This window comes from Simochromis diagramma, unplaced genomic scaffold (genome assembly GCF_900408965.1).
Source record: "Simochromis diagramma unplaced genomic scaffold, fSimDia1.1 OVJJ01000005.1, whole genome shotgun sequence".
NCBI lineage: Eukaryota > Metazoa > Chordata > Actinopteri > Cichliformes > Cichlidae > Simochromis > Simochromis diagramma.
Genome location: NW_024387097.1, coordinates 286307 through 430485, shown reverse-complemented (window position 1 = coordinate 430485; position 144179 = coordinate 286307). Strand labels below are relative to the sequence as shown.

At 43.2% G+C, this 144179-nt stretch overlaps 5 protein-coding genes and 1 long non-coding RNA gene across 9 annotated transcripts in view; 4 read left to right on the top strand and 2 right to left on the bottom strand.

Moving 5' to 3' along the window:
* Positions 1-3956, top strand: part of LOC120743005 — a 4058-nt gene extending 102 nt beyond the window's left edge. The window contains exons 1-3 of the mRNA XM_040046559.1: positions 1-171; positions 467-3484; positions 3897-3956. The exon at positions 1-171 is cut by the window's left edge and continues 102 nt beyond it. Of these exons, the coding sequence (XP_039902493.1) occupies positions 680-3484; positions 3897-3956 (2865 nt within the window). The 5' untranslated portion in view covers positions 1-171; positions 467-679. The remainder of the gene's footprint in view (positions 172-466; positions 3485-3896) is intronic.
* A 7830-nt stretch (positions 3957-11786) lies between these two features.
* On the bottom strand, positions 11787-15604 carry LOC120743004. The gene is made up of 10 exons (XM_040046558.1): positions 14580-15604; positions 14234-14447; positions 14044-14119; positions 13631-13902; positions 13347-13424; positions 12996-13037; positions 12843-12916; positions 12439-12480; positions 11967-12172; positions 11787-11887 (listed from the first exon to the last, which is right to left on the bottom strand). Exons 1-10 carry the CDS (start codon positions 14633-14635, stop codon positions 11787-11789), a joined length of 1161 nt encoding a protein of 386 aa, XP_039902492.1. The 5' UTR covers positions 14636-15604.
* Positions 15605-28889: 13285 nt separating this feature from the next.
* si:dkey-3h3.3 (uncharacterized protein LOC100144568 homolog) lies at positions 28890-39489 on the top strand. 2 transcript variants are annotated; one of them, XM_040046517.1, is made up of 5 exons: positions 28890-28994; positions 32115-33086; positions 34625-34842; positions 35523-35588; positions 35853-39489. In XM_040046517.1, exons 1-5 carry the CDS (start codon positions 28971-28973, stop codon positions 35854-35856), a joined length of 1284 nt encoding a protein of 427 aa, XP_039902451.1. In that variant the 5' UTR covers positions 28890-28970; the 3' UTR covers positions 35857-39489. The 2 variants fall into 2 exon arrangements, with proteins under 2 accessions (XP_039902451.1, XP_039902450.1); XM_040046516.1 differs by having other exon boundaries at positions 35523-35599.
* golph3a (golgi phosphoprotein 3a) lies at positions 37984-46755 on the bottom strand. Its single transcript, XM_040046518.1, has 4 exons — positions 46336-46755; positions 43850-43981; positions 40620-40734; positions 37984-40220 (listed from the first exon to the last, which is right to left on the bottom strand). The coding sequence occupies exons 1-4, from the start codon at positions 46543-46545 to the stop codon at positions 39796-39798; spliced, it is 882 nt and encodes a 293-aa protein (XP_039902452.1). The 5' UTR covers positions 46546-46755; the 3' UTR covers positions 37984-39795.
* A 5621-nt stretch (positions 46756-52376) lies between these two features.
* LOC120742982 lies at positions 52377-53025 on the top strand. The gene is made up of 2 exons (XR_005698010.1): positions 52377-52508; positions 52582-53025. It is a non-coding gene; the product is annotated as an uncharacterized LOC120742982 (long non-coding RNA).
* Positions 53026-54579: 1554 nt separating this feature from the next.
* On the top strand, positions 54580-136308 carry pdzd2 (PDZ domain containing 2). 3 transcript variants are annotated; one of them, XM_040046522.1, is made up of 27 exons: positions 54580-54991; positions 84185-84275; positions 85576-85884; positions 87408-87883; positions 92199-92694; positions 94100-94245; positions 94357-94489; positions 96455-96598; positions 97495-97594; positions 97672-97814; positions 98090-98209; positions 106894-107008; positions 107115-107188; positions 111200-111422; positions 112824-112941; positions 113094-113226; positions 114704-114791; positions 118291-118394; positions 118990-119152; positions 120565-121463; positions 121755-121899; positions 129536-131735; positions 131854-131959; positions 132034-132135; positions 133698-133941; positions 134210-134344; positions 135915-136308. In XM_040046522.1, the coding sequence occupies exons 3-27, from the start codon at positions 85762-85764 to the stop codon at positions 136103-136105; spliced, it is 6921 nt and encodes a 2306-aa protein (XP_039902456.1). In that variant the 5' UTR covers positions 54580-54991; positions 84185-84275; positions 85576-85761; the 3' UTR covers positions 136106-136308. The 3 variants fall into 3 exon arrangements, with proteins under 3 accessions (XP_039902456.1, XP_039902454.1, XP_039902455.1); XM_040046520.1 differs by having other exon boundaries at positions 54581-54991; positions 129530-131735; XM_040046521.1 differs by lacking the exon at positions 84185-84275 and having other exon boundaries at positions 54581-54991; positions 129530-131735.
* Positions 136309-144179: the final 7871 nt, after the last annotated feature.

The following is a 144179-nucleotide window of genomic DNA, read 5'->3' as shown; positions in this document are numbered from 1 at the left end:
CAAGGTGCCGTAAATCAAGTGGCGTAAACCATATGGCAGAAGCGCGAGTTTTAATGCACAGAGAGAAGGTGTGCTCTATGGTTAATGGACGGGAATGGGAAAAGAACGGCTATTAAGGTGCAACACTGAGTTGAAAGCAGTTTCTTAGCACCTGGTTGATGAGGGAACAAGGTTTGTAACAAAGTTTGTCCTGTAGATATGTATTTTGTTGTTTTACGGAGCATATAGCTGCTGACCGCTACTAAGCATAAAGGCTAAGTTTTCACCCACTAGAGGGCGCTAACGTACCTCGTCATGTTTAGGCAGCGATGCAACGATTTCCCTGTTATATGCAATAATTTACAAGTTTTAGTGTTATTTGTTATGTAAGGTAAGGAGAATTAATTTGTGATTAATGAATAAGTCAAAAGGTTAAAGGTAACACACTGTTTGATTTACTAATAGTCTTTTATTCTGTATGTTGTAGCTCTTACGGTGTGTTCACATACACGGCTGTTTAATAAAAGGATTGTGAACCATCAGTTTGAGAGACCATCTTTTCAACCGGGGATGCTACAGTAAGAGCTTGACCCCAGCTGAGAAGAGCTCCATCCCATGCTCAGCATCGAGGTCCCAGTTCCACAGCTCCACACAAAGTCTTCTGGGATCTGATGGTCAACTAAATTGCCCCGTCCTCAGCATGGAAGCATCTGAAGAAGAGACAGAGTTTGCGGAGGATCCCAAGACCAATGAGGAAGAGGAGCCTCCACACTCTGTTCGTCGAAGGAGGCCTACTGAAAAAATGCAAGCATATCAGGAGGAGGAGGCCCACAAGAAAGAAAAACGGCTTCTCAAAGTTTATGATGAGTGGAAAAAACAAGTACGTAAAACACGAGAGCAATTAAAAGGAGACTTAACAAACAATCAAATTGCTTCACTCATGGACATGTTAGAGAATGAAAAGGAGAATGTCATAAAGTTGTATATGGAAATTAGAGAAAACATTACTCCCTCGAGTGGCACAAGGCGACTCATAGACGCATGTGAAGCAGTCACCAGAGACATTATCAAGATTGCTCATGAAAGACTCTCAGGCATAGATGACTATGATAGGGACAAGGTAAAGATACATCTCCGTGAGCTTCTTGACCCAGACTATGCTCAGTCCATTTACAGTTCCTCAGTCACGCACTCAAGTAAAAACTCTTCTGCCAGTAAGTCATACTCTGCAATGTCAGTAGTAGCTGTTAAAAGAGCAGAGGCTGCAGCAGAGTTAGCAGCCAAAGAAGCAGAGTATGAGGTGTTATTAGAGGAGGAAAAACAAAAGGAAAAGATTCAGCTTTTAGAAGAAAGGCAAAGAAAGGAGCTCGAATCTCAAAGGCGTGAGCTAGAGAAACTGAAGGCTGAAAAGGAGTTAAAGGCTGCACGAGCTAGACTAAGGACCTATGACACTGAGATAAAGAGTGAAATCAGTGCCTCTGATGTTGACTATAGAAACACTGCTCAGAAAGCCCCCACAGTTTCTAATCTCAGTAAAGTCCCTGACAACAATGTAGTGTCTACCTCACTTCCACAAACAGATGTCCTCTACTTAGCACAAGCAGTACTGGATAGTGTTGCATTGAACAGACTGCCAGTGCCAGAGCCCTCCACGTTCACAGGTGACCCAATACAATTCATAGAGTGGAAAGCTTCCTTTATTGCTCTCATTGATAAAAGGAACATCTCACCTGCTGACAAACTGCACTACTTAAAGAAATACGTAGGAGGTCCAGTTCGACAAACGCTTGATGGCATCTTCTATAGAAACGACAGTGAAGCATACAGAGATGCATGGGAGCGTCTCAACCACAGGTATGGACATCCATTTGTGGTACAGAGGGCTTTCAGAGAAAGACTGGCAAAATGGCCAAAGATCCAAACAAATGACTCCACAGGATTCAGGGCATTTGCTGATTTCATTCAAACATGTCACGAGGCCATGCCCCACATTGAAGGCTTAAGCATTCTCAACGATTGTGAGGAGAACCAAAAACTTGTTCAAAAGTTACCAAACTGGGCAGCTGCAAGGTGGAATCGTCAGGCCACTCAGTTTATGAAAGAAAGTGGGAAGTTTCCAGGTTTAAAGGACTTTGCCAAGTTCATGTCTTCTGAAGCAGAGATCATGTGCAACCCGATTACATCATTTCAGGCTCTCCACTCTGCAAACTTCACCACAGACACTGGTAAGGGCTGCCAAAAGGACAAAAGGCCCACCTCTAGTGTTCTCCATACCCAGGCGATAACTGAGACTGAAAATAAAGGTCCAAATGTTAAGGCCCCATGCATGTTCTGTCAAAACAACGGACATAAACTTCACAGTTGTCCACAGTTCAATGGAATATTGCTTGAGGAACGAAGGAAATATATAAAGGAGAAAAAACTCTGTTATGGTTGTCTCAAACCCGGACACAGCGCAAAGAACTGTAATTACAGACTTGTATGTGAAGTGTGTAAGAAAAAACATCCTACCTGTCTGCACGACTTCAACTATAACAATGATAAATCAGCCTCAAACCAGCCACAAACTCAGATCAGCACAGAACAGGCTGCAACCACCCTGTCTCTGAATGCAGAAGCCAGTGAACAGTGCGTGAGCACCTCCATGATTGTACCAGTATGGGTTTCTTCAGAGCAACATCCAGGTACAGAAAGGCTTGTTTATGCCCTCCTAGACACGCAAAGTGACACCGTGTTCATTGACCAAGATGTGTCTAATAACCTCCAAGCTAAGGCTACCCCAATAAGGTTGAAGCTCACTACACTGCTTGGTAAGGATGTTGTTGTGCCAAGCGAACGCATCTCAGGTCTCAAGGTAAGAGGCTATAACTCCTCAGAAATGATTGAACTCCCTCCCGCTTACACTAAAGAATGTATACCAGTTAACCGCTCTCACATTCCTACCTGTGAAACAGCAAGGCGGTGGAATCATCTCAAGGAAATAAGGAACGAGATTCCTCCACAGCTAGAATGTGAAATCGGCCTTTTAATTGGCTACAGTTGCTCTAAGGCATTAGCTCCAAAGCAGGTAATCTTAGGAGGCGAGAACGAACCCTATGCAGTTCGCACAGCATTGGGCTGGAGTATTGTAGGCCCGACATCATCTTATGGTGACTCTTCTAGCATGTCTACTGTGTGTCACAGAGTTGCAGTTAAAGAGCTTCCCCTAGTGACTCCAGCTGATGTAATCAAGGTCCTTGAGTCTGACTTTAAGGATAACGACAAGGATAACAAGTCAGTGTCTCAAGATGACATTCTCTTTCTCAACATGTTAAAGGAAGGCATTTACAAAAACACTGAAGGCCATTATGAAATGCCACTTCCATTTAAGGAAATACCTCCACCTGCAGACATCGACATGAACATACCACTTGGAGACCCAGAGGTTAAGAAGGTACAGGCACTGAACACGCTCAAAACAGAGAAAAAAGGTTTATCAGACAAGTTAACAAAGTTTTCCTCATGGGTACAAAGCCACCCAAGCCATAGCTCGACTCATTCGCTGTGCCAAGGGAGACAAAACAACAGGCCACAGTACAGTACAAGAAAGACAAAATGCACAATGTGTTATTCTAAGAGACACACAAGCAAGTGAATATGCAGAGGAGATAAGGTTACTAAAAGAACTAAAGAACTCACTCTATTCTGGTCTCCATGTTACCCTTCTACACAGATTACAGACAGTTCAGAATGCTGCGGCACGTATTTCTAACTAAAACCAAGAAGTTTGACCATATTACTCCTGTTCTTGCTGAGCTGCATTGGCTGCCTATCAAATACCGCATTCAATTTAAAATTTTGCTGTTTACTTTTAAAATTATCAATAATACTGCACCAACCTACCTTAAGGAACTTTTAAACCCTTATGTCCCTGCCAGGGCTTTAAGGTCATCTTCGCAGTTATTGTTAGTTCAGCCCAGATCTCGGTTGAAATCTAGAGGCGATCGATCGTTTGCCTTTGCTGCACCTGAGTTATGGAACAGCCTCCCGATTGGCATCCGGGAGTCTGATTCTATTTTTTCTTTTAAAGCACGCCTTAAAACTTATCTTTTTGAACTTGCCTTCTCTACCCGTTAAATGCTGACTTGTTAACTGCGACCTATTGCATTAACTTTTTACTACTCCTTCATTCTTGGTGTTCTCTATCATGCGGCACTGGGTCTGCTATAATCTATGTGCTGCAGTCCATTTTATCAGTGGCTTTTTACTGTGAACATTGTCTGCTGTTCTTATTATATTGATATTAATGCTCTCAACTGTATTATTTTATTGTTTTTTTTGTAAAGCACTTTGGTATGCCTAAGGCTTTTAATGTGCTCTATAAATAAAGGTTGTTGTTGTTGTTGTTGTAAAGAACGGGAAACCACTTCCACACAAAAGTAAACTGTTTCAAATGGACACTTTTCTTGATACTGATGGACTCCTTAAGGTGGGAGGAAGACTTAAAGATGCTTCATTCTCCTCCATACTGAAACACCCAGTGATAGTTCCAAAAGGTCACCATGTCACTCAACTAATAATAGATCATTTCCACAGTAAGGTGCAGCACCAAGGGAAAGGTTTTACAATCAATGAGATCAGAGTGAATGGATTTTGGATTCCAGGCATCAACAAGGCCGTAGCAAATTTTATACACCACTGTGTGAAGTGTCGCAAACTCAGAAGAGGCACAGAGGAACAAAAGATGTCTGATCTCCCAACGCAGCGCTTAGATCCATCTCCACCCTTTACATTCTGTGGAATGGACTGTTTTGGTCCTTTTCTAACCAAACAAGCTCGCAAAGAGCACAAGCGTTATGGACTTCTTTTTACATGCCTTTGCTGCAGAGCAGTGCACATAGAAATGTTGGACAACATGACTACAGACGCCTTTATCAATGCGCTCCGCTGTTTTATAGCCATAAGAGGAGCAGTCAGTGAGATTAGATGCGATCAAGGAAGCAACTTTGTCGGAGCCAAAAATGAGCTACAAGAAGCTTTAAAACAAGTGGACTCCAACCGCATTACCACATTTCTTGCAGAGAAGCAGTGTGACTTCAAATTAATTCTCCTTACCTTACATAACAAATAACACTAAAACTTGTAAATTATTGCATATAACAGGGAAATCGTTGCATCGCTGCCTAAACATGACGAGGTACGTTAGCGCCCTCTAGTGGGTGAAAACTTAGCCTTTATGCTTAGTAGCGGTCAGCAGCTATATGCTCCGTAAAACAACAAAATACATATCTACAGGACAAACTTTGTTACAAACCTTGTTCCCTCATCAACCAGGTGCTAAGAAACTGCTTTCGACTCAGTGTTGCACCTTAATAGCCGTTCTTTTCCCATTCCCGTCCATTAACCATAGAGCACACCTTCTCTCTGTGCATTAAAACTCGCGCTTCTGCCATATGGTTTACGCCACTTGATTTACGGCACCTTGTCGCTCTGTGACTTTCAAAATAAAAGCATTCACTCCAACAATATAATAGCCACTCATAAGTTTACAAAACACTTTACCAAATATTAATGAGGTCATTTACACTCCCACCAAATCATTAAGAGCTTAACTGGGAATTAACTGAAGCGATAATGATTTCCTAATGAAGAAATGACCCGTAACCATTAAACTGTATGATAACACATAGTTCCATTGAACCTTAAACTTTAGAATACAGTTAAACAGTCTCTAATAGCAAAACCAGTTTCTGCACTGGGCGTTCCACTATAGAACGTTTACTTGAACATTGTCCCTTCTCAGTCTTCCTTTCTCCGAAGCAAATCCTTACTTTTCTTACAAGTCCGTCTTTGTCAGTTACTGTGTCCATTACACGTGCTAATCTCCATTCATTGCAGGGTAGATCATCCATCTTCTCCATGACAACATCTCCAACTTTCAAGTTTCTCCTTGGAGTGTGCCATTTCTGTCTTGTTGCGATGTTGGATAGATACTCCCTTTTCCAAAGTGACCAAAACTGTTCTGATAAGTACTGCACCTGCCGCCACCTTTTACGTGCGTAAATATCCTCTTTGATGAATGTGCCTGGAGGGGGCAGGGATATCTTTGATTTCATAGTAAGCAGGTGATTTGGCGTCAAGGGCTCTGGGCTGCTTGGGTCACTTAGGTTGTCCACCGTTAGAGGCCTGCTGTTGACAATCGCCATTGCCTCATAAAAGAATGTCCTTAACGATGCGTCATCCATTCTGCCAGATGAAAGTGAAACTGTGGAGCGCAGAATGTTTCGAACTGTCCTGATTTGTCTTTCCCATACACCTCCTGTATGGCTTGAATGAGGAGTGTGCATTTTGTTGTAAAACACGGCAACTGGCCAGCGCTGCAGACAGTGTACTCCCGAACCATCTGGTCCATCACATCCACGCCACACTTTGTTTTGTTGTAAAGGGTGACAGTGTTTGGCTTCCTTTTGGTAGTGTTGGGAAGCTGGGAAGAAGGCAAGTCTAGGGTCTAGGTCTAGGTCCCATGTGTTTCCTTGGTACCAGGTGGTGTTACCCTTTTCCCTGCGGTGGGGAGAAGCAGACCGCCCCGACTCCGCAGCAGCAGGGAGGCCCCACACTCCAGACCGCAGTCGGATGGCTAACTCCTCCTCCTAGCCCCCCCGCTCCAGCAGGCCGCAGAGAATGGGGGTGAGAGTTCATGTGCATGTTAATATATGCATTATCTATTTCTTCCTTTAGTCTTTTCAATTTAATTTCTTAATAATCTGAAAGAGCATCTTTCTTCATGAATATGTTTAATTCATTCATAATACTGATTTCTTTAGAGTCATTTGTTTGTTTGTTTTATTTCTTTGCTGCGCCTTATTGCTGCTTCTCTTACCTTGATTTGAAAAATACCCATTTTAGTGTGTGATTCATATTGGTATCCCCAAATATTCTGCAGTTTTTTCCACTATATTACAAAATGTATCATCACTCAATAAATAATTATTTAGCTTCCAAAAACCACGTAGATTACTTTGACTTTGTTTATTGCCAACTACGTGAATTGTGATCAGTTTATGGAGCAAAATCATGAGAAGATTCTGAAACAGAATGCAAACATGAAGAAGATATTAACCACAAGTCAGTTCTGGATTGTAGAGATCTATTTGCATTGCTCCAGGTAAAATCTTCTGTATCAGAGAATCTCCATACGTCTATATCTGCAAGTTGTTCACAGAAAAACGCAGTGCTTTTAAATTGTGAGTGTTGAGATGTTCTTATTGGTACTCTATCTATAAGATCGTCTGGAGCATCATTATAATCTCCTCCAAGAATCATGTGGGCTCCCTTGTATTTTGATTTTAAGAATCAAGTTTCTCAGATAATTGTATGCACATAGATTTGGCCTGATTTGTGTTGTTATGACTGTATAAATTACAGATTATAAAGAAGGTGTTGTCCAATTTGAAAACCAGAATAATGCATCTGCATTCATCTGAAGACAATGACTCAATAATGTTACCTTTAAAGTTGTTAAGCAGAATGGCTACTGTTGGGTCTGTGCTTCCACAGGCCCCGCTGGTTTAGAGACTTATTCCCCTTAATGACAAGGAAGCAAGACGAACAGCGATTTTACTTGCGCAAGGGAGGATCTCAGAGCAGCCCTTCTGCCCTCCGTCTTAGACCACTTCGAAGAACCGGCCTCCGCTTGCCGCCTTTTATTGAAAACAGTTAGAGTACACACAAGCACCACCCATTGTAAACCCCCCTATGGTTATAAAAGATAAGGTACCGTGTGTATGTGTGTGCACGTGTAAGCACGTGTGTGTTTGTGTGACCTCCTGCTCACCAAAAGGATCATAAAAGCAGGAAACTTACTAAGCAAGAAAACAGAACCCTCCCATAGGATGTGCCTATAATAAACACTACAGCCTCCCCCACCAACAGGCTGGGGAGGGCAATAGAAACAAAGGAATGTCTTTGATCATGCTGTTTGAACTAAGACTTAAAAATTTAAGTAACACAATGATAACATTTAACAATTTAAACCTAACAGCTACGCCTGCCGAATGTTGAGAGGCATAGCACAAATAACAGTGATCACCCCACCCTGCTTTCCAAAATTTTACATCATTATCACACGAATGAGTTTCTTGTAGAAAATCAAATCAGAATTTTTCTGTCTACAGAAAATGAAAATGGACTTTCTTTTGGTACTGTCATGAATACCTTGAGCTTTAAGGGATAGTATTTTTAAGCCTGCCATAAGGGAAGAAGGGAACGAATAAAGTGAACTGGATGTCTATTAAATTAACTAGAAACTTATAAGGTGCTAAGGTATAAACACCTAAAGAAGATACTCTCAAAAGGGAACACTAAGTTTTGAGTACCTACGTAAAATTCTTCAGACTTTTTTTCTTTGTTTTTTTTCCAATGAAGTGACCCAAATGCTGAAGCAAATTAACATTTATACTCCTATAAAAGTTTGTGTTTAACTACTCACAATGTAAAACGCAAACAAGTCCAAACATTACCATAATAATGTTTGTCAAATATTCGTACGACTAACTTGGAGGTATGAAAAGTTTTATAGAAAATATAAAGAGGTTATTATTGGTTGTAAACATATTACCGAATGAACCTGAGGTATTTCAAATAAAAAAAAAAAATCATAATGTACATGTGTCACAAAATTATTAAACATTGAACAGTAACATTGTGAGCCTGAGGTAGTTGAAATACCTGTTAATGTTAGGTAATTTACAAAGGGAACTTAAGGTACATCTTGCGATTCTTGTAGTAATCTCTTCTTTATGCCGTGTGTCTTGTAGCATCCCCGGTTGAAAAGATGGTCTCTCAAACTGATGGTTCACAATCCTTTTATTAAACAGCCGTGTATGTGAACACACCGTAAGAGCTACAACATACAGAATAAAAGACTATTAGTAAATCAAACAGTGTGTTACCTTTAACCTTTTGACTTATTCATTAATCACAAAATAATACTTTTAACTAATATCATGTCAATACCAAAACAGTCAGTGGACTTTTTATTTTTAAATGTCTTCACAATGTTAATTATTTCTCTATGAGTTACAGCACCAATAAACATGGAGGACACATTCTGAGTAATATGTTTATTTAGGTCGTTATTATTTCTTGACTCTGGAATTTCTTTTTCTAAATTAAAACCAACATTTACAAAGAAATCATTAAATTCATTTGCAATGTCTTTAGTTTTATCAAGCACAATATCTTTATCTTTTTTAAAATAATCTGGATAATTCTTATTTTTTGAGCCCTTTTTGATTATACTGTTTAATATCCTCCATGTTTCTTGTGTGTTACTTCTACTTTGCTCCAATAATTTGTGGTAATATTCTTTCTTACTTGTTCTTATAATATTTACTAATCTATTTTTATATAACTTGTACTTTATTTCAGCATCTTTTGTCCTCTGTTTTATGAATCTCTTATATAGATTATTTTTCTTTTTACATGCATCTTCTATCCCCTTTGTGATCCATGGCTTATTTGATCTGTGATGCTTTCTAGTGATTTTCATTAAAGGACAATGTTTTTCATATAGTGAAATTACAGTTGATAAGAATGCATCATACGCACTATTTGAATCTTCATTTGCAAAAACCTCAATCCAATTGTGTTCCTTTAAGTCCACCTGGAGGGCAGCAATGGCTCTTGTTGTTCTATGTCATATCATATCAAATATTTGATTCTTTTGTTTAGTTTTAATCCCAAAATAATTTTGAAAAATTGCAAAAACAGGAAGATGATCGCTTATATCAGTTATAAGAAGTCCACCTACTATTTCATGGTCAATTTTATTTGTGAATATATTATCTATCAATGTAGCTGTATCAATTGTTATTCTACTTGGTTTTATAATTACAGGGAAAAGGGAGTTACTATACATTGTATTGATGAAATCTGTTGTTTTCTGATGTCCATTTGGGTTTAGCAAATCTATATTAAAATCACCACAAATTATTTGCACTTTTTTATCATTTAGGTTGCTAAACATAGCAGCAAGTTTTTCATTGAATATCTCAAGGCATGAACCTGGTGTCCTATAGATGCAACTTATAATTATATTGTTAGCTTTTTCAACATGAATTTCAATAGTGACACATTCCAATATGTTATCTATGGTGCTTGACATGCATTCAATCAGACTACATTTCAAAACTTTATCTACATATAAAGCAACACCGCCAACACCGTAATCTACAGCTGTGGCCAAAGGTTTACAGAATAAGAATTGTTTTCACACATTTTGCTGCTTTTGTTTTTTAATATCTTTTTGTAAAACGTTTTCTGAAGTGTACTCCAGAAACGTCGGACAAAAAGATCTAAAAACACTAAAGCAGCAAACTCCATGAAAACCAAGACTGGCCGTTCTCTAAAAGTTTAGCCATTCCTTACATAAAATCATGATTCCAAGTTTAACACAGAAAGACAAAATACATTGACAGTAAACTACATGTGCACTTACGTGATTCCAGCGCTTGCAAGAAGTCCTGTAGATGGTTCATAATCCTCATTTCCACCTGTTCTTTGTTGGAGCCCTTCTCGCTGAACTCAGGATGGCATGTTGCAAAAACGAAGTCAGCATCAGCCTGGTAAGAAAGACAAAGAAAATTGTGACTTTATATGAATCAAGACTTAATTGTAATTGAGATCAAGGACCTATTATTTTGTCTTTATTCTAAGTAATTGTATTCTTTTGTCACACATAAAGACAGGGACTTAAACGTCTGTCTCATGCTGCTTGCTAGTTCTTCTCATTTAATCTTATAACTTTGTATAGATCAAGTCTCTTTATAACTCTGTAGGTTACATGTAAATACTCCTTGTTAAAAGGGATTTTTTCATTGCTCCTGATGCCTTGTGTTTGCTCTAAACGGTTCAGGAATATTAAGCAACTTAAGACAATTTTGAATATTCTTTTTCCAGTGCCACCATTAATTACATTCTCTACTGTAGGACTTAAAGTATATACTGTAAAGTAAAGGTAAAGAGCACTTTGAACTGCTATTCACAATTACAAGTGTTATCCCTACTAAAGTCAACATTTACTCACCTTAACTTCCACCCCTGGGACAAACAGCGATTGGCACATGTTTTGGTACTGCTTCAGTAGATCAGTAAGACCATAAAGGTTGAGCCCATCACGTAGCTGGGAGAGGAGAGGCACCAACCGAAGTGTGGCGTGAAGAACAACAGCACTGAAATGCAGAAAGGAAGAAAAAGTCGCGTGCTGCTAAATGAAAAAAAAAAAAAAAAACTTTTTTTGGGGGGGAAACAGTAAAACAGTTTTACCGAACAATTTCTTCTTTCTTTTCGACATTAACAGGTCTGTGATAGCCACAACTCAAAATTTCATCAGTGAGTTCTGTCATTTTATCTTCTGTTGCCGAATCAACCTTAAAGGACACAAACATACAAATTAACATGACCAATTCCAGAGTCCTATAATTTGCAAATAACATAAGGGATGGTAAAATCTGTGCTAAACATGTAATTCAAAACACTGTAGAGCAGTGAAACCTATAAAACTTAATACCTGGGAGATAACAGAAGTATAATGAACATCACAGACATCCTCTTTCCTAATGTTCTCAATCTGCAGCTCTCCATTGCACAAGTACTGGTAACACCAATCTTTGAGGCAGCAGGGTGGTGGCCCACCTTGCGCCAGACTAACTGCCCAAATTTCACCAGCACTACTGTGAGAGGAGAAGAGATAAATAACATCAATCAGGTAATTTCCAATGCGTGTGTGTGTACACACAACTGCGGACCCCACTGCATGTAAGCAAGGCCTACTGGAAATTTCCTTGATCAAGATCCAGCAAGGAATATTTGGGAGCCTTCGCAGTCTGGTCACTCTCAATGACCTGTTGCTCCAAGCCTGCAACCATTTCTTTTAACACAAATAGTTAGTCAGGTTAAGTAGCCATTTTCACTCCTATCAATTTAGATCACATTTTAAATACGAGTACCTGTGAGGAATTCTTTCCGTAATGCCCCTGTATCAATTCCTGCCTCTCCGATGAATGTGACCCTCAGCTGATTTGTAGGCAATGCCTTTTTTTGCCTCTTCCACTGTGCAAGTCCCCGCTCCACCATATTGGATCTTGAGACAGTGATACGGAATTCTTCCTCTGTATTCACAGCAGTACTTATGGCCTGCAGGATTTCATCCAGGCTAATGGAGAAAAACTCGCAATTACAAACATGATACTGGAAACCATGTTGTGTGTATTCATGTGTATTCGTTAATGTCTTTTAGGTTTTCAAACTGAATTGTGTCACCACTAGCAGTATGTGACTTTGACCTAACAGAAGAAGAAAATGCAGTAGACGGGTTAAGCCTTTAGGTAGCTGGATTCCTTTACACAAAGGGTACTTGGCAGAAATTGTTTGAAAACCACTGTACAGAGCATTGAAGAAAGACTACTGATGTGTACAAACCTAGAAATGCCCATCCTTTGTTGTGAAGGTAGGTTTGCATTGCTGTAATGAAAAAATGCCAGAGTAAAAACCACATCACTTGACCTCAAACATGTACTGTACAAAAGCAACAAATAAAACAATACCTTTACAACTTAAAAACTTAAAAGAGAACTTCTTCAACTGTGTTGTAATAACTTCTGTAAGACTTAAACAATTAAAAATGTTATGGCAACAATGACAAAACCTAATGCAAAAAAAAAAAAAATTATAAGGATCAAAACCAAAGTATAACATACATGGCACAATCACTAACAAAGCATAAAATGCTGTCTATCAAAATATAAATTAATAGGTGGAAAGCAAAAGGATTGTAGGGAAATTCTCAAACATACGTTGGAAGCCATATTAAAAGACCGCATTACCTCTCACAACACTCGCTTACATGTGCCTCCACCTCATTCTGAGGAAATGTCTCACCGCAGACAGGGCACACAATCTGTAACAGGAAACAATATCAACGATAGAATCAATAATGCCTCAAAGACAGACATTCAACACGTTGCACTCAACATTACCTTTGCAGTTGAGGACAAAATAATGACATCTTCCTCCACATCCTGTCAAGACAAGCAAAGAAAGGGGAAAAAACCAGAAACTTTAAAAGAATGGAATTGTGATGTGATTGCATACATCTGATTGTTGCTTATCTGTCAACTTTCATTACAAATACAGCTTACATGGGCTACCCACTTTAAATATAAGGAATAAATCCAACCTCTAATAATGAACCTCTTCAACTTGGCTATTGTAGGACACTTTAATCAAACTCAATTTTCTCCCCATTCAATGTAAGGCATCATATTTATGTTCCCGTCTTTGTCATGCATAGTCAAATAGATAAAAGTTAAAGGCGTACAAAACTTCACCTTTAGATGTGAGTTAAGTTGATCATCTTCTGTATGTGGTATGGGATGTGGTGCGTCCTCTATGTCTTCATTACAAGTCTGATAAAGGAGAATAGCAAGTACAAACTTAATAAATTACCTACAGAAACACAAGCAAGTGTAGTGACATCCACAACATTGAACATGAAGCTCCTGACTGATAAAAACATTTTCAAAACACGTTTCAGTCATTACGTAGTTTTATAGGACAAAGCTACGTGTAATGTGATCTCCCAGACTCATCCATGCAACGGGACTGTACACACCTCCTGTGCATTAGTATCTGAAGGCTGACATGTTTCAACATGCAGTGCTAAGAGTTGAAGTGGGTAGCTGGTTTGACATGAGTGGCACATCGCTTTTGGCATATTGGAGAAGGAGCTAGAGTCAGAAGGCAGCGGCTGAGTGTCTAGCTCTTCCTGGATTGGAGCAATGTAAAGGACGGTCTTTCCCCCAGCACTTGCATTTTTTAGCAGTGACCCAGTATATCCACTGTCCTCAGGAGGCACCATATTTAGTTTCCGAGAACCCCATCCACCTGTCGAGAAAAGTGAGTGACTCAGTACTATTCAAAATGTGGCAGTACACATTGCAGTGCATTCATGGTCATGATATCATCAAAATTCTTCTATAACTATCAATTCAAAAGTTGGAATGGCCATTAAGAGGTTTTTTCTACCTGCTCCTTTGTAAATCAGCAAGCCCCCAGAAACACTTTCCAGTTTTGGATACAGATCTTTGAGTCTTGAACATACCTTTGAAATAAACCATCGGCCACCAAATTAATTGACTCTGAATAAAGACAAACACTTTTTGATCGTTAACTTACAACAAATATATTTTCCTGTCAATGTGGAGCAGTGCCTTACCTCATCATGACTGTAGCTGTCAGGTATCAGTGTAGACCTACGTCCCAAACCAGCTTGCAGATGGACAAATTCTTCACTGCCTTTTGGGGTAGACTGAACAAGCTTGGGTAAGAGATAAAAATTAAGTTGTATCTCTTTAACTGGTGTGAATTGGTTGGCAGGCCCTCGAAAGCACCGGCGCTTTGCTTTGTTTCCATAAAGAGCAGGAAAAGACCTGTGAAGACATGTTGTAAGTTGATATAAAATAATACAATTGTACATCTGAACAAGTTATGGGTATTGAGAACTTAAATGAGTAAGTATAAGGAACAACAAGTCTGACAAAGGAACAAATACAACAAGGAACCTAGTCATTTCTGTGTGGATACTTGGTCGGCCATCTCTCCCTCTCTCCTGACTCATTTCCTGTCTGCTAGAATGACACAATATTCAGAAGATGCATCACATCATTTTATGCTAACTAATTAATATAGTACAACAGTAAAACACATGTCAAATGATTCAAAAGTCATTTGGTAATCTGTGCATGTGTTGTTTGTGTCTAGCTTCACAAAACCTGGGAGGCTCTTGGTGAGTCTGAACACTGGGCCGAACAGTGGTAGAAGTTAGTAAATTTAGCAGGTGTCTTGCTGACCTGACAATTTCTGAACTGTCTGCCTGTCAAACACAAGAATTGAGGAGTATGTTAAGAGTACTGTGTATTTAATCATACACTATGTAACAGAAAAGTTATATATCATATCACACCGAAGTGATCAGTAATGATCCAGACACTGATGAGTGTTAGACTAAATATACACTGTAGCTAAGGGTTTTAAGTAAGCTAAAGACTTGGGATGCTGTGTGAGACATAAGAAAACCCAAATAGCAATGGTTTTGACATTCTTTTGCACGTTTTCCTACTGTAGGGGCCTCTGCAAGTGTGGAGGACTCCGGAGGGCTACAAGATGACAACTTTGGGATTCTATTGAAAGGAGTCTTTCATATTTGTTTGTCAACGCTGAACCCAGGGCAATCTACGCTAAATTAGCGTTTTTAGCTAACAGCTACAACACGCATAAACGATACTGTACGGGTATTATTTGTTAACATGACGCTTGTTCTTATACATGTAATACATTTATTACCAACCTGAGAGTTTCTCAACTGGTCATTTGACATCACGAATGTCTTCAGAAGAATTACTCCAGCTCCAGCTCCAGCTCAAGATGTCGTAGATTGCCACTTGCGGTCCGCTAGTAAAACGAAGTTCGATTACTCTGCGCGCGATTACGCAAGAACCGGAACCGGATGTAAGTACCAAAAAACTGAATTTTGGAACTGAAATTGAATTGTAGAACTGAAACTGAATGGTGAGAAGTGAAACTGAAATTATTCGAGAGCTGAATTTTTAAAGGATAAAATGCAGTTTCAAGGCAAATGAATTCATTTTCAAAATATAAAATTCAATTTCAATTTAGTGATGATCATTTTCAAACCATAAATTCAATTTCAAATTAGACTAATTCAAATTCAGTTTTCAAAAGCATTTATTCAAGTTACAATTCAGATTCAATCTGAGCAATTCAAATTCAAATTTAACTTATTCAATTTCAGTTTCTGATGGCACAGATTTCTGCCCATAAACAACACTGGTCCGGCCGGGTTGAGTCAAACGATGATTTTAATGATCACACGCGTGGGAGATGGACACCGTACGCAGACAGCATCAGATCTCAAAATGGTGGAGCATTGATCAAACTCTTATAGCCTCTAGTGGCCCCCACCTAATCATAAAAGCCTAAACATTCACATGCTTTCTCTCACACGGCGCCTAAGCTACGACCTTGGCTCCCTGTTTATCTGCTCCTGCTGAGATGGGGGAGAAACCTCTCCAGTATGTTCTGTTCTCTTCTAATCAGACAAATAAGGCGATGACTTTCTGCGAACAGCATTTCTTATAACTCAGCAGTATAATGCATCATAAAACAATATCAATCATTCACAATAAATCAGCAGTCTAATGTAATGCAAATCAGTTTAACAAATGCAATAGTTATCAGCTTCTTCTAATTCAGGAGAATAATGCAAACTAAAACTACATAATAATTCACAACCTTTAATTAGGGGTCTAACATGGCATAAAATAATATTATAATCTCACACTCCCCCTGATGAGCTCGTTAGAATAATGAGCTCACCTACACCCTGTAATCCAGTGTGGCCGGGTTCATTTCTTCTCACTCCTGAGGTCCTTTGTCCCCCTGATGGGCGAACCATCTGTGAGATGACCTCTGTGTTTGCGCAGGTCAGATGCAAGAAAAACTATTATTACAACAATAGCAGGTACAGATGACACTCCCCAGTTCTCCCACAGCTTTATTTTGGTGCTACCTTATACCCTTCAGACGTACTCAGACTAGAACCTCTGTCCGAGGAGCTTTTAGCCTTTATTTTATTGCTGCAGCCACCAGTGTCGTCCAGTTGGGTAATCCTCTGCTCTTCTTTCTTCAACCTCAGGGGTTAGACAACCCTTCAGTCGTGGCACAGATCAGGGGATTATTCTGCCCCGATTTCCAACAACGATCTGTGTATCCTCGGGTCACAGCTGTGTCCCCAGAGAAAGGAACAGGAACGTGTCCCCCTTTGCCCAAGAGCCTCTCGAACCTCGTTGGTCTGGTGTCCCTGGATTTCCGCCAACCCCTTCAAGGTTATTGCTGTGTTTATAGGATCCATCCTTTTGAGGTGACTAGCTGGAGCCCAAACGCCATGACACTTGAACCCAGTTGGTGTCTCGGCAGTCACCGTGTCTGTCTCTGCTGCGAAGGATCCTTGTATATCTGTGACCTCGTCTGGTGTCTGTTCCTTTCTCTGTAAGAGACACAAAACCAAAACACCTCTCTTCCTAGCTCTAATAATCTAATGTTGTTATCTACTGATCTTCTGGTGATTCAGAATTGGTTTAGAATATTCAGAATGTCCCAGGGACTTATTCTAATCATATCCTATGTGTGTGTAAGCGTGTTTGCATTTAACCCTCTGCACTCAAGGCATTTCCTACACTTTATCAGTCCGGACCATCAAGCCGAACGAAGCTTATGACCTTCAAAAGACCGAGTGCCAACTCATTATAAGCACATTTTCAAGGTGTGTACGAAAATGATTAAAACCACTCATTTTAACAAAAGGCATCAAAAACAAATTAGCCATTTTTAATCCTAACATTTGCCCCCCAAAAATCATGTGTTTGCTTCCGCCTACTGTCCCACGGTTTCCTCTCCAGTGTGGTACTCAGCTTCTCATGAACACAGGCATTTTATCTTCTAAACGCTATTCAGTTCATTTCAATGATTAATGCTTAGACATGGAAATAATGATTTATGCTTCTCACTGGATCTCTAAAAAAGCCTGGAAACCTCTTGGGTCACTATTAGCTTAAGCTTTACCATACCTAAGTTATTAAAACACAAATGAAGTCATAAAAATGTTCATATAATCCTTGTTTGATGTTAAAACTCAACTTCCCCCCTTTTTTGACACATTCCCATGTGTCAAATCAACAGAGCTAGAAAATTAAAAGAAAAGGTTAGTGACCTCATATCTCAGAAAGTATGCGACCTTCTCCTATCCAGTGTCGTTGCTCCAGTCCTGTCATCCTGTGCCAGGGAATGAAGTCAATTTAAATGCCATGTTAGATCTGTTCAACCCCTGGCTCTGCCCAGAGCCTGCGTCCGCAGAATTGCCAAGAAACAGCTTGTGTTACATCACATAAGTATTATTATCGTTGCTATTTAGGGCGATCGTGGCTCAAGAGTTGGTAGTTTGCCTTGTGATCAGAAGGTTGCCGGTTCGAGCCCCGGCTCGGGCACTCTTGGTATTGTGTCCGTGGTCAACACTCTTCACCGCCTACTGGTGATGGCCAGAGGGGCCAATGGTGCCATATGGCAGCCTCGCCTCTGTCCAAGGGCATGCAATCCATTATTATTTAAACCAACTGTTAACTGTATATTTCTGTACATTTACGTATTATGATTCATATTGCCACATTCATTGACCTTGTTTATAGGTAATTTCATTGTTTGATCACGTTAAAATGTTCCGAATTTGATGTCTAAACGCACTTTGAAAAGGTCTAATCCCATGTAAAATTAGCGCAACAAACTCTATATAAAATTACTGAAACTAACTGTATTTTCATGAGAAAGTTATTTTCTGTTATTTTACGGTAGTATTTTGGCGCCTCAGCTGCTGGAATATTACTGTTTTTTTAGGATTTGTTTTTTTTCCTATTTATAGATAATTTCATTGTCTAATCACATTAACATGTTCCTAATTTAATGTTTAAGATTACTTGAAAAGGCAAGATCCCATGTAAAATTAGCGCAACAAACTGTATTGTCATTACTGGAAATAACCGTATTTTTATGAGGAAGTTATTTTCTGTTATTTTACGGTAGTAAAATAGCTGCCGGAATATTACCGTTTTTTTAAGATGTTTTTTGTAACAGTGTGGCTACAGGGGCTTTTATAAAGTCCAAAGCAAAATGGCTAGAACAAGGTGAAAGAAATTCTTGTTACTTTTGTGCTCTTGAGAAACGAAACCAAAGAAGAAACAATATATCTGCTCTTAAGATTGATAATAACATAACCACTAATCATTTAGATATCTCAAAACATGTTGGTTCATTCTACAATGATATATACAAATCAAATTGTAATATCAATGATTGCGATAGATTTATCGAGTCAGTTAAAAATTTTGCACCAACAATCTCAGAAAACTTTGAAACTAATTGTGAACGTCCCATAACAAAATCAGAAATTTCAGAGGCACTTCGATCAATGAAAAAGGGCAAATCTCCAGGCAAAGATGGTTTATCAGTGGAATTTTATTTACATTTCTCGGATATCATTGTTGATCCTTTATTAGAATTATTTAAGGAATGCCGTGATAGAAAAGAAATGTCCACAAGCATGAAACAGGGTATTATAACTTTAATTCCTAAACCTGATAAAGATCTTCTATAGAAAATTGGAGGCGTATCACACTTTTGAACATAGATTTTAAGATCATCTCATTGGTCTATGCCAAAAGATTAAAAAAAAAAAAATCTTGATGAGATCATAGCTGAAACGCAAACCGGATTTATGACCAACCGCCATATCAGTTCAAACATAAGGCTTACTTTTGACCTATTACACTACCCTGACAATATAAATAATGGTTCCCTTATTGTGTTTCTTGATTTTTATAAAGCTTTCGATACGGTAGAACATTATTTCTTATTTAAAGCACTGAAAACTTTTGGTTTTGGTCCACACTTTGTGTCAACTATCAAAATGTTTTATAAAAATATTGACAGTTGTGTTATACTATATCCAAATAGTACTAAGATTTCCAGTCATGAGATCTGTTCGCCAGGGTTGCCCAATTTCACCCTTTTTATTTTTGATTGTGGCTGAACTACTTTCATTACACATTTTGAATAGCCCAGTAATTAGGTTTATCTGTTATGGGTAAAGAAATCAGACTGACTCAACTAGCAGATGACACCGTTTTATTCTTAAAAAACAAAGATCAGATTGAAAAGGCTATTTCATTAATAGACAAATTCTCAACTGCCTCTGGATTAAAAATAAGTCTAAATGTGAAATTTTATTTTTGTACCAATCAAATGTCAAATCTTTATACGATATTCCTGTCAAAAACTGTGTTAGATACCTTGGTATTCATGTCTGTAAGAATGACACGGAGCGTCAACAACTCAATTTCTCTCCCAGGATGGAAAAAACTAAAACTATGTTGAACTTATGGCTCCAAAGAGACCTATCAATTTTTGGTAGAATCCTTTTGACTGAAGGTGTTTCCAGATTTGTGTATCCAGCCCTTTCCGTTAATGTGTATGATTCCATGTGTAAAATTATTTTGTTACCTTTGTATGGAAGAATAAGCACCATCATCTGAAAAATCATTGCTTTGTGGAACTAAAAATAAAGGTGGTTTTGGCCTTCTGGACTTCATGGACCTGAACTATACATTTAAGGTGAAATGGCTAAAAGAATGCTTAAAATCTCCTGGATCATTATGGCATTTCATGCCACATAACATTTTTAGGAATGTTGGAGGTCTACAGTTCTTATTATCTTGTAATTACAGTATATCAAAGTTACCAGTTAAAAACAGCTTGGAAACGATGTTGTTCACATAACTTTTCTCCACATAGATCTATTATCTGGAATAATGAATGTATCACTAAAAGGAACAAATCACTTTATTTGCAGAATTGGATTGATAAAAAGATAATCTATTTAAAAGACTTATTTGACGCTGAAGGCCAACTACTTAGTTATAATGACTTTATTACTGAAAAAAACATTCCCTATCAGATTTAAAGATTTTAGTTCAGTAATAAAGTCAATTCCTAGTGGACTGATTGATTTAATGAAAGGCTACAAAAAACAGAACACACCACATGCATCCGTTAACACTCTTTATATAAATGGTATTGATCTCTTAAGCAAGAAATGCACCAATAAACATATTAGAGAATGTTTGTATAATGCGAAGAAAATAACTCCAAGAAGGAAGTTTTTTTGGAATGCTATTTTTGAAAATATCAACTGGGATAAGGCAAGGCTTATTCCTTTTAGATTTTGTATCACAAACAAAATAAGAGAATTACATTTACAACAGGAAAATACTACATAACATTTTAAAACATAGCATATACACAACATTTCAAGATTCTGTGACACTGATAGAAAATGTACCTTTTGTAAAACTAAACCTGAAAGTGTAACCCATTTGTTTAATGGCTGTTCATATAGTGCTACATTTTGGAGAGAACTTGAAATTCTATACTGTACAAAACAACATACAAAGTCGAAATTGAAGGGAAGGACATTCTTCTGCCCTCAGCTGAACGTCTCTATCCAGCTTATGCAGTGAGCTAAACATTAAATGGCTTCAGTAAACACTCAGGAGACCGCGTGGCATTCTTCAGAGCTTTACTGATCCTTATTTTCCTTTTTCTTTTTTGTAAAACTGTAATAACAGAAACAGAATACAGTGTATTCACTCTCCATACAAATACACAAAGATTATATTAACTATTGTTGACTTGTGTAAACAGTCACTACACAATCAAGAGATACAGAGACGGTAAGAGATACAGCTAACACCACATGCTGGTATGCTTCATGTTAGCAGGCTAAACAAAGGGCTAACAGCTAGCTTGTGCTAGTAATGTAACAAACTCGCTAAACACACAAGAAGCTCATTACTTTGCTGAACAAGGTACTAATAAGTGGGAACAATAAACCGTTTTGCCACACTTACAGATTATGCCTTTTCAAGGGCGTCAGATGCAGGAATTTACAGAGACACAGCCAAATGGACCTTCCCTGTCGAGCGCTGGGAGAAAACCACTGCTTGCGCTCTAACATGGTGCTACCCTGTCAACCCACTAGATGGCAGGCTTTGCCCAGACAAGATCAGGAATAAACATATTTTCTGACATGTTGCAACAGTTAATTACAGAACGAATGATTATGACCCGCCATATAACAAACTTATAAAAAACATACCTTAGAAACAACAGAAGAGACAGAATACTCCCCGCCTGACGTCTGCAGGACGTCACACCCACTAAAGCTGAATCCCACTATTACAAAGGATATTAAGGGTCTTTCAGACTTAGCTCTTAGGTACCAACAAGACAACTTCACTGATCGGTCTCAGGTACACTCTACATTCGCCACTGCGGATGATCTTGACTTCAATCTTCCTTACTCTGCCATCTTGACTGGGGAAGGTCTTTGTGACTAGCCCTAGTGGCCAGTCAATCCTGTTTTCTTGTCCTTCTTTGAGCAGGACCACATCTCCAATTTGTAGATTGGGCGTTGATGCCCTCCACTTGCGACGACCCTGTAGCCCGCTGAGGTACTCTCTCCTCCATCGTCCCCAGAAGACGTTGGCTAGGTACTGTACACGTCTCCATTGCGCTCTAAACAGGTCCTGATCGTGGAACTGACCTGGTGGTACTGGGGGCGCACCAACCTTTTGTGTGAGTAGCATGGCAGGAGTGAGAATCTCAGGATGCTCTGAGTCAGCAGAAACTGTGGTAAGTGGCCTTGAGTTGACTATTGCAGTGACCTCTGACATGAATGTCACTAACACCTCATGTGTGAGCTTTGCATTTCTGTGCTGCAGCAGCATTACGTCAAGGATCCGCCGACTGACGCCAATCATGCGCTCCCAAGATCCAGCCATGTGCGATGCATGAGGAGGGTTAAATTGCCACTCACAGCTCCTGTCTCCAAGATACGTGTTGATTTTGTCATTATGACAACCCTTCTTGTCGATTTGGAGTTCTCTGCAAGCACTCACAAAGTTTGTGCCGCAGTCAGATCTGAGTAGCTTAACAGCACCTCGCATGGCAACGAAACGGCGCAGAGCATTAATGAAAGATGAAGTGTCCATTGCTTCTATCACTTCGATATGTATGGCACGAGTGCTCATACACGCAAAGATCACTGCCCATCTCTTGGCCTCTGCTTGACCTCCTCGTGTCTTTCTGACTGTAACAGGCCACGGACCAAAAACATCTAGGCCCACACACGTGAAAGGAGGGTCTGTACACATTCTGTCTTCTGGTAGATCTGACATGATCTGCTCTTGTTGCTTGCCCCTTAATCTGCGGCATATGACACAGTTGAAGATGACACTACTGACGGCTCTTTTCCCACCCACAATCCAAAAACCTGCAGCTCTGATTGCACCTTCGGTGAAGTGTCTGCCCTGATGACATACTTGTGCGTGAAAGTGTCTGATTATGAGCTGGGTTATGTGGTGTTTACTGGGAATGAGCATGGGGTGTGTCTCATCTGTTGACAGTTGAGCTCTTGCGAGCCGGCCACCGACCCTAAGAACTGCATCAGCGTCTATGTAAGGACTCAGCTTGCTAAGTGGACTTTGTGTGCGAATGGACTCACTCTGCTCCATGCGCTTGATGTCATCCGCATACACCTCTTTTTGAACTGCACGAATGATGGTAACCTTGGCCTGCTGGAGCTGTTCTTCTGTAGCATAGTTGTTGCACTTGTGCCATCCACGACATGTGCTCTCTGTTTCGCCTTTAAACGACTTGGCAATGTGCAGCAGTCTGGCAATAGTTTTCAGCAGACGACTCCAATTTGAGAATCTCTCGAACCTTGTGGTCCCGAGCTCTTTTTTTGACAGAAAGGTGGCACAGGATACGATATCTGGGCGCAGCTCAGTGTCGTTTTCAGGGAAAACAAGGTCAAAAGGTTCTTTCTGTATTTGTCGTTGGCCTGAATCTGTAAGGAAGGCAGGTCCGCTAAGCCATGTAGAGTGAGACAGATGCTCAGCGGGCAGTGCTCGTGTGGCATGGTCAGCTGGGTTTAGCTGTGTGGGTACGTAATGCCATTGGTGGGTCTGGGTAGAACGCCTAATGCGCTCCACACGGTTATGCACATACACATAAAAGCGTCTTTTTTCATTGAAAATATATCCAAGGACCACCTTCGAGTCGGTGTAGAAGTTCACCTCATCGATAGTAGTGTGAAGCTCCTGCTGGACCATTTCCGCCACTTCTACAGCCAGCACAGCAGCACAAAGTTCCAGTCTTGGAATTGTGATGTCTGGTTTTGGAGCCAGCCTGGCCTTTCCAAGAAGAAACCCAACTTCACTGAGCCCATTGCCTGCTGTGAGTTTCAGGTAAGCGACGGCTCCAACAGCTTTTGTGGATGCATCACAAAAAACATGCATTTCTTTTCTCTGAGATTCAGATAGTGAGATGGATGTATACATGCGGGAGATCTTGAGCTGTTGTAAGTGCTTTAGGGAATCTTTCCATTGTTGCCACTTGTCCTGTTTCTCCCTCGGCAGCGGTGCATCCCATTCGCTAATGTCCATAGAAATCTCTCTCAGAATGGAGCGGCCTTCGATGCTGACTGGCACAGCGAAGCCAAGTGGGTCATACAAACTGTTGATGACTGACAATACACCACGTTTGGTGAAAGGCCTGTCATTGATTTCAACTTGAAATGACAATTGGTCTGTCGACAGGTCCCAGCCTAACCCAAGGCTGCGTTGCATGAGTGGGGCGTGTTGTCCACGTTGGAGTTCCTGCGGGCCTGTGGCTAGATCTTCACTTGGGAAGGCACTGACGACTACAGGGCTGTTGGATGAGATCTTGTGAAGGCGGATGTTAGACTGAGCCAGCATCCTTTGTGTTCTGTGAAGGACGTCAATCGCCTGGGTCTCAGAGGGAAATGACTTTAGCCCATCATCTACATAAAAATGGCGCTCAATAAATTCCCTTACATCACTGCCATATTCTTTCTCTCCTTCCACAGCAGTCTTCTTGAGTCCATAGATGGCAACTGAGGGGGACGGGCAATTCCCAAAAACATGGACTGCCATGTGAAACTCGTCCACTTCTCCATCCAGATCGTGATCGCGGAACCACAGGAAACGCAGATAATCACGATGATCCTCTCTGACTGTGAAGTTGTGAAACATCTGCTCCACGTCAGCCATCACAGCATGTGGGTCACTTCGGAATCTGAGAAGCACGCCCACAAGGCTGTTATTGAGATCTGGGCCTTTACACAGTACTTGATTCAGAGACACATTTTCAAACTGGGCGCTTGAATCGAAGACTATTCTGATTTTTGCTGGCTTTTGGGGGTGGTAAACACCAAAGTGTGGGAGATACCAGCATTCTTGGTGGGGTTTGAGAGGGGGTGCCCTTTCTGCATGACCTTTGTCGAAGATCCTTTTCATAAACTCCACATAATGATCTTTCATCTCTGTCTTTCTCTTTAGTGTCTTCCGTAGGGACATGAGGCGGTTGAGAGCCTGCTCTCTGTTGTTGGGTAAGCGACGTCGGGGATGACGAAAGGGCAGGGGGGCGACCCAGTTATTTGCATCATCTTTAGCAAACTCTTTGTGCATAATGTTCAGAAACGTCTTATCTTCTGCAGAGAGTGCCATTTTGTCATCATCAGTAGTTTGTTGAAAGATGTGTTTGCCCAGTTCATCTTTGACCTGTGTGCTCTCAAAAAGGGGGCATTCTTCTGTGATCTTCACCTTTGTGTAGATTCTGTTGCCACAGGGAGAGAGAAAACTGGGGCGGCCATTATCCAGTATGTTAGTCTTGTAGGAGTTCACTGTGGGTCTGTGAGCTCCCGAGAGGCAAACATCCCCAACAATTACCCATCCAAGATCAAGCTTTTGGGCATAAGGTGCTTCATTGGGCCCATTTGCCTGGCGTCGAACCTTGTGAGCCTGGATTACATCACGGCCTAAGAGGAGGAGAATATCTGCCTCTGGATCAAGAGGGGGTATTTGTGCGGCTATGTGAGCTAGGTGATGATGAGCAGCTGCAGCTTCTGGGGTGGGTATCTCACTCCTGTTATCAGGAATCTGATTACACTCTGTCAGTGTTGGTAGTGGTATGGACACTTTTCCGTCCACACCCTCAATGACAAAGCCATGAGCTCTACGGCCTGTTTTGTTCGTTGTGCCAGAGCATGTTTTCATTGTGTATGGAAAGGCTTCACCATGTACATTAAACATGTCAAAAAAGGGAGAACGAGCCAGTGACACATTACTTTGGTCGTCTAAAATTGCATACATTTTCGTTTTCATTTGAGGGGCTGTGCTGTGATATACTTTCACCATGCAAATTTTAGAACAAGACCGTCCTTGTTGTCCCTGTCCACATACCTCAGTGCAGTTAGACGTAGTCACTGTGGAGCTCGGGATGTCTGGCTCCCCGCCGTGTGCCTCTGGTGTAGAATCAAAGCTCCCACTTGTCCAAGGGGGTGGCCCGGCATGCATGGCGGAGATGTGGGTATCGCTTTTGCACTCCAGACAACGAATATCAGCTTTACAGTCTTTGGCCCTGTGTTCTGTTGATGAGAGACACTTGTAACAGATCGAAAGCCCTTTGAGCAGACTTTTCCGCTCATCCAGTGTTTTCATCCTAAACCCTCTACATTTTGCAAGTGAATGGGGCTTCATGTGTACTGGACACTGTTTGTCGGGATCAAGAGAGTGAGTGTTAGATTTGTTGCTGGGTGTGCCAACCTGTGTTTTGTTTGCTGTTAGCGGGGCTCTAAAATGTGATTGTCTCACCAGTGGCCTTTCTATCTTCATGTGCCCAGTGCTGTAATTTTGTAGGATGAAGCTGGGGTCAGTTTTCATTTCAGCATTGCTATTTACGAACTGGACAAAGTAGGAGAAAGGCGGATAGTGCACTCTGTGTTCTTTCTTATACTTGGACCCCTGTTTGATCCATGACTCTTGCAGGGTATGTGGGAGTTTTTCCACAATTGGGTTTATGCCTCTTGGAGTGTCGAGAAAGCTGAGGCCTGGCAGATATCCTTCGTTTTTTGCTGCTTCAAGTTCTAGGAGGAGATCTGCAAGTTCCTGTAGAGGGTGATTGTCTCTCGGAGTAACTCTGGGAAAGCTCTCTAGGCGTTTGAACAGAGAAGCTTCAATAACTTCTGATGAGCCATAAATCCTGTCTAGCCTTTGCCATAAATGCTGAAGACCCGTTTCTGGATTGTTAACATGGACAGCCCTGATTCTCAGAGCATGCTGGAGAGACTCCCCACTAAGCCACTTAGTGAGCAGATCAAGTTCTTCACTGCACTTTAGGTTTAAATCTTCAGTGGCATTGTGAAACGTAGATCTCCATGCTAGATAAGTCTCTGGCTTGTTATCAAACACTGTCAGTCCTGCTGTCAGTAGGTCACGACGTGAGAGGAGGGCAGCGAGGTCTGATACATCTGCTTGTCGTTGTGGTTTTGCTGCTCCAACATAGTTGGACCAATGGGGAGGTGGAAGTTTGGGCTGCCAAACGGGTGGAGAACTGGGGGGGTACCCACGCGCAGCTGCTGCTGATATGTCCGGCCCTGTAGTGTGGGTGTTGTCTAAGTCACATTTTTGCTCTCTACTGTGTTTTGACTCACCTTCCATATTAGTGTTATTGTGGAAGTGGGTATCTACATACTCTTGAGTGCGGCTGACAGCCGCAGCTATTGTGGCAGGAATGTCTGGTGGCTTCACAGACTCTGCTTGGTCCAGAACTGCAGCCTCTAGGACCCTTGCAGCTGCAAGTGCTGCTTCTGCTTCTCCCTCCTGCTTCAGAGCATTTAGCGCTGCCTCCATCCGGGCCTTTTCGACCTCCATGTCTATTTGGCGTTTGGCATATTCTGCTCTTGCTCGAGCAGCTTCGGCTTCAGCTCGTGCTCGTGCTGCAGCAAGGCTTGCTGCTGAGCTGTTTGACCGGCGTGAAGCTGCTGAGCTGTTTGACCGGCGTGAAGCTGCTGAGCTGTTTGACCGGCGTGAAGCTGCTGATCTGCATTCCGACCTGACTTCCAGCTGTGAAAGCTGCGAGGTGTCCCCGTGGTTGGACATGATTGCTGTCGCTGGAGTGTCTCAGGATCCTGGCAGTGCACTTGATGCGTGGACAATCTTTTTACTCTTCTGCCCTCAGCTGAACGTCTCTATCCAGCTTATGCAGTGAGCTAAACATTAAATGGCTTCAGTAAACACTCAGGAGACCGCGTGGCATTCTTCAGAGCTTTACTGATCCTTATTTTCCTTTTTCTTTTTTGTAAAACTGTAATAACAGAAACAGAATACAGTGTATTCACTCTCCATACAAATACACAAAGATTACATTAACTATTGTTGACTTGTGTAAACAGTCACTACACAATCAAGAGATACAGAGACGGTAAGAGATACAGCTAACACCACATGCTGGTATGCTTCATGTTAGCAGGCTAAACAAAGGGCTAACAGCTAGCTTGTGCTAGTAATGTAACAAACTCGCTAAACACACAAGAAGCTCATTACTTTGCTGAACAAGGTACTAATAAGTGGGAACAATAAACCGTTTTGCCACACTTACAGATTATGCCTTTTCAAGGGCGTCAGATGCAGGAATTTACAGAGACACAGCCAAATGGACCTTCCCTGTCGAGCGCTGGGAGAAAACCACTGCTTGCGCTCTAACATGGTGCTACCCTGTCAACCCACTAGATGGCAGGCTTTGCCCAGACAAGATCAGGAATAAACATATTTTCTGACATGTTGCAACAGTTAATTACAGAACGAATGATTATGACCCGCCATATAACAAACTTATAAAAAACATACCTTAGAAACAACAGAAGAGACAGAATAGACATTATCACTTATTTTGAAACCAAAGGAAAAAAGTTAGTGTACCATTGTCAATCTTTATATCTTACTAGGGAAAGTCCACACACATAAATGTAAATTTCAAAACTCAACCCATTTGTTTTTGATTGAAATGGAATATTACTTAAACTCTCTTAAATCAACTTCAAATAAAAAAGGTTTATCATTGATTGAAATTCATTCCGAAATTTTCAACAAATGAGCTGTCACAGATACAATTTTCAAGTACAAAGCTATTATGAAGTCTGTCACGTCCCTCTTTTTTCCCTTTATTTATTTATTTACCCTTCTTATTTTCAGTGTACTGCTTATTGTTGCGCTGATTTGTCCTGTATCTCTACTGTACAAACTGAACTGGAATGACTGACTGTTCACGTTACAATTTCAAATAAAGTTTTGAAAAAAAAATTCAAGGTTAAAAAAAGTTGTTTCCAGTTTGATCACGTGATGAACAAAGGCTGAAAGTGAAAGCAAGCCAAGGTCGGGTCTGCGCCGAGTCCACAGACAGCTGCAATGTCCGCGATCAGCAGAGCAGAGGTAGGTGCTTCTGTTCTCACGTACAGCTAAAGCGCGACGGAAGCACAACAACGTTTTTACGGTGGTCCGGTTTGCGCAGTGTAGCCTGCACCGTATCTGCGCAGTTGCTCTGGCAGCACGTAGGGTTAGAGTGCGCTGCTTTCTCTTCTTTAGTTCATCGCAAAAGCAGCTTATACAAAACAGCGTTAACAGAGTTAACTGCGATACGGCGCTCACACCGCTGTTTAATACGACTTCCGGTGTTCTGACAAAACACCCTACCTATCAAGCTGTGAATCTCTGATTAATACGAGCACATTTCTGCTCTGAGCTCTTCCACTCGTGCTACGGTACTTTGGCTGTATCCCAGTTCAGGGTCTGCAGCCTTAAAGGCCGCATTTTAAGGCCGATTACGTCACAGCGACGCGACGAAGGTTGCTCGAAATGCGGCCGTCAAATGCGTCCTACATTTCCCTGAATTTAAGGAGACTTCGGCTGTATCCCAATTCAGGGTCTGCAGCCTTAAAGTATGCAGCCTCAACGGTCCTCAAGGGCCGCGTACTCAAAGACCGCTAAGGCCGGAAGTGTGAGGCTTGTGAAATGGGACGGTCTAGCCTCCGTCGCGCTGCCCAGGTTGCCTAGCAACCATGATAGCTGGAAACGTGTGGTTGACAGAAAAGAAGGAGAACACATTTTGTTCGTTTGTTTCTACATGAGCTTTGTGTGATTTAATAAGTATCTGAGGCTGAGACCACAGGACTGTAAAACATGATTGTTGGGCTTCATATCTGTACTGAACAAAGATTAGCTAGTAAATAACAATTAGCTCATGTTGTTCATGAGACTAAAGTCAGTGTAAATGTGATATGGCCAATATTATAGTTATTATACTAATTATTATTAGTTATTACAGCAGTGAGTTTGAACTCTCAAATCAAATCATTTCTATTGTACCTGCACATCACATGTGTAGGTACACTGGTGCAGCACATGTGAGTGAACTCTGTGTCAAATACTGAGCTTCAGTAAAGATTCAAGTTGCAGCTATTTATATGTCCTATCACCTTAAATCTTCACTCAAAGACACTCAAGTATTTTTGACAGTGCATATACAGATGTATCATATATAAGAGACAAATGTTGTTCCTTCAGTATGTTGTCATTACTAAATTTGGCTCAATGCTTACATACATGTGTAAAAAGAAAATGTACGAGCTGTGATAGCTGTGTCTGATAGAATGAAGAGTAGACTGATATATGAAATATTCCTTTATTGGGTGAGAAAATCAGACCATGTCATCACTGCTGTAAGTCATACAGAATAGATATCAGAGCCTTAAACAGGCTGACGTCTGCTAAATGGGTCAAACTGGGCAGAAAGTCTACAAACACATAACATCCTTATAGAATATGATGTAACACTATAGATCAACTTAGCTCAGAATATATAAAGCATATAAACAGTTACAGCAATATGATGCAACAAACACAGCAGCTACTGATCCAAAATACTCAAAGCTTCATAGAACTGAAACCAACATTTATTTTTAGCTCTGTTCTGCTGCTGATACATACTTTAGGTTTCTGAACATTAAACTTGTTGCTGCCTTTCATAGTGTGTAGCTTGAAGGCCCTGAGTACTCTGAGTACTTTCTCCCACACTGGAAACACTGGGATGATCACATTATTTGAACATTACCTAATAAGACTGATTCAGGACAGACAGTTATGTTAAACTTTCCTAGCAGTCCTTCACAAACAGGGAACAGTCTGTCTATTCTCTCCATCTGTCAGCTGCTGCTGGCTCTTCCTCCTCCTCTTCCTCACACACTGCTGAGTTTGTCCTGGTGGATCATCAGGGGTGCAAAGCCTCACAGATGATGTGCAGCAGTGGGTCCCTCAGTCTGTCCTCACTCTGGACACTTGCAGTCGTCACACATGGAAATCAAATGTGTGATAAGCTGCAGGATTCAGACACAAGTGTAACTTATAAATACATGTTCATACTTTTATTCCACAATCAGAGAGAAACAAACAGAGAGAGAGTGCAGGACAGACAGACAGGTGACAGTCTCAGGTGTACACACTGCTACACAACAGCACCAGAGAAGCAGGATTTAGTGTTTGTGTTATTACGAGTGTAAACAAGAAGAGTTCCAGATGGTGCAGTGGACACATGTGTGACTGCTGTGATTAAAGCATCTTTCTTTCAGCTTAACGAGTGAACCGTCAGCTCGTTCAAACACACGTTAAAGTGCGTTTGGCTCGACACCACCGAACAGAGGCAGCAATATAACACAGCTAACATTAACAGTGCAGTGGATCCTGCTTGTGCCGTGATGTTCAGGACTGCAAACCGAGCAGCATCACTGACTTTCAGCCTGTTGTGTTTGTGGATATATGACTGACTTTAATTATCCACAAAATCATCACATTGGCCATCACAATGGTACAATACTGAACATGATGTTCTTTTTGATGGCACTATTCTTCATAACATGAATCATAATCATCATCATCATCTTCATTAATGATAATACTTAGAGATCTTCCTGACCTTAACGCAGTGGAATATTCCTCTTGTTTGTTATGTAGAATAGAATAGAGTAGAGTAGAGTAGATTAGAATAGAATAGAATGCCTTTATTGTCACTATACAGTTGTACAATGAGATACAGAGCATCTCCTACTCAGTGCAAACACGGGGGCGGGGTGCACAGTTCTGCAGCAGTATTAAAAATATATATAAAATGTACAAATATACAATCCGGTGTAAAAAAAAAAGTAAATATGTAAATAAATAATGTTTGTATATACAGTTCAGGTTATTGCACATAGAATTTAGTATTGCACATTCATAGAGGAGAATGGGGGGTGGGACTGTGTTATCAGTGCATGTGTGGGTTAAGGGTGGTTATGGTTATTCTTGTTGTCCTATATGTCGTGCACAGCTGGTGTGGAGCACCAAGAATTTTGTGACAATAACAGGCTATTCTATTCTATTGTGTTTCTATTTGTTTGTCTAACGTGGCAGCTCTGGTATGGACACAGTTCTTGACTCAATATCTGAGCTTTATTATAATGTAGTGCATTTTAATGGCATTGATGATCAAATAACTAAAGCTGTCCTGTCTCGTTGCAGTTTTTCACAGACATCATTCTCAGCATTGATGAAACTCCTTTTAAAGATAAGGGAACATTAAAGAACATTGTTGAAAGCAGGAAGGATTGTTACTCCTATGAGAAGAAGGGTTCCTGTTACAGAGTGAAAGGAACCTTTGAACAGCTGCACAAACTTGTAAGAAGATGCCAAAGAGCGACCGATCATCACAGTACTGCTACACATGGACGGACAGGTCAGCACAGTCATCACGCTTCCACTCGTGTCAAATCTGTGGAAGTGTCTCGGGTTGTTATGGACTACATTAATAAAAAATGTGAAGAAAAACTTGGAAAAATTCTTGGAAACTGTTCACTGGTCCCTGTACCACAGTCTGACATCACTGCACGGATTACTTTCAGACCACAGAGCGACTCGTTCCGCCAAGCTGCCTTTGTCAGGCAGAGGTTCATCACATTTTACCAGAGAGTTGCGTCTGACCTGCACATCATATCTGTCCCTGGGGATCTACACGAGCACAACAAGCTGCAGAGAAAATTCCCAACTCTCATCTTTGAACCAAGCAACAATAAACTAACAGTCATGGGACCTTTTCCACACATAGCTGAATTTAAGGAGTTTCTTTGGAAAAATCATTCAACCAAGCATCTGGTCAGCAAAACTCCAACAGACAGTCTGAGCAACAGAATCTCAGCGTCTTCATCGGCACACAAAGATCCTGATGATGAATCCTGCCCCATCTGTATGGAAACAATAGTCAGAAATAAGAAAAAGACACTGCGGTGCAAGCACTCTTTCTGCAGCGACTGTCTGGAGAAAGCTTTTGTATACAAGCCAGTCTGTCCCACCTGTGGGGAGTTATATGGCACTCTAAAGGGGACACAGCCTGATGGAGGCACTATGGAGGTCACCAAAAACGCTTCACCTTTGCCTGGTTATGAGAAGTATGGAACAATAATCATCCACTATTATATTCCACGTGGCATTCAAAAGGTAAGAGTGCAGATACAAGGTCATTTTCTCTGTGATCTGCTTCCTGGTTTCAGGCAGACATGTTTGACCCGGTCAGACTCATAATTATTAAGAAATAAGACTAAGGCATAGGCTAAATCCAGACAGCAGAATATAAGAACTTAACTTTTAGTGTGTGTGTGTTTTTGTTACCCTTTCATGACCCCAGTCTGCAGCATCTAGGTTTCACATCATCATCATCATCAGAAAAATGTTCCATCTGCTCACCTCACTACCACAAAACTCTGGGCTGCACTTCCACCAGAGCACCACACCACTTCTCCTTTAAATCACATGTCAACATCCATCTGTTCAGAACTGCATACCCGCCATTATAACTTGGTCCTAGTCTCTTGGTACCTTGATTAGTTTTAGAGTTGTGACTCTATTTACTTTATTTAATCGTCTGTTTTTATTTTGCTGTACTAATGTCAGGTGACCTTGAGATCGTCTCACGGAGCAATCTGAATCTAAAACAAGATACCTGATAGATAGATAGCCTGAGTCTAGCTCCTGTCACCACCTGGTCCTGGTGACCCTTCTACTACTCTTATCAGTACCTGCACCAGATTTGATCCTGTGTGACTCTTGCAGTGGGCGTGTTTGTCCAATTGCATGACCCTCTTGGTTGTGTTGTTGTGTTGTAGTGAGCAGTCAGTCATGTAGCTTTCCATTGCCCTAGTTCACGTGTCAGTGAATTATGGCTTTGGCTAGTTCACTGACAAAATGTAACTTGTTGTATTTAATTTTATTTATATAGAACCAAATCGCTACAAGAATCACCTGGAGGTGCTTTATTTTGTACTGTAAAGAAAACCCTACAGCAGGCATGTCTGCTGCCATGAGCATCAGGCAGCATTGGTCACAGCGTCGGCCCCGTCTGATCCTGCAGGGGTGACAAACTCTGCAGCTTTTGAAGTTGTGTTGTTGACACCTCAGATACTGGTCTTATCGAGGTGTTATGATCTCGTCTGTGCGGCAAAGCTTGATTTATTGCCACTGTTATACGGTCAGTGTTGGGTGTAATGTGTCACAAAGTTCATGTTACTGGAATCACATTACATTTTTCAGTAAAACAGTGGTCTGTACTAAATTCAGTAATTACACGGTGAAAGATCAAAATCCAACACAGACACGTGTCAACGTGAACTCTTTGATCAGAGCAGGACCCAGTGTGCTCCTGATGTCACCAGCCTGGAGAACTGGGAGGGCTGTGTTAGGAAGGGCGTGCAATATTAAATATTTGTCACATCAAACAAAAACTCAAAGAGGTGTTTTGGAGGTCGTACTCCTGTGTACTAGCTGAGTGTACATGAAGCACACAGGTGGGTTCATTCGTGTGAGACTAACAACTTCTGTCTTGTGTGCATAATTTTAAGAATTTCTCAGCACATATAAGCTTTACTTTTATAAAGAGTAATAAAGAAAGCAACTGCAAACTACAGCTACCTGAGAGCCAAATCCACATTGAGTCTAGGCAAGTTAGATAAAGCAGAGAAACCTTTTCTGTCTGTCTGCAGGAGGAGCATCCCAGCCCAGGTCAACCATATGAAGGAGCATCCCGGACAGCCTACCTGCCAGACTCCCCGGAGGGCAGGATGGTGCTGGGCCTGCTGAGGCGAGCCTTCGATCAGAGACTCATTTTCACCATCGGACGCTCCACTACCAGTGGCAGAAACAATACAGTCACATGGAACGATATCCACCACAAAACCTCAACACATGGAGGACCGACTCAGTAAGGACAATGGCAACACTGCAGCTCATTGATCGATCATTTTGGATTGATTGTACCCTCAGTCTCTTCTATATTTAAGGGGCGTCCACACAGGAAGCATCGCTAGTGAACATTTCAAGCACCGGTTGCAGAGATCACACTTTATTTACCACATCGGTGGTTCTTTTGTTCACTGTTGCTTGAAGTCGCTTACTTTCATGTCCATGCTGCGGTCTCTGGACGGCACCTGCTGTGGGGACGTCCACCCTTACAAATGTACTGATGAGTGCATGTCAGCGGGTTTTTGTCTCCGAACAGTTCTTCCCTTGCAAAGAGAACTAGCGTGTATCGATTCCTTTATTTTACATCAGTCTGTGTTAATGTCTCAGGCTCATTATTAGTTTTCATCACAGGTGAAACTGGCTGTAGTTCAGTTTGGTTTGTTAGTGCTAGTTTACCAGGTGCTTTCTATGTCATTTAAGTTAGACACTTTACATATTAGCCCACCTTACAGCCAGACAGCCATATGAACAACATGCTGGACGTTTCAGACACCAGCAGAACCAGGCAGCCATCTGCTGCTGGGCGGTGAGAGGATAGAGGCGAGCGTACCACAATCAAGGACAAGAGTAGACAGCAGTTAATGACGTGCAACAGTAAGAATATAAGGCAGCACTTATTTTCCTGTGACTGTGTTACAGCTACGGATACCCCGACCCCGAGTATCTCAGCCGAGTTCGAGATGAGCTGAAGGTCAAAGGAATTGAGTAAGTTTAAGGTTTGTGTCTGCACAAAGAACACTTACGATTCCTTTTCTACGTTTTGTCCCTGTTTCATGATTCGACGTTTTGAACATAAACTGTATTTAATATAACCTGTAATGTTGGAAGCAGCTAATATCTGCAAAAGAAGTAACAGTAGTAACACAAAAGGTCAAACACAGTTATGTCCCATTTCAAAAAAAGTCACAAACAGTGCATACGAGTGGATGTAAGGAGCTATGACATGTGTTTCTGTTCACTTTGTCACAGGTAAAAGACGCAGCCGTCCCAGACTGACCGCTGCTCATCACCAGCTGAAGGCACACGAAGCGTTTCCTCTCGCTGTGCTTTCATGAGTCGTGATTTTTGACAAGAAGCCAGTTTAAGTTGATTCTCCATTAACCCCCCCCCCCATTAAATATCAGCTACGTTGTATAAATGCACTTCGGTAACACTAACCAGAGGTCTTAATAAGGAGGATGGCTAACATCCCCAGGGTCACTCAGTTGTGTTGTTGGACCTGCAGTGACTACGTTGTTTCACTCAGTGTCGACTAACAAACATGCAAAGTGCTGGGATGAGCGTTATCTTTAACTGTCTGATTTTTGTGTTGTTCTTTCATTATATGTATTTAGATGTTTGTGACTGTCCAGAACTCCAATTTCCTTTTTTTTAAATTATAAGCCACATGAAGCTAAATGAAGGTAATGTTGATTTCCTCTTCTGAGCACAGGCAGCCACAGCATGGCTCCTCCAGGACTGGTGGTGCTATTCTCCAGGCTGATTGGTCAGTGAGCTGTGATTGTATACCTGTTCAATCACACCTGTAACCTTGAACAGAACCTCCTCTTAAGCAGTTTAGAGTCGATGTACGAGGTGAGAAGTGAATCATCACTAAACAAACTAAAGTAACATTCAGCCCACATCACACTTTGAGCTAAAAAGTTGCTCTCCAGAGCGTCCGTGAGTGTACGAAGTGTGTGACGTTTAACACACACAGAAAGAGCAAACAGTGCTTGTATGAATGAGTGTGAAGCGCTTTGAGTGCGCTTTAGAAGAACTGTTCCATTTACTATTCAGGTTTGTGGTGACAGAGTGCTGAATGCAGTGTAATGTATCAGTGTGTCACACTCGACCCACCGACAGGGTGACACAGTCCACTCTACCTGGTGTTTACATTCAAACCTAAACGTCCCTGTAAGACTTCACTAGTGTTTGGTGAAGCTGTGTTTGTCAGTACGCTACAGCAGGCTGCACCACACATCTGTGCCCAGCTGTGTCATCCATCATTTGGTGGACTTTGTATAAAAGTTGCATTTATAAATTCTGACTGAATTCACTGTGTTGCAAACAAATAACAACAAAAACCATGAGTGGGTGTGTCTGTGACTTCTGTTCAATCATTTTCATTGGAATTGAAGCTGGCCTGGCAGATTAGTGCTACACAGCTCACACAAGCACAGAGTTTGGTTTAAACATCTAAGTCACACGTTATGATCTGGCTGTTCTTGGATCTGTTTTCAGGACAGTACACAGACTGGAGGTCCCTTTATTTAGAGAGCACACATCACTTTGCTGCAACATGTCATGCCTTATGCACAAGCCTCCTGATGTCTCTTCTCTTGTTAGATATGGAAAAGAAGAAGGTCATCCTAATTAAGCAACATCCTTCATCACGTTCATGGGGAAAAGGCTTTGTACATTTTGACAGTGAACCATAAACTTATGCCTAATTCAAACACATCAATAGGAGAATGTGAGGTTCGATTCTTCTGACAGCCTGACGTGTACCCAGCTATCCAACAGACGGATCAATCTGAGGAGCTCAGCTAAAACGTAGAGACAATGGCTACATCGGCTCCACTGAGAACCACAGTGGGCAAAGATGTAAACACAGAGCTTCTGATTTACATACTGTAGGTTACACTTTACTGATTAACCCTCTGACTTCACAATGGGATTAGTCGACCAAGTTAAAATAACCTCAGAACTCCTGGGCACATCTTGAGTGGGTTCACTGAGATCACAGACCCACACTCTTTCCACTGATAGTGGTACGGTTCATACTCATTTAAACTGAAAACTGCTTCCAAGAAGAAATAATGGCATTAAAGATACACATCGATGAACATGATGCAATCAGTTTGTGCAGTTCTTAAGGCCTTTTGTTTTTGGTGTGCCGTGGTTGTTACTGGTGAAGGAACCTGCTTACGTTTCAGATGACGTTCTCGATTAGACGGAGTGTCCAGGTTCCCAGGCTGAGCTTGTGTGGTGCAGACAGTACATCGCATCAGAGTAACGTAAACAGTCAGTTTGGGACTTTGCTGTGTTTGGAGGTTCCTGGAGTCTCCCTGTACTGGAGAAGAGGTGGATTATGAGTCATCAGACGGAGCTCGTTTCACTCAGTGAACACTTTTATTTTATGCACCCAAGACCAGGCAGCGTGAGCACATTCTGGAGGAGGAGCCTGCATTCAGCACCATGTCTCACTGAAATGTGTCATTGTAGTTGGGAACGTACCAACTGTAGCTGTCACTGATGCTGAGTTTGTTCTCTATCAAAGTGGAACATTTGATCCTTAGTAAACAGAGTAAAAAGGCGCTGTCCCACCACCTGCTGCTTTAACCCTGGCGTGCTAACATTAGCCGGTGTGTGTCTGTGAAGGTCATCAGCTCTTTCCAAACTCCTTATAGGGCTGATATTAGTCCTGCACCAAAATCTGTTTTCATTGCAAATAATTCAGAACGGTTTTTGTTCAACTACTTTTGAGAACATTTCTCCTTTGATCAGCACAGAAACGACAGAAGCTCATATCCAAAGCACCTTCTGCAGGAGCGTGCCCTGGTCCACGATCGGCCGTGTTAATCCCACAGGAACTCCTCCACGAACAGCGAGACCGCTCACATCTGTATAGCTCTAGTCTTTACCAACCACACATACACACAGGACTTTATTCTGTACACTTCATGCACATCATCTCCATGACCACCTTAGAATGACCATTTACCCAAGCATGCATGTCTTGACTGTGGGAGGACTAGCTGGAGCAAACCCATGCAGCACAGGGAGAGCATGCAAAGTCCACACAAAAGGCCTCAGCCAACCACGAGACACCACAGCGCTAACGACGACATGGGCGCGCCGCCCCAGGCCGACAGCACTTAGCTGCTTTTATGGTGTCTGATGTTGTTCTGCGTTGAACTGGAAACTGCCACAGCCTGATGGGAAATGACTTTTGGCTTCTCAACACTTGATGCCAGCGTTTTTGCAAACCAGAGAGGAACTTGGTTTATTATCATCATGGGTTCTCAAAGTTGTTCAAAATTGGAGCTGAAATTGCACTTCTCTAGTCAAAAGCCTGGTCCAAGTGTGAGCGAGCTATACATCAAGTTTTACTTCTTCATTCCCAACATGTAAATGACCATACAAACCAGTGACGTTACAGAGCTACAGACTGGTGTCAAATGAAAACAAAATCCTGTGGGTTAGTAAGAACATGGAGCCAGGATAGCTTCAGTGCTACAGCATCGTCCGTCACTGGGTGCGTTGATGATGCAAGGCTCGCTCCATCACGTACGGGTCCGTGCTCGTGCCTCGACGGTGGCCACACTGGTATTGTAGGAGAGGTTTCATCATCACGATCAAATTTATACTGGTTTTCAGTGACTCACTTCTAACTATGCCAGCAGCACAACAGAGCCAAACCAAACAGGAGTTAGTGTCCCAACAACTGAGCAAACATCTGGAACTCAATCTGATGGTGGCCCACAGTCACAGAGTGGACCAGTACAGATGTTACTCCCAATAAATTAGACTCCAGCTCATCTAACCTTTTACTTTCCTGCTGCTGTGCACATGTACATCATTGTTGATAACCTGTGACATCTGTACCACACTCTTAAAAAAAGAAAAACAGGATATGAATCAGTGATTTCAGGCCTACCCATACCATCAGCAAGCACTTCATGTGACGTGGCATTTAACCACGCTTAGTTTTTATGAAAGTGAACACAACTGATGCAGGGTAGAGACAGGGTCATGGAGCATCATCAAAGAGAATCATCAGGAAGGAAAAGAAACAGGAAGAGGAAACAGGGCAGCCCATGCCACAAAATCCAGGCGTCTGGTACCAGAAGTCACTAAAGTCAAAATGTCGGGGTCAGGAGTAATTTTCACCCCCACTGTCACGTCAGTGCCACTGCCTGCTGTTCCCTCATTTAGTGAAAGCAGCCACCACAGCCCATAGCAGCTCGTTGGTGTTGGCCTTCATGCTCTCCCCTTCTGGCTCCAGTTCCAGCAGCTGCCGCACTCTCTTCATGGCGAGGTCATACTGATCATCTAACAAGGGGGCAAAGGCATTTTCCAGAACATCAGAGGAATGGGCTAAGAAGATGAGAGCCAGGAGCCGCTTGTCCATTCGATGAGGATCATTCACCCACTTGTCCAGCACAGCCTCCTGCACCTTCTTAATGAGGCGCTGTTTGATGTTGTTGTTGGTCAGGGGATGTGTCGTCATGTCAAACAGCAAAAAGTTCTGCTTCTCCGTAGTCAGGACACCTTTTTCCACCAGGTTTTTGGCCAGCCGTTCACGGACGTTCCTCAGCTGGTAATGAAGCTTCAACGGGTTCCACGTCTCTCCTACAAGGAGCCAACAGAACAGAGAGCGTTAGTGCCGTCACACGCCAGCATAACCAGCTCAGCTACGCCTACACCACAGACAACAGGAAGAACCGCATCAGCGCCAGAACGGCAAAGGCCTCAATGAACCTTTAGCTCAATAAACTGTAGACAGTTTGGTGTGATTGGAGATGCCGGTTCTTTAAAGTTGTCGGTGGACTGGTTGTTACAACAACATGCCTGTCAACCTATTCAGGAAGACGGTTATTTACCTGCTTCACAGTGCACACATCACAGCACTCACACTCTAACTACACTTTACCTGCAGACACAGTGTTTTGCTAAGAGTCACTTGGAAACACAGTGAGGAAGCACACAGTGCAGTGGGAGAGCCCACAGCAGCAGGACAGCTGAACTCACCGCTGAGCAGCTCGATCCAGCTCTGCACAGTCTCTGGTGGCTGAGTGTCTTTGATGTGTTTGAGAGCTTCGTCCAGGAGCACATCACCTGTAGGAGCATCTGACTTGCAAATCACCTGCAAATGCATCCAGAATCAGAGCCGGCAGAGCGTGGAAATGTTCTTAACCCTGAAAGAATCCTGAAGTTAATCCAGGCTTTGCTGAACCATGAAAAAGTCCTTACCAACAAAGTGGGAACAGATTATTATAGTAAAGACTGACACGACGTGAAACAGCACTGAGTGAACTAAACCATATGGAAAAGAAATAGTAAAAACATATGATTTACTCATGAAAGTGGCCACTTTCTCATTACTTTCATTTTTTTTTTTTTTTTTTTTTTAGGAAGTATACAAAACATACAAGTTTCATTATATAATTTTTCAAGGGATCTTATATCCGTTTTCACTCTTGTATGCTTTTCATACAAGTTTCATACAAGACAGATACAAACTTTATAAGATTTATAAATATCTTTTCCATATGGGAAAATACAAACAACTAGGCATGTGTGGGACTAGTCATCGTCGCTGCTGTCACTAGTCAGTACCAGACTTACTAGTCAGTTAATCTGTTAAAATTTTATTCTCAATTATGATAAATGGTTGTGTCCTAAGCAGCCACCAGATGGAGCATCGTTGTTGAGAAACACATCAAATCTCAGCTTGATGTTTTGTTATCAAAAATTAACATCAAAATAAAATAAAACGATGCTCAGTTTTAGTATTTGCTAGTTTGGTGAAACCTTTTATTAGCGCATTATTAGTAAAACTTTAAGTTGTGGTTTATTGTAATACCATGACCAAAATGTTATATCCCGAAATAAGACATTCATCGTCCCGACAACCACATATATCACAAAACGCTTACATTTTCTGTCAGTTCGGTGAATCTCGGGCAGCTCGACCTGTGTGAAGTGTTTCAGCCGGGCGCCGTGTAGCTGAAGTCGAGTGTTTTGACCGATGCATGAAACTGTAACAGCCGCATTTTCTTTGTATTCATTACACGGCGTGCTGCGGGGAAAAGCCTGTTCTAATGTTTGAGTCGAAGGTTTATTTTTTAGCACCTGACGGCTCTTTCACTTCTCATCCGTAAACACTCTGCGTACTCTTTCACGTGATTCAGTTTATTTTGAAAAATCTCAATAGGATCTTCAGCTTTACCGTAAAAGGTTTATGTGGAAAACAAACAAGTGGACGTCAGAGCTGTCACTACCCGATCCGTACCGGAAACCTGATCGGTACTACACATGTGTGAAAGGTGTCTCCTCCCGTTCTGAAGCATTTTACGCTAGTTACGGGTCAGAGTATCTGTTAAGAATAATAAGTATCTCTTAAATTGTTTGCAGTAATGAAACATTTCAATGTAATGTAGACAAAAATGAAAAATAAAACGATAGTTACAGATCAGGACTCCCCGATCCGTACTGCGCATGTGCAGATTTTTCTTCTTCTCCTGTTCGTTTAATGGCAGTTTACTCCCCAGTGTACAAGGATACCGCCACCTGCTGACCGAGCGAATGAACCCTATTGTAAAATGAACTAGCGTCATTACAAACGCGTGTTAAATTTGATTTAGTGATAGTCGAGTGCGTTTATGCTCGTCTGTGTAGAGAGGATTGTTGGAACAGTGATGATGATGTCCGTTATCACTGTCAATTGTCAGTAAACACTTAATCTGGCTGCTGAATCTTCACGTGTCATATTACTAAGTCAGTATTAGTAAGTCTGTAATTAGACGCCATTCTTCTTATTTTACAGCGCTGTTGTTTAATCGGGGAACAAGAAAAGCATGAATTTGTTTGTAAACGGATTATCCATAGTTTAAATGTCCCGGCAGTCGAAAAGGAGGCAGAGCTGTTGAGAAATGCTAGGAGCTAACTGGGCGCTAACCGTGTCACTCTTAACTGTCGCAATGTTGGCAAAGAGAGGAAGTGACGTAAGATTTGCATATGCGTGGTACGGATCGGGTTTTTGGTACGGATCGGGTAGCGACAGTAGCCACGTGCTTCCCTCGGGTCCTCAATTGTTGTGACACGTGTTCGAAATGCAGAGAGGTGCGCTCGATTTGCCACACGGAGCAGCGCGAGAGTAAAGCATGAGGGAGGTGCTAATAATCGGCTCAGTCATTTTTAATGATCGTTGAAAGCCCAGATCGTAATCGAGATTAAAATTCGATTCATTGAGCAGCCCTAACCGTAAATACAAAAAAGTTGCACAAAATTATTTCCAACCACAGGAAATTTATTTTGAGTGTCTTCATAGTTTTATTTTTGAAATAGACCAATTTTTATATACTGCAGGAAAACCAAAAATAAATATTATCATGCAAATTTGCAAAGAAAATGGCATCTGCATCAAAATAAACTATTTCCAGCAGTGCAATATGAGTTCTCAGCATCCCAGAAACGACACAGAAAGTCATAGACCTATACTGGTGTTTTTAAAAGTTATGTTTGACTTTATAAGGCCCTAAAGGTAAAAAAACGACATTTCCGCGAAAAATGACATCACTTCCGGTTTCGGGCAGGAAATGGCGGACATGTGATAGTTCGCGCTGACGTCTATTCCAACGTAGGAAGTGCTATGAACAGCTGATCGGATTGGCAAAGCGTGTTTCTGGAATATTATGTTTTTGTTCCTGCAAGTGTTTTTTATGAAATTTTTGCAAAGCTTTATGTGGAAGGAAACCGGGACCGAGGACAAGCTGATGGTATAAGATGTAAGTACAACTCCTCCGGTTTCTTATGAAAAAAATTATTGCGCTAGCTTGCGTGGTTGCAGTTCTACTGGGATTTAAAAATAGTTACGCAAAACGGAGCGTGTCCGCTCCGACCAGCTTTAAAGGGTTAAAAAGACTAATAACTAATAAAAACTAAACATTTTGAATGAATCCAAACTAAACTGAAATGAACTCTAGAAACTCAATGAAATGAAACTGAATTAAAAACAAAGAACATCTTCAATGCAATAAAAACTGATTAGAAGATACAAAACTGTAACAACATGAGATTTTAGGTGTGTGCTTGGACATGAACAGCTGATATTACACGTCTGTTAAAGACGATCGTTCCTGTGCAGGCCTTCACTACACGCCGTGACACCATGACACTAATACACCAGCAGGGTGACGATGTCTAAACGGGAAACAGCTTGTGTACACAGTGAAAGCTTAAACATAACCGTGTCGTACCTTCCTGGCCAGCAGACCTTTCCTCCTCATGCCACAGGCCTCCAGCTGAAGGCGTCCTCGCAGGGCCAGCTCGATCAGCATGCACCCTCGCAGCCCTGATGAAATGCAGTCATTCCAGAATGAGGTGTAGCCCTGTGCAATGGGACACATCATCACAATCCAGGTTGTCAAAGAGTGCCAGAAGCCGACAAGCTCAGTACCAAATCATTGCAGGTACTTGGGGCGCCTTGAGGCGACTTTTGTTGTTATTTTGGCACTATATAAATAAAACTGAATTGAATTACTTTCAGTTAGACCCATTCTAAACACACAGTGTATGAGTGTGCCACAGGGCTAACACACAGAGACAGACAACCGTTCACACTCACATCCACACCTAAGGGCACCAACTAACTCAACCCCACTAACTGCATGTCTTTGGATGGTGGGCGGAGCTGGAGAGCCTGGAGAGAACCCACGCAACCACGGGAGAACCTGCAAACTCCCCATAAAGGGAGGTGGGGGAATCGAACTGCATCCTGTTTGTGGTAAATTCAGTTGACTGTACATGATTGGGAAAGGCACACAGCTGTCTACATAAGCTCCCGTAGGTAACAGCACAAGTCAGAGCACAAACCCAGCCATCAAGTCCAAGAACGTGTGTAAACCAGGACTGTATCGAGGCACAGATCAGGGGAAGGGTACAAAAAGACTTCTGCAGCACTGAAGGTCCCAGAGTACAGTAACATCATCTATAAACAGGAGTTTGGAAACACTTCTTAGAGCTGGCTAATCTGAGCAGCACATGACAGGCGCTTGCAGTTTGTCACCTGAGGGACTCTCAGACCATGAGAAACAAAAGTCTGATGAAACACAGATTGAACTCTTTGGCCTGAAAGACAAGCGTCATGTCTGGAGGAGACCAGGCGTCCCTCATCACTTCCTTACAGGTGCTGCCCATGGTGGTGGCAGCATCATGCTGTGGAGATGCTTTCTAGCAGCAAGAACTGGAAGACCAATTAGAGTCGAGGGAAAGAGGAACGCAGCGACATACAGAGACGTGATAACGTGCTCCAAAGAGCTCTGGATCTGGAGGGGAGTAAGCTGTGCGCTTACTTTTGCTTTGACGATCAAAAATGTCTTGTTCCTCACCTCCCACAGAGTTACTCACCGATCCTGACAGAACATATATGCATGTGTCCGTACTGACAGCAGTGTAAGCTGAGTGAGCTCTGGGAGACACTTTGACACTTTTGAGGCAGAATATGGACCACAAATGTCATCGTTGTTCACTGTTAGCATCACAGTGGAATCATGTTTTGGCCACCAGGGTTGTGAGTCGGTCACACGACTGAAAACTGTGAGTAAATGGCTCATTTTAATGTGTGCACCACCCAGGCTAACTTTTATGATCATTATTTAACAGTTGTTGTTGCAGCAGAGCTTTTCTGACCTCTGACATTCCTCCTGAAGTTGTTCAGTGCTGTGAATGTAAACTACTTCAGTCAGTGAGGGAGGGACTGAGTGCTGGTCTGTCTGTCAGCTGGAGGAGGCAAACACAGCACCGTTTGTCTCAATATTGTTGACAATTTCAATTCTAGATGACCTGAATATCAGATTATCAGTTCTGTTAACAACCAATCAGCAGCAGCTTGTCATCAAAGCAGAGTCCCACAGCCGTGGCATGGGTGAGAGAGGACCACGCTCTACTTTATCAACATGGATCTGAAGGAATAATGTTTGGTCACCCACTGAAACTCATCCGTCTTCATTTCTCAGCCAAATTTGTGATAAACTGGAGTCTTGTTGTGTACCTGAAACTCTCCATCAGCCATTTGGCTACTGAAGCTGCTGCATTTACTCTCTACAGAAGAAAAAACAGTTGTTTGTGTTGCTGACGTCAAAGTTAAAACGAGCAAACATAGTTTGTTTTTTTGTTTAAACTGACACAAGTTTCCTGTTAAATTTGGAGGTTGAATGACTCCGTTTTAGTTGCATTCCTAATGTTATGTGAACGGGACTGAATCCGTACTCGAGGATTTTAGATTTATCGGTAGATTTCACTTTGCTTGCTGTTCGTAGTTCAGTGACAGCAAATCATCGATACATCTAAACACACCTTTCACTGGTACTGTAGCACTTAGTATTAGTTATAATCAAACACTCCTGTAAACAGTTTTTTACTTTGACTCCATTCCGTTTATTCTTCTTACTCATTGTGTTAGCTTGGAGCTACTAACATCAACGCCAGGATCGTCGCACTTATTCTCCGACCATTACTGCTGAACTACTGGAAAATATCATTTCTTCTCATAATCGTGTAGCACCAGACATTAGCTATCTCGCTGCAGACCGAAGACAGCAACTGTTGTTAGCTACAGCTAGCATTGTAGCAAGCAGGGATGCTAACTTACATAGAGCTGTTTGGAGACTACAGCTAACGTTAGCCGAGCGATAACGTTTAGCTCTTTTGCTACAGCGTTAAGGCGCAGTTTATCTGCCATTACCTCTCGGTCCTTCAGTCCTAACAGCAACACTTCTTCCATCAGTGTAAGACGTGTTTCTTTGGAGTCTCCGGTATCATCATCGTCCTGATCCTCCGCTCGCCGGGGCCCGTGGTCTTCTTGGCCGGACGGTCGGTCTTTCTCAGCGGCGTTACGCGAGGCTTCGGTCCGCCTCTGCACGAGGCCCGAACTCCTCTGAGTCAACGAAGTCATTTCTGCCGGCGAGTGTGCTCAACAACTACGAAAGCAGCAAGTCTGGGACTACGTTCACCCAAGTACTTGTCAACCATAAGTATTTTGCGTATAGGTTAGTACCCTTATCAGGAGGAGTCCTCCTCCCCTTCCCCACCTTCCGCACCAGCGTCTGTCTAATATGGCGCCGAGCGGAGACTGTGGTACCAAACCTGCTGGATGGGTTTGGTACCACAGTCCTGCTGGATACCAAGCGACCCACCTTTAACTTAGTCTGAACGCCACACCAGCTGGCTAAAAGGCTCATGCTTGGACAGACCCACTGGACTCTTCCATATAATAACAAAATCTAAATACATACACAGATTCATGAAAACAAATAAGTACATTAAAAATACACTTGTTCCCAAGTGGAACCACAAGATAAACATGATTAAAGAACCAAATTAGTTATTCTGGACCTGTTCCTCTCGTGCTCTGTGTTCATTAATCATCTTAACTAACAGGGAAGGAATGAGTGCTTGTACTGGTCGTGCTGACATAGAAAAGCTGTGTACTGTTGCCCGAACTTTAATAAAACATACTCAGAATGCAGAGCATGCAGATCTGTTATAATGCCGTCTGCCTGTGTGAGGATGGTCTGCTAGTAATTCTTGAGAGTTTCACAACATATTGATTTGGCTGGGAGCTAGTACAGTCATGAGTGTAAAGGTGCTAAACGCCGTGTCAGAGAAGACAGAGTTCAGCTTCACCTGCTGTGACCCGTCTGACATGAAAGAGCGATACCAGTTCATCATCATCGTTTATTTGTATAGCACTTTAAAAAAAACACACCAGGCAGACCAAAGTGCTGAACAACACAAATCAAAACAACTAGCAAAGTTAAAATACAATAAATTAATAAGAAAGGTGTCAGTTTCCTAAAAGCCAGGGAATAAAAGTAGGTTTTCAATCTGGACTTAAAGACCTGCACTGATGACACTTGTCTAATATGGAGGGGCGGGTTATTCCAAAGCATCGGTCTCCTCTGCATTTCAGACGCGACTTAGGAACCGACAGCAACAGCTGCTCAGCTGAACGGAGCGAGCGAGTAGGAACATGTGACTTCAGCAAATCAGATTAAGCATACAGGAGCCAGACAAGTTAAAGATTTAAAAACCAATAAAAGGACTTTAAAACGAACCCTAAATGAAATGGGAAGCCAATGTAAAGAAGCCAGAACCGGAGTGATGTGATCGAATTTTCTACTACCGGTTAAAAATCGTGCTGCTGCATTTTGCACTAACTGCAGGCTTGACAAAGTGCCCGACCCAAGCCCAATTAAAAGGGAATCACAATAGTCCAGACGTGAGGTGATAAAAGCATGAATAAGAGTTTCCAAATTGCGTTTGAAAAGAAAAGGTTTGACCTTCGATAGGCGTCTGAGGTGATAAAAAGCTGATTTTAACATTTACATGACCATCGAAGGTAAGTGCGGAATCAAATTTAACACCAAGATCAGTGATTGAACTTTTCAAATGGGAGGTCAAATCACCAAAATCAACATCTGGAGAATCAGTAGAACGATGCGGGCCAAATAAAATTCTGTTTTTGATCATTAAAATTTAGAAAGTTATTTGCCATCCATGATTTGACATCGCTAAGACAGTCAAGCAGAGATTGACATGGGGAGGTATCCAAATGACTAAAAGGTAAGTAAAGCTGGCAGTCATCGGCATACAAATGAAATGACACTTTGTGTTTACGAAAAATCGCACCAAGAGCGAGTAAATACAGTGAGAAAAATAAGGGCCCGAGGATAGATCCCTGGGGGACACCCCAAAGCAGAGGGGCCACAGAGGACGCGGCCAACCCCAGCTTAACACAAAAACTCCTTTCGGAAAGTTATGATTTTATTCACGACAATGCCAAATCAGAAATTCCCACACAGTGGTGTAAGCGGGAGATCAGCAGGTCGTGATCCACTGTGTCAAATGCAGCTGTCATGTCCAATAAGACAAGCACAGCATATTTACCACAATCAGTCGCAACAAGAATGTCATTCATAGCTTTAACAAGAGCTGTCTCCGTACTGTGAAAGGGCTTAAAACCGGATTGAAAGATTTCAGACAGCTGCGAGTCATTCAAGTAGTCTAACAGCTGGGTATGTACAATCCTCTCCAAGATCTTACTTAAAAAGGGAAGCTTGGAGATAGGTCTAAAATTCTACATAACAGAACTATCAAGGCCAGGTTTCTTAAGTAAGGGATGTATGACTGCATGTTTAAAGGTCCATTAGACATGGATCCACATTCAGCTGGATCAGTTTTTCAGAAGGACCTGAGGCGAATTAAGAGCAGAGCTAAAATCAATCCCACATATGGTAAATGGACTGGATACACTTTTCTGCTCTATCTGAGCACTCACAGCGCTCTACACTAGTTGTCACTTTTTCCTACACACTTCCTGTCTAACATCCACACTCTGATTGATACATCAGAGATGCAACATGGGGTTAATGTCTTTGCCCAAGGATATTTGGCAGCAGACTAGGATCAAACCACCAACCTTCCAGTTAGTAGGTGACCACCCCACATGCAGAGGAACATGAATTGTCAGCAAACATTCATAAAAAATAAACAACAGTCTGGTCTTATATAACCTACTGTTCCCACCTAAACTATTCAGCCTCTTCTCTCAAGAACTTCTGCCGAGATTTTTGTCAGTTGGCACCCGCCCAGCTATAGCTGGGTTTAATTTATTCTGGTGCTAGGATTTAAAAACTACAAATAAAATAAAATTATAACCCTTACCTTTAGACTGGCAACTGTCTCAGGTTGGACTGATGACAGCTGGGTTAAGGTCCAAACCCCTGCCACTATTTTAGACAAGCAGAGTGTTTGAAGAGAATGGATGGAATTAAAATCAGCAGATGTTGAAGTTTCCTATGAAGCAGTACCCTAAAAAGACCAATAAATGGCGCCATTGTACCATTTGCCCTGTAGAGTAGCTCTGTTATACCTATTCTTCATACTGTTTGTGAGGGAGTTCACCTGTCTTTCCCAGGGTACAAAAGTTGACCAAAAATGGACTGAAGAAAAAAAATCTATAAGAAAACTTAGATGGAGGTATGCCTTCACGCACGCTCAATCATCCGGGTAAGGAAATCCCAGAAAGTTGATTCTGTTCATCTGTTTTCAGTGGGAGAAACACTTCGTCATCATCAGGTGACTTCTTCAGTCTCAGCTGACTGCAGGTTTCCAACCTTATAAACAGGACATTTGTAAAATGACCTAAACTAGGACCACTGACTAACTATTGGCCATAAGGTCACTGATATGTCACATGGAGGATGTGGACATGTAAGAGAGAGAAAAACTGTCAACAACTCACTCAAGCAGAGAAAAATATCCTTGCAAAAGGGCTGAACTTTGCTATGATGCTGAGATTGTGTAACTGATCACAGCCACAGAGTCAGAAATTCAAAACAACAACACCGCAGATGTGAAAGCAGAGCAACTGTGGATGAAAATGTTGGCCTGTCTCAGCAAAGCAAAGTCCCCAGCATCCAATATCAGCATGGAGGAGAGGAAGGTACTTACACCGCTTAGTAAGGACAACAACAGCACCATCCAGCAGTCTACAGCAGGTGTTGGTTTGCTAAACCACACAGACCTTCATGAGAAAATTTAGCTCAGTGACAAAAATACTATAAAATACTAAAATATGAACCCTTGAAACAAGACCCAGGTAGTGGTCACAGGAAAAGGGTGATAGATTGTCTTAAGCAGTTGACTTTACTGACCAGACCTCAGACCACAAGTCACACCCAGGGGAATCTACACCAAGTCTGTATAGTTAACCAAAAAAACATAAACAGGGTGCACCTTTAAGACCTCCTTTAAAGCCTGTATGATCAGCTCTGTCACTTGTAACATCTCTTAGTTTCTGGCTTCGATCCTCAACCCATTGATAGGCAGCTCTGAACACCACATCCAGAACACTTTGGATTTTGTTGAGAAGGTGAGAGATGTCATCATGGAGGCAGATGAAACCATGGTCTCGTACGACGTTACATCTCTCTTCATTTGCATCCCAGTCACGGAAGCATTGGAGGTAGTCCGTAAGAGATTACAGGATGACCCCAACCTCAGCAACAGGACCGCTCTCAGCATCCACCAAGTGTGTTTGAACTGTGTCTTCATTCCACCTGTTTCACATACAAGGGTCAGTTCTACAGGCAGAAACATGGGTGTGCCATGGGCTCCCCAGTTTCACCCATCATGGCCAATTTGTACATGGAGGAAATGGAAAAGAGGCCTTTGCTATCCTACCCTGGAACACCACCAAGCCATTGGTTCAGATATGTGGATGACACCTGGGTGAAAATCAAATGTCAGGACGTACCACATTTCACGGATCACATTAACTCGGTGGACCGACACAACAGATTCACCAGGGAGGATATGAAAAGTGGCAGGTTAGCCTTCTTAGACTGTCAGATTTCCATCAGTAATGGGGGACATCTACAAGCTGACGTGTACAGTAAACCTCCACATATGGATCAGTATCTAAGGTTTGACTCACATCACACGTCATTATATACTCTCTATTGTTCTATTATACTGCCTTACAGGACATACTGTGTGGAAGTGTGGGGAAACGTATAAAACACACACCCATCCAATATACATTCTGCAAAAAAGAGCATGTAGTTTGTTGTTGCTGTGGTTTACGTGCTGAAAATGGTTTTATTTGTGTATGCTCATGTGTTAGTGTGTATCTATACATCCATCCATCCATCCATCCATCCACTGGAGCACAAACTGGGGGTCATGAGGACGCTACAACACAGAGCGAACACCATCCGCACAGACACAGCGGCCAGGGAAGCAGAAGAACATCAAGAAGGCCCTGAGTAAATGTGGCTATCCCAGCTGGATGTTTGTCAAAGCTGGAAAGGCTCCTAAAGAAAGCTCCAGCTGATCCAGGAGTACATGTCAGGAGTATCAGAATAGTTGAGACAAAATCTCATCTCTTTGACTTTCAAACCCCAAAACGTGCTGCAATAAGGATCCAGAGTATCAGACAGAGTAACATAGTGTACGCTGTTAAGTGCAGGAGGATTGGCAGGATTTATACATCGGGGAAACCAAACAACCTCTGGCTAAGAGGACGGCACAACACAGAAGAGCCACCTCGTCGGGCCAGGACTCTGCAGTCTATGCACACCTACAGGCCAGTGGACACTTTTTCAATGATGAGGATGTAACATCCTGGACAGGGAGGAGCGCTGGTTTGAATGCAGCCATTTATGTGAAAAGGGTAAGACCATCTCTAAATGGGGGAGGGGGCCTAAGGGTCCATCTGTCACCATCTTACAATGCTGTGATTGCAGCCATTCCCCAACTCTCTGTGAATTCTTGAATGTGTTGTCTGTCACTTCTTTTCACCCACTTGTCGCCTTGAGGCAACTTTTGTTGTGATTTGGCGCTATATAAATAAAATTGAATTGAATTGAATTGAATTGAATTGAATCATCTGTGTGGGTGTGGCATATCAATGGCCCTGGTACTGACCTCCCAGTCCATTGTTCATCAGTGGTGCTAGTTTCAGTCAATAACCAAATGTACTGTTGTGTAAACCTGCAGTCAGCTGAGAGTCACCTGGATGAGTCATGAAAACTCTTCATCCAGATGAACAGCTGCAGTCTCTCACCCTCATTTATCAAATACATTTAATAGCAAACACTCATAAAGCAGTTTCCATCTGAAGAGGACATACCATGTTCAGACACCAGAGACTAAAACAGCTCTGCTATCACTTCAGACTGTCATGGTCTACGGTGGGTGGCTGGAGTTTCCATTAGGCTCCTGAACTGACCTGGGATCCGCCCCTGGGCAGGGCCAGCTCCTGCACACCTGGAGCCTATTGCAGGCAATCAAGCCAGAGGGATTTAAACCACACATCGATGTTCATTCACTGCCAGTTCGTCATCAACACATGTTGGTAACAGGCCGTGTATGTTAAATTCTTGCTGTGATTTATCCTGTTAAACACGACTCTCTTGTACTACAGTTGCTGTACCCACCCTGGCTCACACTCCACCTCCGGACTCAGGATACCTAGTGATCATTCTGGAAATCCCTCTGCGCCTCACCTGCCTGCCCTCCTGCCATAACACTCCATCTGGAGCCCCGAATCTCAGGTCAGCTTTTCCACGCTACTCAGCCTCCCCTGGATCTTCATCACCCCCCTCTCAAACACTCCAGGTCCCTAACTGCAAGTAAGAATTGCCGCTCTTATACTGGCCACTTCTGAGCTGCCTTCACTACCTGCCTAACTCCTATATCCTCTTCCCTCAGTGTGACTGTTCCCCACTCAGCCCCGTTCCGCATCTCAGGCCTCGTTCCCTAGCCACGTTCCCCAGGGCACGCCACACCAAGGCTCCACGTCTCGTCATTTTCTGTCTTTGTCACGTTTTTTCCCTTGCACTTAACCGTAATAAACTGTTAAATCATCTACTGTCTCCGCTCTGGGTTTCTGCACCTGAGTCCTATTCGGTACCGGCCATCCCTCGCCGTGACACAGACATAAATAAAGACAGAGTGTTTGAAGGGTTAGTGAAGTCTGGCTAGCTGAAACATAATAGTGTGCTTCATGGTGGTGCTAACATAGTGTAATGAAGACCGAGGAATAGTGGTAACTAATAATAATGAAAGTAAACGTGAGGGTCCCTGATTGGATGAATGCAGTCCGACAGTGACCAGTGATTATTTTCAGGGGCTTGTTTGTGCCAAAAAAAGGAAAATGCTGTTCTACATGTTCTACATGTTGGAACAGCACGTCCTACTAAATAATGATGACGTGCACCAGACACGTCTTAGTATCAATAAGCATAAAAGAAGAAAGGCACTGCTAAGTGAAATGAAAGGGCACAACTGGTAGAACTCGTGGGGCTCAATCTAGGCTGACTGCTGCAGAGCCATGTGTTTACCTGAGGACACCAATCACCCACCTTGATGGCCCGGTGGAAGCACCTTCAGTTGAACTAATCATTTACTGTATGACTTTATCAGTCCCCAACATTTTGGCCCATTCTTCTTTATAACATTGCCTGAGTTCAGTGCTCTGTGTGGGTATTCAGTTATGTGCTCTCTCTGAAGGTCCCACCAAAGCATTTCAGTGGGGCTGAGGTCTGGAATGGGCCTTTGCAGCAGCTTGACTTTTTTCTTTTTCAGCTGTGCTTGGGATCATCGTCCTGTTGCATGACCCAATTAGAGCCAAGCTTTAACTGTCAGACAGATGGACGCACATTTGACAGATGGTCCACACTTCATGCTCCACTCAGTGATTGAAAGGTGCCCAGATCACCACGCCTCCACTACTGTGCTTCACAGTTTGTGCTGATATTTAAAAGTGGTCCTCTGCACGCCGCCAGACGTCTTCACTTTGGTATCGTCTGTCTGAAGGATATTGTTCTAAGTGTTTTGTTGTTCATTTAGCAGCTTTGCAAACCTAAGCTGTGCTACCACACTGACTTTAGACAGAAGAGGCTTCGCCTGGCAGCCCTTCCAACAACTCGTATGATTTCAAGTCTTTTTTCTAATTGTACTGACATGAAATGCATCATTTGAGATGCAACACAGGCCACCTATATCGCCTTATCCCACGGAAGCATTAAGGTGTTTTTTGTACTTTTCTGTACTCTGTAGGGTCCTGTAAATGATTTTAACATGGTTGTATGTTGAATATATATGTGAGAGTGTGCTGTTAGAGAAGAAGAAAGCCCGGGTCTACCAGTGCACTAAAGGAGGTGAAGAATTTAGGTTACAATGTTAGAGAGATGTCCATGTGTGTGGCATCATAGTAACCAGGATGAATAAGCACAGTCACGTATACAGTACGGCTGGTTTCATTTGAACTTGGAGACAGCCAGAGTGGAAACACCGAGCAGCATGCTAACATCTGCTAATTCCTGCTTCATGTTGTAACAAGTTCAAGTTGGGAGAGCGCAGTTTGACAGACCATAGTATTATTATTACTACTGTAGAGTTATCACACGATGTGATGGACAGCACATCACAACACGTAGTGTTGAGTGGGGAGCCCACGGGGGGAGGAGCTGGGCGCAAAAGAACCACCTCAACAAATCTGGACGTGACTCCACCCTCCGTGTGCAGTGGGGAGTGGGGCAGCCGAGTGACAGTTCAACCCGAACCCAAACCACCCGTGACTGTGGCTCAGCAGGCTGAAGTTTGACTTTGTCTCTGTGTTTTTTGCCTCGGTGTTCCCGGAGAGGATATCGGGACTTCTGAAGTTTGGAGCCGCTTTTCTTCAGAAGCTTTGCGCCACTTTATTCCTGCACACAGGCGCTCTGTGAAGCGCGCCTTTCATCTCTCTTTAAAAAGGAAAAAACCCGCTGAAAACACGGAGGATTGTTCGAGCTGGAAGTGGAAGCCTTAGAGGAACACGGTGTAGCCCGCAGGTACAGTAGCTCTGCGTTATCTTCGCACTGAGTACGCGTTTAGAGACGTGGACGGTAACACAGCAGTGACTGAGCCTTTGCGAGTGTGTCGCTTTCACAGAATAGGGACACGCTGGAAAACAGCGAGCATCAGCAGTATCTGCTTGGCTGCACAGCTCTGGACCGTCTGAGCGCTTCACTTTATTACGCATTATACGGACAGCTGTGAACTAAATAAGCCACGTTACTGAAGACTTTCAGATACTAACTAATCATAACCAACCAATCTGACCAGCAACGTTTTCTTTAGAAAAAGTTTGGTGTTAATGCATTATTATTATTATTATTATTATTATTATTATTATTATTATTATTATTGGTAGTAGTGTATCTAGATACATGTAGATAACAGCAGAAGGTTAAACTATATAACCTCAACAACAGCACCGTGTGTGTGTGTGTGTTGTTTTTCTTCTTGAACTTCTAATTTAAAAGCACAAAGCGTGAATGTCTCTTTGATGTGTTTACCGACCATCGGTCTGTCAGACACACCGAGTGATTCCTTAAAGTTCTCTCTGCTCTCTCTGCTCCATTCACTGTTGCTTTCAAGCTCTTTTGGCTCCAGCTTTAAAATGACCTCATTAAGAAGTAATGTGATTTCTTTTCAGTGTAGAGACTGCCATCCAACATTCACAGCCTACCACCCTCACGAGCCACACAAGTAATACTTAGCTGAACAGAGCATGTGAAATATGTACAGTATGATTATGAACATGTTGTATACGAAACCATCCAAACACATTTCACTGCTACATGTCTCATGTCTCTGATGTCTCACTGATGTATGAGAGGACACATCGTGGGCTTCACTAGGAAAAAAAACACAAATACTCTGCAATACCTGGTACTGATACTGCAGATAATATGGATGTTTTTCCCAGGTTCCAAATTAGAGTGACTTTGTGTGCATCTGTATGTAAATGCCTCGAGACAGCTGTACTTGCTGTGAATTGAAATTGAACTGTGTCGTAACAGAGGTCGAAAGTAACAAAATACAAGTACTTGGTAACAGTGCATAGAATCTTCTGTTATTTTTATTGTTGTCCTTTATTTATCCAGATCAAAGTTTCCAAGAGGGCAACACATAAATACCATACATAACAATATAACAAATGCAATATTCCACACAGACACAGGAATAATATGCAACAATGACATTATAAGCAGTCACACTAACCAGAGGAGCTTTTCTCTCGCTCATATAAATACAACTAAAGTCCCACATTGTAACTATTTCTGACCATTTCAGTTCATTCTGTGGATTATTCCAGAAACACAGCCATATTTAAATGTTGTTGTTTTTTAATTGTGTTCTGACTCAGGGGACAAACATTTGTATATTGTTGGGAGAGCGTAGGCTAGACTGGATGTGGTTTTTACACATAAACACACAGATAAGAAGGAACCAGGTCAAGGAGACATCGATTTACCAAGAAACTGTGTATGCAGGTGAAAGTGGATATGTGAGGTCTGTGGATATATGAGGTCTGTGGATATGTGCGGTCTGTGGATATGTGCGGTCTGTGGATATATGCGGTCTGTGGATATGTGCGGTCTGTGGATATATGAGGTCTGTGGATATGTGCGGTCTGTGGATATATGAGGTCTGTGGATATATGCGGTCTGTGGATATATGAGGTCTGTGGATATGTGCACTCTGTGGACATGTGCGGTCTGTGGATATGTGCGGTCTGTTGATATATGAGGTCTGTGGACATTTGCGTTGATATATGAGGTCTGTGGATATGTGCGGTCTGTGGATATATGCGGTCTGTGGACATGTGCGGCCTGTGGATATATGAGGTCTGTGGATATGTGCGGTCTGTGGATATATGCGGTCTGTGGATATGTGCGGTCTGTGGATATATGCGGTCTGTGGATATATGCGGTCTGTGGATATGTGCGGTCTGTGGATATGTGCGGTCTGTGGATATGTGCGGTCTGTGGATATGTGCGGTCTGTGGATATATGCGGTCTGTGGATATATGCGGTCTGTGGACATGTGCGGTCTGTGGATATGTGCGGTCTGTGGATATGTGCGGTCTGTGGATATATGCGGTCTGTGGATATATGCGGTCTGTGGACATGTGCGGTCTGTGGATATATGCGGTCTGTGGATATATGCGGTCTGTGGATATATGCGGTCTGTGGACATGTGCGGTCTGTGGATATGTGCGGTCTGTGGATATGTGCGGTCTGTGGATATGTGCGGTCTGTGGACATGTGCGGTCTGTGGATATATGCGGTCTGTGGACATGTGCGGTCTGTGGACATGTGCGGTCTGTGGATATATGCGGTCTGTGGACATGTGCGGTCTGTGGATATATGCGGTCTGTGGATATATGCGGTCTGTGGACATGTGCGGTCTGTGGATATATGAGGTCTGTGGATATATGCGGTCTGTGGATATATGCGGTCTGTGGACATGTGCGGTCTGTGGATATATGCGGTCTGTGGATATATGCGGTCTGTGGATATATGCGGTCTGTGGACATATGCGGTCTGTGGATATATGCGGTCTGTGGATATATGCGGTCTGTGGACATATGCGGTCTGTGGATATATGCGGTCTGTGGATATATGCGGTCTGTGGACATGTGCGGTCTGTGGATATATGAGGTCTGTGGATATGTGCGGTCTGTGGATATGTGCGGTCTGTGGATATGTGCGGTCTGTGGATATGTGCGGTCTGTGGATATGTGCGGTCTGTGGATATGTGCGGTCTGTGGATATATGCGGTCTGTGGACATGTGCGGTCTGTGGACATATGCGGTCTGTGGACATATGCGGTCTGTGGACATATGCGGTCTGTGGACATGTGAGGTCTGTGGATATATGCGGTCTGTGGATATATGCGGTCTGTGGATATATGCGGTCTGTGGACATGTGAGGTCTGTGGATATATGAGGTCTGTGGATATATGCGGTCTGTGGATATATGCGGTCTGTGGATATGTGCGGTCTGTGGATATATGCGGTCTGTGGATATATGCGGTCTGTGGACATGTGCGGTCTGTGGACATGTGCGGTCTGTGGATATACAGAAAACATTATTTAGCAGTAGCAGAGAGAACAGTGACATACACGATTTCCACAGCCGGTAATAAAACATGGATCAGAAAACAGGATCTTTAAGTTCTGGTCTGATGCATCAATCAGCACATCAGCATAAAGACTCCAGTATCTGTTCTACGTCAGATTATCAGAACAAGCTTGTTATTTTTCTTTTAAGAAGTTTGAGGCAGGTTTTTATTTCACATCAGTGTGTGCCATCAAAATGATGAAAAAACATTTAATTTATGCATCATTTGTAGCGCTGTACTAAGAGTTAAAGTGGGACAGAACAATCCAGAAGTGTTTTTGAAAGGAGAAATACAGGAAGGGGTGGGAGGGAGAGCGGTTCGGTTTGAAGGCGAGGGCTGTTCAATGCGATCTGAAATCTAAAGCTTACATGAGAGCGACCTTTAATATACTATATACTGGATCAGTATATGATGCAAAATGTCATATGAACCTGAAGTGTGTACAAACTCTGTGTTATTTACAGGGTGCATGAAAACACTGCAGGTTAGAGCAGGACGACGGCTCACAGTGAAGCTCACAGCAGAAACTGATTGATTCACTACAACTAATGTTGTACTAATGCACTAAATATATTATTTTGTTCTTATTATTAGTAGCGTGAGGCTCAGTTAGCTTTGGACAAAATAGTAGAAACATCTTCAGAAAAGCTGCTTTTCACTTTCTGACTGTGAGTACATTTCACAGCCTGCACGCTTGTTCAAGATTTCAGATTTTTTAACACAAGTACTGTACTTCTGCTGACCCTCCTGTTCTCAGGTACAACAATGATATGTGTGGGTCAGTTTGACACACGTCATTGTTAGTCGTCCAAAAGTGTCAGAAACCAAAATATTCCCATAAACAGTGTTTATATGTCATGATTAATCCATTACTAACATTTCAATCAATATTTAATGCAATGTAGCTCACAGATCATGGTTCAATGCTGATATATAACTCGTTTTTTCATAAAAAAAAAAAGTGTATTTAAACATTTTTAATGTACATTGGAAAGTCCTGCATACAAAACAGAATGTTTTCCATGATATTGACTTTTCTAAAATGTAGTAATAATAGCTGTAAGCGTGTTGAACATTCGTATCTCAATTTTCAAATCAGATTACTGAGAGAAAATACAAAGTCTCCAGAGACGTGTTCTGCATCCCACAGACTGGCTGCTGACTCACAGACCCAGCCAGGACTCGCAAACATGCATCCTGTCAGTTCTCCCTCAGATACACCGTCTCTTCAGATTAGCTGTTTTCAGAATGACTTTCTGTACCGAGCTCTGTCACACGAGTCACTGCCACACTAGTGGGACTTGGCACCGTTTGTTATTGTGTTTCGTGCACTTTTGGCTGATGTGTATCTCAGGATGAAGATCACAATATTTAACCATTTTTTGATAATATTGTTGTCCTTGGAGGGATATGAATAGCAGTTTCCTCATTTGGTTCATAATCTGAATCCTCAGACTTCAAGATGTTCTTCAGCCACATCCTCCTCAGACGAATCTCCCACCCTGTGATCAAAGCTCCAGAGCCTGCTGGGCTCTCAGCTTTTTACTTCTGCTGCCCGTTTGGTAATAAACTGACAGGCTGCAGAGTGTAATGTCTCCACTGCAGAGTCCTTATGTACTGTGCTCATTTCCTGCTGAGTGTACATTCAGTGTGGTTGGAGCTGGCCGGAGAGCAGAAAAGGTTCCCATCAAACGTCATAACATCACTTTACACATGAGGTCAGTAAGTCAGTTGTGTGTTTGAAGTGAAATATGGCTCACCCCGTTAGCCTCCACTTTGACTGCCAGGTCAAACTGACTCGAACCGTATCTATGTAATATGAACCTGCAGGGTTACAGATATGTCAGATGGACCATTTATATGTTGATCACACTTTTTTAGCAAAGCAAAATAAGTTTCATGTTAAAAAAGCAATTTGAACTATTTTTAAAAATGTTTTTCAAATATCAAAACAGTCAGTTGGACCCACAACATAACAGAAGGGTTAAATAAAGCCTGTCTTTACCTCAGCTGCTTCCCTGTCACTGTGTAGAGGAAACAGCCTGAGCTGCATTGGTAATGAGAGCTCAGCACAGAAGCAGCAGAACCAGAAATCAAGTAAGACGAGCCTCAAATTCCTAACAGCAGGGTCAGCTGCTCTCCCGATCTCAAGTCATTTTTTGGTATCAGAATTGACCATAATGGATCAGTTGGGGTGACTCTGGGTTAACAGGCTCTAAAACTCATCCTGACAACCATCGAAAGGCTAAACTTGAAGTTTACATACATGACTTCACACAGTGCGCTGCTTACTGTACTTCTTTCAGAGTTAGTAGTTCTGTGCCCTGTGGTCTCAGTTACACTGCTGTAATTCAATTCAAGGGGTTCAAGGTTCAAGGTTCTTTATTTGTCACATGCATAGTTATACAAGTATAACACACAGTGAAATGTAGGCTGACACGCTCCTCGACATGTGCAAAAATTTGGGGGGGGGGGGGGGGGGGGGTGTAGAGGAAGAACATTATATATATATATATATACAGACATATAGTATATACACTGGGTGAATGTGCAGTAGTAGCAGCAAGCGGGTGAATTCTGTATATTAATATGAATAGACATCTGACTATTTTACAGGAGACAATATAAACATATTTAAAATTAAAGGAATTTGAAATGTACATTGTGCCTTGGTTTAGTGTCTGGAAGAGTCCTGTCTCAGTCAATTATAGATGATGTGAGAGGGCGGGTGTGTGTGTTTAGGGCACGGATGGCTTGGGGATAGAAGCTCCTCTTGAGTCTCTCTGTCCTTGCCCGGAAGATGCGGAACCTTCTACCAGATTGCAGAAGTTGGAACAGTTTGTTGCCAGGATGGGATGGGTCCTTCAGTATCTGCGCTGCTCTAGTCCGGCATCTCCTGGTGTAGGTGTCCTGAAGCGGGGGGAGAGCAATCCTGCAGCAGCGTTCTGCTGTACGGATCACTCTCTGGAGAGCTTTTTGGTCCTTCACACAGCTGTTCCCAAACCACGATGTCATGTTCTGTGTGAGGATGCTCTCCACAGCGCCTGTATAGAAAATCCTGAGGATCTTTGGAGAGACCCTGAACTTCCTCAGTTGTCGTAGGTGATACAGGCGCTGCCTAGCCTTTTTGGTCTGGACCTGAATGTGGGCAGACCATGTCAGGTCTGAGGAGATGTGGACACCAAGATACTTGAAGGACTGCACCCTCTCCACTGGAGCTCCATTGATGATGATGGGCTTGTAGTCTCTGTGCTGACCCCTTCTGAAGTCCACCACCAGCTCCTTGGTCTTGCTGACGTTCAGCTGGAGGTGGTTGTCCTGGCACCACGATGCCAGATTCTTCACTTCATCCATGTAGGCCGCCTCATCGTTGTTGGAGATGGCACCCAACACCACTGTGTCGTCAGCAAACTTCACAATGGTGTTGGAGCCATGGGTGGCCACACAGTCTGAAGTGTAGAGGGAGTAGAGCAGTGGCGAGAGGACACATCCCTGAGGTGCTCCTGTGTTGATGGTGATGCTGTTGGAGAAGCACCTGCCCACCCTCACCACCTGAGTTCTGCCAGTGAGGAAGTCCAACACCCATGCACACAGACGGCTGTTAAGTCCCAGATCCCTCAGCTTTGTGAACAGTCTGCAGGGCACTATTGTGTTAAACGCTGAACTGTAATCAACAAACAGCATTCGCACATAGTTACCCTGTTTCTTGTCCACGTGGCTGAGAGTGGTGTGTAGGACGTGGGCGATGGCATCCTCTGTGGATCTGTTGGATCTGTAGGCGAACTGCAGCGGATCTGTGGTGTCTGGGATGGAGGAGGAGATGATGTTCTTCAGCAGCCTCTCAAACACCTTCATTACTACCGAGGTCAGTGCAACTGGCCGGTAATCGTTCAGGGATGAGGGTTTGCTGTTCTTGGGCACAGGGATGATGGTGGATCTTTTGAAGCATGTGGGGACCACAGACTTCGCCAGGGACTCGTTGAAGATGTAAGTGAACACACCTGCTAGCTGGTCAGCACAGCAGCGCAGCAGACGGCCGGTGATGCCGTCTGGCCCCGCCGCTTTCCTTGTGTTCACTCTCCTCAGTGCCGCTCGGACGTCATGCTCCGCGATGCTGGTCACCGGGCTCTCGCTGATGACGTCACTGTCCTCGGTAGTCAGGCGGTAGATAGCATTAGCCGCCTGGCTAACCTCGAAACGGGCGTAGAACCGATTCAGCTCGTTGGTGAATGCAGAGTCGGCGTTGATCGGCGCAGTGTCCCTGGCTTTGTAGTCCGTAATGGTGCGTAGTCCGTGCCACATACTCCGTGTGTCGCCCTGGTGGAAGCGGGACTCCACACGTTCCCGGTACCTGCGTTTGGCATCTCTCACCGCGCGCCGCACGCCGTATGAGGCCGCTTTGTAGGCGCTCATATCGCCAGTGGCGAGACCCGCGTTGTAGGAGGCGGTCCTGGCGTTTACTGCAGTGCGGATCGATCTGTCCATCCACGGTTTCTGGTTTGGGAATGTGGTGACTCTCGCAGTGGGGATAATCTCCTCCGTTAGCATATTGACGAAGCATACTGCTACTTCCGTAAACTCGTTGATGTCGACTGCGCATGCTCTGAACATGTCCCAGTCTACGTCGTTGAGTGCGTCCTGTAGCGTAGCTTCTGATTGGGCAGTCCACCGTTTTACCTCCCTCTTGGTCACGTCTTCCCTCCGTATGCTTTGTTTATACTGGGGAATGAGGAAGATGGCGTTGTGGTCAGACTTCCCAAAAGCCGGGTGTGAGACAGCTTTGTAGCCCTGCTTGTATGGCGTATAGCAGTGATCCAAAATCCGATCCCCTCTCGTTGGACACGAGACATGCTGGTAAAAGTTTGGCATGACTTGTCTGAGGTTCGCTTTGTTAAAGTCTCCTGCTACAATGAGGGCTGCGCCCGGGTCCTTGTTTTGAAGCGAGCTCAGCACATCATGTAATTCGGACAAAGCCATACCTGTGTCCGCTTGGGGTGGGATGTAGACCGCCGTGGCGATGACTGAGGTGAACTCACGGGGCAGATAGAAAGGGCGGCACTTAATGCTCAGGAACTCCAGATGTGGCGAGCAGCCGCTGGAGAGAGTAGAAATGCTCCTGGCATCACACCACTTTCTGTTTATCATGAAACACACTCCTCCACCTTTGGTTTTGTTCGACTCTGCCGTTCTGTCCGCGCGGAGCACAAAGAATGAATCCGACGGAGTTACGGCCTGGTCCGGCACGGTGGGGGTCAGCCATGTCTCCGTGAAGCACAGAATGTTGCAGTCCCTCATGTCACGTTGGAAGGTGACCCTTGCTCTTAGGTCATCGAGCTTGTTCTCCATGGATTGTACATTGGCCAGTAGGATACTGGGCAGTGGTGCGCGATGCGCCTGCTGTCTCAGTCTGTTCCTAATACCAGCGCGTTTTCCCCGGCGCTTCTTTGTTCTGTGCCTCGGATGAGCGGCCCGTCCTTTGTTGTTCTCCGCGCCGCGTAGAATCTCTGGCGGCCAGGAAGGGTCAGGTTTAAAAGTGTCCAAGATTAGATGTGCAACCTTGGCACCGATGTTTACAAGTGATCCGCTGTCGTATACTATAAGACTAGAGGATTTTGGGATGTAAACCAGAGCAAAAAATAGGTAAAAAACAAGAAAAGTGGATAGTCGGAGCGGAGCGGTCAGGAAGGCGTCTGGACGTGGCCGCGCCATCTTGTCATCTTATAAATTCAATTCAATTGTATTTATACAGCGCCAAATCACAACAACAGTCGCCTCAAGGAGCTTTACATTGTAAGGTCGACCCTACAATAATACACACAGACATAAACCTGACAATCACATGACCCCCTATGAGCAGCACTTTGGTGACAGTGGGAAGGAAAAACTCCCTTTTAACAGGAAGAAACCTCCAGCAGAACCAGGCTCAGGGAGGGGCGGGGCCATCTGCTGTGATTGGTTGGGGTGAGAGAAGGAAGACAGGATAAAGACATGCTGTGGAAGAGAGACAGAGATTAATAACAGATATGACTCAATGCAGAGAGGTCTGTTAACACATAGTGAGTGAGAAAGGTGACTGGAAAGGAAAAACTCAATGCATCATGGGAATCCCCGGCAGCCCACGTCTATTGCAGCATAACTAAGGGAGGATCCAGGGTCACCTGGTCCAGCCCTAACTATATGCTTTAGCAAACAGGAAAGTTTGAAGCCTAATCTTGAAAGTAGAGATAGTGTCTGTCTCCTGAATCCAAACTGGAAGCTGGTTCCACAGAAGAGGGGCCTGAAAACTGAAGGCTCTGCCTCCCATTCTACTTTTAAATACTCTAGGACAGGGGTCAGCAACCTTTAAGACCCAAAGAGCCATTTGGACCCGGTTTCCACGCAAAGGTAAACACTGGGAGCTGCAAATACTTTTTGACATCTAAAATGAAGATAACACTGTATCAAGGGCGTAGACTTGGCGTGGACGGAAGGCACATGTCCCCACCAATATCCAGCGATTATTGAATTGTCCCCACCAATAATTTGATCTCTTTGAGTAAAGAAAAACAAGAAAAAACCGATCTGTCAGCGTCTCATTCACCCAGCGGTGCAGAAAGAGTTAAATTACGTTCTCTACTGGAGTCCTACGTCATGTGACAAATATGGCCAATGTGATTGGCTGAGCCTTTCAGGGAGCTCTGTTTAGTTTCAGCAGCGGCAAACCTGCGCTGCGAGGAGGAGAGGAGGACGGCAGCAAAGAGGAAGAACCTGGATATAAGAAAGTATTTTTCAAAGAAACCTGTAAGTCACTTAAAGCCAAGTTCACTCATAAAATGTGTCACAATAACGTTACAGGCTATGCTAGGCTTTGGCCCACATCAGTCTAAAACTGTATGTAACCATGAATAACGTGTTTGGGAAACTAACTGCACAACAGGCAGCACTATTAGTTCTCTCAGTCTCAGAGCAGCATTTCTAATTTTGATTGAAACTGTCAGAAAACGGCAGCCTCGAGCGAGCCAGGATATTAGTTTACAGAGGCTGTTAGAATTATATGTCTAACGTTAAAATGTTGGAGACACAATAATTTCATCCTAATCGCACTGACATATTCATAGGGTTCATTTTTGAGACAAAATGTCATCATGATATGCAAATATTTCAACCAACCCAAAGCTCAGAGAGTAATGGTGACAGAAGGTCACAGGTGAAATTGGATGATGACTTGTTGGTTCATGACTGTATTTGAAGCACATGTGTGACTGCATGTATGTGGAATGTCTCATTGTTATTCATCAGGTGACAGAGGCAGCTCTGCCATGTTGTAGCTCAGACAGAGGTGAAGAGGCGAGGTCACAGGTGACTGACTGATGATTTGGTGCTATAGATTATCTAGTATTTATTATCATGACAATTGTTAGGCTGCTGATGTAAATTGATTCATTAGTGTATATTTGACAAAGAATCTGAATTGACATGTCTCACTTTTTATATGGCACGAATCAATGTGTTATTTTATCAGGTGGCAGTATGTCCTGGTGCAGTCATAGGGGAAGAGCCAGGGCCAAAGGTGAGGCACCTCAAGCACAGAATAATAGAATAGAATAGAATAGAATAGAATTCAACTTTATTGTCATTGCACATGCACAGGTACAGGGCAACGAAATGCAGTTTGCATCCATCCAGAAGTGCTTTAGTGATATAGATATATTACAATATATATTAGCAATAATATAGATATGTGAGTATATTACAGAAATGGGTCTATTATGGTATGTTATAATGTACACGGTATGAAGTATGTTGTGAATATTCTATAACTATAAGTATGTACAGGCTGTAGTGAGTACAAGCTATGTACAGGATATGAACAGGATATAAATATGAAAAACTATACAGAATATGAAATAAATAACTTTACAGAATCTGAGATATACAGCTATACAGAAATGGGAACTATGCAAGTTGTAAACAGTTGTAGGATTAAAGATTATCGAATGTACAGAATGATTATTTACACAGAGCTATACAGTAGTGCAGTTAAGATAAGTGAGGGTGTAGATAGTTTCTACAGAGGCTATATAAAGTGCTAGTGGTTGTGAGTGGTGGTTCAGTCCATGTTATTATTGTGTGTTTGAGGGTACAGTTGTCCATTGTGGGTGTGTGTATGTTCAGTCCATGAGTTTAACGTGGGTCAGATGTCAGGAGGCAGAGTTCAGGAGTCTGACAGCTGTGGGGAAGAAGCTGTTCCGGTACCTGGTGGTCTTAGTCCGGAGGCTCCTGTAGCGCCTCCCAGAGGGCAGGAGGGTGAAGAGTCCATGCGATGGGTGACTGGGGTCTTTGATGATTTTCCCAGCCCTTTTCAGACACCGCTTCCTGTAGATGTCTTTTATGGCAGGAAGTGGTGCTCCGGCGATGCGCTGGGCAGTTTTCACGACCCTCTGCAACGCCTTCCGGTCCGAGGCAGAGCAGTTCCCGTACCAGACTGTTATACAGTTGGTCAGGATGCTCTCGATGGTGCAGCGATAGAAGTTCACCAGGATGTCTGAGGACAGGTGGTTCTTCCTCAGAGTCCTCAAGAAGAAGAGGCGCTGGTGAGCCTTCTTGACCAGCTTGGAGCAGTTGGTCGTCCAGGTGAGATCCTCTGAGATGTGGACTCCCAGGAACTTGAAGCTGCTCACACGCTCCACAGCCGTCCCCTTAATGTGGATGGGTGGATGTGGGTCAGCATTCCTCCTGTAGTCCACGATGAGCTCCTTGGTCTTCTCGGTGTTAAGCAGCAGGTTGTTTCTGTCACACCACTCAGCCAGACGATCCACCTCCTCCCTGTAGGCGGCCTCATCGTTGTCACTGATGAGGCCAATCACCGTGGTGTCATCTGCAAACTTAATGATGGTGTTGGAACCATCAGCAGGTCTGCAGTCGTGGGTGAAGAGGGAGTAGAGGAAAGGGCTCATCACACAGCCTTGTGGTACACCGGTGTTCATTGTGATGGTAGATGAGCAGTGGTTATCCAGCCGGACATGTTGGGGGCGGTTGGTCAGGAAGTCCAGTAACCATTTGCAGATGCGGGAACTGATGCCCAGGTCTGTCAGTTTCCTGATGAGTTGTGAGGGGTGGATTGTATTGAATGCTGAACTGAAGTCTATAAACAGCATTCTGGCGTAGGTGTTGTTGTTGTCCAGGTGTGAGAGGACAGAGTGCATTGCGATGGAGACTGCATCCTCTGTGCTCCTGTTCTGGCGGTATGCGAATTGGTGGGGGTCCAGGGTGGGGGGGAGACAAGATTTGAAGTGTGCTAGGACCAGTCGCTCTAAGCACTTAGTGATGATGGGGGTGAGTGCTACTGGGCGGTAATCATTGAGGCAAGATGGGTTGGAGTTTTTGGGTATCGGGACGATGGAGGTGGATTTGAAGCAGGCCGGTACCACAGCGTGGGCCAAGGACAGATTGAATATGTCTGTGAGCACTCCTGCAAGCTCCTCAGAACACGCTCTGAGAACACGCCCGGGGATGCCATCAGGGCCTGCAGCCTTGTGGACATTGATCCTGCTCAGCACCGCTCCTACATCGGTGGGGGAGAGAGTCAGAGGTTGGTGGTCTGGCGTCATGTCTGCTTTGGTTGTGGTTGTGGGGTTCCCTCGCTCAAAACGAGCATAAAAGTTGTTGAGCTCGTTGAGGAAGGAGACATCAGAGGATGCGGGGGAGGGTTTGGTGGTCCTGTAGTCTGTGATGGTCTGGAGTCCTTGCCACATGCGTCGGGGGTTGGAGTTGGAGAAGTGTTCTTCTACCTTCTGTTTGTAATGGTGTTTGGCTTTTTTGATGCCCTTCTTTAGATTAGCCCTGGCTGTACTGTAGGCGTGTGCATCTCCTGACCTAAAGGCGGTGTTGCGGGCCTTCAGGAGGAGACGAACATCCCGGTTCATCCAAGGCTTCTGGTTGGGGTACATGGTGATCCGTTTCTGGGTGGTGACACTGTCTGTGGTTTTGGAGATGTAATCCAGTACAGTTGAGGCGTACTGGTCCAGGTCTGTGTGGGTGAACATATTCCAGTCTGTGTTTTTAAATCTGTCCTGGAGCACTGCGTCTGTCCCCTCTGGCCACACTTTAATTGTCCTCACAGCAGGTTTCACACGTAATAATTGTAATCTGAGGATAAAACGCAGGTACTGCATTCAGTGTCCCCTTAGTGCTAATGTATCAGAGATGTTGGTGTAACTGAAGTAATGTTGTTAAGTCCTTGAAGTCATATTCTTTTATTGTCATGACTGTATTTAATAGGGGTGCAACGATATTCGTATCGATATTGAACCGTTCGATACAGTGCTTTCGGTTCGGTACGCATATGTATCGAACAATACAACATTTGTAATTTATTTTATCAACTTTCCTTCTGACGATGCTGTCTGTGTTGAGCGCTCAGTGAATCTGCGTTCGACTACTCCGCCTAGGCTGCACTGTCGAGCGCAGATCCCCTGAGCGCTCAACACAGACAGCATAGTCAGAAGGAAGAGAGCAGGGCAAGCTAGCAAGACAGAAGTTAAGCACTCCTTGCAACATGGACCTCCCCCACCCTCATTCAGATCTGGTGTTTGGAATTATTTTGGTTTTCATGTGACGTATGACCCTGAAGGTAAGCGAGTCATGGACTAAAGTAAAACAGTATGTTGGATGTGCCATGCAATGCTCAATTACACGGGTGGGAGCTAGTGTGTTAGCGCAGTTAGCTCGTTAACGTGTTGGCCGTCTAGCCCCATGCACTGGGCGATCGGCGGTAGCTCGTTAACGGAGATTTGCCGTGTTGTGGCGTTAAGGTCATCTCAACGAGATTAATCTGAAAGCACTAGTGGGAACACAACGAATATGACTGCACATTTACGCCGACATCATCCTAGTGCAAAGACAAAAACAACAAGCATGCTACTAACTTTAGCCGAGTCATTTAGACAGCCGTTAGCACATGATTCTCCTTATGCTGCTGAGAATATAGCCCAGAAGAAGCGGATAGTATAGCTTTTATTTTGGAAAGAGACATTTCTCTGTAATAACTCTCTTTTCCAAAGATGAGTGATTCCTCAATCAGATACAGGGCTTGCAATATCGCTAGCCCGACGTCCTGGGGCTAGCGATTTTTTCAGTCGGGCTACCAAAATCTATCTCTGCCCTGCCCGTCGGGCTATTGTAGGAAGGAAAAATATATGTCAATGCTTTTGCATTCTTTCAGAAATGTAGCTGGGTAATTATGTCATTGGCATCGGTGACCACTGTCAATATGTGACATATTGAAATCGCGTTTGAATTTGCGCTTGTTTTTTTGCTTTCACTTTGCAATCGTGCGAACTGTGTATAGAGAGCGACAGCACTGATCTGTGAGTGATGATAATTTGTGCACCAATTCCTCTGACATCGTCTTATTAATCGTTAGCTTACTACGCAAACATGACAAGTGAAATCTCCCGCAGCAAGCTTAAACATGTGAGAGGTTGATCGCGCAGAGAATCGCTGAGCTTATGTGAGTGAGCGTGTAAAAGCAGCAGGATATATATTTTAGTTCTGCTGAGCCAAATAAGACAGGTCAGGGTGAAGAAGTGACAGCCAAAGAAAAGCTTACCACAAAACGGAAAAGTTATGACAAATCAGACTATAAGGCAAAAAGAAAGTGCAGCTTTATGGCTGCAATATGACGAGCTAAATAACCAAGGCTGCACATAAGTGGTCCGCAGGTGCGCATTCGCTGTCAAAATAAAAAACACGCACAAGGGTTAGGGTTAAATTTAAAAACTGTACTTTTGAGTTAAAATATATATTTATAATTTTAATAAATGACAAATTAAAAAGGCATGAACATTTTTTTTGTATCGAAAAAATATCGAACCGTGACACCAAAGTATCGAACCGAACCGAACCGTGAATTTTGTGTATCGTTGCACCCCTAGTATTTGAAGCTATTTTTATGTTTGTATGATACCTGATTTATATGGAATATGGCTGAAGTAAACTAAAGCCTAAAATACTTAGTCAGTCATTTGTTTAATAGTAATTTAACATTATATAATTCACATGTAAAACTATGAATTGTAATTTTAAATGGTTTAAAAGCATATAGAATACCATATGTAGGCAAGTATATTTCTCCTTTTTTTTTATCAAGAAGCAAAGACAAAAAGGGAAAAAAAGAAACAGGGTTCGATGGTTGAATCGTCCGTCCCCACCAACGCCAAAACCAAATCTACCCCCTTGCACTGTATATATTGTTTTTTACTTGTATGCTTTGTGTGAACAACTAAAGTGTGTTGCTTATGAAATCCATGAAATGCTACAGAGAAAATTACATGTTATTTATGTAATGAACACATTTTGAACTCCTAAAGAAATATAACAAAAGGAAAGACACCCAGCTGAACTAAAAGGATCCAGCAAACAAAAACTGTTGTGAGCCGCCACCCTTATATCGCCTTTGGGCTTTTGGAGCCTTGACCTGACTTTTAAAAAATAATTGGAAAAAAAGCACTATGCTGCTAAAAAAAAATAGATATTTGCAAAATTCTGCCTAAATATGTATTTTACCTGGTTAATGTGTGTGGTGGGCGTGGTCTGCAGCTCCGCTGCAGGGGAGGCGGACGCACCTGAGCGTCTGTGCTCTCTATGCTGTTGTTGGTATGTGTCGGGCTGTGAGCTGAAAAGCTACAGCTGGCTGTATGCGTACAGCAACCGTGTGTGAAAAGTGGTCAATAAAGAGATGCTGAAAAGCGTGTTCATGCAAACACCATCGGGTCTGTCGTGATATGTTTACAATGGGACTTCTGCTCCTGAACCTCTGCGCACAGTGTCTGCAGATCGGGGCTGTACGAAGTCACTTTCATCTTTACGCAGGACTGTAAGCTGTCGTCTGTGAGGCGTGAGCGGTGTTTGTTTTTAACATAGTTCACGGTGGAGCTGCTGACATAATGTGGATCCAAAGATCCATAATTGGCCTACCTGGGGTTGAAAGTCTCGATAAATGCACGGCGTTTCGGCGGGTACACCGGCTTCCGCGAGTGTGACGCTTATTTTGAGCGATGAAAAAATAAAAAAATATAATTTTATTTTTATATTTCAATATCACAATAATCTTCCAATTTAGAACTACAAGTTAAAAAAAAAAAGAACTAACATAAAAAAAATACACTTCAGCTAAATACTTTTAATTTATTTTCCCAAACCACCCTGTAGTGTGGTTATATTAAATATAAGAGAAAGAGAGAACTTTAGGAAATTAATATAGCCACTACAATGACCATCAAAACGATGAAAAAAATATTGGCGTAAACAGTTTATTTTGCAACACCACGAAACAAACAATAGCGTAAAATGAAACGATAGACGTTTTTATATCGTCATCCGATATATATTGTTATATTGAACAGCACTAGAAAGCAGTCTTACATATTTGTTTAATATGTGCGTTGAAGGACATGTCCTGGTCAAAAATGACTCCAAGGTTCCTCACAGTGTTACTGGAGGCCAAGGTAATGCCATCCAGAGGAAGAATCTGCTTAGATACCATATTTCTAAGCTTTTCAGGGCCGAGTACAATAACCTCAGTTTGATCTGAATTAAGAAGCAGAAAGTTAGCGGCCATCCAGGCCTTTATGTCTTTAAGACATTCCTGCAGTTTAACTCATTGGTGTGTGTTATCTGGCTTCACGGACAGATAGAGCTGGGTGTCATCTGCATAGCAGTGTAAATGTATGCTATGTCTTCTAATGATACTGCCTAAGGGAAGCATGTATAATGTAAACAGAATTGGTCCTAGCACTGAACCCTGTGGAACTCCATAATTAACCTCAGTGTGTGAAGAGGACTCTCCATTTACATGCACAAACTGGAGTCTATTAGATAGATATGATACAAACCACTGCAGCACAGTACCTGTAATACCTACAGCATGTTCTAATCGTCTAATAGGATATTATGGTCGACAGTATCGAACGCTGCACTGAGGTCTAGCAGGACAAGCACAGAGATGAGTCCACTGTCAGAGGCCATAAGAAGATCATTTGTAACCTTCACTAAAGCTGTTTCTGTGCTGTGATGACCTCTGAAACCTGACTGAAACTGCTCTATGTTGGTACAGGGCATTGAAGATGATAACAGCGGGTGGATTATATTCTTAAACTTAGTTACAGCACTTTCAGAAAGACATCTACTGTGATAAAGTCTACTCTCCACTGCTGTGTAATCAATTATTGTAAATGTAATCAGGAAATGATCAGACAGGAGAGGGTTTTCAAGAAACACTGTTAAATGTTCAGTTTCTATGCCATATGTTAAAACAAGATCTAGAGTGTGATTAAAGTGGTGGGTGGGTTCTTTTACATTTTGAGAGAAGCCAGTTTGAGTTTCTGAGTTTTACAGCTGGGGTGGACGAGGCTAAGCATCAGGCTTTCAAATGAATTAAAAGTCTGTCTGAGTCTTTGGTTGATTAATCCGATTGTTAAGTGATGACACGACGAATCCTACTTCCGGGCCTAAAGTAGTCTGCGTTTAATATGGCTTTTGTGTTGTTAACATGTTTAATGTTATGTATTTTCTTCTATTTAATCTCAAAAAGCTCCTAAAACAGTCAGTGATCACTGTTGACCTCCCTCGGCTTTTATTACTGCTAATCATTTATTTAAGCTCAGTTTTTAAAACCTTAGGATGTAACTACAGCCCAGCCCATGCAGCAGTATACGAATGACTAACCTCGTATTGTGGATAGATTATCTCAGTTGTTCTCCTGGCTGAAGTTTGGTCCTTTTACAGCATCCTGCCATGCGATTACATTTGTTCCTGACCACCGAGAACACTCACGTTAACTTTTATCGAGTGGAAAAAAAGTTAGCTTGTTTATATTATGCTAACATAGCTGTGTCGCTAGCGGTCACGTAGCACATCATTATATACCAGCTAGCCCAACTTCAGTAACCCTACAAACGTCACTGCTGTTTAGTTTTCTGTCTTCATTTATGCTGGAAGTGATAACAGAGCTGTACGTTTTAATTTGTTTCCAAAACCCCGCAGTCAGGACATGCTATATTGTATTTAGATAGAAGCTAGCGAGCTAACTTCATGCTAACTTCTAACTCTGTTAAATGTCATAAATTCCGTTTTTATGGATGCCTGGATATTAAACTCAATTGTTACACCTGGTAGAGCAGAACGCTGATCATTTTATTAAAGATGAAAGACTTTAGACAGTTTTTCAACTCTCAGTAATGCCACAGTGATCGTTTGATATATGGACCTGCAGCGGAGTTTAGGTCCAGACACGGCTAGTGACGTCAGACTGAACAACCGGATAGGCTGGTGTGAAAAATTGCTGCCACACCGCCCCCTCGGCCTGGGCTTCGAGGTTTCTGGTAGTTAGAATGACTCGGGGGTGTTGATTCATTTAAACTAACATAATCATCCTGCTGCAACCAGGTTTCTGTAAGGCAGAGTAAATCGATTTGTTGATCAATTATTAAGTCATGTACTAACAGAGACTTGGAGGAGAGAGACCTAATATTTAATAATCCACATTTCACTGTTTTACTCTTTGGTTCAGATGTGGATACTGTATTTTTCTTTCTTTGTGATTGTTTATGTTTAAGTTGTTTGTTGTTGGTTTTTAGTTTGTTTTTGGTCTGTTTGGGAGCTGACACAGTCTCTATGGAGATGGGTTTTTGGGGGGTTAGCAGGAGGAGAGAAGCTGCAGAGAGGCGTGTAAGACTGCAACTCTGCTTCCTGGTCCCAACTCTGGATAGTCATATTTTGGGGGGTTTAATAAATTTGTCCATATTTCTAGAAATGAGAGCTGCTCCATCCAAAGTGGGATGGATGCCGTCTCTCCTAACAAGACCAGGTTTCCTCCAGAAGGTTTGCCAATTATCTATGAAGCCCACATCGTTTCTGGGACACCACTCAGACAGCCAGCAATTTAAGGCGAACATGCGGCTAAACATGTCACTCCTGGTCTGATTGGGGAGGGGACCAGAGAAAACTACAGAGTCCGACATTGTTTTGGCAAAGTTGCACACCGATTCAATATTGATTTTAGTGACCTCCAATTGGCGTAACCGGGTGTCATTACTGCCGACGTGAATTATGATTTTACTGAATTTACGTTTATCCTTAGCCAGCAGTTTTAAATTTCCTTCAATGTCGCCTGCTCTGGCCCCTGGAAGACAATTGACTATGGTTGCCGGTGTCTCTAGCTTCACATGTCTGAGAACAGAATCACCAATTACCAGAGTTTGACCCCCGGCGGGTGTGTCGGTTAGACACATGAACAGGTTGGTGGTGTATCTGGGGCTTCTGTTTAGGACTATGCTTCCTCCTCACCGTCACCCAGCCGCCCTCTTTCCCCAGCTGCTTGGGGTCTGCCGGGGAACAGCTAGCGGGGCCTACGGTATCTTCGGCTGCACCAGCTACAGGGGCCTGGCTAGCTACAGGTGAATGAAGGGTGCGAAGCCGAGTCTCCAATTCAGTAATCCTGGCCTCCAGAGCTGTAAATATGCTACATTTGTTAGAGATATCATTACTGCTAAAGGAGGCCGAGGAGTAACTAAACATCTGACACAATGAGCAAGAAAGTGCAGGAGGGACAGGTGAAGTAGCCATGGTGCTAACGAGTCGGCTACGAGCTAAGCTAAGCTAGCAAAACAGTACAGAGACAGTGAGTGAATACTTTGGCTATAAATTAGGTAGTGACTACTCAGAAAGTGTGCTTCGGATGAAGCACATGAAGATTATACTATGAAAAAAGAATGTATTTAAAAGTTTTTAATTAAATTGCTAAGCAGATAAGCTACTCAGAAACACCACTGTGTTTGAGCAGGAACAGGAAGTGATACTCTACCACAGAGAGAGTGAACACCAAGTGACCTTCACATAAAAAAATATTTTGGCATGCGACTAAAGAAATCTTAGGTCGCACCGGTGCAACCAGCCGTTCGAGCGCCAGTGCAACCGTAGAGCCCTACATGGGAAGCAAGAAATATTCCCATTGCCTAACTGATCCTGAGCCAGGAAGGGATCTATTAGTAACCAGTATGAACAAGTGAATAACTGCTGCAGATAAAAGCTTTGTGTATGCAGCTACACATGTGATTATTGTATAAAGGTTTGACATGGAGGCTTGTGTATGTTGTTAAGTTTGCACCAGTCCAAACTCGAGGAACAGAAACCTGGTTGCCTCTAGGTTAGAATACAAGTTCGAACAAGTGTACAAGTCTAAGAACCATTACTGGTTCACATAAATGTTGAAGGACGAATAAATCCCCCTGTAAGAAAATACAAGTCTCTTTTCTCTCAGTTATATTGTTTATAATATTACATCTTGGCTGCGTACGACTCTGGATACTGTAGCTCCGGTGAAAACTAAGGCCTCAAATCAGAAGTACCTGACTCCGTGGTATAATTCTCAAACACGTACACTAATGCAGATGACTCGTAAGCTGGAGAGGAAATGGCGTGTCACAAATTTAGAGGATCATCATTTAGCCTGGAGAAATAGTTTGCTGCTTTATAAGAAAGCCCTCCGCAAAGCCAGAACATCTTACTATTCATCACCAGTGTTGGGACTAACGCGTTATTAAGTAACGCGTTACAGTAACTACGTTATTATTGTGGTAACGAGCACGGTAACTAGTTATTATGCCAAAATCAGGAACGCGTTACTCGTTACTGGGATTTAGATAGGGTCGTTACTCGTTACTTCGTTTGGTGGCATCGCGGAGTTTCCACAGATTCAGTAACATTAGCAAGTGGTGGAGGCCAGCAGGTGGATGAAGGAAAGGGGACGCAGAAGGAAAAGAGCCCCGAGGCGGCCGCCGGTCCAAGTGTGAACTGAACTTCAGGTAAGAAGTTATGACCTGCAGTCTATCTGGGTCAGATATGAACCAAGTTTAGGTGGAGTTTATTTTCGTTATTCTGACTTTTTCCGTACTGCGTGCTAGCTAGCATGACGGAGTTTCTATACAGCTGGGTGGGTGCTATGAAGTTAATGATGTTGAACTTTATTTTGTTCATAAGTTATTAGAGTTGCCAACCGTCCCGTCTGGTATTCAGAGAAAATATTACGCGTTTCTTATTGAGGTGAAAAGGAACAGTTTGTCCCGTAATTCAGCTACAATGAAAAAGGCACAAAGCTGGAGTTATTCTGTGTCTTTACACTGCACAGCTGCCTCTTCTTCTTTCATTCTCCCCCCTCCCTCTCCCGTTTCTACTTCAATCATGAAACTGATCAATGATCAGCTGATCGGCTCTCTTGTTTGTTTATCGCTCACTTTGCGCCAGAAAGAGGAAACCAGCGGATGTCGCGCTAAACAACAGCAGCACGTTTAAGCTTGATCAGCTGTTGTTAGAATTTATTTAATATTACTTTCTAGTATCAGCTGATGTTTGCTGGTCATGATGTCGGTTTGGATATGTGGTGAGAGGGAAACATGAAGATGAAACCAGGAGATGTCCTTACTGAATCATCAGAGCTGAACAGGTGATGGAGAAACAGGTTTACCTTTTAGCTGACATGGATGAGTTGAAGGGAAGTTATGAACTGTTTCTGAGAGACTAATAACACCAGGATCCTTTTTTATGTAGCTGACAGCTGGTAACTGTGCAGGGGCGGGTCTAGCAAAGTGTTGCCAGGGGGGCAGGTAGGGCATTAACAGGGAGAGGGGGGCACAAAGAAATACTTTTCTTTCTTATTCTCATTTAAAATGTCTCGCTTTTAAGAAAAAAATAATCTGAATCTTACAACAAACGATTGATAGATTGATGCATATATACCATCAAAACAGTGTACATCACTGTCACAACAGTGTTTATTTTCATTCAAAGGCTTTATGATTTTTCCTATAATGGTGGGCCGGTCTCTAGTCAAAATGCCCAGGACGATTTTTTTGTCCCTGTCCAGCCCTGTATGCAGCTCATCTGCAGTCTGGTGTTACCTACATCTTCCTATTCAGAAGGCAGAATTTCCGAGTTCTGAGTACAATCGAAAGCACCACGACTGCAGTTTTTGTGTTGGATGTAAAAGGCGCACATGACGCTGTGACGTAGGCTAGAATCATGGCAGCAGTCAATGACGGTCCAGGCGTGGGATTTCTCTCGTGGAAATATGCACATTAACTTTTTCTTTCTATTGGTAGGTGGCACAGTGCACTTGTGGCAAGTAAGCAAGCTAGAAGACTGGCAAAGTTATGGAAGCAACACATTAACAAGAGAATTCTGAGTAAAACCAAAGTTACTTTCCCTAGTAACTAGTTACTTTGAAAGTAACTAGTAACTTGAAGTAACTGAGTTACTTTTGAGAGAAGTAACTAGTAATGTAACTAAGTTACTATTTTAAAGTAACTTACCCAACACTATTCATCACTGATTGAAGAAAATAAGAACAACCCCAGGTTTCTCTTCAGCTCTGTAGCCAGGCTGACAAACAGTCAGAGCTCTGTTGAGCCAACCATCCCTTTAACGTTAACTAGTAATGACTTCATGAACTTCTTCACAAATAACATTTTTATCATTAGAGAAAAAATGACCAATAATCATCCCACAGATGTAATATTATCTACAGCTACTCTTAGTACCATTGATGTTAAGTTAGACTCTTTTTCTCCAGTTGATCTTTCTGAGTTAACTTCAATAATTACTTCCTCCAAACCATCAACGTGTCTTTTAGACCCCATTCCTACAAAACTGCTCAAAGAAGTCCTGCCATTAATTAATGCTTCGATCTTAAATATGATAAACCTATCTCTAATAATCAGCAGTGAAATCTGTGCGAATGTTTTTGTGTGATAAAGTTTCTTTTGACTCATCTGTTCGTGAAGCAGCCGTTCACACTGAATGAATCGTTACGCAGGACGAATTTGCTGCATTTATTTTTTCACATCAAGTTCAATGGTACGATGTTTTGGATGTGTATGAACATCTGACCAATCACATTGTTGTGTAGTGCTGACACAGTCAAAACGCTGTTGTTGTGTCACAGAATGGCTCACATTCTCTGACTCCTCGACTGTGGTCCCATCCTGCTAACAAGAGCTCAAACCGCCCACTGACATCCTGCAATATGTATGAGAGTGATCGTGAGCTTCAGCTCCTAAAACCATGAACTTCTCCATGCTGCTGCCTTCTCTTGAAAATGGGATGAACCCAGAATCTCAGTTTCTTTCTTTTTTGGCCTGACTAGGGTGGTTGAGCCAAAACCCACTCCTGCATACAACCAGGCTACGATGTAGGCTTAGGCAATATAGATTAAACTTTATCACAAAATTGTCAAGAAAATTTACAATACTATTACAATACTATTATGGAGCATAGAGAAAAAATACATAGAAGAGTGTTTTTGCTGCTTGCAGCTCCAGGCAGCAGCACGTATAAGTGAAAGGGTATGTTTCATCCTAATGAGTTACTGTTACTCATGGCTCATCACCACCATGTGACCATATCAGTCGCTCTCCCTGCACCATTTGCCCTTCTTGTCATACGAAGCACGTGAATGACTCAGTGATATGACACAGCCCTGCCACGGAGGACGAGACACCAGCAGCTGCTGATATGTAAGGAAATATGGATACTTATGGATGTGGGTGGCTGTAGCTCAAGTGGCAGAGCAGGTCAGCCACTAATCAGAAGGTCAGTGGTTCGATCCCAGGCTGCCTCCTGGCTGCATGCCAGATATCCTTGGCATCTTGGGCAAGATACTAACCCCATGTTTGCCTACTGGTGGTGGTCAGAGGGCCCGGTGGCGCCAGTGTCCGGCAGCCTCGCCTCTGTCAGTGCGCCCCAGGGCGGCTGTGGCTACAATGTAGCTGCCATCACCAGTGTGTGTGTGTGTGTGTGTGTGTGAATGGGTGGGTGACTGAATGTAGTGTGAAGCGCTTTGGGGTCCTTAGGGACTAGAAAAGCGCTATACAAATACAGGCCATTTACTTCCTTTCATGTGACATATTACTGATGTGGATACACAGGTTATAAGCAGCTGCTTAGAAAGCCAAAGATGCAACATCCCTCGGAAAAAACATGTTTCAGTTTTATTATGTGGCAATATCATGCAGCTCATTAACAGTTATTCCATAATGGAATTACATTAAACCTTTTACTTGAATATTCGATACAGTCCCATAGTCACAAAGTGAAGAAGGGTTTGTTGAAATTCTTGCACATTTATTAAAAATCATATTTAAAAATGACGTGTAGATGAGGCTTCACACCTTTGACTGCAGTTGCAGCTTTAAGTCTTTTCGAGGATGATGCTACGAGCTTGGCACGCATATCTTTGAGCAGTCTCTCCCATTTATCTTTGCAGAACCTCTCATCCTCCGTGTGGGTGGGTGAAGAGCATCAGTGCACAGTTATTGTCAGGTCTCTCAGGGATGTTCAGTTAGCTTCAAGTCTGGGCTCTGGACATAAACAGAGACATGCCTTTTCTTTCTCCTGCCCGTCTGTGTCATACTATACTACATATATACTATATACATGTCATAGTTTTTTTATGTTCATAACTTTGTAACAATTTGAAGCATTTTGTCACAATGGAGTGTTGTGTATAGAAGGCTTTTTGTATGATTACAGGAGGTTAATATATCTGCAGTTGTACACAGACGCAGCCTGCTCTGCTCGGGCCCCACACAGCTCACATAAACTGCTGACAGCAGCTCAGCGTGGCCTGAAACAATAAATATCTGTAATCCCCGCATGTTCCAGTGGCCCTGTGTAGCCAAACACACTGTGTCCTGTGCTGTGTGCTTTATTACAGAGCTGAAGCTAAAAAATAAGAAAGGGAACTACAACTAACTGAATGTCAGTGTAAGTTAACACACACACACAAACTGCTGACCTAAGAAATCTAATCAGGTTATAGTCAGTGAGCAAGTCAGAGATGTACCAGGGGGCCAGATCACTGAGATGCTCTATTGGTTCCCAGTTCAACACGCCTTTAAAGTCCTTCTGTTAGTTCATAAAGGGATTTTAATACTGGCTTAATGTGGTTACATCTCTGGGTGTGCTTACTATGCTTCTAGATGAGAGTACTCTTTAAAAGGTGTGTGAATTCTCTGAGAGGGCTCGTCGTGCACAGCATGAAAACTCTAAGACCAGGCAGCAAAGGAAGTTTGACCTACTTGTTGTGCATTGAAACACTCATTGAGTGTCCTCAGTGAGCAGAAAGGATAAGGATGCCACACCGAGGATGTGGACAAGTGGGTGAAAAATGCATCTGGCAGACAGCTCAGCCAAGCAGAGAAAAACATCCTCGCCAAAGGGCTGAACGTTGCTGTGACGCAGAGACAAACGTGGGCCTGTCTCAGCAATGCAAAGCCCCCAGCATCCAACATCAGCATGGAGGAGAGGAAGGCACTCACATCAATTAATAATGACAACAACATCATCATCCTTCCAGCAGACAAGGGTAGATGCACAGTTTAAACCAGAAAGACTGTCATGAGAACATTTTGTCACTGCGCAGTGAGAAAAATACTTACAAGCTCCTGAAATGAGACCCAGAAAGTGTTTACATGAAGAGGCTGATAGACTGTCTTACACAGTCGACTTTAATGACCAGACCCCATAACACTAGTTATACCCAGGGGAAGCTACACTAAGGTTGGGCGATTGGACGAATATATCGACTATTGGCTGAAGGACCAGCCTGCCTGGAGCGCTGAGAGGTTCACACGCTTCCCCTAAAGCCGGCTGAGGTGCTGTGTCACAGTGGAGGAAGTGGAGTGGGTAGGGGTGAGCAGCCGTCACTCGCAATGAATCGTTTTCTCCTGCCTTTGAATAGGACAAGCAGCTGAGACTGTGTCGTGGTTCTTTTCTCCGTGTGTGGGCGTCAGAGCTCAACTTTGTTGTGTTGATTATTTTGGCCTCGGCTCACCCTGAAGTGTTGACACTTGTGTTGTGTTGCTTCCTCCTCACTAGTCTGTGAATAAGCGACATGCAGTGATTGTTTCCTGTGGCTGCTTGGGTTTGGGGGGAGCAGAGGCCTCATCTATGCTGTGGCCATTCTGTGCATGGACAAGCCGCTGCCTCCAGTGGAGTTTAAGTATCTTGGGGTCTTGTTAGCACCTGCAGTGATGCAGATGTTCTACCAGCCTACTGAAGAACGTGCAGAGGGAACGTGTAAATTTACTTGCTGTGTTCCTACCATCACGTATGGCCACTGGGTAGTGGGTGGCTTGCTCATAGGAGGCCATATGGTTGTTGGGGTTTTTGTAGGGTCTACCTTACTAAGTATAAATCACCTTGAGGTGACTGTTGTTGTTGCTGGGTCTCCCTTAGAGGTAGGTTGAAGAACTTCAGGAGGAGCTCAGAGTAGAGCTGCTCCTCATTAAAGAAGCCAGTTAAGGTGGTTCATCTCCTGGTGCCTCTGAGCTGAGGTGTTCTGAGCATGGGAGATGATGTCTCGCCGCTGGTTTGGGAACGCCTTGGTTCCCAGGTGCAGGAGGTGGCCTAGGATGTGTGGACTGCTGCCCCTGCGACCTCTGGCCTCTGTTTATTTTAATATGGCACTTCCAACAATATAACAGTAGTGGAGAACAACAGAGAAGTTAAATCCAGAAGAAAAACTATGTTTTTCATCTAATTCAAACTTCGGGTCCATGTGTGCACAGACTAACTATTTAATATATGAGTGAAGTGCCCGATGAAGAAACTGAACTGGCAGACCACACAGAGCAGCACTGAATTATGGGTATCCTGGAAGACAGTCAGAGACCTGCCATAGTGTCATAGCTGCGTGTGCTCCAGATTACAGTGATACTGTGGGTTTGTCCTGTAGTCTGTAACAATGTGGCACTTTAGATCCACTGAAATGAGGCTGTTTCTAATCTTTGGCCATATGGTGCCTGGACGAAGAGTGGGCTGTGGGGGTGGGTGAAGCATGTAGGTCAGCCTGGAACACAGAACCATCTAATCCCTGTTGCCAAACTATAGATGGACAGAAAGAATGCTTCAACCAACAGTCTGAATAATACTGAGCTCAGCTCGACTCCATTAATGAGCACATTTCAGACTTCTCCTCTGAACCCCACTGTGGGTATCTCACTGGAGACTCAAATGAAGAATAATATCAGCTGTTCTGTAAATGTTCTCAGCAGTTTAATTAGAAAGTAGCTTATTGATCCATCCAAGTCTTAGTGTAACCGCCTGTAGCTTAGAAAAGAACTGTCAAATTCAAAGAATGATCCCAGACTTGATTTCAGTTCAGTTTTCTTTCTATGGCACCAGTTCACAACAACAGTCACTTCAAGCTGCTTCTAGCTTACTCTGAATATCCTCATGCTGTATCTATTGTGAGGTATGGAGTGTTTCTGCCTGCGGCCGTGTGAGATGACGATCAAATTATACTTTTTCGTGGTGTCACAAAATAAACTTCTTACAGCAATGTTTTCATGGTTTGGATGGTCGACACGTGGATGCAGGCACAGAGGATCCCAGCATGACCAGTGAAGACGAGGCAGAACCAGTTAGCTCCAAACAGAAGGACCGGTCCAAACACATCCAGGACCTTACTCCTAAACGAGGGGCTGCCTCTGTAGCATGGACATGGTTTGGTTATGAAACGTCTGACACAGACCTGAACCTGCACAAAGTGGCCCCACCCCCACTCAAACATGACAAACCTCTACCACCTACGCAAGAGTCACGTGACAGAGCGTGGAGAGAGTTTACAGACGAGAGGCAAAACGAGCCGTCAGGTGCTCCAAATAAACCTCAAACATTAGAACAGGCTTTTCCCCGCAGCACGCCGTGTAAGAAATACAAAGAAAATGGCGGCCGTTACAGTGTCATGCATTGACTCCCAGCTGAAACATTCACACAGGTCGAGCTGCTGAGATTCACAGAACTGACAGAAGATGCACTATTTTGTGATCTATGTGGTTATCAGGAGGAGAAATATCATATATCAGGATATGAGACTGTGGTCGTATCACAGCACCCACAGTCATAGAACTGTGATGATGCACAAACCTCTAGAAATGAAAAATATTCCACAGTAGATATTTGTTGTAGGTTAGCTAAGAAATGAAAGAGGAATAAACTGAACAGAAATCTGTAGGAAAATACTGCAACGACAGAAGTGCAGCTTTGTGTAACCCAGCAGGGTGGCTCAGGAGGCAGAGGAGGTCATCTGCAATCAGGAAGGCTGGTGGTTTGATCCCTGGGTACGCCACAGGTACTAAGCCCAAGCTGCTCCTGATGCATCCATCATAGTGTGAGAGTGTGTGCTAGCTGTACAAAGTGCTGTGAGAGAGTAGAAAAGTGCTATATAAGAACCAGACCAGGTACCAAAGAGTCTTCAGCTGTGTGACACTCACACTGGTAGAGCTCCCAGCTGATGGAGAGTAGAACTGAAGCGTCTGGGAGAGACATAGTTTTAACTTTATAAGCAGCTCTTATCATTTATGTACCAGTGACATTACTGTCATGGCTCTTTCTCATTCATTAGATGGGATGGGCCTGCTAAGCTGATACATAGATGCCCATTGGCATTACCAAGATGGCTGACGATGTCTCTAAGGATTAATGAAACATACAGTGCAGTGAGAACAAGGTGTGACTTTCCCAAGTACACAACGAGTAAGCGCTGTCATCAGCACACACCTCCACACCCACAGAGATGTTTCTGTGAGCTGAATGTTCCCACAGCTCTGAGTGTGCTTCGTGTAGAGCTGAGGCTCCTTCTATGAGGTCATCATCACCAGCTGCTTCCTTTATCACGTCTAATGATCACTGACATGTGTGCAACAGGCCTGATGTGGAGTCAGCTTCACCAGTTTGACTGTGGGTGCTGAGCCAGCAGTCCTGTAGATGGGCAGCATCGTCCTGCTACGTGTGTGGAGCACTGAGCCAGAGATTATGGGGGGGAAGTGCTCCATTTAGGAGGATTTAGGTCATTACTGGAAATGTCATGTTAATGCTGTTGTTATTTAGCTGAAGTGTGTCAGCAGATGATCCTGTTCTCCTCTCAAACTTCAGTCTGGAGATTACAAACCCTTCGTAGCCTATCACACAGGCTTATTGTAGACAAATGCAGATGTGATGTCAGTACAAATAGATACAGCTGCGTTTGTTTTCAGGCTTCCTGTGCTCACGTACGCTGGATGCACTGAAGGATCCTGTGAATGCCCAGGAGCTGCTACGTTTCGGCACTTGCTGGAAGCAGAGCTGGTAAGGCTGTGATGATCTGACAAAGGAACTAATGCATTTGTTTGTCATTTGTTAACTGAGTCTTAAACTCCATCACTTATCTTTGTCCTTTATTGAACAAGTGAAAATGTCATCTGTTTGTTGAAGTGCAAAAGCAAATGAAACCCATCCTGTATGGTTTTTGGCTTTCTGTCAGTCAGTGAGGAGTCCAAGACTGTAACTGCAGTTTGTCTCCTCAGAGCATACACCCTGTACTGTACCCTCACCCCGGGACGTTTAAAGTAGTTGTTCCAGCCCACGGTTCAGCTCAGGCCAGGACAGGGCAGGCACTGTTTGTGTGTACAGGAATAGCAGACGCAGATGGTGCCACAAAGCCCAGCAGTTTATTTGAAGCCCAGGCTCTACATAGTCATTACAGCGTGGTCTCATGGTAGCCTGCGTTTTTGTCTATATCTGCCACAAATGTGGCTACGCTTAGCTCTAAGTGTGCACATGCAGTGTCAGCCCAGAGTCCTCGGGAGCAGCTTGTTGTGAACGGGCCCCTGAAGATCCTGCTGGCTGAGCTGAAGTCAGTTTGATCACCCAGGTCACTGTGTGTGAAATATCACAATCATTTCATTGCTGTTGATCTCGTGCATATCCTGCATCTGACTGCTTCACTAACAGCATCAAGACTCAGTCTTCAGTCATAAGATTTGAATGTCCCACATAACACGGTGAAAATCTGAATTCTCTGCACAGTTTCAATCCGAGCTATAAATACACACAGTCTGTCGTATCGCTGCTCTTTATTCTACAAACTCTTTCTGTGAGACGATGAAGTCAGCAGGTTCCTGTGTCGCAGTCACAAAGACCAGGTTGTTTTCAGCGTGTAGTGCTAGTTAGTCCTAGTAACTGTTCCTCTGCCTCTGTACGCAGCGCGGCTCTTTTGTTTTGTTACGTTTCAGTTGTGATGACGTGGAGCAGACCTCTTCCTGTTTAGCTGCTCAATATAAACGGTTCTATAACAGCCACCAACATGGCATAGCTGCACTGAAGCCTGAACAGCAGTAGGCTAGCATTACGTTGAGCTATTTATTTTATATGTACTTTGGAAATGATCATGCACGGTGCTTTTTGATTGGTTGGTGCTGTACATCATAAAACTCTGAGCTCTTTACCCTCCAGGCTCTGTTTGGTGCACTGTTACCATGTGAAGCATCAGAGAGCACAGACGTGTGCGGCAGGAATGACTGACGAGCTCGATGACTCAGGAAAAACAAACATTATCTGTGTGTGTGTATTAAAGTCTGTATCACACTGCTTCTGTCTCGTGCTGCAGACCCACACCAGACGTGTCCTGTCAGTGATGACATCCACCCTGGTTCACACCTCTGCCACACTGTCTCTGCACTGCTCTCTCTGAGAGATGGGTTCGGGGCAGCCGTCCCAGACTGGTTCCTGCTCCTACACTGATCATTGGAAGCATCAGAGTGGCGCCTGGTGAAGGACAAGGGGAGATGCCAGGATGCCTATCACTCAGGACAACGCCATAAGCATTCTGTCACTGCTGGAGGATTGGCGTGGGGCTCACAGTACGAGGTCACAGCAGGATGATGATCTAAGTCAGGACAGCTCCTCTGGCTACACGGTAATGAAGTCTCTCCACATCAGATAATGCTGCATGCTCTCATTGATGTTACCTGATTCCACCTTAAATCCCAACCTCTGAGTGGGAGGACATGCATCACACCAAGAAGTCAAACAGGCAGGATGCAAACCTGTTAAAGACATGGCCTGACAGCAGATGAGGGAAAGACAACGATACACAGAAAAGTCGTTCACTGCTCTTTGGTGACCCTGGGCTGGGCAGAGCAATCAGAGAGCTCGGAGACAAACACTCATGGGGAGTAAAACACGCACAATTCATTTAATTATTAAAATGTCATTCAGATGAATTCAGTTTGATTTATACAGCACCGAATCACAGCAACAGTCGCACTGACAGAAAAACAACAGTGTGTCTACATTACAAACAAACAGGACTAACGATGACACATTTCCCACCACAACCTCATTAATGCCCAGACAACTCAACATTGTGCGCTTTGTTCTGGCTGCACAAGCGTCGTTTTTTCCATTTTTACTGAACAAAGTTTGATGGTTTTGTAGTTTCACCTACCAAGTGAAAGATCCCTGGTTTGATCCCAGGAGGACGCACGGCTCCGTACGGTTGCTTCTAGAAGCAACATCTGCTTTCATTTGGTGTAAAAAAAACAAAACCAACGTCTTTTTCTACCAAAAGGTGGAGTGAGACTTCATGACGTGCTCCTACGTGATCATGCCCTCCACTTCAGTGCACACCATCAGAGGGTTGTTGAGTCGTGTGTCTCTCCCAGCTGCTGTTTGTTTTTGTCTGTTACAGTGAAGCTGTTGGTGATAGCACATGCTAGCACATACTATAGCACATTCAATGTAATATTTGAAATAAGACCAACAGAAATGAATAAACAAACAGATAAAGGATTCCCATAAACAAGAGGAGCCAGTAGATCAGGGGGTCAAACTGAGCGGAGAGCCGCTGCTGGCGCTGTCGTCTCACACGTTAGTGTTCAGCTAGAACAAAACAAACAAACAAATATTTTCTAAAATGTTTCGTTTGTTTTTTAAATTTCAAATCTTGTATAAGACAAAACTGCAAACTTAGCTGAAGCCTTCCAAACACACTGGTCCTCTGTGTGTGCGCACGTTGTGTTTGTATAGAACAGAATAAATAAGTGCACACAGTGTGCGACTGTCACCGACAGCCTCAGCAGGTTTGTGCTCTCTGCTCGTGTCGTCTTCATAGTCAGTCATGTTGTGCTTTTGATTTTCCTCCCTAACAAACAGTCACTTCAAAGACAAACTGCATTATGTTTCTCCACATCAGTGTACGGGCCGCAAGTGGCCCGCGGGCCGCGAGTTTGACACCCCTGATCGAGATACTGTATAGCTGTTCTTGCAGGAGCAAAGCGTGCTCCGTGCATTCACATCACAGTTCTGAAGCTGCTGACAGGACAAGATTAAAAAAGAAAGAAGAAAAAATTAAAAGTGGCCTGTGAGGAACAGAATTAATGTGTATTTGTTGAAAACTAACGTCTGTTTCCTGATTGGTGACTCTTCTTCTCTCTGCAGCGGCTGGATCCTGACTCCTACCAGAACGGGGATGGGGAGAGTGTGTGCAGCACTGTTAGTGGCGGAGGACGTGTGGAGGACACGTCCCTCTGTCTGGCTGCTATTCAGAAGTTGGTGGAGTACATTCATTTCAACTTCATGGAGGGGGACACAGCTCCATCAGCCAGCCGGGCCTCATACAGTGAGGCGTTAGATGTTGAGCTTCATACGGTTTCCCTCAGTAAGGATGAGGGGGATGCTGCGGACTTCGGCCTTAGCTTTGGAAACATCCCTATTTTTGGAGACCCAAAGGGAAGAAAGAAGGGAGGCCCGAGGAGCAGGAGGGATCAGAGCCCCATCATGGATGTGGGCTGCATCTGGGTGACGGAGGTGAGGAAGAGGAGCCCAGCAGCTCGTTGTGGTGGGATCAAACTGAGAGATGAACTGCTGTCACTGAATGGGCAGCTAATGGTGGGAGTAGATGTCAGTGGAGCCAGGTAAGATTAATAAAACCTGATATATGAGTGAAGATCTGTGAAAAGTAAATAACACTCATTACCTCCACAGCAAATACACTGAAGAGACAGGCAGCAGCCAGGCATTGATAACCATCATTCATCATTATGATCATTCCAATCCAATCCAATTTTATTTATAAAGCACTTTAAAATACCCAGCACAGGAACAAAGTGCTGTACAGAAAATAAGTTAAAACAATAGAATAACAGAAAACAGCAAAATAAATAAATAAAACACATAAAACATAAAATTGGATTATGATCATTAACAAGTGTGAGCAGCTCTGTCAGAGCAGACGTTTTGACAGTTTGCTGCAATGCCACAGTCTGACCCAACAGAGTGATCAGAGCTCCAAGCACAGTGGCACAAGGCTCATGATTTGGACTGGGGCAGCTTGAAGTCCTCTCTATACCCAAGTGCTCTACAGTGATGAAGAGAGTGTGAGCACATATGTGTATATGTATAAAAAAACCCACCCAGCACGCCCCTGCGGGCGGTTTATCCTTCAAGCTCGGGTCCTCTACCAGAGGCCTGGGAGCTTGAGGGTCCTGCGCAGTATCTTAGCTGTTCCCAGGACTGCGCTCTTCTGGACAGAGATCTCCGATGTTGTTCCCGGGATCTGCTGGAGCCACTCGCCTAGCTTGGGAGTCACCGCACCTAGTGCCGGTGGTACATACCGTGCAGGGGCCTGTCCTTCCATGATGGTTCCTCGTCTCCCTCCTCTTTCTTGGGTTTCTGCTGCCTGAGGTATTCACTGAGCACTCGGTCAGTTGGGGCCATCTTCCCAATGTATTCTTGGATGTTCGTTGTCTCATCCTGGACTGTGGTGCTGACACTCACCAGTCCCCGGCCCCCTTCCTTCCGCTTAGCGTACAGCCTCAGGGTGCTGGACTTGGGGTGAAACCCTCCATGCATGGTAAGGAGCTTTCTTGTCTTTATGTCAGTGGCTTCTATCTCCTCCTTTGGCCAGCCTATTACCCCAGCAGGGTACCTGATCACGGGCAGGGCGTACGTGTTGATGGCCCGGATCTTGTTCTTACCATACAGCTGACTCCTCAGGACTTGCCTGACCCTCTGCAGGTACTTGGTGGTTGCAGCTTTTCTAGCGGCCTCTTCATGGTTCCCATTTGCCTGCGGGATCCCCAGGTACTTGTAACTGTCCTCTATGTCTGCAATGTTGCCTTCTGGTAGTTCAATCCCCTCAGTTCTGACTACCTTCCCTCTCTTTGTTACCATCCGACTACACTTCTCCAGTCCGAACGACATTCCAATGTCATTGCTGTATAGCCTGGTAGTGTGGATCAGTGAATCGATGTCTCGTTCACTCTTGGCATACAGCTTGATGTCATCCATGTACAGGAGGTGGCTGACAACTGCTCCGTTCCGTAGTCGGTATCCGTAGCCAGTCTTGTTAATGATCTCACTGAGGGGGTTCAGGCCTATGCAGAACAGCAGTGGGGACAGAGCATCTCCTTGGTAGATCCCGCACTTGATGGTGACTTGTGCTATGGGCTTGGAGTTGGCCTCTAGTGTTGTACGCCACATCCCCATTGAGTTCCTGATGAAGGCTCTTAGGGTCCCATTGATCTTGTACAATTCTAGGCATTCCAGTATCCAGCTGTGGGGCATTGAGTCATAGGCCTTCTTGTAATCAATCCAGGCAGTGCACAGGTTGGTCAGTCTGGTCTTGCAGTCTCGGCTGACTGTTCTGTCTACCAGTAGCTGGTGTTTTGCGCCTCTGGTATTCTTGCCAATTCCTTTCTGTGTCCCACTCATGTATTGACCCATGTGCCTGTTCATCTTAGCCGATATGATGCCTGACAGGAGCTTCCATGTAGTACTGAGGCAGGTTATTGGTCGGTAGTTGGAGGGGACCGGTCCCTTCTTGGGGTCCTTGGGGATCAGGACCGTCCGACCTTCGGTTAGCCATTCCGGGTGTCTCTCGTTAACTAGCAGCTGGTTCATTTGTGCTGCCAGACGCTCGTGGAGTGCAGTCAGCTTCTTTAGCCAGTAGGCGTGAACCATGTCGGGCCCTGGTGCTGTCCAACTCTTCATACTGGAGACCCTTTCTTGGATATCTGCCACTGTGATGGTTACTGGACCCTGTTCGGGGAGGTCACTGTGGTCTGCCCTCAGATCCACTAGCCACTGAGCATTGCCGTTATGGGTTGCGTCCTTCTCCCATATGCTCTTCCAGTATTGCTCCGTCTCCAGCCTTGGTGGTGCTGTTCATACATATGTATATATATATATATATATATGTATATATATATATATATATATATTTATATTTCTACAGGGTAACTTTATTCTTTCATGAGTTATTTACAAGTTTCTGACCACTTATAAAATGTGTTCGGTGTGCTGCCCATTGTGTTGGATTGTCAATGCAACCCTCTTCTCCCACTCTGCACACACTGATAGCAACACCGCAGGAGAAATGCCAGCACAGGCATCCAGTATCCGTAATTTCAGAAACCAAGCACACCATTGTTTTTCTTGTGACATTACCAATAAGTTTGATGTGTCACATGGTCCTCTTCCTATTGAAAAAACAAAAGTTGTATCCAAGATGGCCGACTTCTAAATGGCCACCATGGTCACCACCCACCTTGAGGAGTTTGGCCCCTCACATATACGAATGTGCCACAAACAGGACTTTAATATCACCAACCATTCCCATGTTATTACGCTGTATCCATATAAATGGCCCACCCTGTAGAAATATATAAACCCTCTAAAGCTGTCTGTCACTGTGTTTTGGCACAAAGTGCTTCAATCTGTGTCTGGAAAGTACAGCGGACAGAAATGTCTGGTAGTGTAATCATTTGTTTTACAGTGACTGTCTATCTTTTGCTCAGTTCATGGTGATTACATCAAACTTCTGTCACGCTGAGGTTAAGTCATGCTTCTGCTGTAGATCTAAAATATGCACCCACACTTCTGGTGGGCTTAAGAGTCAATGTTTTGTAATGTTACCTTTATTTTTCTTAGCAAATGATTTAATAATCGATCAACATTAATTTATCCTGCCTTACAGAGACCTGCTGGTCACAGCTTGATGGCTTTTCATCTGTTTTCAGTTCATCCATCCATCCATATTCTTCTGCTTATGCAGGGCTAGATCACAGGGTCAAATCCTCTAGCTTATCCGGGGGAACACCAAGGCCCCGGGGCCTCCTCCCGATGGGACACGGCTGGAACACCTCACCCAGGAGGCATCCTTATCAGAAGCCCTAACTATGTTAACTGGCTCCTTTCGGTGTGGAGGAGCAGTGGCTTTACTCTAATCCCCTCCTGAATGGCCGAACTCCTCACCCTATCTCTAAGGGAGAGGCCAGCCACCCTTCAGAGGAAGCTCATTTCTGCCGGTTGTATCCGCGATCTTTGGGTCACTACCCACAGCTCGTGACCATAGGTGAGGCTAGGAACGTAGATCGACCGGTAAATTGAGAGCTTGGCTTTTACACTCAGCTCTGTCCTCACCAAGATGGATGGGTACAGCATCTGTATCTGTGAGAGACCAACAGACCTCTCTGTGGATCCCCTGCTGCCTTCTCCCTTCACTCATGAACAAGACAAGACCCCGACATACTTAAACTCCTCCACTTGGGACAGTAACTCGACCCTGACCGGGAGTGGGCACTCCACCCTTTTCCAGCTGAGGACCACAACCTCAGACTTGGAGGTGCTGATTCCCATTCCCGCCACTTCATACTCGGCTGTGCTCCACCTGATGAAGCCAACAGAACGACAAGCAGAGATGAAATTCTGAGGCCACCCAAGTGGAAGCCTTCATTCTGCTGTGAACCACAGAGTAGAATAAACTAAAGGGTCAGATGCATCTGTCAGGTCTTTGATGGATTTCTTTTCCTAATTCAAAAATACTATTTCATGCCAAACTGTCAAACTGTTATCTTTGGCATTTTGCATAAAATGAACTAAACAAATGTCAACCAGTTATGTGTGTTTGTGACAAGTGCTTGTAACAAAGATTTAAAATAGTTGTTATTAATTTGTCTGCTCTGTGTAGACAAACACTGGTTCATTCCTTGAGTCAGGAGCCTTTTTATGTTTGAATGATTCACAGGAAGGCGTGTCGGTGTGAGAGCTGGTGTTTTGAAACTTATGCACATTACTATATTTCAACAATTATAAACACAAGTCAAGCATTTTATTGTAGAAAAGTGTAGAAATACTGACCTAAGTGCAAAGACTGTACTCCTAAAATAGTTCTGCCTTTATTTTATGACACCTTTATCGTATTTCATCTTTTCTTTGCCTTATTCACAGTTACCTGACTGACCAGTGCTGGAATGGAGGCTGTATTTACCTGATACTGCTGCGGCGAGTCAAGCGAAAGGCTCCTCTTCCTCCCTGCGAGGCAGCTGAAAGTGTTTGTATCCCACTCACCAGTGACAACTGTGAAGACCAGCGTCGCAGCACATCTGAGTCCTCCGACAGCTCTGCAAATTACAGACGCACACGTAAATTTGGAGTGATATCACGCTCATCCTTCAACCAAGAGGACAGGCAGCGTACGAGCTCAGAAGTCCGGAGGTCTTATCATGACTACAGTTCTCATCCTGAGAATATAGAAACTAGTCCTCCAGATAACTCAGCTCACATCCTCCCCACACCTTCTAAGGAAAGCCCGGACCACTGTTCTCAGGTCAGAGCTGCTCCCCAGCGTCAACACGGTGGCGAGGCTGCCCCCCAGCCGCTAAGGTGTTACAGTCAGCTGCTAGAGTTCAAAATGGATTCTTCCTGCAGTGAATATTTATGCCAGGTGAGACAAATCGGATCAATACTCGTCTGTTAGAAGCTTCCAACATGTTTTACTCAGTAACTGTTTCAATGAGAAGCAAATACAATCTACTGTGGTGCAGCTGTTGATAGGTTCATCTAGCATAAACCCATTGCTGGAACGCCAAGACAATTCTACTCCAATGGCAACAGCAAAACGAAAGTCACCAGAGCTCTTTGTGTGACCTCGTGCACGAGGGAGACGCCTGAGACGAGCGCTGTTCCTGCCGCTCGAACCCCAGCCACTCTCAGTCAGCTCCCCCATAGCACTGCTCTTTATCGTGGTTACATGAATATGCATAGGTTCATTAACATATGATGTCTTACACAGGCATACATGTGAACAAAGAGTACCATCTGTGTGTATGTGTGTGTATCAAGATATGGCCCTGTGAACGCCTCCTTAAAAAGCCGGTACCAGGAGTCCAGCGGTCCACCTAAACAAAAGGCTCTTATACTAAAAGAGATACAGATACAATCCTCCTGTACCATAAATCAGGAAGAGAAGGTACGACCTCTCATGGCCTGAGGATGTGTGTGCATATGCCAGAACACTCTGGAAGGCACACAGAGTCTGAATCTGTGGCAAGATCTGAAAACTGCTGTTCACAAACGCTGTCCATCTAATCTGACTGAGCTGGAGCTGTTTTGCAAAGAAGAATGGGCAAAGATTTCAGTCTGTAGATGTGCAAAGCTGGTAGAGACAGACCCTAAAAGACTGGCAGCTGGAACTGCAGCAAAAGGTGGTTCTACAAAGTATTGACTCAGGGGGCTGAATAATTACGCACACCCCACTTTGCAGTTATTTATTTGTAAAAAATGTTTGGAATCATGTGTGATTTTTGTTCCACTTCTCACGTGTGCACCACTTTGTGTTGGTCTTTCATGTGGAAGTCCAATAACATTGATTCATGTTTGTGGCTGTAATGTGACAAAATGTGGAAAAGTTCAAGGGGGACGAATACTTTTGCAGCCACTGTGCATTGTCAATGTGGAGCAACCAACCAGCAGGGCAGAAAATATAGTCGTTTGCAGGGGAAGAGCTGGTGCTTTTTTGGTGATTTATCAACAGTGCCTCAATGGACCTTAACCACATGATTGCATATGACCAGCCGGTCCATGTAAGTTAGTCCATGTTTAATTAAAGATTTCCAAGGAAAGCAAGAGAGTAATGGGATAGCGGTTTAACATGTAGGTCAGTGTTGTGAGAAACAACTGGTATGTCATTCCTGTATATCATGCAAAATGTGTGTAGCTAGCTTATTTTTGCTTCTGTTTTCTACATAATTCATGTTTTTGCACATTACTGATAATATATCTAGTATGTAGTAACATTTATATCTGACTCTGTGTGATAAGTTGTTTGTTTTTCATGTGTTTTTTTGTAGCCCAGAGATACCAACCACATCTGGAAAATGCACATGGTGAAGGGTCAGGAGGGCCTTGGCATAAAGATCACAGGGGGGCGTGGCTCCAAGCGTTCCCCTCATGGCATCATCATTACACATATAGAGGAGGGAGGCGCCATTTACAGGTGAAGTTAGGAAGGAAAAATGTATAAAATACATGGTTTAGTTTATATTTGTTGACCTCTCTCCAACCCCCCTTCTGTCTGTGTGTGTGTGTGTGTGTGTCTGTTTTACAGGGATGGACGTCTTCATGCTGGTGATGAGTTACTGATGATTAATAATCAGTCTTTGGTGGGTCTTACTCATCAGGAGGCTGTTGCTATCCTCCGCTCTGCTGCAGGTCTGGTCCAGTTGGTGGTTGCCAGTAGGGTAAGTGCACAAATCCAAACACAGACACTGGAGGCATGAGTGAGTTTGAACAGAAAGTGAGCCATTTATTGAGGCTAGAACCATAAGATAATTAAAAGGCAAAACGTGAAACTGAGACTAAAAGTAACTAATTAATGCTTCAATCTTAAATATGATCAACCTATCTCTAATAATCGGCTATGTACCACAGGCCTTCAAGCTGGCTGTAGTTAAACCTTTACTCAAAAAGCATCTCTAGACCCAGCAGTCTTAGCTAATTATAGGCCAATCTCCAACCTTCCTTTATATCAAACATCCTTGAAAGAATAGTTGTCAAACAGCTAACAGATCATCTGCAGAGGCTTATTTGAAGAGTTTCAGTCAGGTTTCAGAGCTCATCACAGCACAGAAACAGCTTTAGTGAAGGTTACAAATGATCTTCTTATGGCCTCTGACAGTGGACTCATCTCTGTGCTTGTCCTGCTAGACCTCAGTGCAGCGTTCGATACTGTCGACCATAATATCCTATTAGAGCGATTAGAACACAGACATCACATGGGGATACAAGTCAGAGAACGGTTGCATTACAGAAAAAAAACACTGAAATATACACTACAATGGGAAAGTACAAGAGGAAAAAAAAAGAGACCTCTGCTCATGCTGGGCTATAGAGGACAGCGTGAGAACAGGAAACAAAAAAACTCCTCTGCACAGAAAGCACATAAATGTCCACAGCACAACATTATAGAGCACGTGACCAGCAACAGGGTTGGGTAGGGGATAAGGAGTAATCCCAGGCAACACAGCAGCCATCCTGCCACTGCGCCGTCTCTCCAGCGCGGGCACAGACCCGCCTCGTGTTCCCAGGAGGCTACAAGCATCGAAGGCATTGGAAGGGGAGGGGGGATGAGTGAGTGCTTATCAGTGTATATGTATGTGTGTGCGTGTCCATAGTTCAGCTGAGACAGTGTCCTTCGCCCTGCCAGGCTATCAGGGTGGTGTTGTTCGGCTCCGGCCTTGAGCCCACAGCTGGCGCCGAAGGGGTAGCCGCATTATGATGGTGATTTTTCTTTTACAAACAACTCAGGAGAATTTCAAGCTGTTTTTAACACTCCGACACTGGTCTCTCAATCTCCCGTTAATAGCTGCAAGTTTCTCCGTGATGTTATTTACCTTCAATTCCGTGGTCTTTTCAGTCTTTCGCTCACAGAGCAGATTCTGAGACCTCACGACCGCAGCCAACTGATCCGCGATGTAATCCAGCTTCCGCCCAGAGATGTTGTTCCGAGTGGATTCTTCCCTGATGTAATCCAACATACGCTCAGAGGTGTTATTCTGAGTATTCACTGCGGCCGTAAGCGCCTCCAAGCTCTTAACCATGCTGCATTCAGTGAGCCCTTTCTGAGAAGCCGCACCTCGTCCCATCGTTTCAATCCCAGCGGGCAGCCTTGTGGGGGTTTGAACAGCTGGTTCCACTCTCTTAATTCTCCAATAAATCAGGGCCAAGCCAGCTCCGATCAGCAAGAACCCTGTTATCATGGTTCCGAATAGGTAGATATCTTCAGCGTCCTCGATCGACAGTCCCGCCAGGCACACGATCCTCCATTTCTGGAGGAAATCAGCCATCCGACGTGCTGTTTGTTTGTACTTATGTACTAGCTTTAGGCAGTCCTTGCCAAAGTGGGTTAAAATGTCTTGATGCATGCTCAATCATCCAGGTAAGGAAATCCGAAAGGGAAAAGGAAATTTCGGGGTCCCAGATTTAAGCCCTGTGGGAGTGTCCCCCCCCAAGAGGGACATGGACCCCCTAATGATCCTGAAGAAGCTTCTCAGATGTGAGAGGTGAAACGTCTTCAAGCAACTTAAAGAAGTCCAGATGCTTTTCTTTGCAAGCTCCTTAAACTAGTATGACAGTAGTAGGCTGCATTTTTGAAGGTTTTGTAAAAAATAAGGTTTGCATGTACACATCCATTGTTGTCCTTGCAGGAGGATTCAGATGTAGGCTTTGATCCTTTTCCATCCGCCAGTCTGCCAGACCTTGTCAGCACCTGCAGCTCCACTTCATCCCTGTCCCAGGCTGCTCACACCAAGACTTCCAACAGTAGCACCAGTCTGCACAAGTCCTACATGGTACAAACAGATAATATGTAAAGTGAGACAAATTGTTTTTTGACCTCTTGCTGAATTTGAAAGTTTGCTCACTTAGAATAAAAAGTTTTATGGTAGTTTCATTTTCACTGTGAGGGAGAATATCAACCAAAATCCAGGAAGACACATGATGTGAAACTTATAAATGAATTTGAATGTCACTGAGTCAGTTAGTAGTGACTCCAGTAGTCAATGCTACCAGAGTCAAATGTTACAGCAGCTCATGAGTGAATGAACAGGATATAATTTCTCCCAACACTTGCATGTAGGGTCAGGGCTTCCACCTCAGCACGCAGGCAGTTCTACTGAGTCGTGCTAATGACCTGCTAATTGTATTCAGATGTGTTGCAGCAGATGGAAAAGTTTCAGAACAGCGGCCCTCGAGGACTGGAGTTTGACAGCTGTGGTTTAGAGAGGTTCTTTCGACAGCACATGTCCAAGATACACGATCATAATTATAATATTTCTGTCTGAGTCAAAATTGAACTGAATTAAATCAGGACCCTGAGAATCAGAAGTGAAACCCCAAATATAAGAGTAAACTTAAACACTGCTGCAAAAAAGATGAAATTAGTGTCGCAGAAAAATCATTAATCTGGTGATTTAGCACGCAGCGAGTGCGCTCGGTGCTGCTTTTAATATCTGTGGTGACGGCTGCACTTTACAGTGTTAAAGCTTTGAACTGAAGAGTTAGAGCGTCGAGTGTTACTGTCCCACAGTCTAATAACAGAAACACAGAAATAGCTTTAGTTTTTTGGCAGATCAGTAAAATGTATTTTACTGTCTGAACAAATATTTGTTGTGTGTTCCTTGGTAGGTGCCAAAGGAGTGTCAGATGTTCATAGCTGCTTACAAAGAGCGTGTGCGTGTCCTTGCAGGTTGATAGCCTGGAGAAATTAGAAGAGCAAAGTCAGGGGGAAACAGCCCAAAGATCCTGCTGCGGCCCCACAGCCACGAAGCTGTGCAGCCGACCCCAGGGTTAGTGTTTCACAGAAACACACTGCTCAGTAACAACAACAACAACAACAAGATTTGAAATGTTTCTCTCGACCTAGGAGGGAGCACTCGCCTGGAATCAGTGGGTGAGGATGATGAGCTGTTTGTGGCTAATGGGACGAGCTCCTTTGAAATGGTGGAGAAGCCCGGCCGACGTAAACACTCCTTACCTCAACAGCTGGACCCGTCTGGAGTGAGACAGGTCAGTCAGTGTCACAGGTTCTTTCTCCCAGTGTTAGATGAAAAATGGCACGAGCGCTTACCTGAGAAAAATAAATCAGAATGATAGCCTCTTAATGTTGTGTAGCTAGATATACATTAACATAGACCTGTAACGTGTAACAGGAAAAAAAGGTATTTTCCTAACGTGTGAAAATGCAAATTATGTCAGAGACTGAGTGAAAGGTCTCATCACTATGTAAATAACTGTTTGGAAATTTATTTGTCAGACTTTGTTTTGCTTCATTCAATTTCCAGGAATATCAGATCATTAAGAAATCAGCTCGCTCCCTGAGCACTGTTCAAGTGGAATCTCCATGGCGACTGGCACAGCCATCCATTATCTCCAGTATAGTATTAATGAAAGGTCAGGGCAAGGTAAGTGCACTCATTTGGCATGTGTACATGAATAAAGCTTTGAGCCTCTGAAAAGACCCATCTCTCTGCTGTTAATGTGTCCTTACATGATTTGTTAGCATCTGCTTGTGCTGTCTTTCTTCTTAATGATGTAAGTAATGAAAGGGCTCCCACAGTTGGCACAGCCCAAGCAGAGCGGACAGAGACGGATAGATGCAGCATAGACGAACAACAATAATGTTATAAAAGACAGATGAAGAAAATATGTAGACTATACAAAGTAGAACACACACACACACAAACATATATATTTATTAATTCCCCTCTCGCGCCTGCGGGCGGTCTATCCTTCAAGCTCGGCCCTCTACCAGAGGCCTGGGAGCGTCCTGCTGTGCAGTATCTTTGCCTGTTTGAATGTTTGACGTGTTGACCAGTTTGGCCAGTTTGGCTTGTCTTTCCATGATGGTTGCTTCTCCTCTCTCTCAGGTACAGCCTCAGGGTGCTGGAGTTGGTGTGAAGCCCTCCATGCATAGTAAAGACCTTCCTTGTCTTAATGCCAGTGGTTTCTGTCTCCTCCTTTAGCCAGCTTATTATCCCAGCAGGTTATAATAGTAGATGCTGATCGCCTCTATCTGGTTCTTACCATTCAGTGGACTCCTCAGGACTTGCCTTACTTTATATAAGTATATAAGTATAAGTATTTGGTGATTGCAGCTTTCTTAGTGACCTCTTCGTGGCCTCTTCGGTTTTCCTACTTACCTGTAGGGTCCCCAGGTACTTGTAGCTGCCCTCGATGTCTGCAATGTTGATCCTCTCAGTTCTGACTACCTTCCCTCTCTTTGATATCATCTGACTACACTTCTTCAGCCGAATGACATCCCGATGTCATTGCTGTATATCCTGGTGGTGTGGATCAGTGAATCGATGTCTCCTTCACTCCTGGCGTACAGCTTGATGTCATCCATGTACAGGAGGTGGCTGACAGCTGCTGCGTTCCGTGGTCAGTATCTGTAGGCAGTTTTGTTGATGATCTCACTGAGGGGGGTCAGGCCTATGCAGAACAGCAGTGGGGACAGAGCATCTCCTTGGTAGCTCCCGCACTTAGTGGTGAAATATGAGCTTGAAGTTGGCCTCTAGTGTTGTGCGCCACATCCCCATTGAGTTCCTGATGAAGGCTCTTAGGGTCCTGTTGATCTTGTATAGTTCTCAGCATTCCAGGATCCATGTGTGGGGCATTGAGTTACTGGCTCTCTTGTAGTCAGTCCAGGTAGTGCACGGGTTGGTCAGTCTGGTCTTACAGTCCCAGGCGACTGTTCTGTCTATCAGTAGCTGGTGTGTCACCCTTCTCTTTCATATGAGTGCTGCCAGACAACTTCAACCAGCAGGCGTGAACCATGTCAGGGCCTGGAGCTGTGCAACTCTTCATACTGGAGGCCCGTTCTTGGATGGACCACTGTGATGGTCACTGGATCTTGTTCAGGGAGGTTTGATCTGCTCTTAGATCCAGTGGCCACTGAGCATTGCTGTTATGGGTTGCATCCTTCTCCTGTCTGCTCTGGCTCCAGTTCATGTGAGGCTGTTCTCATATTGTAACTCTCTGGTGTACCTCTTCAAGCTACTGTCTAAGGCTGTGAGCATTTACTTGGCAGTTTTCAAGGCCTCGGGTATGGACAGCCTACTGTACTTCTTAGGCGTCCCTTTCTTTATCACACCTTTCTGCAGCTCTGATAGTTGGCTTCATTCTAGACTAGCTCGAGTCTCCTTCTCCATGGAGGGTACTGCTCCTTGCTGCTGTTCGTCTTAAAGCCAAACATCTTTGTGATCCCTGCTGCTGTGCTGTAGATCAGCTTGTTGGCTTCCCTGATGATCCCAGTAAGGACTGCCTGTAATGTTGCATTCACTTCTTCTTGTAGACCTTCAGAGGGGACTTCACGTAGTCTTGGTAGTCAGAAACCTGGACCCTCCCTGACTGTGGTCTAGTTTTCCAGCTTCACCAGGTCAGCTTCTCTTGCACTCAATGCACCTCTCGTGGGCTTGGTACCCAATACAGGTGACGGTGATGACATCTCCCCCTGACCTGAAGCCCTGGTTCCCCTTTGCTGTAGCACTTGTGTTGTACCTCATTAGTTGGGATTAGCAAGGCAAGGCAAGGCAACTTTATTTGTATAGCACAATTCAACAACAAGGTGATTCAAAGTGCTTTACAGAGACATTAGAAACAAAAACAAATAAAAAGCAGTTCCTTCTATGGAAGGCTGGAACACGGAGCTACTCTTTGTTTCACCGTCAGTCTGGATGTTGGGTATCAAAGACTCCAGAGGTCCCGCATCCTTTCATGTAACCCTTTCGCTGCGTAGTAACCCAGTTCCCAACAGTTTTAGTTTTTCTTCTCTTAGCTGCAGAGTATTGTCTCAGGATTTAAAAGCATTAAATATAAAAACATTATATTTATTGCTGAAGCTTATCAATTAAAACAAAGACATCAGACACTAATTAAAAACTTTAAACCCTCCTGTTCTCCTGCAGAGAGGTCTGAGGGATTTTCTATGTGTTGACCTCTAATCTGCACAAGTTACCGTGGTGATTTATCCCAATAAGAAGTAAATCAGCTTCTTCTTAGAGAAGACCCAGGGTTAACCCTGAGGTTACCAGGATAAACCAGATAGTACAGGGTCCTGTTCCAAATGTAGGAAACTCAGATTTACTGTTCCAGAAAGAGACCTGAACTCTGAGTCAGTTACCAGTGTAACTGAAACCTTAACCTGCTCTCTGGCAGATTTTCTTCAACAAACGATGGATGTGTTTCTGACTCGGAGCAAACTGGTTTGTGGAAGTTTATGCACAGGATAAAATCACAGTTAGATATTAGTTTGCTGCTTTGTGTACTTAACATGAGCACTTTGACGGTGATTCAGTCATCAGTATAGGACGGAAACAGCGATTAGGTCATTGATTTATAATCAGCTCAGAATAAAATCTTCAGTGTCCATCTTTCTAAAGCTGTGGGTGGTGATGCAGCTCCTCCCGGCACTGCAAACATGTACATAACAAATGTCTCAGTCTCAGAGCTAGCTCAAATAGCTTTTGCGCCCAGGGTCCGTTTGTCCTCAAACATGTAATATGTCTTTAGGGTTAGGGTATCTAATACCTGAATTAATCTAAGACAGTGGGGTAAAAGTAACATTTCTGTGTCTTTTATTAGTTGCTCCCAGGTTCTTAAACTTAGATTTTCCTGCAGTTATTATTATTGTTGTTGTTTTTTGTTTGCTTTCACATCTTTATGAAACATAAAGATGATATTTGAAAAACTTAAATAATTATTTAGGTTTTTATCTTTTATTTCTTGTTTCTAATTAGTGAGCTAATTTCCTCTCAGATGTGGAGGTGCATCTACTTGTCTGCAGTTGTTGCCTTTGAAATGTGATTGAAGTCTTATTGAAAGCGTAGAAACACCGTCCATACATTACTCTGCATTCATTCATGTTACAGCATTGTTAGATCACGGTGAGTGTCCTTATTTTATTTAAATTTCTGTTTTTCAAGTCATTTTAGTGACAAGCAAAGTAGTTCTCACTCAGTGACACCGTAAGCTAACAGCTAATAAGCTAACAGCTAATAAGCTAACAGCTGACTGAGTTCACCATGGTAACTGAGGCAGACTGCTAAGATGTTAAACTGTAGACAGTGTGTTTAGTCTGACATACATACAGTTTGTTTTTACTGCAGTGCTCTCCGTTGTATATGGAGATAACAGTGTCTAATCTTTTACATTTAAGATGAAGGAGCTAAAGAAAAAATCTGAACTAATGAAAAAAGCTCAGTAATTGTTAGGGAAGTGACATGAGCTGGTTAAAGCAAAGAGAAAGTGGTTTGATCATGTAGAGAAATGGCTGAAATTTATTGGAGGAATATCTTGCTGCTCATTCAGAGCAAATGCTGAGTTCTTCTCTTTCTGAAACAATGTCGCAGTGTTTTTGTTCAGGGAAATATTAAGCAGCCTTTTGAAAGCTAGAATTCTTGTTTTGGACTTGTTATCAGCCTCTTGGAAAAATGTCAAACAGACTACTACTAGAACCCTACAGAGTCCAGACGAGGTGTTTTCTGTTTTTTTATTTTATTTCATTTTCTTATTTATGTTAAGTAATAACTGGACTACAAAACATTTCTGATTTGAGTATCAATGTTAACCAAGAAGGTACTGATCAAAATATTGAAGTTCTGATAAACTTCAACATTATTTTTTTAACGATGATTTATTGATTTGTTTGGAACAATACAAACAGCAACAAATCAGCACAGCCAAATAGAAATAATAAGAAGAGAAGAACAAAACAAATACAGGTACATGAGTTATAGATGTACATGTCTGGCTCAGAATATGTACAGCATTCCACATTTCAAGTCAAGGGAAAGAAAAAAGAAAGAAAAAGGGGAGAGAAAAAAAGTGAATAAAGACATTAATTATTGTGTTTAAAAACAAAATGTGATCCCCTTTATGTAATAGCACAGCAAGGTCACGAGGTAGGTGATCAAGCAAAGACCGCCATATCCTACAGAATGCATCAATTCAATTCAATTCAATTCAATTTTATTTATATAGCGCCAAATCACAACAAAAGTCGCCTCAAGGCGCTTCATAGATACAGAGAAAATCCCAACAATCATATGACCCCCTATGAGCAGCACTTTGGCGACAGTGGGAAGGAAAAACTCCCTTTTAACAGGAAGAAACCTCCAGCAGAACCAGGCTCAGGGAGGGGCGGGGCCATCTGCTGTGATTGGTTGGGGTGAGAGAAGGAAGACAGGATAAAGACATGCTGTGGAAGAGAGACAGAGGTTAATAACAGATATGATTCAATGCAGAAAGGTCTGTTAACACATAGTGAGTGAGAAAGGTGACTGGAAAGGAAAAACTCAATGCATCATGGGAATCCCCAGCAGCCTACATCTATTGCAGCATAACTAAGGGAGGATTCAGGGTCACCTGGTCCAGCCCTAACTATATGCTTTAGCATATTGTTTATTTTAGCATCACTTTAGCATCACAATTTATGATGGCACTAAGGCGCTCCATTGGCAGCACCTTGAACGTTTCTCTGTACCATTGTGTAACAGTGAGGCGCCGTCTCTGAATCCATTGAAACAGTACACATTGCCTCGCTAAATGTAAAAGTTTACCTAACGAAAGCATCTGCACAGAAGACAGAGAGAGCCCTTCTATAGACAGACCCAGAACGAACAGCACAGGGTTCAGTGGGATCATCTGCTGAAAGATTGAGCGAAGCTCTATAGCAATATTTTTCCAAAATCTAGTAATTAAAGGACATTGCCATATGCAATGGTAGTAAGTCCCCACATCCGTATTGCACTTTACACAAAGAGGAGAAATCTGAGGATGAATTTTATTTAGAAACTCTGGCGTACGCTGCAGTCTGTGTACGATTCTGTAACGGCTTTCCTGGAGTCGGTTACAGGAAAACAATTTCTTGGCAGATCTAAAAGGTTTGGACCATGCTTCTGCACTAAGCTGAACCTCGAGCAGTCATCAAATATACTAATGCCAATACCTGGAGGGAAAGCTTTATTCCTAATTAGAGGCTGCAGTGCACTAGAGAAACCTCTTCTTCCCATGTGGGCAGCAATATTATGCCAAACCTTAAATGTAGGCATCAAAATAAAATGATTTCTGACACCAAGAGGAAGGTCAGCCAGACCAATAGATAAAAGACAGAGGCGAAAGAGGGTCACAGCACCAAGTATCTACTGGTGGCTCGCCTTGGTATAGAAAGGAACCACCCTGAGATTATTTGTGCGTGGCAAGCCCAGTAATAATATAGAAGGTTATGAAGCGCCTGCCCCCCTCATCTGTAGGCAGTTGTAAAATCTGTATCTTTTGTCTAGATTTCTTCCCATGCCATATACATTTAGGAAGATATCCCTCAATCTCTGAGAATGTTTTTCTGTTGATCCTGAGAGGCAACATTTGTATGGGATATAATATTCTGGGTAAAACATTCATTGTGATTAAACTGGGGGGGGTCAAACAAAATTCTACTTTTAAGTTCATCAGTTTAAAAAAAACTTCAGGCAGTCGGTGACCTCAGGTGTTTTAAGTTCTGCTGACTTCTCCAGGTTTACAGTGTAACAGTTAGCTGGATGAAGCTTTAGATGCTGAGCATTGATCATGTGTCGTGTCACAGATCGCTCACATTGAATGAAGAAAGGCTGTCACGGTTACAGCTTGGAGAAACTGAACTGCGCTAACAACTAAAGTGAGTTTTTAAGTGCAGCTGGAGAACGTGTCAGCATTTTGAAAGCTGATAACAGATCAGCTTTCAGAAACACTAGAAACTGTAAGTGCCAGTCCATTTCTTTACTTGTCATGTTAACAATCCATTCAAATGTGCCTGACATCCACCAAGGTCTTGAAGGTTCATCATTTATTGGTTGAAAACTGACAGAAATCTTGTACCCCAGGAACTGTGTACTGTCAGACTGTCATTAGCAGTCGTTTAAAACTACGTGTTATAGCTGTACTATATACATTCTGCTGCCTTTGTTGGTATTGGCAACATTTAGGACATGATACTGGCATATGGGGACTGTAAATATCACATTCTAATATCATTTTACATTTAAACTCTGACCTCACGTTTACATTTTACATCTGCATTTCTTTACGTTGATGCCAAAATGTGTTATTTTTACTACAAATCTCCTAAAGTACAAACAAAGGACACAAAAATACAGTTCCAGCCTGTGTCATGGTCCCAGGTCTGTGACCCATGTTTCTAGGTTTCCTATGTTCTCATTTAGCATTGTTTAGTTTCCTCATTCTTCCTGCTTTAATCATTTGTATTTCTGGTTGTGAGTTCTTGTTCATTTAGTCTGTTGCTGTTTGTGCCTCCCAATTCAATTCAATTTCTTTATTGTCCCACAAGGGGAAATTAGTTTAGCAGCAGGAGGATAAAAATAAACAGAACAATACTATAAAATAATAATAACAATAATAATGATAGAAAGTTCAAGGACAATTATTTGCCATTAAGGAGACAAGACGCAGTAGGGATAAAAGAGACCTGGAGTCCTCACAGGTACTCTATAACGGCGGCCGGAAGGCACCAACTCAAACTCACTGTGAAGTGGATGGTTCACACAATTAATAATAGAATGAGCCTTTCTAAGCACATTTCTATTGTAAATGGCCAAAAGTTCATCTTGCCAGCGCCCTGAAATTTTGCTAGCAGTTTTTACCAGAAGTCCCAACCGATTCTTGTTCTTCACCGTCAGGTTACCAAACCAGGCAGCGATACAAAAGGACATCACAGATTCGATAAAACTTCTATAAAACAAGGACAACATCTGAGATGAGACATTAAAAGATCTTATTTTCCTTAAAAAGAACAGTCTTTGTTGAACTTTTTTAGTAGTGGCATCAGCATGAGATTCAAAACACAGTTTATGGTCAAGTACCACACCTAGCTCTTTATAACTCTCAACGATCCCAACATCGGCAGTTTTAATGATAGTAGGGTGATGAGCTATAAGAGGACTTCCTAAAATCAATAATCATGTCATTAGTTTTTTCCCTGTGTCTATCATGTCTATCATGTATGTTTAGTTCTGTCTCTGTTCCCCGTGTTCATCCTGTTTTACTTTGAAAGTCTAACGTCCTGTGTTTAGTGTATTGCTTCCTGCCCGTCTCCCTCCCAGCGGTGTTCCCTGTGTGTTTCAACTTCCCTTGTTGGCTCTCTTTGTATTTAAGCCCTTTGTGGTTCTCTGGTTGTTGCTGGATTGTCTGATTCTTACACATCTCTTGTCTACGGCCCAGAGCACTCAAAGCACATTGTACAACATGCCACATTCACCCATTCACACAAGCATTTTCTTCGATGCTTTTCAGTGCTTCCTAGCTAACAGTCACACACATTCACACTCCCATGGATGCATCGGAGAGCAACTTGGGGTTAGTGTCTTCTTTTTGCTGTCCTCTTGGACCGAGAGGCTATCATTGTCCAAGAGGACAGGCATGCACATGCAAATCCAGACCATCTTAGACTGCAGCAGGCTTGCAAAAGTACATTTACCTTAGAGACACTGTTGTACCAATTCATATGAGGCAGGGCTGGTGAAACTGATCTAGTAGCTTGACGCGTCTACAGTAGAGTCACACCCATACAACAGTGCTGTCAGGCCTACTGCTCTCTGTTTGGTGGACTTCACTTTCAACCCTTCTGTTCTGTACTCGCTTGTGGAGTTGTGAAGTCTGCCTGTGGCTGGACAGCAGGTGGCAGGGTTTAGCCCGCAGCCAAAACCATAAGCAGTGCTTTGTCACAAAGGCCCTTTGCAGTATGTGGCTGCAGGATCTTCTGACTGTGTTTATTTCCATAAGCTTTTCAAAGTAAACCCACATTGTGCAGTCGACTGTCATCCTGTAGCAGAGACTGACCTCTGACCTGTGTTACATCATTGTTATCAACAGAAACATTTTACATTCACACTTTACTTTGTTAATGATGTTTTCACTGCAACTTTCAATATATCTGGTAGGAACTTCTACCGACCTTGATATCTATGTAAGGAGAAAAGAAACCTATGCATGGCGATACATCTAAATGTGCGCTGTCATGTGTCACTACTAAAAGCTGTGATGATAACACTGAACCCTTGGTTCCTGCTGTTCTGCCTGACTCCAACTCCCACAGGGCCTTGGGTTCAGTATTGTTGGTGGGCAGGACTCAGCACGTGGTCAGATGGGCATCTTTGTCAGGACAATATTCCCCCACGGTGCTGCGGCAGCTGATGGACGGCTGAAGGAGGGTATTACTTCCTGTTCATTCTGTGTTACTGACTTGGAAGGAAAAGCTTGACAGCACCTGGCAGAGATCATTACCTACTAACGGTGATTTCATGCCTCCCCACACAGGAGACGAGATTCTGGAGGTGAACGGAGAGTCTCTGCAAGGACTCACACACCAACAGGCCATCCAAATCTTCAAGGTTGGCTTTCAGCGTTTATATTTCATCAACAATGTAAAGAATGTTAAACTTGAACTGTTGTCTCCTCCTGATGGTGGTGAGAGTAATTACACCAATGCCACTGACGTCTGTATCCAGCTGCTGACATTATGCTGTAATCTGCTTGAACTATTGCAGTTTTTGTAGATTGCTTCTGTACACAGTTATCGTGGTGTACAACTTCAAAATGACTAGATACCCGAGCGTTACTGTGGGATACTGTGAACGAAAGCAGAAGCGAAGCGACTGTGAGTAGAGCAGGTGAACAATGACGTTCAAACCCCGTCCCAAATGTCCTCTGCCCTGTCGCTGTGACTTTAACTCGCTCACATTTGTTAAAAGTGCAGGAGTCATTGACAAAGAACACTATTATAAAAAACCTCCTCTGCATTTTCCCAAACTTTACGACAAAGTTTAAATGAGGGATTTTTGCTTTTTCTTATTTTAGTGCATGTTGTTAGGCTGCTGTGCTTCATTTGCATGACGTTGTCCCTTAATGATAATAAGGAGCCCCTCTCTCTGCCTGTCTGTAAAACCTGTCTGTAGTGAATCTCATTGATGTGTTTTGTCCTCTTATAAAGTTACAAACAAAAGATTTGTCTGATTTTTAGATTATCGTTAAAACCCCATTTTTAAAAGTATGTAATGTGTTACTAAAACGGTTGATTTTTGACATTTGCAGACTTTGTGACATGGTGTTGAATTTATAAAAGAGTGTAGCTGTTCTGTAGTTGATGGAATGAGCTGACAGGTCAGAACAGGCCCGTCTTCAGCACAGAGCTGCGTTCGTGAAACTCTGACATCACAATATTACACCTTTTATTTGGGGGTCACTGTGAGAGCATACACTGTCCTCTGTGAAAGAAATTGTTGTTCAGCAGAACAACAAAAGTGAATATCAAGTAGGAAAATCCTAAATTTATGGAATTCCCGTTGTAGTCTTGACATTTCTTTGGCTGTTTCCTGTTGTCAGGATGCACCTTTGTTAGTTTGTTTTCTCAGTCCTGGTCCACATTTCCAAAGACATCGTCCCAGCACAGCTGATAAGTTCCACACTCACGCACATGCTTCTGTTAACGCTGGTCTAATAAACTTTAGCTGGCAACGTTAAAACTGAGTGTGACAAAACATTTGTTTGGACAGAAATGATTTAAAATGATTTAAAAACTCTCAAAGAGCACCTGGAACACCTTCATAAAGCCTCAAAAGCACTTTAAAATAAAAATTAGTTGAAAGTCTGGCCTCTTATGCTAGTATAAAGAAATGATGGGTCGGCCAAGACCTCTGCATAACTTAAGAGTTCAAGGAAATCTAAAGAATAAATGTTAAGTTGCAGCCCAACAGAAAAACTGAATGGCGTGCTCATAAATCAGTGAACAGGTACCAACCCAGCAAACAGCAAACCACTGAGAAATGAAATTCCACCAGTCTCAGAAATAACATCTTAAACATGTTAACATCGTAATATTCAAGGTGTCTGTAAATTTTTATCCATCTATATACAGTTTTTATATTTTTAGGTTTACCAACGAAAGCCATCAAAAGAAGGTGAAATTCATTCAATTCAGTTTTACGTAAATCAAAACAGTGACCTCAGTGTGCTTCGTATTATAAAATATAGACTCTACAATAATACTGAGAAAATTACCAATAGCCAACAATCCAAGTCAAAAAGAAGAAAGTGCCATCAACCCAGTGTGAGGGGTGTGTTTTTACACCCCAAGGGAAGGAGGGGGGACTCCCAACGGGGGAGCGAGTGGCATGGGTGAGTGAGGGGGGCAAGGAGGGGACAAGGGACATCGAGGGGGGTGGGTGAGTGAGGGACACACAGGGAGAGAGGGGGAGGAGCAATGTTCCCTCTAAGATGCGCGCATGCGCAATTGCGCACTGCTGGCAGGTCTCTGCGCACAAAAAAGAAAACTAACCTGAACTGAAATTAAGATTAAAACTTTAACAATCCTGTTCTGCAGTGTGAGTCAGTGACTGGCTGCTCCCGTATGGGATCAGAACGATGCCACCTTATCCCACAGTCCAGCCACTGATGCGATTCACATTCGTATATACGCAGCTAATCAACGTGGTTGACAGGCTATGACGCGTCCTTATGTGCTGACACCGGTGTTTTAGCAAAGCGGCTGATGAGGAGTGAAGCCACGTTAATGACAACGTGGACAACCATTGGAGATGTGAGCAGGACAGACGGAACAACTGACGGAAAAAGTGTGGACTTTATACCAGTTTTTAAACTGTGTTGATCGGCCACGTAAAACCAGAGTTATGATAAAAATATCTGCAATGTTTGGTTTTCTTCCTGAATACTGTCGTTGTTTATATTTACTGCAGGAAGGAACGGTAAAAACAGGCGTTTTATAAGGAAAACGCTCGAAAGCGTGTGAGCAAAAACAAAAACAAAACTCCCAGCCTTTCCTATTGGTCGAAAAATGTACCATGTGGACCAATCAAAACATGGCATTTAGTTGGTAAGAAACGGGGGGAAGTTTTAGGAGTGACGGCGGTGTTTTCAGATGTGAGAGATTTGCGACGTTTAGCACAAATCTTGTGTAGTTAGTGTGTAGTGTAGTCAGTAGTTTTTGTTGTGTGTGTCAGAACAATGAGGCGACTGCTGAATGTTACAGGTGTTACAGCAGTGATACATCTGCTGCTGTCAGGCCTGCAGGTATCAGGCTGTTGTTCTCCTTTATCTCATAGTGGACAGAAATTATTTTTTGGAGCGGCACAAATAATTTGTGTGGCATCAGATTTGATGCAGAACAGCTGATTGTTCTGTAAATAGTTTGAAATGTTTGTTTAAAAACGCCTTGGCTGCATTTTTAGGTAAACAGCTGCAAAAAACTTTGTTGTTTGCAAAACTCAGTTACTTTTTTGAAGAAGTAACTATATAATTAATTGCCCAACATTGGTCATTATTTAGTGTATTTTGCAGACAGAGTTACAGACTCTCTCCCAGACCACAGACTCAGAATACAAGTCAGAGCAAAAAATAAATAAAAAAGAAAGTTGAGTTTTCAAAATTGGAGTTGAAGTTATTTTTCCTTCCAATAGTGTTAACATGCTACAGGTCAGGAACAAGATGCTTTACATTTTCATTGTAAGTGGGCTGAAGCAGGTAATTAAAAGTCGTCTAACATAAATGTAAATGCTGTAATCTGATTACTTTAATAAACATGTAACTTGGATGCTGGCGTGACCACAGTGCACACGTCTGCTGTCGCTCACAGTGGTCCAAGGGACGCTCAGGGAGTTTGTGTGTTCGCTCAGACACATGAAACATTAGAGGGAACATTGGGGAGGAGGGCAGCAAAGGGAGGGACATGGGTGAGGGGTCGGGGGGGAATATCAGATTATTGATTTGACCACTTCTAAAGTATCCTTAAGTTCTCTGATTGGTTTTCAGCCTACAGTCTGGCAGCTGCATCCAGTTGAGCTTTGTATTCAAATTCATAGTGAAAAGCTATAAAATACAATTCAGCACTGTTAACTTTTGATATTATGTCTGCTGCATTTGTCATGAAATAATAACGGAGCAGGCCTCGCCTGATATTAAACCACTTATTAGTCAGCTGTCAAACAACTAAACAGTTAAACCTTAAAGGAGACAGTGTGAACCTTTCAGTGTTGTGTCAGCATTTTCTGAAATGTGTCTGACAAAAGCTAAAAGCTGATTAATATGTCAGTCATCTCTTAAACGCTGATGTATTCACACTGTTTCTGTGCTGTAGGTTTAAACCTTTGCATTGCTTGCTGACAGTTCTGTTTGTCTTTCACTAAATGACACAAATGTCACATAAATATATTGTAAGTTTTGGATGTGTTGTTTCATATTTTGTCCCCATCATGTTGACATTGACACTGACGAGGACAGCTGAAGGGCGAGACCATAGACTGAATTTCTGGTCCTGACGTCCGCAAACAGAAAACACTCAGCACAGTCACTAAAGACGTTTTTATTTCCACTTTCATCTTCATTAACAGCAACTTAAGAAAGGCGTTGTAACGCTGACCATTAGAACACGGCTGCGCAGCCCCAGCCTGACACCATGTCCCACCCCCACCCTCCTCAGCCGTTCCACTTCACCCAACTCTCATACCAGTGGAAGTACACCAGTCCCATCAGGCTTCAACGAAGCTGATGAACGCAGAGGCCCTGGCCCAGGTCCGAAGGACTGCATTGTCATGGAAGTTACACTTAATAAAGGTGAGCTGGTGTGACTGAACCCAGGAACCAGTTCAGGTGTCACTGGTTGATTTTCTTATTACCACTGAGATTGTGTGTGTCTGTGTGTGTCTGTGTGTGTGTCTGTGCGTCTCTGTGCGTGTGTCTGTGTGTGTGTCTGTGCGTGTCTGTGTGTGTGTGGTGTTGCGTCTCTTTGTGTGTGGTCTGTGCGTGTGGTGTTGTCGTGGTGTATATCTGTGTGTGTGTGTGTGTCTGTGCGTGTCTGCGTGTGTGTCTGCGTGTCTCTGCGTGTGTCTGCGTGTGTGTCTGTGTGTGTGTGTCTGTGCGTCTCTGTGCGTGTCTGCGTGTGTCTGTGTGTATCTGTGTGTGTGTGTGTATCTGTGTGTGTGTGTCTGTGCGTCTCTGTGCGTGTCTGCGTGTGTCTGCGTGTGTGTCTGCGTGTCTCTGCGTGTGTCTGCGTGTGTGTCTGTGTGTCTGTGCGTCTCTGTGCGTGTCTGCGTGTGTCTGTGTGTGTGTGTGTGTCTGTGTGTGTGTGTCTGTGTTGTGTGTATCTGTGTGTGTGTGTGTATCTGTGTGTGTGTGTCTGTGTGTATCTGTGTGTGTCTGTGCGTGTCTGCGTGTGTCTGCGTGTGTGTCTGTGTGTCTGTGCGTCTCTGTGCGTGTCTGCGTGTGTCTGTGTGTGTGTGTGTGTGTATCTGTGTGTGTGTGTGTGTGTGTGTGTCTGTGTGTATCTGTGTGTGTGTGTCCGTGTGTGTGCGTCTCTGCGTGTGTGTGTGTGTGTGTGTGTCTGTGTGTGTATCTGTGTGTGTGTGTCTGTGTGTGTCTGTGTGTATCTGTGTGTGTGTGTCCGTGTGTGTGCGTCTCTGCGTGTGTGTGTGTGTGTGTGTCTGTGTGTGTCTGTGTGTGTGTGTGTGTGTGTGTGTGTGTGTGTATCTGTGTGTGTCTGTGTGTATCTGTGTGTGTGTGTCTGTGTGTGTTTCTGTGTGTGTCTGCGTGTGTGTCTGTGTGTGTGTGTGTATCTGTGTGTGTGTGTCTGTGTGTGTCTGTGTGTGTGTGTCTGTGTGTGTCTGTGTGTATCTGTGTGTGTGTGTCTGTGTGTGTATCTGTGTGTGTTTGTCTGTGTGTGTCTGCGTGTGTGTCTGTGTGTGTCTGTGTGTGTGTCTGTGTGTGTCTGTGTGTGTGTGTCTGTGTTTGTCTGTGTGTGTGTGTGTGTGTGTGTGTGTGTGTGTGTGTGTGTGTGTGTGTCTGTGTTTGTCTGTGTGTGTGTCTGTGCGTGTCGTGGCCAGCTGTAGCAGCAAGCACAGCTGTGTGAAAGTACCAAAGCATTGATTTATGTACCAGTATGATCACAGCAGTTTCACTGCTGCATCAATCAGAGGCTTTCTTGACTTTGGGACTTACCACAGCTTTAACCCCCTGCAGAGCACGGTGTGGGCCTTGGAATTGGAGTGTGCTGTCTGACCCTGGAGAACGCTGCTCCTGGTATCTACATCCATAGCCTGGCTCTGGGCTCTGTGGCCAAGATGGATGGCAGGCTCAGGTAAAAATTTGTAGTTTTACTAATATCAGAAGAGTAAAACGTGTTTTAAGGAGAGTATTTCTCAGTAATTGTGATAATCTACTCACTGACATGTGTGTGAATCTTGAGGAGACAACGTTCAGAGTTGTGCTGACACCTGTGCCTTTGTCCAGTCGTGGAGATCAGATACTCGAGGTGGACTCGGTCAGCCTTCGTCACGCTGCTCTCAGTGAGGCCTATGCCATCCTCAGTGAGTGTGGGCCTGGGCCCATCACTCTTATTGTAAGCAGGCATCCTAATCCAAAGGTAAGACCTGATCTGCTTTTAAATAAAAAGTTCAGCCTTCTGTAAAACCGCCTTAACTGGTGGTTTGATTCAAGCTACTGGATGAAGTTACTCCTGCATCCTCTGTCTTGATCCTCATGATGTTCCTCTCCTCCAATGACATTCAGGGGTTGTTGAGCCAAAAATGTATCACATAGCGTGGATCTACTCACCAGTTTCTCGTTTAATTGAGAATTCAAAGTAAATCGAGTCTCATTCACCCAGACAAAAACACAGTCTATGTTCCATAAACACAATCCTAGGTTTCTTTTTAGCTCTGTATATACACTAATCAAGCATCACATTATAAGGACCTGCCTAATATTGTGTCGGTCCCTCTTTTGCTGCCACACAGCCCTGAGGTATTTGGCCATGGGCTCGACTAGACCCCTGAAGGTGTCGGTTGGGGTTTGTTTGTCCAGCACGTCCCACAGATGCTCGATTGGATTGACACACGGGAGCCTTGTCAACACCTCAAACTAATGGGCTACTCAAACCTTTCCTGAACCCAAGAAAGCTCCAGCTGATCCAGGAGAGAAGGACAACCGCTGCCTAAGTGAAAACCTGTAGTGATCCCATACGTGTCAGGAGTATCGGAACAGTTGAGACGCATTTTTTCTAAACACCGGGTCTCTGTAGCTTTTAAACCCCAAAACGCTGCGCCAAAAACTGGTCCTGCCCAAGGATCGGGTCCCCGACACAAACAGAGTAACATAGTGTACGCTGTTAAGTGCAGGAGGATTGGCAGGATTTATACATCGGGGAAACCAAACAACCTCTGGCTAAGAGGACGGCACAACACAGAAGAGCCACCTCGTCGGGCCAGGACTCTGCAGTCTATGCACACCTACAGGCCAGTGGACACTTTTTCAATGATGAGGATGTAACATCCTGGACAGGGGGGAGCGCTGGTTTGAGGGCGGAGTCAAGGAGGCCATTTACGTGAAAAGGGAAAGACCATCTCTGAATCGAGGAGGGGCCTAAGGGTACATCTGTCACCATCTTACAATGCTGTGATTGCAGCCATTCCCCAACTCTCTGTGAATGGTACTCACGGACATTAATCAGTGGTTGTTGATCAATGGTTGTTGATGGTCATATCAATGGTCATGAAACTGACCACACGGCCCGTTGTTAGTCAGTGGTATTAGCAGTCACTATGCAAATATAAAATAATACATGGTCTGCAACAATGCTCAAGTTGGTGGTACGTGTCAAAGTAACATCATGAGTAGCATGACCCAATGTCTCCCACTATCACTTTGTCCAAAGCATCAGACGGCCTCCACTAGCTTTTCTTCTTACCGTAGTGCATCCTCATTCAAAAACCCCTTATTCTGTTAAATGGGATTGCTAATTATTGTGTTTCTGGTAGATTCCTGAAGGTTGGTGCTTTAGGATGTATTTGTCTTTCTTGATGCTAAAATGCATCTTTTTGTGTTTCTTTGTCTCACCTCAGGTATCAGAGCAGGAGATGGATGACATCATAGCTCGATCCACTCACAGGGACAAAATGAGCAGGAACAAGCACTCATTTCATTCCCAAGGTCTGACCTGTACCAGCATTCACATTTTAATTAACTGTATCAACTATTTTACTAGTTAGCTCCATCATTTTACACATGGCCCTGCTACACTATTGTAGTTTAACTACTGTGTAGGCAAGAGCACTGTTTCTTTGGTCTGTAACAAGGTTTCAATGAAGAACACTGTACTGTGACAAGACAGGGTTGATGTTGTTCACTTAGTCCTGGTCTCGCCATGATATTAGATCACTTCCTGTTCTTGTTACGGTGCACTGTGGTGTTTTTCTGTAGGTCAATCTGTGTAGCTTGATTAACTGCAAATTTTCTCATTGAAACTTATTTCATAGTAACTTACAGGGGCTGTATTAAAGCATCATTTCTTCAGAATCACATGCAAATATTCACTAACTGTGTCCTTAGGGATTTGCTAGCTTAGTGTAGCTAATAGCTTAGCAGTTAGCCAAACCACTAGCAGCAGGCTTGTGTGTTAGGGGTTAACTGCACTTTCCTCCTTAGCTGTGCCCCAGCAGGTGACTGTGGAAGAAGTGTAGTCAAAAACAGAAGTGCCCACCAACCTGTTCAGTTCTGGGGGAAATTGATTCTGCCAGTTAATTTTCCCCAATCTGTGAAATACCTGCCAAAGAACAAAATGTGCTGGGAAGATTTTACTCTTAGAAATGTGAAACTAGAGTCCCAGCAACCATGGTCAAAGTATTCCAGGGGCCAGAGCAGGTGACACTGGAACAACTTTGAAGGCTGCATCAGCCTCTAGTCCCCTAGTATATATGTATATGTAGTGTATATGCATGTCCACATGTGGGTCTTCAAATGGCGGCTGTCCAGAAAATGATGTAACTTTTATAGATAACTTAAATGTTCAGAGGAAAACCTGTTCTTATTAGGAGAGAGCCAGCATCTATACCTCTTTGGATTTTTTAGTTCTTTCTATAAAAATTGGTGAGATTGTATAAAACCCCAGTCCTACGGTCTTACAGGCCTCTTAGGAGCTTGCCTCCTCTTGTTACCAGCACCCCCCAGTTCCCATCCACACATAAACTATCCAACAAACCACACTCTCATTGCTGTGCAGCTGATACTCAGTTTTAGAATAGAATAGAATTCAACTTTATTGTCATTGCACATGCACAGGTACAGGGCAACGAAATGCAGTTTGCATCCATCCAGAAGTGCTTTAGTGATATAGATATATTACAATATACCGTATTTTCACGACCATAAGGCGCACTGTGCTAAAAGGCGCAGTCTCAGTTATGTGTGCCCTTACTGTATTTAACACACACATAAGGCGCACTGGACCATAGGGCGCATACAAGTACCGTATGCGTATTTAAAAATAAAGCGGGAGCAAACCTGAATTCGGTACCTTACTCACATTTCTATTGCCGGTAATCGTCATCATCAACAACACACAAGCATACAAGTGTGCGTATTTAAAAATAAAGCAGGAGCAAAACTGAGTTTGGTACTCACATTTTTATTACCAATAATCGTCATCATCAACAACACACAAGCATACAAGTGTGCGTATTTAAAAATAAAGCAGGAGCAAAACAAAGTTTGGTACTCACATTTTTATCATCAATCAAACCCATCGAAGTCCTCATCCTCTGTGTCTGAATTGAACAGCTGCGCTAAATCTCCATCAAACATGCCAGGTTCACTGTCTTCACCGTCAGAGTCACTTTCCGTGCCGTGCGGCTCCTCGGAAACGATGCCGGCTTTTGCGAAAGCTCGAACAACAGTGCCAGCAGACATGTTAGCCCAAGCATCTACAATCCATTGGCAAATTGTGGCGTAACTCGCCCGGCGCTGCCTTCCACTCTTGGTGAAACTGTGGTCCCCATCGGTCATCCATCGCTCCCAGGCCGCTCGCAGCCTTACTTTGAACGGGCGGTTCACACCGATGTCCAGCGGTTGGAGTTCCTTTGTCAGGCCTCCCGAATGACAGCAAGCTCACAGTTCATTTGCTTCACAAGTTTTTTCACATCGGCTGTGAGATGGGCACGCATAGAGTCACAGATCAACAGCGATGGTGATGCGTGGAAAAAACCACCTGGTCTCCTTACATACACCTCCCTCAGCCAGTCTTTCAGCATTTCCTCATCCATCCAGCCCTTTTCATTTGCCTTAATGATGATTTCTGCTGGAAACTTCTCTTTAGGCAAAGTCTTTCGCTTAAAAATCACCATAGGCGGCAGTTTCTGTCCATTAGCATGGCAGCCAAGCACAACAGTAAAAGAAGACTTTTCATACCCCGTTGTGCGTATCGCTACCGTGCTGGTCCCCTTCTTCTCCACAGTGTGACTCACCGGGATGTCAAAAGTGAGCGGGACCTCGTCCATGTTTGTGATGTGGCTGGGCTGGATGTTTTTGTCGGCGATGTGTTTGCTGCAGTAGGAGCGGAAGATGGCCAGCTTTTCCTTATAATCTGCTGGAAGTTGCTGCGCTACCGTAGTCCCGGTCCAGATGGAAAAATGGCACCGTTTCATAAAATGAAAGCACCAAGACGGACCTCCTTGGAAATGTTCAATGTTCATCTCTTCAGCTAGTGAAACTGCTTTTAGCCGAATGGTGACCGTCGAAACGCTTCTCCCGCTCGCTCTTTGCTCGATGATCCACTGCTCGAGTCTTTCCTCCAACTCGAGCCACCTCGCCTTATGTCCGCGGAAACTCAGCTGCGTTTTCTTGACCTGCCGGAGCTTGTTTTCCAGCTCCTCCATTTGCGAACCATCGATTCGTTAATCTTAAATTCTCTCGCCGCTGCTCGATTTCCATGTTCCTCCGCGTAGCTGATGGCCTTCAGTTTAAACTGTGCTTCGTAAGCGTGTCTCTTTGCCATTTTCAGGGTTGTTAAAACAATGATGTCCTGCATAATGCACATACCTGTTCTTTTATACAGGTATGTGCGATTGTCCCGGTATATACGATCAACGCCCACACTTCACCCTTTAACGTTCTCATGGTGTTCTCTACTACGTCCTCCTTACAACACATAGGGCGCACCGCGCTATAGGGCGCGCCGCACTTTTTGAAGAAAATCTAAGACTTTTAAGTGCGCCTTATGGTCGTGAAAATACGGTATATTAGCAATAATATAGATATGTAAGTATATTAGAGAAATGGGTCTATTATGTTATAATGTACACGGTATGAGGTATGTTGTGAATATTCTATAACTATAAGTATGTACAGGCTGTAGTGAGTACAAGCTATGTACAGGCTATGAACAGGATATAAATATGAAAAACTATACAGAATATGAAATAAATAACTTTACAGAAATCTGAGATATACAGCTATACAGTTATACAGTTATTTATCTATGAATCCAGACATGACGGCCTGGATGATCTTTAATGTCCTCCCTCTAAACTCAGATAAAGCTGAGGTTAAACCTTAGAAATACAGTCACTAACTTGCTCCGTGTGGCGTGTGAAAATGATGGCATCACTGAATTCTGTATTTGTCTGGGTTTGTCTGTTGTGGTTTTAATGTGTAGGTGTGTCCTGTAAGAACACCAGCCCAGCAGTGAAGGACATGCAGGAAGACAGGTCGCCTGTTCTCAGCTGGACCATGAAGAGGTTCCTTGAGCCTGCCAGCAGGGTACGTTCTCCCGCTCTGCTCATCTCACTGAGCTAAAACACAGCAAAATCAGTGACCACACTTGTAATGTTGTCCTAGTCATCTTAATGTGCCAAAAAATTGCAAAAAAACCCCTTAATATTTCAAAAAGTATAAAAGTTATGAGCACCAAAAGAGTAGGCGTTAGCAGAAGGAGCAGAACAGTTTAAAGTTTGAATGGTGAAAATCGGATGAAAACTGAGGGAGTAGTTAACCAGCAAAGGTCTGAGCAACTAGAATAAGGTAGAAGAAAAATTAAAGAGAAACAGGAAATCAATAGTGTGAATGCCTCTGAGGCATTTATTTATTTAGTTCCAAGTTTAATTAATTAATGACTCTTTTTATTAATTAATGGTGTATTTAATCTATTCATTTTGTCACTCCTGGCCTTCCGTAGTTGGTTCTTGTTTCATCAACTTTCTTGGGGTTTTAAATAAACAGCTAATCAGTGTAACAAAGTAAATCTTACAGTTATAGTATACACCCTTTCATCCCAGTTAATGAGTTAAATGTATTTTAATAGTTTTAAACTTCCTTTCATTTCAACTTCTGTCCAATTTGGTTGTTTCTTAAACAGGGCTCCCTGAGTTCAGAGGCAGAGTTGTCTCAGTACTTCCTGCAGGAACTTTCCAGCCACTCATTCCCATCTGAATCCATGTTGATGGGCTCAGATAGTGACGATGTCCTCCACCAGATGAGCTGCATTACCTCCAAGGCTGACTGCTCATCAAAACCACATGGTAAAATGTTACTGATTAAATCCCAGGAAGACCTTTTAGGAATATTTCACAGATTTAACTTTAAAGTTTGCTTCCACCATGCTTGACATGTGAACAGGAGTTGATGAAATGAGAACTTTACTGACCTCTAAACAACACGACTGAAGTATTAAAAGGTTAACATAACTATTAGGAGTTACCAGTGATCACATTACCTGTGGCTGTTGCCATTAATACAGTGGCTACAAGCTAAGGCTAATAATAAAATGATAATATCCACTAGGAACTAGACAGGAACAATGGGATCCTACCTTCTAACTCTATTTGATCTGCAACAAACAGAAAAATGTGCTGGATTGTATCAAATGAACTCTGGACCTTTTATCTGCTCATTGTAATTGGGACAATGAGGGAATAACACACACCTGGCCATGGAACAGCTAAGAAGCCAATTGTCCCATTACTTTTGGTCCCTTAACAAGTGGGAGGCACATAGGCAAACTGTTGTAATTCCTACACTGTTCACCTGATTTGGATGTAAATACCTTCAAATAAAAGCTGACAGTCTCCAGTTAAAGCACATCTTGTTCGTTTCACTTGGAATCTATTGTGGTGGTGTATAGAGCCAAAAATGTTGTGTCAATGTCCCAATATTTATGGACCTGACTGTATGTGAATATGTATATTAGTGAAATATAAGTCCTCCACAAAGTCAGGGAAAGCCCTGTAACTTACTGTAAAACTAAATATGTTCCCTGAGACACAGAGCTACAGATCCCTGAGAGCCTTAGCCAGTCAGCTAGCAGCTGTGACCAGCACACCTGTGCAGGTAATAAAAGGACAGGTAATGTTTGCCGAGCTGTTGCACACACAGCACGCTCATTTCATCAGTTGCCAAAAGGCAACTGACCAGCGTGTCCATAATGAGCTAATACTCCTGTGTGCTACATACTACAGTGTACGCTGTACACCTGCTTACTGGTTTTTGTTGCATCACTCTGTCTCCCCCAGTTAATTTGTTTACAGCTCCGCACCGCCCAGGTGGCAGAAAATGTGCATGGTATTTGCAAACTGGTTCCCAGCTCGTAACCAGCGCACTCTGCTTTCAAGGGTGAGCATTGGTTAAAGGTCATCATGTGACTGATGCGAGCCAGATCCTTTTATTTAGCAAAATTGTGATTAATCGTTAAACTTTACTGTTGAGGGGAGCGGCCACGACTCCACACACACACACATACATTAAAAAACAAAAAAGCCAGAAGAAAAGCGCACTCGGGGCATCCAAGAGGAAAGAGCCTCAAGCCCTGCCCCCACACATGCCACCGACCATTTATGAGATTTTTTTAGAGACCAAGCATTTATCATCTCTCTTTAAACAATTACACAGCATCCAGTTTTGTAAAAATTAGCTGTAAGTTCATCTTTATTTTCAGGATTCAGCCCATCTCTGACAGAAGTGGAAGACGGCCGTGTGTACAACAACATCCAAGACCAAACCTCTGCACCTCTCAGTCACCATGTGGAGGCCGTGTGCCAGCCCATCACATGGTCCAGCCCCCCCACAGCACGCAGCCCACTTCTCTGCCAGGTGAAGTGCTTCGAGGATGACCTCAGCGATGGAGAAAATTCAGCCAGCAGCAGAAAAATCGAGCCCTTCCACAGACCCACAAAATCTGAAGCCTTTACCTGCAGTGACGTGTCACAGAGTGATTCAGCAGGTGTATTTAGCAGCTCTGTGTTAGACGGTGAAGATGGTGGAGATTTGCAGAGTGGAGGCAGAGATATACCCACAGCACTCTGTGACAGTTCCACTCAAAGTAAGGATGGTTTTCCCAATAAGTCAGAGTCACCTGGTTGTGAGTTAACCTTCATGTTCATCCACCAGCCTTTAGATCACACAGCAGGGGTGTCGAGCAGCTCTGTGCTCACTGATATGACCACCAGCAGTGAGGACTGTCCAAATCAAAGTCACGGACAGTTGGAGTCAAAGCAGTCCCCCAAGCTTGAAGCAGTGAACAGGGTCATTATGAGCACTGAAGCACCAAACCTACCCCAGAAGCAAACATCCCAAACGGATGAACCCACCCTGGCCTTGGCCCCATTCCAGCTCCCATCCCACAGCACAGGAACAAACCCCACGGTGGCTGCCGACATGATCCCCAGTCAGCTATATGAGAAGGAAGATGCCAGTGAGTTTGCAGGGATTTGTCCCATTAACACGGTGATCCTAAGAAGGAACGACGGGAATTCATTTGGGCTTGAACTGGAGATTATGTCATCACCACTGAAGCTGGTGATCGCTGGGGTGGAGCCTGGAGGTGCAGCAGAAAGGGTACGTGGGATTGCTTTCAACCCTACACCAGTGGGGTGGGGGTGGGGGGTTCCCCCCAAAAAACAAAATAAATTCAACAACACAGTTTTTAGCAATAAACTGCAAAGCAAAAAAATGATGGCTCTAGCAAAGATGCTACAAATTCAAATATATATGCAAAATTTTCTATGCACACTGAATATGAACAAGAATATTTGAATTTTCTGGTGATTCTTTAAAGGATCAAACGATTTAAGATATTAAAAATATTCCATGTAAAGGCTGAGCTTGTTTCTCTAACTGTGGTCCCAGGAGTCTGCGGGCAGGCTGCGTCCTGGAGATGAGATCGTCAAGATTGGAGATAAACTAGTTTGCTCCTCCAGCTACCAGGACATTTGTGAACTCATGCACAGCCTTCCTCTGACACTGGCCTTGGACATCAGGAGACCGATCTCAGGTAAGACGCTCACCGTGTGACTTTATTCTAAAGCTGAATAGATGAAAATGAGCAGCTCACCTGCTTCAAGAAATTACAGCCTGATGCTGTCGAGTCAGGGAGAAGATGCTGAAAGCACTGTGAAACAGGCACAGGGGACTCCAGTCTGGATTGTCCCTCATTGTGGGGTCGCAGCAGGCCTTTTATTGATCGGAGGCAGTGTTGGGAAGGATGATCTGATATCCTCGTGTTGGTGTTGTTCCCAGACCATCATGAAAATGTTGTTCCAGGTTCAACATTGCAAGTGACCAATCACATTGTTGTGACGTTATTCTTTTGCGCGCCAAGCCATTCGTGCATTTATGAAATTCCAATGTTGCAAGGACAATATCAATTCTGCTTACTGTTTATTAAAGGGTTACGGTTAGGGTTAGGGTCAGGGTCCGTTGATCGGCGGACAGAGGCGGTTTCACGCAGCTTAAGTACAGTTTTTTGTTTTACGCCGGTTTTTCCCGAAGTCGCAAAAGTATGACGTCACAACATTCTGATTGGTCACTTGCAATGTTGATCCTGGAACAACATTTAGTATGATGATCTGGGAACAACACCAACACGAGGATATCAGATCAACCGTGTTGGGAAGGTCACTTTTATAATGTATTCCACTACAGATTACAGATTACATGCCCCAAAATGTATTTTGTAACGTATTCCATTAAGTTACTCAATGTGAGTAACGTATTCTGAATACTTTGGATTACTTAATATATTGTCATGCTTTTTACAACTACACGAATGTCGCTATCACATCCTGCAGATTCTTGTTTGTTTTTCTTTACCATTTGGCTGTTAAGCCCAATTTAAGATAATATATTTAATGTAGAGGAGCAAAGACTTGGGTATGTTTGTATAAGCTGTTTTGTCTTCTTAAAGATAATAAAAAAGCACCGTCTTTCCTTAACAATATTTTTTTATTTATAAAGCTGACAAGTGGAAGAGTATTAGACAAACATAAAATCTGCCATTGAAGAGTATTTACTGTTATGGTCACCAACATCACTTAGTTAAAATCAAAAGTAGCCTGGCACAAGGAGAAAAAATATCAGCATTTTCAATGACTGTTTTCTTATTAGGACAAAAAAGGCAATATATAAAATTATACTCAAAAATGAAAAATATATTATTTTGGCATTTACTGTCAATATTATTCTTCCACCAAAAATTTTAAATTACAAAAGATTTTTCAATACAACTCAGATATTCAAACTCAATGTAACAATGAGAAATTACATTTTAAACCTTACCCTAGATATAATTTTTAAAACAAGACAATATATGTTTTAATGCAACTCAGCAACATTACCTTATGGCCATTTAACAAAGGCAAGCAACAAAGAACTGTCCGAGGTGTCAGTGCTGAACTGCTTGGTTCAAAACCTTAAATGGCCCCAAAAATCAAATAATTGGCGAACAATTGCAGTAAACATATGAGGTGCTGCTTTTTGAATGCATGCCAAAAACAAATACTAAAGACTACAAAATACTGAGGTTGCAAGCCCCATCTGTGAACAATACCAGGATAGTTTCAGCAGACTACCTACATCTGTTCCGCCTAGTCTGCAGTCCAGTAAAGGCGGTTGTAATGCAGCAAGAGCACCTGTTCAAAGTGTTTGTCTGTCATGCGGTTACGGTGTCAGGTGAAGACGAGTCCTCCGTGGCTAAAGAGACGCTCGACCGGAGCAATTGACGGCAGAGTTGTATTGTGTTTTAAGAAGAGGGCTCTGATCACTGGATGTCCCATTAATGAGGTCAATGTCTTATCTGAATCTTGAAGATACCTCTGTACCTCATCCTCCGCTGTAGAACAGGTCACCTGTGTACTCTGAAAACTGAAGAAGCTGTTGTCGTCATCATCTTCTGGCTCATTTCCCACTGAGGCATGTCCAGTGGTGCTGGTGTCATTAGAAGGTTCTGTGTTGAGGAGACGGGCCTCTTGGACCATCGTTCTTCTCATGGATTCTCTCTCATCATCAGCAAGCCACCAGAGTCGAAATTTTGGGATGGTGGATGCTGCCATCCTTGCTTCATGGGAGGCTAATACAGCTGCAAATCAAGTGTCAATTGCTTTGATGATCGCTAAGAGGATGTGAGTTGAAAATTGCACTTGTGTCAACTTTTCAGATAACTTGGCTTTCAGACTGAGAAGGGTGGGAATCACATATCCGAAGTAGCAGTTCTTTTCCCCTGGAGCAGGTTGACTGAGTAGGCAAACGGTTTCAGAGTGGCTGCATACTCTTTGAGAAACACTGTCTCTTGAGGATGCAGTTTTGCCACCTTCAGATGTTCACAGATTTCATTGAGCTGACTTTCAGGTAGATTCATTAGCTTCTCGATTGCATGGTACTCTGAGCTCCACCTAGTCATTGAAGGTACAACACATCTCATTTGGGCAATTTCTTCAATTACCTCAGAAGCACCTGATGAGTGATGAGCCTTATTCCAGATGGCTGCACATTTTGCCCTTGCACTCCTGTATAATTTTCTGGAAACACCCTGCTGTGAAGCAGCTTTATCAAGGTCAGTCGTGGCAATGAGATTTAGTGTGTGCGCAGCACATCGATGGTGTGGTGGCAAAAAGAAGTTCAGCTCCTCGTGTTCTTGCTCCTCCTCAAGTACTGTAGTGACATCATGAAATTGTACATCACCTGTGTCTTCCAGATCATCTTCTGTTTTTGAATCTCCATATTCATTGAAAGCTTTTACAGAATTGCTCCCATTGTCTGTGACTGTAGCACTAACCTTGCCTCGGATATGGAATTCAGCATGAACCTGACTTATTTTGGCGGCAATAACATCAACCGCAACCGTAGCTTGCCTCCACCAGTGTGTGAATGTCAGAGTGAATGAATAGTGGCATTGTAAAGCGGTTTGGGTGCCTTGAAAAGCGCTATATAAATCCAATCCATTATCATAAATGTGATGGCCTCTTATCCTCTCACATGCCAGTGCAGCAGACCTGCAATCCAATGTGTCTGACTCGATCCAGTGACATGTGATGCCAATGAAACTTCTGTGATGCGCAGTCCAGATATCTGCTGTTGTGCACACATTTTGAGTATGTAGAAGAATTTCAGTTATTGCTTCGTTCATTTTTTGGAAAGGTTTTCTCAACACGAGTCATCAATGTTTTTCTGCAAACAGGACTCCTGCCCCCACTTAGTCCTTCAACCATCTTACGGAATGAGGTGTTCTCAACAGTAGAAAAGGGCTGCACTTCATTGACTATGAAGTCAAATACCAAGGAATTTACTCTCCTTTGGCTGATGGCTGGAGTGCTAAGGATGGCTTGTTTGAGAGGAGGAGAGGCTGTGTCTTTGCCACTTTGTTCATCACCATGATCCGATGTGTTTGCTTTGGGTAAACTGCGTATAACCCTGGGATGCGTCCTCTGGAAAAAAAAAAAGAGAGACCGACCAAAAGATAAAATATTACTGATGAAGAAATAGTTTTGTATTCGAGATCACTGCAAAAAGTGCAGCCTTACCTAATGTCCACTAAGGTTGGGCGATTAGACGAATATATCGACTATCAACAATAGGTTGAGCCTTTTGCCGATTGTGTTTACAAGACGAATTTTTTAATTTTTTTGCCCATGAGTAAGTATAATAATAATGTTGGTTGAAGGCAAGAGAAGCAGTCAACGGGAAATATAATAGTGATGTTTTAACGGCATGAACAAATGCAGCGATTCATTTACTCAAACTCAGAATGAAAGAACAGCAGTAGTCTATGTTCAGGAAAAAACTAAACATTTAATTTAAATAAAGAAACCGCAATGGTGGGTAGGGATACAAAGAAACTGTCTTCTTCTTCCACTTTAACTGTGTTCCAGTGTTTATGTCTTAGACACTCGACCAAACAACAAATAAGTTAAAAACCAAAATGTCACTTCCAGCGACCATAAAAAAATATCAGAGGTAAAGTTAAGGTTTTTTGTGCAATTTGGTGCATCTCAAATAAATAAATAAATAATCCAAAAAAGTAGCAATGTTAATACAGAAACTCCAACAAGGAAAACTTTCTATTTATGTTCTAGATGCGCAAATCAGTCTGTGCATGATTACATTACTCCACCCACTAACAAGTCACCTGCGCGAATATGTTGGTTATCATCATTTGTTTGACTGACGATTGTTGGTTGGAAAATTTTTAAATCTCGCCCAACCTTAATGTCCACCTTACTGTTAATCATTTTGGGATTGCTTTCAGAACTGCACATGATAATTTGAAGCTAGCAGGTTGTTAATGCTATCCATCAAGTTTAACAATCTATGAACTAACTTTAGCTAACGTCAGCTAACATTAATAATAATAATAATAATAATGGATTGGATTTATATAGCGCTTTTCAAGGCACCCAAAGCGCTTTACAATGCCACTATTCATTCACTCTCACATTCACACACTGGTGGAGGCAAGCTACAGTTGTAGCCACAGCTGCCCTGGGGCAGACTGACAGAAGCGAGGCTGCCATATCGCGCCATCGGCCCCTCTGGCCTCTTAGCTGATGTCAGCTAACAATGTTAGCTAAAATCACAGCAATATCACATCGAAGCTACTGAAGTGGCACATAGCCCAGGTAGCTACCACAACTAAAATGAGATATTTGCAGTAGGCTAACGTTAGTTTTTAAAAATAACTTACTTGATTTGTTAGGTTGGAGGTGGAGTTTTTGGCGAGGAGAGCATCTTCTTTTTTTGCATTGCACTGTTAAATTTCGCCCATCCCTTTCTTCTTTGAATATGAAATGGTGTTGGAACTTCCAAGTCCGAAACTCTGTTGCGCTGGCGCTGGCTCCGGGTCCATCGTGTGATTGACGCCACCAACAGGACGCGTTTTCTTTTTACAGCCTCTTCTCGCGTGTTTTGTTTGGGTTTCCAGCCGCAATGCGCAGCGTGGAATGACCAGAATTACAGAGGACCGCCATGTAATCCATTTATAGCAAAGTAACTGTATTCTAAATTCCACCCTTTTAAACAGTAACTGTAACGGAATACAGTTACTCATATTTTGTATTTTAAATACGTAACGGCGGTACATGTACTCTGTTACTCCCCAACACTGATCGGAGGGTTGGTGGTTCAATCCCTGCTGAATATACTGGACGGGATACTAAACCCAACTTGCTCTCTGATGCATCCATCGGAGTGTGAATGTCTCTGATTGTTAGATAGAAAGCAGATAAATAGAAAAAGTTTTTGTGTGAATGGATGAAAGAGCCTAGTTGTGTAAAGCTTTGAGAAAATAGAAAAGCTCCATTTAAAAACCGTATGTATGGACTGCCCAGCTGATTGGCCAATGTCAGACGAGAATAAAAACAAACATTGGCTACTCAGAGCTTTAGACTCTTCCTTCCACCCAACCCTTTCTACATTTCCTCAGTGCAGTAATAATATGTTTATAGCTGCTGTGGTCTGCGTCTCATCACACAGTTGTTGTCTTTGCATTGGGGAAGAAGCACTAACAATATACAGGCTGGATTCCTGATTAGATGCTCAGCTACACTAAGCAGCTGAACATGTCACTTCTGTCACGCTACACTGCTCGTTCACTTTCTGCAGCCTGCCCATCAGCTTACACTCAAACCTCCAGCTGCTGGGAGGAAAACCGTCTCCACTTAATGGTTACGACATGATTAAATCTTATATTTGTGTGTCTTTGAATGTGCGCTTACACTGCTGTGTAGTGCTGTTTCTAAGCCACCAGGTAGTGTTACTCTTTAAGCTTTCACATAGACTGCTGTGTGTTTTCCTTTAATGCTGACCTCAGATGTAGGATCAGCATCCCCGCTCTCTCCTCCCCAAAGCAACCTGCACGCCTCTGACTCTCTGTTCACGGTGACTAACCTTTACATTTTACTTTTAATGACCAATATTAGATTTGCCCTGTAGCTTCACACTAGGTGTAGTGTAACATTAATCTTTATGTAACACAGAGATTGCTGTGGGGCACTAAAACGGGGAGTCTTTCCACATGTCTGTTTTAAAGCCATCATGTCTCTCTGAGTAAACATGTCATCATAGATCAACATTACTGATAAGCAGGCGAAGGAAAAAGGAGGAAAAGTCACTTCCTCTGATGATAACCTGTCCATATACGCTGCTCCTGACAGTTTCAGTTCTGTAACTGGTAAACAGAGACTTCTTCACATCTTTGCATGTTAGACACTAAAGTGCAAACATGTGTAATACAAGAGAGAGCAGTCGATCATGTGACTTCCTGGATCAGCCACAGCAATGTCTCCAGCTAAGTCCTGCAGTTGACCAGCTGAGTATACATCTGTGTAGCTTTAGTCTTTCCTTATGAGATTGTAGATTATAATATAATGCAACCCTTTTGATGCATATCACTGTATCATATGTAATAGTATTGTACAGTGTGGCTGTATGCATTCCCTCTGTATATTAGGAGTCAGCAGTTCACAGCAATGACTGTATCAAATATAACACAGTTGATAGAGTCATTGGTTCAAATCAGAGAGAAATCCATTCGGGTTCATTTCACGCCGCTAACATGAGAAAAGGTCTTTAATCACTTCACCTTCATGACGGCGCCTCACCTCTCATGTAACAGGCTGAATTACATAGATACATGTTATATAGTGGTGCAGCGGATCGCGGTTGATCCGTAATCTGAACCGATCCCACTCCACGGTTCGGCACGCACGTGGTCCGAAGATTCAAAAAAGAAGAAAAAAAAGTATGTGTATGGTGCGCGTGGTAGGTCTGTCAAGCGATAGCTATGGCCAGCGCTAGCGGTCCAAGTGGAGGAGCAGAGGAGTTTGTGGCATTTAAGCAGCCCTTTGCTGCCCAGCCCGACCGGGCTAAAGCTATTACAGAAGGTGTTGGGGTGTTTAGCTGCAGACGGGAGGCCGTATTCTGTTGTGCAAAACAAGGGGTTTAAACTATGATGAACGTGCTTGAGCCACACTATGATATCTCGTTGCGCGTCCACTTTAGTGGCAAGATCATTCCAAGCATGTATGAGCAGGAGAAGTTTAAAGTTATGGCTGAACTGTCCCAGGCATCTTCTGTTGCCCAACTACTACAAATGGGCGGAGCTCCAGGGCAACGGAAAGCTACGTGACCGTGACCGCTCATTATATCACAGCGGAGTGCGATGTAATGAGCGGTGTGTATTATTGTAGGGTCTACCTTACAATATAAAGCACCTTGAGGCGACTGTTGTTGTGATTTGGCGCTTTATAAATAAAACTGAATTGAATTGAATTGAGTGGTAGATACAAAGCCCTATACTGCACTATATTGTACCATAATTTTTTTTAATAACTGCGTGGAATGAGTCTTGAGTTGAATGTTTTTAACAGGCAAAAAATACTTCAATAAGTAAATGTTAAATTTTTGTCTTTTTTCTTTTTTTGCTGATCCGAAAATTGATCAGATCCAAACTGTGAGATTTTTGATCCGTTGCACCACTAATATGAACACATAAATAATTAAACTTACACATCAAATTATATCATATAAATTACAATTCACTGGTTTCATATTTAAAAAAATATGTAATGTAAATTATTCGTTGTTACCAACCTCCTCTCATTCGATCCTGATCTTTTCATGTCTTGTGCCAGCTGTAGATCGACTGCTCAGCCTGAGAGGGACTGTGTGGTCACAGAGCAGTGATGGATCCACAGTGGATCCAGCCAAATCTGTTCAGGGGGGGACTGATCAAGTAATAAGAACACATTTAGGAAAAGCCACAATCCAACCAGACTGTAACTTGCCCATCGTCAATGTAGACGACGTGTTATCAGATGTGAGCCACGACACCAGTGAGGAAATATCATGTGATGAGCCTGAAACCTGCTGTCCAGGCCAACATGGTGCAGCCCTGTGTGAGAAGCCTCCTTTGGAAGCCAGAGATGAAAAGGGTGCTGCCTTTCTGATGAATAAATGTGTGAACCAACAGAAAGAAGGCAGCTCTGCAGTTTTCAGCGGATCAGGTCCAGAAAAATCAAATCCTAGTTGTAAACACATGGATCCCACTGCAGATGTCAGTGGTTCAAACAGTGACTGCAGTGCAGTGGTAAAGAACATGGCAGATGGTATTGGTGGTGTCTCTTCTACACGGTCACCATGCCAGTTTCTTAACAGTACAGCACCTGTTTCTGCTACAGAGCCACACTTTGACAGAGTTAAAGCGTGTGCAGCATCCAGACACACGAGCGTTTACAGAAACCATGCTCCACCAGCAGCCCACTCCGTCACTGAAAAGCTGCATGCAGACGTCTCCCAAAGATCAGATTTACTGAGGTGTGACGACACACAAACATATTCAGTGGAATCCAACCCCTCAGGCTCCAGGCTATCCAAAATGTCAGCGTCAGTGAGCAACAATCACAAAGTCATGCAGTGTAAAGATACGTTAAAGCCTGACGCTCGCTCCTTACCTAAGACAAGCTCAAAGCTGAAACACCTCGGTTACTCAGACAGTCCTGTGTGGAGGAGTAACTTCAGACTTCAGGTTGAAAGTGGTCCTTCCACACTTAAAGGTTTGAGTATTAAAAAGAAGAACAGCCCAGAGGAGCCTCTTCAAAAACTGTTGGGGAGTCCAGTCCCTGCAGATACAAAGGCTTCCTTCAGACAGTCAACAAATCCAGCAGCTGTGGTAACCATTGGGATTTTGAAGCCCACTAACCAGCCTGATGTCAGGAGTGGCCTAGCTGTGGCCGGAGCAGGTGACACAAAGCAAATAATGACTGAGCATGGAAATTCAGATGGAGCTTTGCAAACTGTGCAGCTGCCCAAAAAAGATATGCACGTAGGTTACGAAGCAAAAGCTGAATCACATGGACCTGCCACTCAGAGGACATTCATGGAAGTGCGACTGTCTTCCTCATCATCATCATCAGCAGCAGCAGCAGCTATGTCACATAGAGACAAAAAGGTTTCAAAAGAAAATAAACACAGAAATGATACAGATGCACGATTAGCAGCAATGCATTCATCCACTGTCACCGCAGAAGAAAGAACAGCTGCCTCGGTCACCAACACAGCATTTCATTCACTGTCTTCTACAGCAGCTCATTCAACAAGTAAAGGTTTCAAACCTGTGACAGTTATGGAGACAGAAGAGACAGCGAAGTCCAGCACATCCAGACTGTCCACACAGACCCTGTCCGCACAGACCCTGTCCGCACAGACCCTGTCCGCACACACTGCCTCGTCTGCAGATTACAGTCCTTTCTCTGTCCGACATAAAATCAAATCCTTTGAGAATCTGGCTAATGTTGACAAGCCCCTGGTGAAAAGCAGTGATCCTCAGCCGTATGCGCTGGCATATAGAGCCCCGCTGAACCAAAGGATTGCAGGTTATATGGAACTGGTTAATGCTGTTGACTTCCGGACACGGCAAAGGAGTTTTAGCTCTTATGTGGAAAATCTGCTTCCAGCCACATCCTGTTCTCTTCGTCTTCGTAAGTCTTCTGAGAATGAAGTTCACAAAGCTCCAGATGGGGCTGCACCACACACTCCTCCAGTGCTGCGCAAGAAACATGGCAGACTTCTCTACAGTAGGTTACGGCAGCTCAGGGCTCTCAGCATGCCTGAGCTGGAAAAACTGTGCAAAGAGGACGCTGCAGGAGGGCGCAGCAATGCAGATAAAACAGACTCTGACACCCAGTCCACTATAGCCCCAGTGACTGACAGCTTTCCAACCTGTGCAACTCCAATGAAAGCAGATTTGAACAGCGTTAACCACAGTGAGGCTGAAGTCACTGAAGAGACTGCTCAGAGGACCCGAGAGACCCATGGCCGGCAGCTCGGCTGGTCCATCAGGTGAGACTTTAAACCAGTCATTGTAAATCACAGCAGCTGCTTTGCTCCAAACATAACTGTGAAATGTGGGTGAAAAAAACACATTAAATGTCCTGATTCGATGGCTTTTTCTCTGCAGTTTAGAGGAGCTATCGGCTTCACCTGTGAGTCAGTGTAAACTGCAAACACTGCTGTCCTCACTAACAGCGAAAGCTTACATATCAACCCTGCTTCAGCAAACCAAGGTAATGTCTCACTGCAGATACAGAGTCCAGCTGAGTTTGAGTTTTCTTTATTTGTCTCTCTGTGTGTTTTGCAGACTAACAGAAATACTCGTCTTGTTGTCCTGAGTAAAGGAGAAGGTTCAGGACTTGGTTTCAGTATTGCTGGAGGAGTTGACCTCGAGCAAAAGGACATAACTGTAAGTACAAGATGTTGAATCTCTGTTCAGATTCACATCCTTCAGATTTAAACAATAATGTACGGTGACTGTTGCAACAATTTAAAGTACATTTTCTTGCACATTCATTTACTTGCCTTGAATGGCTCACTAAGATATGAAGATTCAGTTAGTCCAGAAAATCTCAAGAAAAGTTTCTTCAAGAGCAAAATGCACCAAACAGCGTGACAAAGCCCACTCTGCTGAGGGAAAGTTCATTAGAGTCACCAGCTACAGAGGTCAAAGGTTACCAGCAGCTCAGATTACAAAACACAACAAGCCTTTCAAAACTTCAAGCAGCAGACGTTTGAGGACTTACAGGATCTATAAGGACTTACAGGACGTTTGAGGACTTACAGGATCTATAAGGACTTACAGGACGTTTGAGGACTTACAGGATCTTTAAGGACTTACAGGACGTTTGAGGACTGACAGGACGTTTGAGGACTTACAGGACGTTTGAGTACTTACAGGATCTTTAAGGATTTACAGGACCTTTGAGGACTTACAGGATCTTTGAGGACTTACAGGACCTTTGAGGACTTACAGGACGTTTGAGGACTTACAGGATCTTTGAGGATTTATAGGATGTTTGAGGACTTACAGGATCTTTGAGGATTTATAGGATGTTTGAGGACTTACAGGATCTTTGAGGACTTACAGGACCTTTGAGGACTTACAGGACCTTTGAGGACTTACAGGACGTTTGAGGACTTACAGGACCTTTGAGGACTTACAGGACCTTTGAGGACTTACAGGATCTTTGAGGACTTACAGGATCTTTGAGGACTTACAGGACGTTTGAGGACTTACAGGATCTATAAGGACTTACAGGACGTTTGAGGACTTACAGGATCTTTAAGGACTTACAGGACGTTTGAGGACTTACAGGACGTTTGAGGACTTACAGGATCTTTAAGGACTTACAGGACGTTTGAGGACTGACAGGACGTTTGAGGACTTACAGGATCTTTGAGGATTTATAGGATGTTTGAGGACTTACAGGATCTTTGAGGACTTACAGGACCTTTGAGGACTTACAGGATGTTTGAGGACTCACAGGACCTTTGAGGACTTACAGGACCTTTGAGGACTTACAGGGTCTTTGAGGACTTACAGGGTCTTTGAGGACTCACAGGACCTTTGAGGACTTACAGGATGTTTTGCTAACATTTTGGTGCCACAGCACAGCTTCAGGTCCAGTGGAGTCTTGATGGCTCAGCCCTGTTTTGGCAGCAAAGGGGGACTGACACAATATTAGGCAGGTGGTCATAATGTTGTGTTTGATCAGTGTACTTAATTAGTTCATGGCAGATGCAGAAAGGACTGGTTAACCTGAGAGCAACAGTGATCGACTGAAGTCAGTCACATATTGCTCAGTGAGTAACTGTCACTGTTGCACCAACTCACCGTGACCTCTCACAGTTTTGTAAAGGCCATGATCCTCCAATAATTCAGGAGACCCATCTGCTTAATGAACACATAATAAATGTATTTAATACATGACTGAATGATATGTATTATTAATATGTTTTTGTCCTCAGGTTCATCGGGTCTTCACGAAAGGTGCAGCTGGTCTTGAAGGTACAATCCAAAGAGATGACAGCATTTTATCCATAAATGGCACCAGTCTGGAGGGTAAAACACATGCAGAGGCTAGATCCTGTCTTCATCAAGCCAAGCAGTCCAACCAGGTCTTAGTGGTCATTCACAGAGACAAAGACAGTGTGCTGTGTATCTCTGACAGACAAGCCTCGGCTACCCAGAAGTCTTTGGAGCGTAGCGGAGGTAGGTTTCCATCTCCAGTGGGTACACAGAGCTTCCTGGAATATTCTCATTGGCTGTAACGTCGGTTTTAAATCACTCTGATGCTGACTGACTTAGAGTACTTCTTTCGTCAGAGCATTTGACCCTTTTAAATACAAACATTAACCTTGCAAACAGCTCTGCCCGTGGTGTGGTTTCTGCAATCAGCTGAAGTCCAGCGGTCAGCAGCAGCATCCTCTCTTAGGTTTATATCTAACTTCTGTCCTTCTTGGTGTGGGATGTCTTTCAGCTGTGGATGTCAGTCCAGATGGTGCTGTAACAGTGGAGCTTCATAATACTTCTGTTGGACTGGGCTTCAGTCTGGAGGGGGGCAGGTCTTTGAGCCACGGAGACAGGCCTCTCACTGTCAAACGCATCTTTAAAGGTGACTTTTTCTTCTCAGACAAAATGCACACACACTGTGACGTCACAGTGTGTGTGCCGCTGTTAACAATGAACACAAGGTTTCCATGTGACGTAAACTGTGTCTTTGTAACTGCTGGTGTCACAGACGATAATGTTAACATGAATACTGATTCTTGTTTGTTAAAGATTTTATCACATAAACCTTCGGGCTCAAACATAAACATAATGCTACATAGATAACTAGCTTAGCAAACAAATTCAGTCTGGTGTGAATCACAGGGAACATGACTAAAGTCGTTTTTCAGTGTACACTCCTTCCTGGTTTCATTCATGCTTTCTTAAAAAAATCCCAAAAAGGTCATTCTCTTATTTTGTAGGTGCATTTGTAATGAACAGCAGGGATCAGGGGATAGGGCACACTCACTGCAATTCTTGGGACTTTAATCATGAAGCTACAGCAGCAGTTCTGTTTGCATTTGCACAAACTTAACGTATATTTTTCCGGGTCTTTAGCCACAGACACAGATACTTTCATCAGTGGGACACAGAGTGGACGCTACCTTTGTGTTCGTTCATTCAGTAAAAGTTAGTGATTGAAGCCGACTTCAGTGCAGTGTTTGAGCATCAGAAGAGAAAGTAAACACAGCCATCACAGTGAGATCAGTTTATTTTCTTTACCCCTAATTTCTTTAAGAGCTTTAATAGCTGTAGTGCTACTGGGAGAAACACAAAATCTAAGCTGTTTACACTGTGTCTGCCTTAAATCAAACAACGTGACTGTTAGAACAGCATTGACATTTCTGTTTGGATGGAAACTTGTTTCCCCCACAGCATTTTCCTCTTGTGGTCAAAATTTGTTGCATAACTTAAAATTTGTGGCACTTGGGTTAGCACAGTTACCTCACAGTAGGAAGGTCCTGAATTCAGTTGTCTGTTTGCACGTTCTCCCCGTGTTTGCCCGGGTTCTCTCCGGCTTCATCCCACAGTCCACAGACATGCAGTCAGTCGGGTTGGGTTAACTGGTCATTCTAGATTGTCCACAGGTGTAAATGTTAGTGTGAATGGTTGTCTGTCTTTCTGTGACAGACTGGTCACCTGTCCAGGGTTTACTCTGCCTCTCGCCCTATGATAGCTGGGATAGGCTCCACCCCCCTGCGACCATGATAAGGATAAACAGAAGAGGATGAATAGATGGAACGCTGGAAAGTTCAACAAAATCAAACTTTACATTTGTTGAACTTTGACCTCAGTGACCATGACAGCTGCATGCGTGTTTTCTTGGAACGGCCACACTGAAAGTAATGATTGCAGTGTATCCTGTGTGAAAGTACCTTTATTATTTATTTAAACACAAATCTTTGACTTAATTCAAATAATGAGAGTCTGTGAGATATGCATATATTAGAGGAGAAATCAGAGGCTTAAATCTGACAGACACTGACAGGGACGGTTGGTTATAGCCAGGTGAATGGCCATCTCTCAAATCATAGCTATAATTTGAATATATCTTCAGCGTGTAGATCATAAGTAGACCAGAGTAAAATAAGGAGCTTTATCTGAGTCTGAATTGCTGTTCATGTCTAACACAGGAGGAGCTGCAGAGCTTTCCGGGCTTATCGAGGTTGGCGATGAAGTCCTGTCTATCAATGGCTGTTCTCTGGAGGGACTCATGCACCATGATGCCTGGAAAATGATCAAAGCCACTAATGAAGGGCCTAACCAGCTCCTCATACGCAAGCAGAGCAATGTGATGGTAAAAAACAAGGAAACGAAGTCCTGACAGGCTCTACTGTTCAAGCGGATACGTTTAAAAAAAGCAGTTATACATTTTGATGGTTGGACTTTTTGGTTAGCCTTTTTAAAATATCTTTGTATTTAATAATTGGCTGGACACTATTGTGGTGCATAATACGTAATTATGATTTTTCGAATGAAGAGTTCAGTTTATTTATAATAAATTAACTTTTGAACACTCAGAAATAATACATTTGTAAGGCATTCCTTTTTTAAAATAAAGTTGATATGTTGACAGAAAATTTGCAGGTGACTGTGGCTCTAGCATTCCAGCTTATACATCCACACTATATGCCTCTGTACCTACTCACCTATATGGACATCAAGACGAGGGAGCTCTTTGCCATTAATGGAGGAGTTCGGGTATCGGGTATGAAGGTAGCCGATATGGACAATGGCTCCATCCGGTGCTGCAGCCATCTTTCCGGTGCTGGACACAGATATGTATATTTATACATGTGTATATATATACACACACATGTATATACATGTGTGTGTATATTAGAGCAGGGCGATATGACCAAAAATATTTATCACGATATATATTTGAAAATTTGCGATAACGATATAACTGACGATATAATTGATGCGAGACAAAATACAACTCCACAACATTACTAGCGCAAAAAGACAACCTTCCATTTATTTTCACTTAAACAAGAAGCTGGTTTTTATGTACATTAAAGCTTTATAAAAATGTAACAGTGCAAATGCAAATTCCTTGCTGAAAGTTTAACCAAAAGGCATTTCCAGTAGAAATGGGCTGACATATCCTGAGCATAACCATGTATAATATCCACTGAAGTTAAAAAGAGGTGCTTTGCAACATTAAACTGCAGTGTGCAGTAGGTATTTTTTTGGACCATAAGGTGCACAGGATTATAAGGCACATTAAGCGAAACAAAGCAGTCACATAAATCAAACTTTATTAAACTCATTCTTCTTGCTTCCTCCACTTCTGTACCATTGATTCATTAATGTTGAATTCTCTGGCAGCTGCTCTATTCCCATGTTGTTGCAGTATATGAATGACTGACCTCGTATTGTGGATGGATTATCTCAGTTGTTCTCCTGACTGAAGTTTGGTCCGTTTACAGCATCCTGCCATGCGATTGCATTTGTCTCTAACTATCAGGAACCTTAACGTTAACTTTTATAAGTGGAAAAGTGTTAGTGTTCGTCCTCCAGCTTCACTGTTTATGTTATGCTAACATAGCTGTGTCGCTAGCGATCACGTAGCACATCATTATATACCAGCTAGCCCAACTTCAGTAACCCTACAAACGTCACTGCTGTTTAGTTTCCTGTCTTCATTTATGTTGGAAGTGATAGCAGAGCTGTACGTTTGAATTTTTTCAGAAATCTCTCAGTCAGAACATGCAATATCATGCTTAGGTAACTAGCGAAACTAGCGAGCTACCTTCCGCTAGCTTCCTGCTAACTTCTAACTCCGTTAAATGTAATAAATTTTGTTTTCATGGATGCCTGGAAGTTAAACTTCATAGTTACACCTGGTAAAGCAGCAATGCTGATCGTTTTTTAAAGATGAAAGAATTTAGACAGTTTTTAACTCTCAGTGATGCTGCAGTGTTGTGTGATCTGAAACATATGGAGTTTAGGACCCAGATTACTCCCAGATTTAAGAGCGTCCGACAAATACGACAATAACGGTGTGTTCACACCGGACGCGATGGACGCGAATAGAGCGTCAGGTTTACATGTAAAGTCAATGGAAAGGCGCGATGACACGCGATTGCGGGTCCCGCGAAAATTCGGAAGCAGATTTGCGTCGCGAAAACGGCGAAACGCGTGAAACGCGCGTCAGTGTAGCGCATCTGGCGCGTTTGACGCGCTTGACGCGCGAATAAAACCACGCGCGTGAGTTTTTGTGTTGCATTTTGTGCATACGCGCGTTTCGCGTCTACCGCTTGAGTTGGAAAAATCTGAACTCCAGCGTCAAATCGCGCCGCGACAACCAATCAGGAGCCTGGTGACGTGGCTGTGACCTAGGTCAAAGGGGCAGATCCAGCCAAAGCCCTTCATACTCCAATGGAGGGAAGGCTAATCAATGCAGTAGCAAACAACTCGGAGCTGTACGACACCAGCTGCTTTCTGTACCGAGACAGGAATAAAAAGGACCGAGCTTGGAGGAAGATATGTGAAGAGATCGGGCAACCTGGTAAGTTCATTCATTTCTCTTTTGAAAGTTTTTACTGACCCGGGGAAGCCGCACAAAAGCTAGCAAGCCACCGCTATTTTCCCACTGACGTACAAATACCGTTCTGCTTTTATGCATGTTGTCATTTAGGAATATATTTTATTGTTTATTAATAAACAGCACACAGTGGTCCCGCTCATCCGTCACTGCTTCGCTTTTTCGCTGATTTTTTTATTGCACCGTACAGCATTGCATTCTGCAGCCTGATTGACAAATCTGCTCCGTGTCATGTCTCCTGCGCTTGCCAAATTTATCACGTTTGGTTTTGATAACCATCACGTCCAATAGAAAAAACAGCACAAAAACACCCATAACTATGAGCCTCATTCGGAAATAGACACCTGCACCGCGAGGGAAAAAGGCTCACGAAAGTGGCGGGCAGATGAAGACAAAACGCGGCATAATAATACTTTTACATTTTGCAATCTACAAAGGTTTGCACTTTGGTCACAGTTCTCACAATTGATTCTCAATGTTCATGTGTGTGTGTGTAAACAGTGTATAAAGTGCGTGACCAGGGGTTAGTTATTCTGAGAACCCCTGCTGCAATAAATGAGGGACCACTGTCTACTCTACGATTATTATATTCAACCTGTTAACATTTAATACTGTATTGATAGAACCAACTGATTCTGCAGCAGAGCATCCCCTGTTGCTTCTCCTGGCTCCCCAATCCCTGAGCTCCTGCTGCTGCACCCACAGGTATGTACAGCAAGCACTGATACCTTTTTAGTCGGTGGGATTGCCTTGTGATCACCTTTACTAAATATCTACAACCAATCTGATTATATCCTGTTTTTGGTTGGTTTTTTTTTTTCAATGTTGAAATTAAAATCTAGTAGCAGCCTTCTCATTTCTTTGTGTTTTGTGCTGTTTTACAGGCCCACAGAGGAGGACGGCTCCGAGGCAGATGAGGGACGGGTCCCAGGACGGTCCATCGGCGCTGGAGCTGGCCATCCTGGAGTCCCTGAAGAGTTCACACCAGTCTCCAATGGAGCATTTCCTCCTCAGCCTTGTTCCTGCTCTGGAGAGCAGCTGGTCCTTTTTATTCCTGTCTCTCTATAAATTCTTATATTTTATATATTTATGTTTAATGTTTTTCTGTTTGAGAATTTTAATATTATTTCAAATAAATTTTTATAATGACTAATGTCTCAGTTCTACTACACAGCAAATGTTGGCACACGACTTGACACATGTAGAATTTATTTCATATTATACTAATGACAAAATATACTAATACAGTGGGATGCAAAAGTTTGGGCAACCTTGTTAATAGACATTTTCCTGTATAAATCGTTGGTTGTTACAATAAAAAATGTCAGTTAAATACATCATACAGGAGACACACAGTGATATTTGAGAAGTGAAAAGAAGTTTACTGGATTTACAGAAAGTGTGCAATAATTGTTTAAAGAAAATCAAGCAGCTGCATAAATTTGGGCACCACAAAAAAGAAATGAAATAAATATTTAGTGTATATCAATGTGTGTGTCTCCTATATGATATATAGGGTGCCTTTGTCTGGACGTGCTTCCCATCCAGAGCTGCACAGCACAGAGGAAAGTTCCAGCGCTCCTGGAATCCCTCTGTGATGGACCGCCAGTCTCCAGGTGAAGGCGCAGCCATGAAGTCGTCCACTAGACAGTCCCAGATGGACGTCGCTGCCTGGGGGGTGATCTGGCTCACCGTGGACACACCGACTCTGTAACTGAATGCTTGGTCGTGAAGGAGTCCCCGGTGACAAGGAACCTGGACAAAATTGTTCAAAATCAGTATCATGTGTACTGTAGTTACAAAATACATTATTCAAATTCCAAAATACTTTTGTGATGTCAGATTTAAATCACAAAACATGAATCTTACATAAAACCTTTTGTAATTATAAGGATAATTACAAAATGTATATTAGATAATATCTAAAACAGTTGTGTTTTGTTTTAACTTTAACATATCATAATTTGATTGGTAGCAATTTTTGCCTCTACAGTGTGCCAATCACTCACAATTCCTAAACATGTCAATCAGGTAGGAATGAAGTAAGACATTAATAGAAATAAAGAGTTGTATGTTGACATGTAGCCCTTTCCTTGCTTAAATCATTAATATTTTTGAAAAATTAATCTGTGATAGGACATAGCTTATCAAGATAGAACCATGTAACTAAAGATGAACCAAACTGTTCACAGTTTTATCTAACTCTGTTTTAATAAAGGCTGGTGACCCCTGCTATAGAGTCTGACAGCTGCAGGGATTATATACAAATATTCAACTATCCCAGAATCAAACCAGGTCTAAATAAAAAGGAGTGAGTATCACTACAAAGGTTAACTCAGTGGTCCTAATGCTACAGTTTGATATCAGCAAACACCGAGCGCATACATTGATGTGACACCACAGCCATGCTATCATTGCAAACACTGATAACAGCATAAATCGAATTAAATCGGGACTTGATGAGACCTTCTGAGTATCACTAGAAATATTATAAACAGTCGTCTCTGTACCACAGTTTGCTTTCAGTAAACACCGACAGCATTCACTGTTAGCATAGCACATCCATGTTAGCAGTGTATAAATGGATGGTTTAGCATATTAGCACAGGTATCAATAAAGGACTACCGTATTAAACACTTTTACTAACCTCAGGCAGACGGACAGGCGCTCTGCAGGTGGGATTGAGCGCCTGTAATTGGTGTCTATGCTTGGACCGACGAGGGAAAGCAGGTCCTCAAACTGGCCGACGGTGATATCTCTGGAATCGGCCGTCATCCAGACGCAGCTCCTGGAGCAAATGGTGAAACTCACCAAACTGCTCACGCCTCTGGAAGACCTGATGGACCCAGGTATGGCGAGGACGTCTTTTACGCCGCTGCTCTGCTCTCCACAGTACATAGAGAAGGGAGACTCTCTCTTCAAGTGCTAGCTCGACAGCTGCCATCTTGCAAAGATACCGGTCTGGCACAACTTCCTCCCACATTCCTCCCACATTTCCGGTTCACGCACGATGGATTTTTCTTGGACACACGTTGAGACGCAAATGTGCACGTGTCAAATTAGGGGCATTTGGGGCGTTTTGTTTGCGTCCATCGCGTTCGGTGTGAACACACCGTAACAACGGCCGCTTGCATGTTCTGCAAAAAAATGTGCTTTGTCGTGTATCTGACGGACAAACACCAAACCAGTTCCACATCACTGAAGTTTCAGCATTTTTACAAACCAATTCTGGTTCATCTGTTTCACTCAACAATCGGCCATGTGCGTATGAAAACAAAGGCACTGCGCATGCGCGTTTTACTCATATTCTATCGCGATATTTCATTTTCCTATCGTTGCCTAACATTATACCGGTATTACCGTGAACGGTATAATATGGCCCAGCCCTAGTGTATATATATATACATGTATATACATGTATATATATACACACACATGTATATATATGTGTCTATATATGTATATACGTATATATGTATACAAGAAAATATATAAAAATTTGCCTTTTGGGAAGTCTTTATCCTTCAAGCTCGGGTCCGCTACCAGAGGCCTGGGAGCTTGAGGGTCCTGCAGTATCTTAGCTGTTCCTAGGACTGCGCTCTTCTGGACAGAGATCTCGGATGTGGTTCCTGGGATCTGCTGGAGCCACTCGGTCATCTTGGGAGTCACTGCACCTAGTGCTCCGATTACCACTGGGACCACTGTTACAGTCACCCACTACATCTCCTCAGCCCTTGGTATATCTCGAGCTTCTCATGTTGCTTTTCCTTGTGTATCTTTTTCCTTCCTTTTCTCTTCCCTCACCTATCAATACAGCCTCTTTCCCCTGATTGTCTACCTCTGCAGTCCAGTTGGTTTGGCATCACCAGTTTGTCCGTCTGTATCTGGAAGTCCTACAGGACCTTAGCTCGGTCATTCTCCACCACCCTAGGAGGCATAACCTACTTTGACCTCGGGACTTCCAGGCCATTCGGCACAGATTTTTCTGTACACTATGCCAGCCACTTAGTTATGGCGTGCCATGTATGCCCTGCCTGCTAGCATCGTGCACCCTGCTGTTGTGTGCTGGATTGTCTCAGGGGCATCTTTACACAGCCTGCACCTGGTGTGATATTAAAATACTGATAAACTATAATAAAAATGACACTGGAACATCACTGACTCTAAGTTATCCTGTTGTAACTGAATCTATTTATAGTGTTTCAGGGGTAAAAACGCAAAATATTTAGTTGATGCGTATCTGAGTTTTATTCATGATTTACTGCTAAGACTTGAGATACTTTAAATATGTTAAAATCTTTGGGGGATTTTTGCTTTGTTTGTTTTTTACATAAATAGTAAAAAAAAAAATAAAAGTAAAAAAATAAAAAGAACTAATTCCATCTGAATTTTCAAGGAGGATAGGGAAGATGTTAATAATGCTGCTATCGATAACACGACTGAAGGAATCTGTTATTTGTGGACACTCTTTGCACCGATGAAGAAAATGCTTTGCATCAGTTTCTTGTTTGAAAACAGAGAGTTTCTCGTCTGTTGCACAGTTTGACTAACAGAACCACTTGCAGTTATTTCTGACATTGACCATTGGAGGGCGCTAAAGTGCACAAAATGTTTGTCAGCAGCCTGAATGGCCCACAGGAAGAAGCTGTTTTTGAGTCTGTTGGTGTGGGAGGTGATTGATGTGAGGGGCCAACCAGAGGCCAGCGGGTCAGACAGGTGCTGAATGGGGTGCGAGGGGTCACCTGTGATGGCCCTGGTTTTCCTGAGACAGGAAGATCTGATGATGGCCTCCAGGGGTGGCAGAGGGCAGGCAATAAATTTTTTGGTCAGTGTTAATTACACTCTGCGCAGCTGTCCTGTTCTCAGCTGTGGCACACCCAGCTAGTAGGAGAGCACATGCTCCGGTAGAAGGCCAGCAGCAGCAGGTTGTTCTTGCTGAGGACACGGAGGACGTGCAGCTGCTGCTGGGCCTTCTTCACCAGGGTGATGGAGGTGTGGGTCCAGGTGAGATCAGCTGAGATGTTGGTGCCCAGAAACCTGAAGGTGGAGACAGCTCCACCTGTTCTCCATGTATAATGATAGGGGAGTGGACCTGTCTGTGCCTCCTGAAGTCAGTTATGAGTTATTTTGTTTTAAGGATGTTCAGCTTCAAGAAGCTAGCTCTTGACCTTGAACAAACACAGATAAAAGCTAAAATGGAGCAACTGGAAATTTAGCCTGCAATTGCAGCATCCAGTGCAAGGCTGAAAGTGTTCGAGGAGTGATTCACGGAGGAGTCCTTTTAAAAGGTGAAATATATTTATATATTTAATGATTAGATCATTAAAAAAAATCTATACTTCACAAAAAAGTTATGTATTGGCCCAAATGTTGATGATCCCTCATTCTTTCAGATTGCAGCCTTGTTCTTGGGGGTGATCTCAGCCTGGGACTAAATGAAGAAACACAGCAGAACCTCAGCGCTGTCAGCAGTCCACAAATATAATCAAACAGTACATGAGCGACTTTGGGCTTTGCGATGCATGGCACTCCTTCACCTCAACATTAAGGAATTTTCTTTCTTCTCACATGTCCATCACTCCTACTCTCATCTGGATTATTTCCCATCAGCAGCTCGCTGCTCAGTGACATCTTAGACACTGAGATTCACCCTAGCCATCATGCTCCTGTATTTCTAACACTAAGACATAAGAAGAATACTACACTACGTAAAAACTGGGGATTTAATACATCACTGCTCAAAGATTAAGGCTTAAAGAGTGGACTTTATATTTAGACTATAATGACCTGTGTGGAACATCAGCATCTGTTCTCTGGGAATTCAATTCAGTTTTATTTATACAGC

Bases quoted from the DNA above. Each gene is read 5' to 3' on its own strand.
- LOC120743004 (XM_040046558.1), bottom strand. From the start codon at position 14,635: ATGAGTCAGGAGAGAGGGAGAGATGGCCGACCAAGTATCCACACAGAA. The intron at 13,903-14,043 runs GTAGAAAAAACC...TTTTCTCGACAG, and splicing joins GCTGATTTACAAAGGAGCAG to GTGGATGGGGTTCTCGGAAA. The intron at 11,888-11,966 runs GTACTCGTATTT...TTGTGTTAAAAG, and splicing joins ACGGAAAGAATTCCTCACAG to AAATGGTTGCAGGCTTGGAG.
- si:dkey-3h3.3 (XM_040046517.1), top strand. From the start codon at position 28,971: ATGTCCGCGATCAGCAGAGCAGAG. The intron at 28,995-32,114 runs GTAGGTGCTTCT...GTCTCGTTGCAG, and splicing joins CCGCGATCAGCAGAGCAGAG to TTTTTCACAGACATCATTCT. The intron at 33,087-34,624 runs GTAAGAGTGCAG...GTCTGTCTGCAG, and splicing joins TTCCACGTGGCATTCAAAAG to GAGGAGCATCCCAGCCCAGG.
- golph3a (XM_040046518.1), bottom strand. From the start codon at position 46,545: ATGACTTCGTTGACTCAGAGGAGTTCGGGCCTCGTGCAGAGGCGGACC. The intron at 40,735-43,849 runs GTACGACACGGT...ATGCATTTGCAG, and splicing joins AAGGTCTGCTGGCCAGGAAG to GTGATTTGCAAGTCAGATGC. The intron at 40,221-40,619 runs GTGAGTTCAGCT...GGCTCCTTGTAG, and splicing joins CTGGATCGAGCTGCTCAGCG to GAGAGACGTGGAACCCGTTG.
- pdzd2 (XM_040046521.1), top strand. From the start codon at position 85,762: ATGCCTATCACTCAGGACAACGCCATAAGCATTCTGTCACTGCTGGAG. The intron at 118,395-118,989 runs GTACGTTCTCCC...TTTCTTAAACAG, and splicing joins TCCTTGAGCCTGCCAGCAGG to GGCTCCCTGAGTTCAGAGGC. The intron at 121,464-121,754 runs GTACGTGGGATT...CTGTGGTCCCAG, and splicing joins CTGGAGGTGCAGCAGAAAGG to GAGTCTGCGGGCAGGCTGCG.